Consider the following 123,539-nt stretch of genomic DNA (forward strand, 5'->3'; position numbering starts at 1 on the left):
AGTCTGGGCTGGTTCTGCCCAGGTTCAAAGAAGCAGCAGCATTATGACTTGTGACCACCTCCGATTGGCAATTCCTTCCCCCTCCTCCCATCGCTCGGGGCTCTAGAGGAGAACACCTGGTGAGGTCCAGGAAAAGGCGTCAGGAGCCCTCTGGTGGTGGGTTCAAAATTCAGCCTGTTAGAATGTGTGGGGAAATTTCTGAGTTTCACTTTTTAAAAGGAAGAGTTTGAGAATCAGGAGACCTAGGTTCTAATTTAAAAATACCTTCTAGAGCCAAGGAAATACACGGACTTCAACAATGTAAATGGAAAGCACGATAATATTTTTTAAACATCTGGGCCTGCTAAGTGGCTCAAACAGAGAGCCAGGCTTAGAGATGGGAGGTCCTGGGTTCAATGGTGACCTCAGATACTTACTAGCTGTGTTGATCCTGGGCAAAATCCCAATGTGCCTCATCTTGACCACTTTTATGCCTTGGAATTAATATTCACTATGGATTCTAACACAGAAGGTAAAGGTTTAAAAAAAATTAAAAATGTTGAGAAATAAAAAACAGGCATGGCTCAAAAGAAGAGATGTGAGAAGACATTCCCATCACACACACCTTTTTGAAGAGGTGGGAGGTCCCTAGCCACATTGCACATATTTTCTTTAATGCTGATTTTTTTCCTTTTATTTAGGATAGCTCTTAGGAAAAGGAAAGAAGATATCAGGAAAAATTATGGTGATGTAAGAAATCAAAATGCATCAATAAAAATTTAAAAAAGATTCATGTGCTAGTTTACTATATGGATTTTGGTAAGTCACTTCATTTTTCTGGACCTCATTTTTCCATTTTGTTAAAAAGAAGGTGTTGGACCAAGTGACTCCTGAGATTCCCTCCATGTCTTGATCTATGATCATATGAACCTCTATATATAAGAGAATAAAAATGTCCCCGATTTACACTAGTTAAAAATAAAGCCTGTCTAGGGTAGTGAAATTATAAAATATTCTTTTAAAAAAGGTGTTCATTGCTTTTAATTATATTTTTACAATAATAGGCTAGGCTGATGAAATGTAAAGAGGCAGAGTAGAGCAGTGAAATCAGATTTGGAAAAATTCTGTTTAAATATCAGCCCTATCACTTACTATGTAATCCTGGACAAGTCATCTAACCTCTCTGGGTAAAAAGATTGGACTAGGAGGTGATCACTAATGTCCCCTCTAATTAGTAATTCTATGACCCTATGTTTTAGAAGAAACCATCATGGACAGCTGTGGGAAAAGACATTATGAGTAGTTATAGAAGAATAACCTGACCAAGGGGTCATGACAGTGTGAGCAGAACAAAAGCCAAGACAATAAGATGGTGGAAGCATTATGATCTATGGGCTGAACTGGACCCTGCATTGTGGATCTAGGCACAAACTTGAGAAGCATAGATGACCTGTGGCCCATGGAGTTTTGAGGGACCTCAGTTCAACAAAAAATTCCTTGCTTCTCTTTCCTCAGTCCACGTAGGGTGACATAGTTTCTTCTGCTAACAGTAAAAAGCATTCTCAAGTTCTTTTTCTTGTTGGCTGGGAAGACAAGGTAGGAGGTGTAGGTGGAAAATGAGATGGTTTCTTTAATTTTCACCTTTATGCATGTATCATATGAAAACACATATAAATTTTAATGGCCATTAATACTAATTTCTGCTGATTATGTTAATAGTAGGGCATTCAGGTGGTACAGTAGACAGAGCACTAGGTATGGAGACAAGAAGTCCTGAACTCAAATCCAGCCTCAGACACTTACTGGCTATGTGACCAGGAACAAATCACTTAATCCTGTTTGTTTTAGTTTCCTCATCTGTCAAATGAACTACAGAAGGAAATGGTAAACTGCTCCTCTAACTTTGCCAAGAAAATCCTAAATGGGGTCATGAAGAGCCGGACAAGACCAAAATGACTGAACAACAACTACAAATCATAAGAAGTGTGAAATATATATATATTCCCTCAAAGATACAGGGACCCCTTTTTTCTCTAACAAAGTGTGTGTGCTTGTGATCTATTCCATAACTCTTACTGAGTACAAAGGAACCTTGATCAATTTTTCTTGTTACTTTTAAGTCATTTTAGTCATGTCTGAATCTTTGTAGCCCCACAGGGGTTTTCATGGCAAAGATACTAGAATGGTTTGACCAATAGAGATCTCTTTACACTGTCAGCCTAGAGAACCCCTGTGCTCCCTGATCCCTTGCTGCTTTTCCTTGGACTGCTTAAAAGGACAGAGAACTGACTGAGAAGAGGGAAATGAGCAAGGAGCAATTTTACTGGCCTCATCAGTCAGGGCTGGAGGGCTCAAATGGTCCAGCACCAACCCCAGCAAAGCTGACAGAACTTGAGACTCTCTGCCCTTGGTGCTGCTTTCATGAAAATAGGTATGATTCATCTAAGCATAGAGAAGAAGAAATTTAAAAGTAGCAACAACAAAATGCGGTTAATTTTAGCCTTGGTTAGGTTAATTTTAACCTAGAAAATCTATTTATCCAAACACTAGCTGTTAACATGGGTCATAATACTTTTCCAGGGTTTATGGGGTGTTTTAGGGAGGATTTGTCTAGGACTTTTCAGAGCTGCTCAGTCACCTTTGATGTCCACCTGTTGTTCAACTCTCACCTGTGTCTGCAGCAATCATACCCTGCTAAAAGTGCCTCAGAAGTGGCCCAGTGGATTGAGAGCCAGAACTAGAGACAGGAGGTCCTAGGTTCAAATCTGGCCTCAGACATTTCCTAGATATGTGACCCTGGGCAAGTCACTTAACCCCCATTGCCTGGCTTTTACCACTCTTCTGCCTTAGAACCAATGCCTAGTATTGATTCTAAGAAAGAAGGTAAGGGTTTAAAAAAACATTTAAAAATTAAAAAAAAAAAAGTGTCGCAGCAGATATCCCAAACCTAGGGTAAGGGTAATCTACAGACCTCAAAGCCCTTGGAGAGTCAAGGGAATGTCCTCCCCCAAAATGTACAGACTTCCCCTTTTCCCCCACTTCCGCCAGAATAGACAGATGAGAGAATAATTTTTCCCCATAGCCATGAAGGCAGCCAAAGCAGGCAGTTGTGGAGGCTTAGAGCTTGATCATTTACTGCATCCCTGGCCATCACTGGTCATCCTGACTTTGGTCTTGTCTTTGGACTTGGATAACTCTGGAGGAGAGAGTGAGGCTGATGACTGTGCAGCTCTGCCTCATTTAAATCCAACTCAAGTGTAATTCAAGCCATCACCCCATAAAATCATTAGTCCTGTTTGGAAAATGAAGGATGATTAACAAAAACAATACTTTCCCTAGAGTTGAAAGGGGAGAGATGACCCAGAGTATAGAAAGACTGACTTGACTGAACTGAATTTGACTTGGATGCTTATTCCTGGTGGGATTATGTCAAGTTTCTTAACTGTTCTGAGCCTCGATTTCTTCAAATCTGTTTTATAAAATGGGGATAATACCTTTAGATAACCCTCAGGGCTGTTGGAGGCTTAAAGGAGATAATATATGCGAAGTACTTGTTGACTTTCAAGAACTATATGACTCTGAATATCAGCTGTTATATCATGCATGTTCAGATACAATGGTAATGGTATAATTTTCTGGGGCACTCAATGTTCTCGAAGCTAAGGGATAGAGTAAAAAGGCAACAAATGGGACATAAGTGAATGAGCATCGACAGGGCAAGAAGGAATGAATCATGAAAAAAAGACAACAACCATTCTTCCTATCTTCTTACATCAACTTATTTTTAGTGGAAAAGTTCTCAAAAATTCAAGATGAGAATAGAAATAAAGATGCTTGTTTAATAACTCATTCTCCTAACTTCACCGTTCCAATTGTGTCTGTGACTAGACTCGGAGTCAGCAATATGGAGAATGAGAATAATTTAATTTCAATTTCAGCACAGACCAGGAAAGAAGTGAAGTAACGAAGGACTAATTATGAAACAGTTAATAATGCAGCTCTTTTGGTTAAAGATATATGTGAGTTTCCTCCTAGGCTTGTCTCAGTGGCTTCCTTTGAACCTTCTAAGGCTGTGATGATAAATAAATTTAATTGAATATTTTCTTTGGCTTGAGAGAGATGGTTCAATTGAGATTTATTAGAGATGAAGTCCTGGCAGAGTCATGATAACTCAAATGTTCAGATCTCCCAGAATTATTATTTTAGCTGTTGGATATTTAGGGAATATTATGCTCAGCAGAGTGTCATATTGAACTTAGCCATTTGAGGGATTACTGTTCAGATTAGTAGGGAGAAAAAAATATATGTTTATATGTAAGAATATATTGATAATATTTTGTATATAATAAATATTTTTACATATATATACACACATATCCATAACTAGGTGACCCAATAGAGTGTGGACCTAGAGTCAGGAGGACCCAAGTTCAAATGTAGCCTCAGTTGTGTTTCTGAGCAAATGACTTAACTTCTTTTTACTGAGGGTTTCCTGTTCTGTAAAATGGAAGTATTTTTATTTGTCTTATGTATTTGATAAAAGTGGATACACCCTTCTTACTTCTATCAAGATTACTTTGTTGGATGACTAGATAAAAAGAGAAGCTGAAATCTTACACACAGCTAGTCCTGTAGGTTCCAATATTCCAACTGTACAGTGACCGTATCATATGGGTTATCCTGCCTACAATGCAGATAACAATCCACTGGTACCTTCCCAACCTGAGTGACTCTCATATGTCCATAAGACTGTCACAGGGGATCCAACCAATATGCTTTGGGGCTTTTTAAACAACGGATCACAAAGACTATCCATCAATTAACCCTTCTATAATGAATTTTGGTCTTACCAGATATGAAAACCTGAATCTTTTGTATTTGCTTTTTGATTTTGCTGAATTCCAGGAAAGGAAATGTGATTGAGAACATTCTCATCTTCAAAGAAAATAAATTTGTCTAGGATTTGAGATTAAGCATTCTACCTTTAGTATTTAGCATAGTACCAGGCACATAGTAGGTACTTAATAAATATTTACTGTCTGACTAACTACCTCATAGGGTTGTTGTGAGGAAAGTATTTTGCAAAGTTTTAAGCCCTCTATAGATATGAATTATTGTTATTCATTGTTGGCACCATGTTTGGCCACATCTCACATTCACCCATTCAATAAGCCTTGTTAAAGTACTTTCTATGTATATCATATGAACTAGAGTAAAATGTTGTTGTCTAGTTCCTTATGTTGGAACAATTTATGTGCTTTCTGATTACAGGTATCCCTTCCACATCCACTTTCCCCATCATAGTTTCCATATATCATGTCGGTGCAAGAAATTAAATTGGAATTTGGGAGGAATTTAGCTGAAGTTGCAGACAACATGTAAAGGCCTACACACAACATGAAAAAAGCTTAGAAACTCATTTTTACTTATGACCTACATATAGTCTATGACCAAATACTTAACCCAAATTTTATAATAAGCTACTATAAATACCCAGGAAGGAAAAAGAAAAAAATTCAGAATTTTTCTCTGCTTGAAGGGTATAAAAGGGAATTCTTGGTTATCTTTGAGTTCACACTTGTGAAAAGGGAATTCTTTGTTTTCTTTGCTAATTGGAGTTAACACTTGGCAATAACTTTGAATTAACACAAGCTTGAACTAGGTGGGAGAAGCTTGAAAACCACTTAGTGAATTCACAATTTACCTAGTGATAGGTGAGAAGCCAACAAGATACTTGGAGAGTTCTGCTTTTTTTTTTTTTTTCCTAACTCAAACAGTCAGAAACTTGTTCACACCCTCAGAAAGTATGAATCTTTTTGATGAGCATTCACACCTCCAGAAGGTGTGAACTAGTTTCCACAAAGACCATCCCCTGGACAGTGCTAGACAATTTGGAAGCTGTGATTGGCCCCTGTGAAAAGGGGCAGGGACAGGAAACCACCAAAAAAGCCATGAAAGCAGTCTGGTGAGAAGAAGGCTGGTGAAAGGCTGGTGAAGGCTTCTGGAGAAGGAGACCTTCTGGAGAAGGAAGTCTTCTGGCTGAGTCTTCGAGCTTTCCTGGTTCATGGAGGAGTGCTGGCTGGGATGCTGAGACCTTGGTGAGACTGCTCTCAATATCTTCTTTGGAATTCCACGTGGTGAGTTTAAAGACTGAATCTTCCAGAACTTCTCTTAAGGAACTTCCCTTTAATAGAGACTCTGTGAATGAAGCAAAGCCTCTGGCCCTCTGACCCTCTGACTCTCAGCTGAGGGTTAATTAGATCTACCTAGGGGATGGTAGCAATTTACCTAGATTCTTATTTCTTCTACCTCTTCTCAATTGTAAATAAATTTCCATAAAAATCAATTTTGATTTGAGGTTATTCCTTAATTGGGGATTTTCCCCCTGGCAATCACCTTTTAATATATTTGATCAAAACCTCTTTTTCCCCCTTACAGGGAGAGCCAAAAAATTTTATGTGTACTTCCAGATCACAGGGGTGCTGCAACTCTAACCCCTGAAATGTGAAAAGGATACCTATATTTCATCTGAGGAGGAAAGGATGAGTTTAAAAGAGGCACAGATTGATTATGGGCTATAGCTAACAAGAGCAAGGATAGATGAAGAATCATAGAGGAACAACCACTTAAGGAGTAGAGTTATTAACTGGAAAATGCACAGGTGGATGTTATCATCTATCTTGGGTTCTGAAAGGTGCCAGAATATTTCATCTATAAATGTCAATTTTCACAAAGTGGCCTCCATCTCTTAATATTGTAATTTGTTTCTCTTGTGACTTATACTCTCTGTCATTGAACTATAAACAGAGAGCACCCAAAGAGACAATTCCCTAGTAGTGCACATCTGTTATTCCAGAAAAATAGTTGGAGCTAAATGGTCCATTTTTCTCACTAGAAAGTCTGATTTTTTTCCCCCAGGGAGATACACTTAGAGGAATAGAAAATACTTGTCAATTGTTCCTTGTAGTCACGTGAAAGCAGTGTGCAAAGGAACCTGGACCCTTGCAGCCTCACAGTTCAAAGTCAGTCCTTGCTCAGGTCTGGAGTCTACAGTTTTCCCTTGGGGCATAGAAAAAAAAACCCCATAACTATTTTTAAGTAAATGACAAGAGAGAAAAGAAGAGAAGAGAAGAAAGAAACAACTGAGAATCAAAGGGATAATTATCTCTGAACAATATTCCTAAGAGGCAAAAGGAGATAATGGTGCCTCTTCAGTAAACATCTTTGTAGCTATAGTTATTCTGAGTGTGGTTGTTAGGACCCATTTTCACTAGCCCTCCAGATTTTCATTAGTCCTTTTCATAAGGAACCATTGTTTTAGTGATAATATAAAAATAATATAATTACATTTGTCTAATAGTAATAAATGACATCTATGTAATATACCATAGCTCACAAAGCACTCTTACATCCTTTATTCTATTTGATGCCCACAGTAAGTATCAAGAAAAGAGGGTAAACATTATTTCCCTCATTTTATAGATGATAAAACTGAGGATTAAAGGGATGATGCAATTTGCTCTTATTAGTAAGTAGTGGAGCAAATCTGAGTTGAGGCCCTGAGAGAACAAAATTAGAAAGGCTCCCGCCAATCTTAGGTTAAGGCTATCAGCATTTATGTATGGATATTTTTGTAATTGCTGTTCTTGCCACATCATTTGAGTAAATGCCTTTACTAAGAGCTCATTAAATCTACTGGCTGATTGTAAATGGAAAGTCTACTTTTGGGGCTCGTGAGTTACAGAAGTAAGAAGAGTCATCCATGGGGCTATCTCTAGAACCCCAGACCACAAATTAGTATCACAGACAAACCAATTATGCCTTCTTATGCTACTACCCCACTTTCAGAATGTGAGCGATACTCACCTCTTAGCAGACCTAGTTAGAATGGAGAAGTGACTTTACTGTAGTTAATTCTTCCATTTCATCTACCCAACAGGGACAGACTAGCTTCCAAAGAGGAGAGGAGGGGAAGTGAACTTATCCCATGCCTTCTCTTCCTTTCTCCAAAAATACTTACATTATCTATGCCCAGCTGACTTCTTTTTCAATATCTTCTGTAATGTATGTTTTCCTTATTTATGTATCACTAACCTCTATAATACCTAGACATTGTGGAAAGCAGGATTAAACTCTGAATATGTACACACAGTCAATGATTTATTTATTCAGAGTGCTATGCAAATAAAAGTAAAATTAAGGGAGTTTCACACATAATTCTCCATTATGTGGGCCCATGCTCAGTAATTTATGGGGAGTGGGTTTTTTTACTCTTAAATTTAAATTTTATTTTTTCTCAATTACATGAACAAACATTTTTAATAATCCTTTTTCAAAATTTGGATCTACATTCTCTCCCTCCTACCCTCCCATCACCCCTCCATGGGAAAGTAAGCAATCTGATAAACTATACATGTATGGAGAAATTTTCCAAAGAAACAAAAGAGATTAACAGTAAAAAAAACAAGCAAACAAAAAAAAACCCACCAGAAAACAAACAAAACCTCTTGAAAATGTAGTGGGAAAAATCTGGCAGATGAAAAGCAAAAGTCAATAATATTAAAAGAAAAGAAAACTCAAGAATCATATCTATACCAGAAGAACATGATCATTTTTTTTAAAAAAGTCTGAACATAATGCCAGAAATAATATGAGAAAACTGCCCAGAACTTCTGAATACAGAAAACAAAATACCAATTGCTCTAGAAGAGAGAGAGGTAGGGAGTATAAGTTTTTAAATCTAACTCAAATAGTGGTTAAATCTAACAATTTCATAGTTTTAGAGCTGGAAGGATCCTTAGTTAGCATCCAGTTCAAGTTAAAAGTAAAAAATGTTGGAAAGAGGAAGAGATCATATCCAAATATTTAAGATCTTTTGAGGTGGTTTTTTAATTATTGCTACCTATGCATGGTTGGGTCTATGATCAATATCGCCTCTCAGGAGGGTAGCTAATTTTATCTTGATGTTCTGGCTCCTAACAGTCTGTATCCCAAGAGAATAGCTGATTTTATCTTGAGGCTCTGGCTCCTAACATGAGGGTCTGAACTAGGGCTCAGCTATGAGGGCAATAGAGAAAATGAGCTCAATCTATCATTTTCTGCTACTCTTTATTTCTTCACAGCTTTCCTGGGAAATAAAGTCAGAAGAGCTACCGTGAGACTAAGACAAGAGATTTAGTAAAAGGAGCAAAAGAGAAGATCTAATAGGTCTTGGAAAGGGGATATCCACTTTCAGAAAAGAATCAGAAAAGATGAGTAGAGCTTTTTTGGGGATAAATTGGCCACTAGTTTATACCAAATATACAGTCTTATATCCATGTTCATAGGAGCAGCTCAGATGTCATGGAGCCCACTTTTTAGCCCTACTCTTCCCCACTCTTGTTGACATCAAATAAAAGACTTTCCTTCATTAAAGATACTCCCATTTCCTATCTGTTGTATAGTATTTCTTTGCAATGACACCTCTAGCCTTCTATAGCTCCTCAGGGTTCATAACATTTCACTTTCCTTTAGGTAAGATAAAAATAGGAGAAGCAAAGGAGAAGGAATTGAAATGAAAATTAGAATGAGGATAGGAATGAGGGAGATTGTGGCAATTGGTAGGAAATCCTGGAAAAATGTTTAGGGACTCAATGTATTAACCACTTAGACTAGGAAGTCATATTATTTTTTTTTTAAAGGAGAGGTTATAAACAATGGAGAAATGTAAGGGGAACGCTGCCAAGCTACTGTTCATTATATATTTTTCTGTTGGATACTGTGCAAAAGGATTTTCTGTTTCCATAAAAGGAAGTATTTCAAAGTTTTGAACAGATCCTTGTTGTTCAAATAAATAGGGTTTTTAATTGAAAAAGAGCTATTAAAGAGACTTAAATTTAGGATTTTCGAGGTGCTTGATCCTCACAACTGTGTAAGAAGGTATTACCTTCTCCCATTTTATGGATAAGAAACCGAGGTTCAGAGAGTTTAAGACTTACCATAAGGCACATAGCTCATAAGAATGTGAGCTAAAATTTAAAACCCAAGTCAAGTTTTCTAATCATTATTCTATATCATCTCTCAAAAGGTTTGTTGTCATTTATTCATTTTCAGTTCTACCAACTCTTCATAGAACCCATTTGGGGGCTTTCTGACCCAAGAACTGACATGCTTATCTATCACCTAGACTCTAGGCATACTTGTGGATCAAATAAGATAATCTGTTTAAGTTACCTGTAAACTTGTAAGCATTATATCAATACTAGGTATAATAATTAATATGCCTAATACCCACAGCAAGATTCTTAAAGGAGGAAAAATAATTTAGAGGTGTTTTTTAAATGATTGGAAGGAGAAATCTTAATATAGCTAAAGGGACTGATTATGCCTTCTGTTTTAGGGACTTCTTCATTGGATTGCCAATGGGTTGCCATTTGTCAATGAGCTAAAACTTGAGCCGCGTCTCTACTTGATGGAGAATTGTGGGGCGGATGATATGTTTGGAAACACATTTCATGTTTTCATTCAAGTCATAAATTGCAGACCATAATTGTCGCTAGAGACTAACTGCATTTCCCATACTCCATCCAAGTCAAACAAAACACCTGTAGCCAGAAGCAAGGATCTGTTCAGATCTTTGAAGGATCTATTTTTATTTCCTTTCATGGAAACAAAAAATCCTTTTACACAGTATCCAACAGAAAAATACATAATGGACAGTGGCTTAACAGTGTTGGCAAAAACAATAAAGGAAGCTTTAGACAAGTTGGTAACCAAGTAGAGGAGGGCTGTGTTTTGCTCCAAGCTAACATTTGAACCTCTATTCATTTCCCCAAACTGGGATTTCACTGGGAAGCTGCCAAGGGTTTGGAGACCAGTCTTACCAACTATTGCCTTATTCTAGTCCTTCCATCAGCTATCACAACTCATCAACTTATCATCTGCAGCTGCCTTTTGCTTTGTCTTCTGGGCCCATCATACTCTCTCTGGGAATTCTGTTAAAGCTGCTGCGAGCCTAGCTGGCTGGAATACAAATAGATTCTTACTTTCCTAGCCCACCCCTCTCTCTTTAGGCTAATAATGGCTGACATATATGTGTAATGCTTTAAGAGTTACAAGGCACTTTCCTCACAATAGTCCTGTGAGGTGGTTGGTACCGGCTTTATTAGCACCACTTTTACAGATGAGGAAACTGAGCCTCTGAGAAATTAAATGTCTTTTCCATGGTCACAAAATGAGTAAGAGTCTTAGAATTTAAGCCCAAGTCTCCTAACTTAACAAATCCTTGAGACAAGATCAAATAATACCATCCCTATTTTATGCAATGAATAAACTGAGGCTCCGAAAGGTTAAGTGGTTTGGCTTAGCATCACTCAACTAGTAAATATAAAGACCCAAACTTTCTTCTAATACCAATGTCCTCTGCTCCTTGATGTAAGATAATTCTAGTAATTTCACCAAGACTGTTAAGAGGTCAGTGAATAGTTTATTTTCTTTTTATGTACAATTTGGTCTTTATAACCAGGCTAATGCCATGCAAAGGGGAGCTAGGTGATGCAGCAGATAGAGCATCAGGACTAGAGTCGGACTCATCCTTCTGAGTTCAAATCCAGTCTCAGACACTTATGAGCTATGTGACTTTGGGCAAATCACTTCACCCTGTTTGCCTCAGTATCCTCATCTATAAAATGAGCTGGAGAAGGAAATTGCCAAGAAAGCTCCAAATGGGATCACAAAAAGTTGGATATAACTAAAATGACTGAACTATAACAAAAACTCAGTGTAAAGAGGTTCTTTAAAAATTTGGTGGAACTAAGTCAAATTTATAAAAAAAAAAATCAAGCCACTCCTCAAATGACAAATGGTCAAGGGACATGAATAGGCAGTTTTCACACGATGAAATCAAAACTATCAATAAGCACATGAAAAAGTGTTCTAAATCCCTCCTGATTAGAGAAATGCACATTAAAACAACTCTGTGGTACCACCTTATACCCAGCAGACTGGCCAATATGGCAGCAAAGGGAAAGTGATAAATATTGGAGGGGGTGTGCCAAAATTGGGACACTAATACACTGCTGGTGGAGTTGTGAATTGGTCCGACCATTCTGGATGGCAATTTGGAACTATGCTCAAAGGGCTTTAAAAGACTGCCTATCCTTTGACCCAGCCATACTACTGCTGGGTTTTGTACCCCAAAGAGATAATAAGGAAAAAGACTTGTACAAAAATATTTATAGCCACACTTTTTGTAGTAGCAAAAAATTATAAAATGAAGGGGTATCCATCGATTGGGGAATGGCTGAATAAATTGTGGTATATGTTAGTGATGGAATATTATTGTGCTGAAAGGAATAAAGAATTGGAGGAATTCCATGTGAACTGGAATGACCTCCAGGAAGTGATGCAGAGTGAAAGGAGCAGAGCCAGAAGAACATTGTACACAGAGACTGATACATCATGGCACAATCAAATGTAATGGACTTCTCTACTACAAGCAATGCAATGACCCAGGACAATCCTGAGGGACTTATGAGAAAGAACACTATCCGTATCCAGAGAAAGAAGTGTGGAACAAGAAATGCTTTAGAAAAATATGTGATTGATCACATAGTGCAATAGGGATGTAATTAGGGTTTTGATGCTAAAAGATCACTCTACTGTGGATATGAGTAACATGGAAATAGGTTTTGAAACAATGATTCACGTATAACCCAATGGAACTGCTTGTTGGCTTGTTGGGTGGTGGGAAGAAAAAGTGGGTGATGGGGATCATGAATCATGTAACCATGGAAAAATATGTTCAATAAAAAAAGGAAAAATATTTTTTAAATTAATTAATTAATTTTAAAAAATGTTGGTGGGGCAGCTGGGTAGCTCAGTGGAGTGAGAGCCAGGCCTAGAGACAGGAGGTCCTAGGTTCAAATCCGGCCTCAGCCACTTCCCAGCTGTGTGACCCTGGGCAAGTCACTTGACCCCCATTGCCCACCCTTACCAATCTTCCACCTATGAGACAATACACCGAAGTACAAGGGTTTAAAAAAAAATTAAAAAAAAAAATTTTGGTGGCCAGGTGATGACTTTTTTTTTTTGCCAACATCGTCTCATAAAACATTTTTTAAAATGTTATCAAGATATGTGGGATAGGCAAGGGTCATGGTTAGGCAAAGTTTAAGAACCACTTAACTTACTAAATAAAATATTTTATATGGTCAAATATAAAATAAGTGCTTGCAAACCTTAGAGCATTTTATATGTGTTAGCTATTAATATTATTAGTATTTACATGTTTATTCATTACCTACTATATATAAATCCATTTGTGAATTATTTTGGTGTTATATATTTATTTGTACATATACATATATTCATATATGTATTATATATGTAGATATACATTTTAAAAGTTATTTCCACAATAGAATGCAAGCTTAATGAGGGCAGAAGCTGCTTTGCTTTTGTTTGATTCCCCAGAACCTGTCACAGGGCTGGCACAAAGTAGAGGCTTAATAAGTACTGGTTGACTGATTGATGGAATATTTTTTCACTATAATACTTCAAAATGACACAGATCTGAAATTTCATAGGGAGTCAAGCAGCAATTTCCCTGCAGTTAAGTAGACAGGTTTGTTTTTGTTTTTGTTTTTGTTTTTTTGAGGAGTTACTGTGACTGAAAAATTCATTATCCTACAGCTAACTTGATAATGAGTCTCTGAACTTAGCTAGACTGGTCCTCAAATGAAAGATATCATGCAGGCAGGCCTAAACTTGAAATCTTTCCAACATGGCAGAACCTGCCAAAGTCTGTGCTTTGCTGACATAGCTCTTTAGTTCTCAAGGTCAGCTTCCCCACAATGAGTCACTGGAGGAGGACTTTGGGGAATATTTCATTGTGAGTGAATAGGTTCAAGGAGCTGTACTCCCAGCTCTGCTTCTGACATTCTGCCTCGGTGGCAGTCTTGTGCTTTCAGCATAATAATATCCCATTACATTTATACATATGCCACAATTTGTTCAACCATTCCCCAATTGGGGGGCATCTACTTTGTTTCCAATTTTTAACAATCACAAAAAGGGCTGCTATAAATATATTGTTTTGGGAACTTCTTAATGATAGCTTCCTTGGGGCATAAACCCACTAATGGAGTCTCTAGTTCAAAGGGTATTGACATTTTAATGACTTTATATAATTCCAAAATGCTTCCAAAATATTTGTACCATTTCACAGCTCCACTCATCAGTATATACCTTAAAAAAAAAAAACAACTCTCAATCATCTTATGAAATCTTCCCAGATCCCCCAGGTCAGACACTGGATTTCCCACATGAATACAAAAAGTGACTCTCTGAAATGCTCCAAGTATAGGCCAAAGTAGGAAATTGCCAAAGGCTCACCCATTCCACAAGGACAAAGTGATAGTTGGGCATCCAGTGATGTGGTCAGTTGCAGTAGAATATACTAGAATCTATGTCAGTGAAACTTTAGCAAATAAACTATTTGAGTAAGTACGAAGCAGTAAAGGGGTGAAAGGGAACAGGAACTTAAGGCACATGGGTGCCAATCAAAGGGGAAGAGGGTTCATAAGCCAGACAAAAAAGCAAACCTTAAATTACTCAAGCACTCCAAGCAGGTAATGTACTTTTTTTTGATGGTTAATACATTGAGTCCCTAAACATTTTTCCAGGATTTCCTACCAATTGCCACAATCTCCCTCATTCCTATCCTCATTCTAATTTTCATTTCAATTCCTTCTCCTTTGCTTCTCCTATTTTTATCTTACCTAAAGGAAAGTGAAATGTTATGAACCCTGAGGAGCTATAGAAGGCTAGAGGTGTCATTGCAAAGAAATACTATACAACAGATAGGAAATGGGAGTATCTTTAATGAAGGAAAGTCTTTTATTTGATGTCAACAAGAGTGGGGAAGAGTAGGGCTAAAAAGTGGGCTCCATGACATCTGAGCTGCTCCTATGAACATGGATGTAAGACTGTATATTTGGTATAAACTAGTGGCCAATTTATCCCCAAAAAAGCTCTACTCATCTTTTCTGATTCTTTTCTGAAAGTGGATATCCCCTTTCCAAGACCTATTAGATCTTCTCTTTTGCTCTTTTACTAAATCTCTTGTCTTAGTCTCACGGTAGCTCTTCTGACTTTATTTCCCAGGAAAGCTGTGAAGAAATAAAGAGTAGCAGAAAATGATAGATTGAGCTCATTTTCTCTATTGCCCTCATAGCTGAGCCCTAGTTCAGACCCTCATGTTAGGAGCCAGAGCCTCAAGATAAAATCAGCTATTCTCTTGGGATACAGACTGTTAGGAGCCAGAACATCAAGATAAAATTAGCTACCCTCCTGAGAGGCGATATTGATCATAGACCCAACCATGCATAGGTAGCAATAATTAAAAAACCACCTCAAGGACTTTCTTTCCGCATTCCTTTCCCTTTAGTAATTGCCAACCCCCTTCTGCCCTCAACCTATATATTCTTGTCATAGACCTGCAATAAACGAGCCTTGCTTCCACCTAAACGACTCTGTCTGTCTTGCGTGCAAGGTCTCCCCTTTACTCTCCCTATGGGTTCTTAGGTTGCCGTTTCCCGGACCCCTCGGTTGTGTCTGGCTGTGGTGCCCAATGTGGGGCACGGCGAAAACGGCTTACTGGACAACTGAGGAGCAGCTGTCGCGGCCGCGAATATACTTAACGGGTAGAGGTTGAGCAAGACGCCTCGAGGTAGGGTAAGTTGTCCCATCCCCCATAGGCATTTAAAAATCAAGAGTGTTTTTCCCGAAAGAGTGTGTGTGTGTGTGTGCAAGGGAAGTGAAAGTAATACGTGTGCAAGATGGGAAAGACACTCTTGAAAGAAACAGTGTTCGTTACTGAACTGAAAAATATTCTCAGGAAGAGAGGCATTAGAGTAAAAAAGAAGGACCTGTTCAGGTTTTTCTGCTTCATAGAGGAACACTGCCCTTGGCTTATTCTGCATAGCCCGGGCATTCATCTGCTCACTTGGAACAAAGTAGGTAAGGAACTTAATGGCCTTTTAAGAGGCGGCAAAGAAATTCCAGATGATTACTTTTCTTTCTATGGCTTGATTCGTGACATTGTTAAAGAAGCCGACAGGAGTCAACAAGTCTCGCACCTCCTCAGCTTGGCTGAGGACGCTATTTTGGAATCTAAAATTAAAACTGAAGAAGGGAGCTTAATTAAGGAACAGAGTTCGCCCCTCAAAGAGGAGCGTCCCTCCTCTCTTTTAGACGAACCTATCAAAAACCCCTCTCTTGAGGAACCCCTTGTCCCTGATAAAACAAAGCCACACCTTTATCCAGTTCTATATACAGACCCTCCTCAAGAAAGCGCATTTAATTCAGTTTATCAGAAAGAATTAGAGGAGGAGGCAGCCCGTTACCATAACAATGACGTTCTCGGGCACAGACCTCCCCCATATAATCTCCCAACTCCCATCCCCCAACTTATTTTTCCAGCTCTCCCAGATTGGGCTGACCTTAAAGAAGCCACAAGCCAACTTAGTAAACAAATCACCGACCTTAGGCAGTTCTTAGACTTACAGAGGGAGGTTCATGCATTAACCACTCAGTTGCAGGACTTGCAGTCAAACATTCTCCGACCACTGAATTGTAATATCAAGCCGGTGCAGCCAAAAACTATGACAAAGTCTAAGAGCCCTGCCCTTGCTTTCCCTGTCGTTACTAGACAACAGGCCACAGAGATTGCCCCCGAAAACCTCCCTTTAGAAACCCCCCTCCCACATGACTCCTCTGACTCCGAACGGGAGGAAGAGGGGGAGGAGGAAAGTGGATCCCATGGACATTCCAGGGCTGCAGATACTTCAGGCCTCCCCCACCATCACTGGCCAATTTATAAAAAATTAAAAATCAAGCACATTAAAGACCTGCATTCGGCAGTTAAAAATTATGGCCTGAATGCCCCTTTTACACTCTCCATCCTAGAAGGGCTTGGAGGAGAGGGACACATGCTCCCCTCTGAATGGTCTAAAGTTGTGCAATCTGTCCTATCCCGAGGGCAATTTCTAATCTGGAAGGCAGAGTTTCTCGAAAGGGCAGAAAATCAGGCTAAACTCAATTTAAAAAATGCCCAGACAGCTAATTGGACGACTGACAAGATTATTGGCCGTGACCACTTTGCACTAGAAAACCAACAGATGAAACTGCCTCCAGGTTTACTTATGCAAACAGCACACGCTGCTATGGCAGCGTGGCGGGCTGTCCCAGCAGCCGGAGCAATTTCAGCCCCACTTTCTAAGATTCTTCAAGGGCCTAATGAGCCTTATGCACAGTTTGTTGCGAAACTCCTTGAGACAGCTGAAAGAGTTTTAGGACAAGACAGGTCAGATAACCCGGTAGTAAGACACCTGGCAATTGAGAATGCTAATTCGGCTTGCAGGGCTGCTCTTAGAGGAAAAGCCAGAGAACTGGATTTGAATGGAATGATCCACTTGTGCAATGATATTGATGCATATGAACACAAACTGAATAAATCCATCTCCCTAGCCATTGGGGCTGCTATTCAAACCTCTCGCCCCAAACCTCCAAGAAATTGTTTCAAATGCGGACGACCTGGCCATTTTGCCCGTGAATGTCCCTCTAACCAGACTCCCACCCTCCTTCAGGTTCAACCCCAAAGACCACCTTCCAGAGTTTGCCCTAAATGTCGAAAGGGTCGGCACTGGGCTCGAGATTGCCGAACCAAACCTCAGAACCTTTCCCCAATGTCGGGAAACGGGATGCGGGGCTCCTACGGGAGCCCCTGCCCAGCCCCCTTACTCGAGCCACTACAGGCAGCGCAGGCCTGGACCTCTGTGCCGCCTCCACCCGAATATTAACTCCTGAGGACGGCCCTGTAGTGATCCCTACCGGCAAATTTGGCCCACCGCCCCCTGGAATGTTTTTTCTGGTTATTGGCAGGGCACTTACTACCCTGCAAGGAGTAATGATACATCCCACTCTTGTCGACAACGACTATACAGGGGAAATAAAGCTTGTCGTAGAATCCCCTCATGGCCCTATCACCATTCCTGCCGGTAAACGTTTAGCTCAGGCCCTCCCCCTCCCCATGATAGGCGGTTTCCCTGCCACAGCCCAAAAACGAGGTCCTTCCTCACCCGGCTCTTCCAACATTTATTGGGTGCAACAGCTCACCGAATCCCGACCCACTCTGCAATTAAAGATTGAAGGAAAAACTTTCATGGGATTGTTAGACACAGGGGCAGATTCCACTGTTATTTCCCAAGCCCATTGGCCCCGTGCCTGGCCCCTTCAACCCTCATCTACTCACTTGTCAGGAATAGGTCAGATCCAAGACACACTCCAAAGTACTAAGCTTCTTAACTGGCAAGACACTGAGGGTAATAGTGGTACTACACGCCCCTACGTAGTTGCGGGACTCCCCGTTAATCTTTGGGGTAGAGACATTTTAGCCCAGATGCAGCTCCTTATGGTTAGCCCTACTGATGCTGTTACTTCCATGATGCTAAAATCTGGATACCTCCCAGGAAAAGGCCTTGGAAAGAATGAACAAGGCATTTTAAATCCAATATCTCTCCCAGCCCAAACCCATAAAAGAGGACTTGGATCAAAAAATTTTTCATAAGGGCCACTGATCCCCCTGCAATCCAGGCTGATAAAATTACCTGGAAGTCTGATTCTCCTGTCTGGATTGACCAGTGGCCTCTAACATCTGAGAAGGTTCAAGCTGCCCTAACGCTAGTGCAGGAGCAACTTTCTCTTGGACACCTTGAACCTTCCACCTCCCCGTGGAATACACCTATCTTTGTTATTAAAAAGAAATCAGGAAAATGGAGACTTTTACAGGACCTACGCGAAGTTAATAAAACCATGCTTCCCATGGGGGCCTTGCAGCCAGGCCTTCCGTCCCTGACCGCCATCCCAAAAGGGTTCAGCAAAATTGTCATCAATATTAAAGATTGCTTTTTCTCAATCCCTCTTGATCCCTCTGATAGCCCTCGCTTTGCATTTTCCATTCCCGTAGTCAATCATATAGGGCCTAACCCCCGATTTCAGTGGTTTGTATTGCCCCAAGGAATGGCTAATTCTCCTACACTATGTCAGAAATTCGTTGCTCAATCTATTGACCCTGTCAGGACTCAGTATCCCTCGGCCTATATCATCCATTATATGGACGATCTCCTCATTGCTGCCCCTTCCCCCTCATTGACACAGACTATAGCTCAGGCTATCGTCAGAGCGCTCCAAGCTCGCGGTTTTAGCATTGCCCCAGACAAAATTCAAACTCAATACCCCTTCACCTTCCTAGGATTTCGGCTTGAACCCGACCGGCTGTTTTCCAATAAGGTTGAGCTTAAACGCTCTTCCCTCAAGACTCTTAATGATTTCCAGAAACTTTTAGGGGACATTAATTGGCTACGCCCCTATCTGCAACTTTCCAAGGCAGACCTCCGTCCTCTGGAGGACATTCTTAGAGGGGATGCTGACCCTTCCTCCCCTCGTTTCTTGACCCCGGCAGGTGAAGCTTCCCTCAAAAAGGCAGAACAGGCTATAGCTACACAGAATATTGGATACTTCTCCCCAAAATTATCCCTGTATCTCCTCATCTTCTCAACTGAATTCTCTCCCACTGGACTCCTATGGCAAGATCCTTCTCCCCTCATTTGGATACATCTCCCCATGTACAATCGAAAGATTCGGTTGCCCGTATAGTTATGATAGGCATTCGCCTTTCTACACGCCATTTTGGCCGTCCCCCTGACCACGTGGTATCCCCTTATAGCAGAGAACATCTTGACTGGCTCAAATCTCAGAATGATAACTGGGCTGTACTCATGTCCACGTTTCAGGGCACCTTAGATAATCACATGCCCAGTAATAAATTGCTACAGTTTCTTAATCTTACCCCCTTCATACTCACACGTCAAACCCGATCCTCCCCCATCTCAGGAGCACCCACTATCTTTGTGGACGGTTCCAAAACTGGCCTTGCTGCCATAGTCATGAACAATCACCCTCGTTCCATTCGAACTCCTTATGAGTCCGCGCAGCTGGTGGAACTTTATGCTGCTTTAACAGTTTTTCACTCCTTGCCCAATACACCATTCAATCTCTATTCGGATAGCAGGTATGTTGTCCAATCCCTGCTCCGACTAGAAATTGTTCCTGCAATTCAACCAACAACTGCTACTTTTCTTCTTTTTTCTCAACTCCAGCAAGCCATTCGATCACGGTCTTGCCCTTTTTTCGTGGGTCATATACGTGCCCACTCCGGCCTCCCAGGCCCCTTATCCTTTGGAAACGATCTCGCAGACCAGCACACTCGCGTTACTGCCCTAGTAACCGCGTCCACCTCTTCTACTGCCCTCTTGCCTGACCCTGTTTCCCTCGCTACAGAGGCACATCGGCTTCACCACCTTAACTCTCAATCCCTCCGCCTGGCCTACAAAATTCCCAGAGAACAGGCCAGGTCAATTGTGAAAAATTGTAGAAATTGTGTTACTCTCCTGCCTGAACCCCATTTGGGGATTAACCCCCGTGGTCTTCTCCCCGGCCACTTATGGCAGATGGACGTCACCCACGTCCCTTCTTTTGCTAAACTTAAGTATGTCCATGTTTCCATTGATACGTTCAGTGGCTTTCTTTTCGCCTCTGCACAATCTGGGGAAACCACTAAACACGTTATTAAGCATATGTTTTCTGCCATGTCTATGATGGGGAAACCTCTCTCCATTAAAACAGACAATGGCCCCGGCTATACCAGCCAAGCCTTTAAACAATTTTGTTCTCAGCTAGGTATAAAACACGTCACAGGCATACCTTATAACCCACAAGGGCAAGGTATTGTCGAACGAGCAAACCAAACTCTTAAAAATACTCTTTTTAAACTTAAAGCCCAAGAAACTCTTTATCCGTTAAGTGGCAATCAGACTTTGCTTCTTGCTCACGCTCTCTTTGTTCTTAATTTCCTCACGCTGAATGCCGAAGGGCGTTCCGCTGCTGACCGCCACTGGCATCCGCATACTTCATCTAATTTGGCCACGGTCCTTTGGCGTGACCCCGTCACGGGCCTCTGGTGTGGCCCCGACCCTGTCATTATATGGGGAAAGGGCTCTGCCTGTATTTTTGATAAAGCGGCTAATAATGCCCGTTGGATTCCATCTAGACTGATTAAACCTTTCGCCCCTGATACTAACCCTTCTAAGCCAGGGTCTTGTCCCTGAGAAGTCTTTTTCTTTTTCTTTTTCTTTTTCAGAATCATAACCCTGACGACACCACAGATGGAACCTCAGATCCTGAACTCGCTTTCCCTGGCAATTTATATCCTCTACTCCACCTTCCTTCCGGTCACCACTTCCAGTCCTCATTTCCCGGTCCAACAACGGTGGGAGATCATCAATCCAGTTAATCAAGCCATCATTACCTCCGTTTCTTCTTCCCAATGGCCCCAATGGACGTGGTTTCCTTCCATTCCGGTCGATCTTTGTGCCCTAGGCGCCCCCCAAATGTCCTCAATCCACTACTGCGCCCCCACTTTCCCTGGCGTGCCCAGCCTCCCGGATTACTGGACTCAATACACTCAATTTCCTTTATATGGCTGCCCGGGGTTTGATCAGCCTCCACACTGTGGGGATCAGACAGATGGATTTTGTGCAGCCTGGGGATGTGAAACCATTGGCACTGGATATTGGATCCAGGCGAACTGGGATTTGATATCAATAACTCGCAATCTATCCTGTCCAGCTGTGTGCGCCCCCAGTCCTCCTAATTGTAATCCCCTCATTATCACATTTACCAACGCAGGGAAACGAAGTGTTAAATGGACAGATGGCTTGACTTGGGGTTTACGACTCTATAAGAAGGGCGGTTTTGATGATGTTCTTCTTTTCACCCTCCGCCTCCGTGTGCAGCCCCTCATTGTTTCTGTTGGTCCTAACATCATCCTCTCGGATCAACGACGCCCCTTTTCCCCTAACCCCCAGCCGCTACTGTCTCCCACGGTTCTCCCTTTCTCCCCTTTATCCCCAAATGCCTCCTCCCAGTTACAGTCCCAGTCACAGCAAGGGTCCCCAAATATTCCCGGTACAGCAGACAGATTTTTATCTCTAGTATCAGGTGCCTACACTGCCCTGAACGCTTCCAGGCCAGATTTGACGATTAAGTGTTGGCTCTGTCTGAGTCCACAACCCCCTTACTATGAAGGCATTGCCTATATGGCAGAACCCAATGAAACAGCCCTAGCTTCCCCACGCTGCGCCGCCTTTTCTCGCAGTTTAACTCTAGTTGAAGTCTCTGGTCAAGGCCTCTGTATAGGTGCCATCCCCCCTTCTCATGCCCACCTGTGCAATTCTACCCTTCCCTTTTCCCCTTCTCCTAGCTTCTTGGAGGCCCCGAACAATGGATTCTGGGCCTGTAATACTGGCCTGACACCATGTTTATTCCTTTTGATTTTTAATACCTCTTCTGAATTCTGTGTGCTCATTCAATTATGGCCGCGTATTTCCTTTCATTCAGACGATAGTGTGACTTCCCTCCTATCCCCCTCTCCCAGAACACGTAGAGAACCCTTTACTACTTTAGCTATTCTGATAGGGCTTGGAGGCCTCGCTGCAGGCATTGGCACTGGCACCACCGCCCTCCTCCAGACCCAACATCTTGACGCCCTCCAGACAGCTATGATAACCGACTTAGAAGCTCTTGAAAAGTCGGTCACAGCACTGGAACAATCCCTTACATCCTTATCAGAGGTAGTCTTACAGAATAGACGAGGACTGGACCTTCTCTTTTTAAAAGAAGAGGGATTATGCGCAGCCCTCAAAGAGGAATGTTGTTTTTATGCTGATCATATTGGCGTAGTAAGGGAATCTATGGCAAAGTTACGTGAACGACTAGCACAAAGAAAAAGGGAAGCTGAGGCACAGGAAGGATGGTTTAATACCCTTCTCAGAGGTTCTCCTTGGCTCTCTACTCTAATCCCCACTATTATTACACCTCTCTTTATATTTTTATTGGTCTTAACCTTTGGCCCTTGGGTCTTCCAACGTCTGGTAAGATTTATCAAGGCAAATATCGATTCGACCCTCATGAAATCCCCTATGATCCAATATCATCGTATCGAATTAACAGACGCTGAGTTAGGCCAAACTCGCCTACAATTTTCCAGCAGGGCGGTTACCCAATGACGGGAGTAGCACAGGTCCTCAGCCCTCGATGGCTGAGTAACTCCCCCTGTGTAGCCTAAGACAGGGGCCGTCACTGCTCGTTATCCTGACCAGGGGATACGAGGGGATACGAGGAACTCTCAACCGACTTGGAAAGATTAAGGGCCATAGGCTGATCATTTTAAAATAAAAGAAAGGGGGAATTGTTAGGAGCCAGAGCATCAAGATAAAATTAGCTACCCTCCTGAGAGGCGATATTGATCATAGACCCAACCATGCATAGGTAGCAATAATTAAAAAACCACCTCAAGGACTTTCTTTCCGCATTCCTTTCCCTTTAGTAATTGCCAACCCCCTTCTGCCCTCAACCTATATATTCTTGTCATAGACCTGCAATAAACGAGCCTTGCTTCCACCTAAACGACTCTGTCTGTCTTGCGCGCAAGGTCTCCTCTTTTCTCCCCCTATGGGTTCTTAGGTTGCCGTTTCCCGGACCCCTCGGTTGTGTCCGGCTGGACCCGGACACCCTCATTAACTCTTTTTTTTTTTTTTAAACCCTTGTACTTCGATGTATTGTCTCATAGGTGGAAGAATGGTAAGGGTGGGCAATGGGGGTCAAGTGACTTGCCCAGGGTCACACAGCTGGGAAGTGTCTGAGGCCAGATTTGAACCTAGGACCTCCTGTCTCTAGGCCTGGCTCTCACTCCACTGAGCTACCCAGCTGCCCCTACCTCATTAACTCTTATTAGCATTACTAAAATAGTTATCTGAAAGGGAGGGGACCAAACCATACCACTCCACTGTTGCTGTGATATTTTAACCAGGTGAGAACATATCTCAATCAATAAAACATGTATATACCTTAAACTAGTGCTAAAAGACTTTTTTTTTTTTTAGACCCTTAACTTTTGGTGTATTGTCTCATAGGTGGAACAGTGGTAAGAGTGGGCAATGGGGGTCAAGTGACTTGCCCAGGGTCACACAGCTGGGAAGTGTCTGAGGCCAGATTTGAACCTAGGACCTCCTGTCTCTAGGCCTGACTCTCACTCCACTGAGCTACCCAGCTGCCCTAAAAGATTTTTGACTTTGCATGAGAATCATGTTTGGATTGTTGTTTATTCTTATCGATCCAAGTCTTTGTGATGCCTTTTGGGGTTTTCTTGGCAAAGATACTGGAGTGATTTGCCATTTCCTTCTTCAGCTTATTTTATTGATGAGGAAATAGGAGGCAAACAAGGGACTTGTCCAGGGTCATACAGCTAGCAAGTGTCTAGGGCCAGATTTGAACTTTGGAAGATGAGTTTTTCTGACTCCAGCCTCGGCATTCTATCCATTTGTGCCACCTAGCTGTCTCAATATTTTTGGATAGGTTGAGGAAACTTGGTCATGCCCCAGGGATCACTTATAAGTTATCAAACAAGTTGAAGTGATTGAATTCCAGAAATTGGAGCACACCCATCATTCTGACTGAACCTTGTCTCTCCCATTCCTACCACAGAATTGGGTAGAGGGGAAGGAGGAGGGTCATAGGAGGCCTTGGCTTTAGTTTTGGCTAGGTTTCCTTCCTTCCCTTTCCCTTGCCTTCCTCTCTAACCAGAAGAGATGCTTGAAAACTTTTGGTCTTCTTATCTTTCCATCAGTGTCCTAGCAGTGTTCCTGGATCAGCTGGTATGTGTAATCAAGATCCATGGACAGATTCTGGCTATAGATTCCCTATGCTTAGGGTAAACTTCTTGAGCATTGCAGGAATGGGAGAAAAAGACTTCTAGAAACTAGGAGCTATGAGAAACCCCTTTGTCATTTTTGCTCTCCAAGCATAAACCCTTGAGCCCTTGAGTTCTCTATTTATTTGTGAGCAAATGTGTCACAGACTTTAGCCAAGATATTTTGTACCAACTGCTTGTACAACTTTGGTCAATATTGCTAAAAGGCACTTTCGGGTTGGCTAACAAAATGATTCTCAATTGATAATTTGGTGATGAATCATCTCTGATCTCTCAGGAGTACTCCTAAATCCCTGAGGGGGAGATAGAGCTAGCCAAGCTCTGAGGACCTGACTTGTCAATGGGAGTGTGAGTTGGTCTAAGGATCTTCAGAGGTCTTACATGGGCTATATGCTTAATTGGTTTCCCAACCTTTATTTAGTCTTTCACCTCCATAATTTTTTCTCTGAACAGCTAACAAATGGATATTTTTTATTTTATTATCATGCAAAACACACCTCCATATTGGTCACTCTAATAGCACACTCATACAAAATCAAAATCCCAAAATAAAACAATATATACACTGATGTGAAAGATAGTATGCTTTTATCTGCATCCATCTGACTTCAACAATTATTGCTTTTTCTTTTTTCTGGAGGTGAGTAGTATTTCCTGTCATAAGTCTTTCAGTATTGTCCCAGATCATTGCATTACTGAGAGAAGCCAAATTTTCACAGGTGATCATCATACAATATGCTGTTATTATGTACAATATTCTCCTGGTTCTGCTTATTTTGTTCTGCCTCAGTTCATGCAGATCTTTCTAGCTTTGTTTGAAATCATCTTGCTTATCATTTCTATTAGCACAGTAGTATTCCATCACCAACATGTACCACAATTCATTCAGCCATTCCCCAATTGAAGAACACTGCCTCAATTTCCAATTCTTTGCCACTACAAAAAGAGCTGCTATAAATATTTTTTGTATGAGTAGGTCCTTTGTCCCTTTTTATTATCTTTTTGAGAGTCAGACCCAGCAGTGGTTACCAGATCAAGGGATATGCACAGTTTTATAGACCTTTGGGCATAGTTCCAAAGTGCCCTCCAGAATGATCACAACTCCACCAACAATGCATAAGTGTCCCAATTTTGCCACATCCCTTGCAATATTTATCACTTTCCTTTAATATCATATTGGCCAATCTGATAAGGGAAAGGTACCTCAGCATTGTTTTAATGTGCATTTTTCTAATAAAGAGTGAGTTAGGACTTTTTAAATATGATTATTGATGGCTTTGATTTCTTTATCTAAAAATTGCTTGTTCATACCTTTGACCATTTGTCAATTGGGAAATGGCTTATATTCTTACAAATTTGCCTTAGTTCTCTATAAATTTGAGAAGTTAAACCTTTAGCAGAGATGTTTGTTATAAAAATTTTTCCCCAATTTGTTGTTTCCCTTCTGATCTTGGTTACGTTAGTTTTCTTTGTATGAAAGCTTTTTAATTTAATATGCTTAAAATTGTTCATTTTTCATTCTTATAATACTCACTGTCTCTTATTTGGTCATAAATTCTTCCTTTCTCCAAAGATCTTCCAGGTAAACTCTTCTGTGTTCCCCTAATTTGGTTATGGTATTGCTCTTTATATCTAAGTCGTATATCCACTTTGACCTTATCTTGGTATAGGGTGTGAGGGCATTTACTGTCCTTCTTGGAATCCAGCCCATCATTCCAGGCTGACTGCACACTGACTCCCCCTTATGTATTCTTTGTTCAGTCATTTTTCAATCGTGTCTGATTCTTCATGAACCTATTTGGGGTTTTCTTGGCAAAGACACTAGCATGGTTTGCCATTTCCTTTTCCAGTTCATTTTGTAGATGAGGAACTGAAGGTTAAATGACTTGCTCAGGATCACACAACTAGTAAGTGTCTTAGGCCAGATTTGAACTCAGGAAGATGAATTGTCTAACTTTGGGTTTGGTACTCTATCTGCTATATCATCTAGCTGCCTCTTATGTACTTTATATTCCAACAAACCAGTCTAATGGTCAGGACATGGAATTCCATTCCAAACCACCATACCTTTGTATAGACTGACCCCAATCTTTGAATACTTTCCCTCTTTATCCTGTTTTTTGGAACCCCCAGTTTAATTCAAGGCTCAGCTCAACTGCTAACTTCTTCAAGGGATCTTTCCTGATTTCCTCTCGTCATTAGACTCTCTCTCCTGCCCCCTTATTACTTTGTATTTATTTTGCATATAAATTATATATTTTTATGATTATGAAGCATGCTCCCCAGTAGAGTAAGTTCCTTGAAAGGAAGAATTTTCAAGTTTGCATCCCCAGGGGGCACAGTACTTGACACATAGTAGGTGCTTAATAAATGTTATTAATTGACTGACTGCAATCTAGGTGACCTTGGGCAAGTCTCAAAAGCCTACTTATGTGTAAAATGAGGAGCGATATGGATGATCTTTGGGGTTCCCTCCATATGTAAATCCTGTAAACCTCTACAGAGGTAGGAGGAGAAATGTAGAGACAACCGGAGCTCTGACAAATGGACAGACTACCTCACCGTTGGTCACATTTCACCCCTATGTGTCCTAGAAAGTATAATGGAAAAGTTGTCCCATATGTAGGTGGCAAGAAACTAGACTGAAAGTCCTATTGGATGGTAAAGGTTGGTTTTTACTTAGGCCATAATAGCATTTATCACTATGTAGATTTTTTTTTAAAAAGTCTTTATTTGTAAGAAAAACAACATAGGAAAGCCATGATGAAGCCTCACATACAAAATAAGTCAAAAAGTACAGTGCCAAGACCCAGAACAGGAGAATACCACAGAGTGCCCATGGTTAAGAGCTTAAATCCTCCTTGTCCACTGAAGAAATATCCTCCATGAAGTCTCAGAGAGTGCTTGTCAAGTGAAAAGGTGTAAATTGTGGTCCATGGGTTGCAATATGTTGGGTTTTGGTTTATTTTTTTACAGGATGATCATAAAAAAGAAAACCTGGCTCAGCTCAGGAAGTTGAGATAAAATAGCCACCTTTTGAATCACTCATTTAGTTGATCAAAACTCTGGTCTTTAATTGTAGGTTGTACATTTCTAAATCTAGATTCTGTTCTTTTGTCCAAGTCTGGCCACAAACAACAAGGGAATAGGTCTATTAAGATCCGCCATATGCACAGGTAGAAAATAGGGACCTGTCCTGCTGGGGCTGATTTCATAACCAGAGCCATTCAGTTCCAGCCAAGAAGGCTCAGAGCAGCCTAAGAACATCCAAAACAAATTCTGGCAACAACCCTGTCAACATAGAAATACAGCAGGAACGAGATCCATTTTGCCACCAGTGGTACGTTGTTTACAAGATGGAGCCACAGACAGAATGTACTTGAAGGGTGGTTTTTAGAATTTTGATGCATGCACATGTGTATGTGTGCGTGTGAATGTGTTTTCTGGTTACAAAAATGGGGTGAAATTATGTTTCTATTAAACTGTATGCCAAAGAATCCCATTTATTAAAAACAACCCTTTGTTAAATGAAAAGTAGTTCAATACATCCCCTTTGCATTCATAAGCTAAGCAAACAGACAAAAAAAAACTACCAAGGGAGGAGGCTGTAGTGCATATATAAAAGATATTGATGCTTGAAATCAGAAAAATTTCAAGTTTATGTCATCAAGATCAGTGAGAACTAAATAGAGGAACAAGATGGTAGCCAGACAGATGGGAAAGACTCTTTTCACAGAGATGGTAGCTTTTAGTATAAAGTAGAAAAGAACTTGTCTTAACTCCTCTTGGAGGAAAAGTGAGCAGAAGAGTTGGCTATGTGTAAACTACTAAGAACATCTATAAATGCAAAAAAAAAAAATCACATTTTCTATTACATCCTAGATATGAGTCTGAGACATTAGTGCTACTGGTGATCTGTTCTTATTACCTTTTGATATGAAAAGTTCACCCTTTGCTTCTATACCATTTAATTGTGTGGGTTGTGTCACAGTAAGTTTCGTTTACCTGAGAAAAGAAATGCCCCAAATGGCAGACCTAGGATCTACATGGGAGAAACTTTAATAAGACCCAGAATGAAGGTTTTATAATCAGTGGCCATTGGGTTCTTTTACTTTTGTCACAACCACTATTAGAGCAGATGAGCCACAACTAAGAAAGGTTAGCATGACCTAGTGATTGCTACTATTCCTCAGATTTGTGGGACCAGAACTTGTCCACTGACTCTGTGAGATGTTCAACCATGTGCTTAGGTTCTTTGATTCTCCATTTATCCATGTGTAAAATGTGGAATATACTTGCCCTCTTTCTATTTTAGGGGTTATTACAAAAAGTATCCTTGGAGCTCATTGGGAGATACCTGTAAGAATTACAGTAGGTAGGGGGCAGCTGGGTAGCTCAGTGGATTGAGAGCTAGAGATGGGAGGTCCTAGGTTCAAATCTAGCCTCAGACACTTCCCAGTCGTGTGACCCTGGGCAAGTCACTTGACCCCCATTGCCTACCCTCACCACTCTTCTGCCTTGGAGCCAATACATTGGCTCCAAGACAGAAGGTAAGGGTTTAAAAAAAAAAAAAAAAGAATTACAGAAAGTAGTCAAAAAAAAAGGTGGCTGGTGGTGGAATAGACTTATGGGTTGAGTTACTGACCTTTTCCCTACTGAGTAAGTTACCGAACCTGTAAGAGTAAGTTTATTCTATAAAATAAGGGAGTTGGTCCACAAAATCTCTAAAATCCCTTTCAGCTCTAAATCTATGATCACTATAAAGTTAAATTAGCAGCCATGTCAGAATTCTAATTCTGTAGCTTCTAAATCCCAGTAGAGGGCAGTATCATATCAAAATTCATTATTTAACAAAAAGCTTAGCCATCAGCTTTTTTTTGTTTTTGTTGGCTTTGACTCACCATTTTTATGATTCTTTCTCATCAGATATACCAATCTGATTCTCTTTTGTTAAACTAGTGAGGATAAGGAAAATTGTATACCAATGGAGTCTTAAATAAAGCGATCTTCAACAAGGTCACCCTCTTTTTGAGGGGAGAAAAGGGAAACAAGAGTCAGATGTCTTTTCTTTCCTTTTTCCTAGGTATAAGATGAGTCTAAATGACAACTGACTTTTGAAGTCCCTAAATAAACCCAAAAATCATACATTCCAGCCAAACAGAAGGCACACTATTTACTTATCTATTTACAAAATGTGAGGCCCATGACTAACATTGTAATCTCATTATAAAACCTTACAAGTGAAAATTTGGTCTAAGAGGCATCTGCTAAGGGCCATATGCTAGGAGTTTAACTTATTAAAGAAGCAAAAGAACCTAATAAAAGACCCATAAAGTGGTCACCCTGGATGGATCCTGAGGACAACATTAGAATGAAATGAAATGACTGGACTTGTATTAGACTTTTTAAGAATGAGGAATGATTTGATTAATTTTCTATGAAGTTATTTCTTTCTTTCCCTATCTTATTCTTCATTACATTGTCTTTGGGCTTGAGATTCCCCTCATCCATAGAACCCTCTCCAAGGATATTCATAATATTGTAGTGATTACCTAATGTAAAGAATTATTAAGTAGTTTTGTGATTAGCACACATATATGACTTGCCTACATTTACTTGCAAGCTCAAACTACTTTTTGATCTCATGGACCTAGGTATGCAGAACTCCCCTTACATTTAATTTCCCTGTGGCAGTAAACTTTTGATAAGCGCACGTGTTTAATTTCTGACTCTAGCTAATTTTGTCAACATTGCCTCAAGGGGATCAGAGTGTGCCAGATTTTAGAACAAATGGGCAGAGAAAAGTCAACATAATGGTAAAAAGATGTCAACTTCAATATTTGTTATGAGGAAGAAAACATCAGGAACTTTTCGTAACCAAGCTGGCAAAATTAGCAAATGGAAGCTGTTAAAAGTGGAAGTTGTTAGTAGCAGGGATCCACCTACTTTGGAGAAAGTGATGCAAGTGAGTGGGTTGTGTACTATGGTCCATATCACATTTAGGTTTCAGTGGGATTCCCCTTAATTCCTAAATGAAAAGATAAGGACAACTTTTAGTCTATATCCTGTTAAACTCAGTGCCATCCCTTATGGTGTCTAGCCTAACTTAAGAAAGGCAAGGTAACCTAGATATGTAACAATAAAAACTGGCCCATTTTATGGTGTATCTACAAAATGACAATATGGATCATATCCAACTTATAACTGGGCTGTGTATATTACAAAAGTTAATTTGTTGATAGATTTTTTTTTTTAGAACTGAGAATACACTTTCCTAGGGAAATGGTGTCTCATATGGTGGATTCCCATGCTAGCTCACAATTACCTATATTATGCATAAGGAGATTATTATACTAATTATTATATTATACTAATAATACTGTGCTATTTGGGTCATATCTAATAAAGTACTAGTAATATTTCTATGGAAAAATGTATCACGTCTCCCCTTATTCCCAAGTGCAGCCCTAACAAGGCAGCAGAAATTCAACCTCTTTATGGGTTTAGAGCTCCCACAGCTCCCAGTCTCTAATGGTGGCTCTAGCAAGGTTGGATTTAGGGATGGCTGAGGGATAGCAATATGGATTCTAGGATATAGGGACCATGATGAATCCATTCATCTGCTACAGATCTGGCCACTAAGACAAAGTGAGAACCTGGGAATGGGGTTGGCTAAATGGGAGTCCATGGCAGCATGGAGTCAGCAGTAATGAGAAAGGAGGAGAAGGAAATCTCCTGGAATAGTGGGGAAGGAAGGGAATTCCTGTGCTCATGCAGCAAGGGTGGCCATTTTACAAAGGAGATGGAAGTATGTTGAAAATTGTGTATACACTGAAAACCCAAGACCTTAAGAAAGCTTTAGCTTACATTCCTTTAGGAATGTAAAAGGTCATGAGAATCTATCTTGTGAGTATCTTGATCTCTGTTTATCCTTATGCACCATTATGTAATCACAGCCATATTAATTTCTTTATACTTACAAGGTCTACAATGACTATCAATTATAATTACATTTTCCTTCAATAAACTAGGAAAAAGAATGAAAAAGAGATATTTAGGCTAACCAGGCACCCAGAGGGTAACCTTCATTTAAATGTTCAGTATGGTGCTTATTGCACTGTCCACATTCAATAAAAATTCAACTGATAATTTATTGGTTCTCTTTAACAACCTGCTAAAGTATCTATTTTTTTAAAATGACATTTCACTGTAAATTGTATCAATCACACTTGTAGTAACTTTAATCAGGGAAGAAAGTTAGTTGGGAATAATTAAGAATGGATCAGAAATTTTAGCAAACATTTATTATATCTTTTATTTTAAAGATAAAGTTCATTTTGTGGTGGAGTTGATTAAATGAGTAGTATCAGGTTCTAAATGAAACTATTGTAAAGCATTGCCAGGAAGAGTGTTGGTGGCTTAGCAAACATTTTTTTTTCTAAGTTACCTCTAAACATTACTGATGTGGAAAGGTGCTGTACTTCAAAAAAAGAAAAGGAAAAAAAACCCTGTTAGCTCTAAGGCTCTGGGTATCTAATTCTCACCCAAAACATTTAATTTTACTTATGTAAATTAGAGATTTAGATTGAGATGAATCCCAGATATCAGATTTAATTGCCCTAAAATTTACTGTCATACCTAATTTTAAAAAATTATTTTCACTGCCTTCTTGTTTATTTTTCTGGTTGGATTTATCTAGTTCTGAGAGGGGAAGGCTGAATGCCCCCTTTCTCCAGTATAATTTTACTGTCTATTATATTTATACTTACAAAATGAACTAGTATCCACCCCCCCAAAAAAAACCCTACTATTGCCTAATTAATTAATTAGTTTTGAGCAGAAGATAATGCAGTATATTGGGGAAAAGCACTGGACTGGGAACCAGAGTACTTGGAGTTTAATTTCTGCCTCTATCATTAATATACTCTGTGATACTGGGCAAATGATCTAACATTTTTGGGCCTCAGTTATCTCATTTTTAAAAAGAAGAGGTAGGAGGTAGCATAGTACAATGGAAAGAGTCAAAGGAAATGGATTTGACCTTCCTACTGTGCCTATGTTTTCCATGAGCTTCACATGGGCACCTAACTAAACCTGAAGTTCTTTGTCTAAAATGAGAGGGTGAGACTAAGCTACCTTTCAAGTCCCTTTTGGTTCTGAGACTCTGACTCCATGACAAAATGACATTTTTAGTTATTTCTAGGATCTGTCATTCTGTGAAAAGTAATGCCATCTATTCTGGTAAGGAATAAAGAACACACAATAGCTAGGGGACCTGGGCAGTTTTCCTTTACTATCCATATAGATCCAATGGAATTTCTATATATTTTTTTCTAAACCAACAAGCCAGGACATCAGTCTTTGAGGAATTGATTCACTTGATTGGATTGCTGGATTCTCCCTCTCACTTGTGGCGGTTTTAACTTCTTACCTAAATGCTCTTGTAGTGTTGCTGGGACCTATCTTAATAGCTGCTGGAACAGATGCTAGGTTTGAATGATGGGTCAGTGGACTATATTGACCTCTGAATGAAGCCTTGACACCCTTCTCTGGCAAAACTCTCAATCTCACATGGAAGAGGCAGAAATGAGTGTTATGTGCATTTAAAATAATTGATAGCTAATATGAAAACATTTTGAAGGCTACTCATGTTAAACTCTCCTTCTAGAGCTCAATTACCTAGAACGAGGTTCTTGCTTCTAGCTTTCCTCCAACTTTTATATCATTCACTTGTATTTTTTTAAAAAAATTCTTTGAAAAGGTGGGCAAATAACATCTATCTTTAGATCACTGAAAGAATATGATGGTATTTAATGATATAAGATTGGTATATAAACTGAAGGCAAACTCACCATATTACCAATATCCTAGTAACGGGGCCTTGGAGCATCTTATAATGGATGAAATGATAATGACATGACATTGATAAAATGGAGCAATCGCTTAATGGTATCTGGCCTCCAAGCAATGGAAATCAATGCCATTGATCTGGCAGACATTGTATGTGATTCCTTTAGGGTCACCAAGAGCTTTGGGCCCCGGGAGTTGTTCTTATAATCCATATCATTAAACTCAATGTAAAAAACAAAAGCATTTTACTTATAGGGGTTGGCTACTGTATAAGCCTGCCCATCTTTCCTAAAATTCTGGATTCAGATATTATATCAAAATACAGATGTTTAAGCACACACACACACATGCACACGCACACATACACACACACAACAAGAACACCAACAACAACAAAAACCAAATAAAAATCTCCTTAGGGGACACAAACATCTTTTTTTAAGTAAACACTTAAACAAACAAACAAAGAAACCAATGTCCTGTCCTCCCCTCCATCCCAAACTATAGTGATTTTTAATGTCCAAAGAACCAATGAAATAAAGGAAGAAAACTTTTAAAAGTGATTATGGTAGTCTCCATGCCCCCTCTTTGGCCATTCCTCTTCCACCCACCTCCGCAAGACTTTTTCCACATCAACTCTATGATAGAGCCTACAGAGCTCAATCAGTTGATCCACAGTTTTGTGACTATTCCGGAGCAGGAACTCCAATGTAGGACTCTGTTGTTTTTGTTCCAGAAAACATAATTCATCATAGTGCATTCCCCATTTGCTTGCAAAATTCCTCCAGTTCTTTACAGTTGGGTGACACGGATCCAACTTTATTCTGATCACGTCTAGCAAGTCCTCATCGTTGAGCAAGTCACTGATGTTGGGGGCCCGGAGTGAGCATAGGGAACATGTGCAATTTTCTTGGCAAGAGTTGTTCTTTATATCTGTAGAGGAGAAACAGTAAGTTCAAGTGAGTCAACAAGAAAACCACAAAGAGGTGGGTTTTTTGCTTACCTTTCTGAGCCTGGTTTTCCCCATCTCACTCAGGTTGGAATGGCAGCAGGAGCTACTCATGGGCCTAATCCCATGTGGATCAAGAGAGGAATTTTGATCAGACCTATTTTTAACACTTAATAGTTTTCCCCTTCTTAGGTAGCTCTCCACTCCTGGGAATTCACTACATTGGCACCAAATTTAGGATGGACACTCTATTGGCTCACCATAGCTAAGAATTCCTGAGCTCAAGAGATTCACCAACTTTAGTCTCTCTTCAATAGCAAGGATTACAGTCTGGACACCTCTTCTATTCTAATCCCACTATCCTCTGAGTTATTAGTAGCATTCAAATAAATAGGACATAGATTAGTCAGAGAAAATGATTATTTCCAGCATTTTTTTTTTACTAGATATATGATTTCCTTTATGTGAGGGAATTCCAGAGAGGAGTTTCCTCTATCAGTACAGGCTGGCATCTACTCTAAAACTCAAGCATCACAGGATCTTAGATGTAGAACTAGAAAGGACCATCATCTAATCCAGCACTCTCGTTTTACAAATGTGGAGACTGAGACCTGGGAAAATTAAAGGAGGTGCCCAAGGTCGTATGGTCGGTATGCAGGAGAAGTGGGTCTTGAACCTGGGGCTCTTTATTTTGGGAAGCTGGGTGGTACAGAGGATATGGTTCCAGGCCTAGAGTCAGGAAGACTTGAGTTCAAATCCAGCCTCAGAGACTTAGTAGCTGTGTGACTCGGGGCAAATCACTTAACCCTGTTTGCCTCAGTTTCCTCCTCTGTAAAATGAGCTGGAGAAGGAAATGGTAAATCACTCTAACATATTTGCCAAGAAAACCCCAACTGGGGTCACAAAGAGTCAGACACAACTGAAATGACTGACCAACAACTTCTTTATTCACTGTACCATGCTGCTGATTATTTCTGTGCATGTGTGAAATGGAGATATATATTATAGAAAATAGATATATAATGAAGATAAGTATATATGCCTTATTGGGTACTATAGATATATATGCACATATAAATAACCTATATGTGTATATGTATCTCCTTTTCCACACATTGGAATTTGCATTCCTCAACCATTAGGTTGCCAAATTAGAGCCCACTTGTTTTTGAACTTCCTGAGACCTTAGAATAGTTTTTACTTTAAATAATGCTTCATATTTTAAAAAAATCATCATCTTTTAAAAAGAATATTTAAAGTATTCTTAGATCTTGGGTGGTACACAAATGGGTAAACGGTCCCTGGCCAGAGCTACCCCAACTCTGCATGAGAATCAGCTGCTCTTTAAGGAACAAGGAAGGATTCGCTCTCAACTAGCCGCAGCCCGCTTCCTTCTTAAGAAATTCAGGAATGTTACTCCCTTCACTGACCAGGATGGCCAGTCCTCTATGACTCGGTGGATAAATGGTCTTTGGGAGCTGCTTTGGTCAAAGCCTTTATGGCTTTGTGGCCACCCTGGCAATGAGTTTCTTTGAATTTAGCTAGATTGTTCCTCAGATGACAGAAGTATGTTTGGTTTGCTGCTGGATCTATATGTAAAGCCTTTTCTCCTTGGTAGGACCTGCCTGTCAGATCTTGTACTTTGCTGGCATAGGCTTCCAGGATTGGGAGAAACTTCCATGGCACAATTAGGCATCAGAGGAGGACTCTGGCAGCAGAATCTCTTTCCTAGTCTTTTTATAACTTAAAAAAAACCCACACACACACACACACACACACACACACACACACACACACACAACACCTAATAACGTGCATTTGTGAGATAGTTGGACTAAGTTAGGAATTCCCAAAAGGGTTTTCTCTGAACAAAGATAAATTGCCCATCTGTGTATCAAAGTTACCCTCATTAGCACCATGCTCTACCCCATCTGAACTAACTAGCCCAGGCATGTACACAGCCCCACTCTTGCCTGCCCCATCCCCCTTCCAATTTTAAAGTCAAGCCTGACAGCTTTTAAATGCCAAACACAGTACTTTAGGGTGTAAATGATTGAAAAACCCTTAAACAGTTCTTTAAAAACACACACACAAACTTGAAAATCCACCCTGTACACATATTTGAAAATGAGTGATAATTGACAATGTCAAAATACTGATTTAAAAAAAAATTATGGCCAACTTATCATCCTTCTGTGTTTTCTTCACCCATGGGGCTCTCTTTGAAGCTGAGCCAAAACCTTAGCTATGTACATGGGATGAGAATCAGGCTGAAAAAAAAAAAAGAAGAAGAAACCCAACAGCTGTAGATTCTTCCCCCAAGTTCTCATGATAAAAAAAAAAAAAACACACAACTCTTTGGCAGCTAGAGCTTTCTGACCTAGTACAAAACAGCGTTTTCATATCTGAAGTTGTATTTTCCATTTAAGGTATATTTTGCATTTAAGTATCTCACTGAGAAGATAAACAAAAATGGAACTGGTTGGTAACAGTGATTGGCAGGCAATTCATACTAGCTAACTTTAGGTGTCCCCATGTAACCAGAGCAAAGAAGTGAATTCTGCCATAATGCACCAAAATGCCTGTAAGATTGACTATAAAGGCTCTTGTCAATTTGTGTAGGGGCCAGGAGGATCCTTACAGGAATGATCGCATCTTGTCCTGGACTCTCTACCTGGAAGAAGTAGGCAACATACTTCGTGATTCCTCCCTGAAGCCTTGCTAGACCCCTCCAAGTTGCAGACACCCCTTTTCCCTTCACAAAAGCATTTTACCTTGTACCTCTTTAGTTCACTTATGTAGTTGCAGGGATAGGAACTGGACCTGTGATTTCATTGGAATGGGAAACTCCTGGAGGAGGAAATTCCTCCCACCAATATAGGTCAGTGCCCTCTTTGTAACTTGGAACTTCAAGGGATGCCTGGGAGGTAATGAGAAGTTAGGCAACTTGGCCAGATTTAAATCCTGCGTGTGTCAGAAGTGGGACTTGAACCCAGGTCTTCCTGGTTCTGAGACTACTCTCCTTTTTCCACCCATAACACCACACTATCCCTCTTGTTATCTATCTATCTATCTATCTATCTATCTATCTATCTATCTATCTATCTATCTATCTATCTATCTATCTAACATGTTACATAATTATGTTACTTTATATTACTGTTGCCTGATAATATGTACTTTGTATATAATATTTCTCATACCTCCAACTAGACTTTAAGCTTCCTAGGGACAGGAACCATGTACTTCACTATTTATAATGATCAAAGTTCTGGAAAAATTTGATACCTGTATATGGTTTATGTAGTTTAATAGTTTTATTGAATTTATTAATATATTTTATATTCATATACATTCAATATAATTTTAATATATTTAATATAATTTATATTCATTTAATTATAATTTATTTATGTAATAGTTTAAATAGTGCTTAGGTACGAGGGAAGGGTTTGTTGAGAGAGAATTGGTAAATGGTGCTGTGGCCCTTGATACATATTTATTCATTAGAATGGACTAAGAATTTGGAAAATAACACAGAGGAAAACCACCATCCCAGGATTTTGTAGCTTAAGGAGAAAAGGCTTAGTAATGGTCTTCAAGTAAACGAAATACACAGAAAATCACCCTTATCTTCCCCAGGGGCAAAGAAAGGAGACACAGACTTCAACTGCAATGTAAGAGATTTAGATTGGATAAAAGACAGAAGAACTTCCCAACAATGAGTTATTTAAGATCAGAATGAACTACTGAGGGGCTTTCTCACATTTTTTTCTGGAAGTCTTTAAAAGTAGGGTTGAGAACCATCAGTGCAAAACTATGTAAAATGTTGTATAAAGCCTGAGTCATGTGCTTGTATGATTCTATGCCACCTTTGCTTTTATATTCAAGGAAAAGAAATAATCAAGGAAAAGTCAAAGAAATGAATAATCTTGTTATTATTGTGTTAGTAAAACTTCTTTATTAAAAAATTTTAAAAAAGTAAAACTACTTACTATGTTAGTAAAACTACTTTAAATAGAAGTTTTTAAAGAGTAGGCAGATAGCACAGTGGATAGATAGAGGGCCAGGCCTGAAGTCAGGAAGACCTATTCTGGAGTCTAAATCTGGCCTCAGACACTAGCTGTATGACCCTGAGCTAGTCACTCAACCCTGTTTGCCTCAATTTTCTCATATCTACAATGAGCTAGAGAAGGAAATGGTGAACTATTCCAGTATCTTTGCCAAGAAGAACCCAAATGGAGGCACAAGGAGTTGGATACAACTGAAAAAAAAAAACAACCAACCACTTAAAGTCTTTAGTTTGTAAGAAATTTTCATTTCTTCAAGTCATTGGTGAGTGCATACATTAGTTTCGGTTTAAAAAGGCATGATATGCCAAAAGAGTGATTACCTTTGTGGGTTTTATTTTGTACTTTGTACTTCAATCACTAAATTGACAAGCCAGTTAGTATATTGGAATTCACTTGAGCTGGCAACACCAGTGAATTTAAAGCAGCTCGTGAGAGTCACAGACTATAATTAGCCCTTCTTAGGGGTGTGGGAGGTAGAACATGTTTTTTTCTACCAGATACATTTTGTCCTTCCATATTTTAAAAGCCTATCATGTAAAGTCACACATGAAAGGGTAGAGTGGGTAATGCCAAAAGGGAAAAGAAATAATGGGGGTAGGAGGGAGGGGAGATCTGGAACTCTCAAAATCCAAATTAATCAACAATTTTAATAAATATCAATATGGTCAGATAGTTGTCTAATGCCATGTGAAATTTTATAACATGTAGAAAAGATGCTTTGTTTGTTGACTATGACTTCTACCTGCCTCAGGTGCCAGAACAGATTCATTGTTATTATTTATAGAGATGCTAGAACCTAAAGGAAAAACAATAAGAGAAAAAGGTGCTGGTGTTTAATAATAGGTAAGCAGAGGTATTTTTGGAAAACAGCAGAGAATTCATTGAAAAGGTAGATTTAGATTTAAAGTTTAAATTTTTTTAAAGTTGGTATTAAAGGATAAGGCTACTGATGTTCAAAACTCCCTTGGATTCTATAATAACAACAACCCAAAGAGGGTCGCCTCCCCATTATCTAACTTTGCTATTGCCTCGTGCCTCCTCTATTCTGAACTTTGAAACTGAAAGCAAGAATGAATTCCACCATTCATATATTAGGCAGGAAATTCATTCATCCCTTCAACTTATTAAATATCTAGTAAGGGAAGTGAAGATAGGATGGGCATTTCTCATAATGGGTCAAAATTCTGAAAAGATTTGATACCTGTAAGTGACTCTAGTTTGAATGCTATTTGGGGAATATAAGGAAGGACTGGAAAGAGAATATTGGGAATAGTATCGTGGTAATCTATCATAGGACAGCTTTGGGGTTCAGTAAATAGAGTGCCAGGTCTGGAGTCAAGAAGACTCATCTAGTCAAGTTCAAATCTGGCCTCAGACACTTACTGGTTGTATGACCCTAGACAAGTCGTTTAACCCTATTTGCCTCAGTTTCCTGTAAAATGAGTTGGAGAAGGAAATGGCAAACCACTCCAGTATCTCTGCCAAGAAAACTTCCAAATCAGGGCAGCTAGGGAGCTCAGTAGATGGAGAGCCAAGCTTAGAGATGGGAGATCCTGGGTACAAATCTGGCCTCAGACACTTACTAGCTGTGTGCCTTAGTAAGTTACTTAACCCTATTTGCCTCAGTTTTCTCATCTATAAAAAAAGTTGGAGAAGGAAATGGCAAACCACTCCAGTATCTTTGCCCAAGAAACCTCAAATGGAATCGCAAAGTTTGATATGACTGAACAACAAATCTTTCAATTATAAGGAGAGAGACTTAGAGAGAGTCTCTAAGCTAAGGGTGAGTGGCTAGCAAGAGGACAGTTAGGTAGCTAAATCATGAGTGCCATTATATGCTTATTACTTAGATGAGAGAGAAATTTCTTGGATTTTCTACATTTAGTCTGCCTGTGCCTTCTGTCTGTCTAAATCAAACTCAAGTGGAATCATCTGAATGTCACAAGATTTTACACCAAGATCAAATTGCCCCCTGGAGGTAAACACACACAAGCATAGTAGAAAATTTCATAAAATTAAAAACTGGAAATATCATGCAAGTACCTTGAGGAACAGGGTGGAGTAAGTGTATTTAGCAACTGATTTAAGAGATGGTAAGGTCCGACTTGGAAACCTGTCTTAGATACTCACTAGTGGTATGACCCTGGGAAAGTTATTCAGCTTTTTGGGGACCTCACTTTGCTCATATCTGAAATGACTGACCTTAAAGGTCCCTGGTAGCTCCAAATTTATGATCCTGGCTTTTTTGGAAGCCAGATAAACAGCAGTGGGCTTCAATTTGCTTAACACTGAATGATCTGCATTACAGAGGCATAAAGAAAAGACTAATAAGATTTAAATTTCTTCGTACTGGAGATGGGAAGTCTTGGGTTCAACTCTGGATTTAGACATTTCCTAGCTGTATGAACCTAGGCAAGTCACTTTTCTTAACCCATATCACTCTTCTGCCTGAGAACCAATACATAGTGTTGATTCTAAGATGAAAGGCAAGGGTTTAAAGAAATTTTTCCTTGTAGCTGTCAGAGTTGACAGATGCCATTCTATTTTTATTTTCCTCTCTATCAATTATATTGTAATTTCATTCAGGGCAGGAACTATCTTACTTGCTTTTACTTATAAAATTAATTCTTAGCACACACATAGTAAACACAATAAATTCTATATTAGTCATAGAGAATTACCTAGATTGGGGCAGTTAGGAAGCTCAGTGGAGAGTGGGTTGGACACGATTGACCTCAAAGGTCCCTGATAGCTCCAAATTTATGATCCTGGATTTCAGTTTCTGGCTTTTGGGGGGGCTTAAATTAATAGCCAGGCCAGGGGATGGGAGGTCTTGGGTTCAAATTTGACTTCAGATACTTCCTAGTTGTCTAACCTTGGGCAAGTCACTTAACCCCAATTTCCTAGCCCTTATCACTCTTTTGTCTTGGAACCAATGTTTAGTATTGAGTCTAAGACAAGGTAAAGGTAAAGACAAAACAAAACAAAAAAAGACTAGAAAGGTGGAGAGAGGTAGAGATTATAAAGGGATTTGAATGCCAAATAGGTAAATATCCAAAAAAAAAAAAAAGAATTCCCTAGATCACCAAAAGGATAAATAACTTGCTGAGAGTCACACTGCCAGTATGTATCAGAGGTGATCCTTGACGCCAGGCCAGTCTGACTCTGAGGCCAGTTCATTCTCCATACACCACACTCTCTACTGATGTATTATAGTGGCATATAGTATACAGTAGATAAATGTCATTTATTTAATTAATTTAGAATCTTTTTCAGTTGTTACATGATTTATATTCTTTCCCTCCCCTCTTCGCTCCCCTCTCTTGTAGCCTACCAGCAATTCCACTGGGTTTTATATGTATCATTGATCTAAATGGCATTTTTTTAAGAAGCCAGAAGAACAAAAAAGATGAAATAATAAAGTTAAAAGTCTCTAGCCAAGATCACAAAAAGATATCTTCAGAAAAACCTTGACTAGAAGAAGCTCTTGAGCCTATTTCCATCACTTCTGTCCTTGCTTATTTCAATTATTAGTGAAAACTTCTGGGGTAACAAGCACTTCCCTAGGTGAAAGGGGGCCTCTAAAGAGCATGCATCTGTCACAATGGCAGGGTTATTTGGTTCAAAAAGGATGAGTCATGCTTTATTATTTAGAATATTACTTTAAAATGACATTTTGCAATTACAATGACCCAAGCTAGTATGCCTATACTTTTCAAAATGAAAAAAAAAGAAAACTGAACTAACTCTGTAAAAGCAGAAGATATTTCCTAGGCTTCATGTCCCTTGAAAAATGCTGAATGTATAATTTTTTAGTTTCTACCTTGGCAGAAATTTCCACCTTTACTAGGAATTCCAGCACCAAATACGCATGCAATTAGTAAGATCTAACATAAAACTATAGGCTGTGTCTAGCTTTTTTTTTTTTTTGGCTTGCAGACTGTAAAATACTGGTCAATTAACAGTTAATTGTGCATTTGAACAAGACTCAGAAATCACAAAGGTCATTATTAATCGTGCCTAGAAAATGGTTGCAATCAGGATGTTGGCAGTGGATCACAGATTAAGTTAATAGATTTACTTGCAGGTGAGATGTTCTTTTATCTTGCATGTTCTGGCTGCTAGAGAGCTATTACCATGTGGGTGTTTCCAGAAATTTATGGAGCACAATTGTTAGATCTCAACTCACTCCTAGTGATGCTTCCCAGGTTAGCTGAGGCTTGCGTTAAGACATCTGATAACTTTTAAGAAAAGACATAGTTGTATAACCCAGATCAAATTGTTTGCCAGCTTCGGGAGGGGGAAGGGAAGAAGGGAGGGAGACAATTTGAATCATATAACTTCGGAAAATTCATGTGGAAATTTGTTATTAAAAATTTTTTTTAAAGAAATAAAAGAAAAGAAAAAGGTGTAGTCAGCATTTTTACACTGGGGCCTTTGGAGATAGTAAAAATCTATAGATGAGAAAATGATCCTTTTTCATTTAAGGTCTTTAAATTATAAAAGATTTGTAAGATGAAATGTATCCGTGTTTCAAAGTTGGGTTAACAGTTTTCTTTCCCTCATTATTCATTACAGATGTGCAAGCATATGGCTTTTCTCTGTGTGGTTTTCCACGTAGTTAGTAACGAAACTATTTAAATGCCATTTTATTGTTTTGACAGATTAGCTGTCCAGCCACATTTGCACAAAGAGACAGATGCAGTTGCTATGCTGAAAGCTGGAAAGTGGTAAAGGATTATTCTTATCATAATCTCAAACTAGCAACAGGAGGCCAATTTGGTTCATTTATGGGAAGATGGAGGATGAGGGATACAGAATGGGCAAACATACACAGGCTGCCATTTACATCACTGGAGGGAGTCCTTATTTTGGTGAGATAAGAGATGTTGCCCTTTTAATTGGGAAGAAACTGACTTAGGGGCTCTGGTGGGTTTTCTTCTCTTTCCTGAAATATTCTTGAGAGACAACATCAACTTGGAGACTGAATATTACAACTGCTGCAAATGAATTGTCTGAGTTTTGACCAATTGATTGAATTGTTTTGTGTTTAGTTTTGTTTGTTGAAGGAGGGCTGTCTACTTTTACCCATTGCAGGAATGAGAAATATTTGGAGAGATGGAACAATGTAAATCAAGTAAATTGAACACTACTAGAAAAAAGTTACCAAATACAAATATAAGGCATTGATAGCTTAATAATGTCCATGACTTTTGCATTTCATAAGTTTCTTTTTAAACTGCAAAGTAATTTTTCTTTACTATGGCAATAATTCTCATTTTCCTGGCCATTTTCAAAAAAGCCCCAAGTATTACAATTAGCTAAAATATCTAAGTAACTGAATTTTATTCCTTTAAATGACAAAATTAAAAACAATTCATTATCTTTGATGGAAACATTTTAAGATACATTGTATGTTTAATACCTTTCAAAACAGAGTATACTAAGTGTGTGTGAGAATTTAGATAAATCATTTCTTTTACTAGTCTGCAAAAAGTTGGGGAAGGACTAGATAACTGCAAGGTTCAAAACCCTGGGATACTATGACAATTTGACTTTTTCTTGATAGCTATGGGAAACCATTATGAATATCAATTTTTGTGATGGTACTATTTGCCCCTATACTACATAACCCCAGGTCACTGACTTTTTTAGGTTTAATGTCAGCATTTTAATTCTCATCTTTTTCCCCATCTCATAGTAAATCAAGCATTCATTTCCAACTTTATCATTGTTACTGACTAGCAATCTTCACCTTTCCCTATCTCCCAACTCTAGTGTGTTGCTTCTGATCTATAAAAGATGGCACACATTTATAGGTCATCCAAAAAAAAAAGTACACAAGAAAAATTCATAAGTTCTGGAAGTGAAAAGGTCCTGGGAGACCATCTAGTCCAATTAATCTGTTTTTACTGATGAGGGAACTGAGACCCATAGAAGTCAGTGTTTACATTCTTTCCCTTATCAAATTACCTTTACTCATTTGGGTACTAGGTGCAGATAAGTGGTGTAGTAGATAGTAGAGGGGAAGACTCATCTTTCTGAGTTCAAATCCAACCTTAGTCATTTATTAGCTGTGTGACTTTGGGGAGATCATGTAACCCTGTTTGCCTCAGTTTTCTCATCTTTAAAATAAGTTGGAGGGGGCAGCTGGAGAGCTCAGTGGATTGAGAGCCAGGCCTAGAGACGGGAGGTCCTAGGTTCAAATCTGGCCTCAGACATTTTCCAGCTGTGTGACCCTGGGCAAGTCACTTCACCTCCATTGCCTAGTCCTTACCACTCTTCTGCCTTGGAACCAAAACACAGTATTGATTCCAAGATGGAAGGCAAGGGCTTCAAATAAACAAACAAATAAACAAATAAAATAAGTTGGAGAAGGAAATGGCAAACCTCTTTAGTATCTGTGCCAAGAAAACCCTAAATGAGGTCAAAAGAGTTGGACACAACTGAAATGACTGGACAACAAAGTACATGTAATATCCCCCAGCAACAGTGTCAGATGCTCTAGGGCAATGTTTGCTAGTTGGTCCAATGGAAAGAACTTTGGACCTGGAATCAGAAAGGCCTGTGTTTGAATCTTGCCTCAGGAATTTACTAACTGTGTGAGTCTGAGCAAGTGACTTAATCTGTATTTGGCTCAGTTTCCTTATCTGTAAAATAGGGATAATAATAGCACTTACTTTTTCAGGATTGTTATGAGGATGAAATGAACTAACATGTGTAAAAGACTATGATTGAATTATTATTCTTAGCACTTTGCAGTTACCTTGTACATAAACAAGTGTTCAATAAATGTTTATTGAGTTAAACTGAATTGCCCAGGGTCATATAGGTAGGAATTGGGGGCAGAGGTACAACCGGGATTTGAATCCAAATTTTTGGATTCCAAGATTTAATGCTCTTTCCACTAATATCATGTTACCTTTTTAGAAGTGAATTTAAGATTAAGATTGTTGGGGCAGTTAGGTAGCACAATGGATTGAGCTCCAGACCTGAAATCTGGAGGATCTGGGTTCAAATTTTTCTTTAGATACTTCTTAATTGTGTGACCCTGGACAAATCACTTAAACCCAATTGCTTAGCCCTTACCACTCTTCTGCCATAGAATCGACAACTTATTCCAAGACAGAAGCTAAGGTTTAAAAAAAAAAAAAGATTCTCTCTTGGAATGATATGATACACCCACAAGGCTATGTGGACAAAAATTGTCTAGCTTCCACATGTAGACAAATACCAACCAAACTGTTTCAGAGCTCTAGGAGGTTACTGACTTATACAGAAAATCCAAAGGGAGTTAAAAACTTAAATGAACATATACATACACACAGTAAGTTGCCAAATGATTTTAAGGTTGTTCAATTTTAAAAGCTTGCTGTCTCCTTACTTTCTTAATGTAATTTAGCCACAGATACATTCTGCATCTAGGCTCTGACCACAATATCTAGGGAAAGTATTTTCAATAATCTGTCCAAAGTTCTTAGTTTCAGAAGATTCAGAGCAAGAAGTTACCCAGATCTGTTTTCTCATTTTTCAGAGGAAGAAAGATTAACTGACTTGCCCAAAGTCACCAAGATAGTAAATGGCAGAACTGGGATCAGAACTCAGGTTCTGTGACCCAAGATGCAGAGGTCTTCTTCTACACTGTGATGATGCCTCCTTGAGGGCAAGTCATTTGAAACTTTAGAATCAATCAAGTCTTAATAAATTACTGTTCTGCAAATTTTTCAGTTTGAAAATGTTATTTTGGCAAATCCTTTTTGTCTTAAAATCTGAAACTTGGCCCTCATTGCTGCTTAGACATTATGAAGGCCAATAGTTTACCTGAAAGTGGATCTCCAGTGCTGTCGGGGTAGCCATTTTCTTCTCGCTACAAACAAAAAAGAGCAAAAGTATTATTGAACAAAGGTAATGATAATTATTCAAGCTAAGTGATCATAAGCATGCAGAAAAAATGAATTTTGTGATAAATTAATATGTCATATAAAAGAGAAAATCTAGATCATTTATGTATATATATATTTTTAAACCCTTACCTTTAGAATCAATACTGTGTATTATTTCCAAGGCAGAAGGGCAGTAGGGGCTAGGCGATGGAGGTTAAATGACTTGCCCAGAGTCACACAGAAAATGTGTGAGGTCACATTTGAACCCAGGACCTCCCACCTCTCTGCCTGGCTCTCAATCCACTGAATTACCTAGCAGCACCCCCTAGATAATTAATCTTTTTTTAAATTTAAATTTAAATTTTGAATATTTTCCCATAGTTACATATTTCATGTTCTTTCCCTCTTTCCCAACCCTCCAGCCCCCTGTAGCTGATGCACATGTAGGTTTTATATGTATCATTAGATAATTAATCTTAAATGATGTAAACTTTATTTTAAATATAAAGGCATTTTTTTTAGAAAAAAAGCATTAAAGCATGAATGAATTACTTAAATTTCTTTTTATATTGTAGACAAAGGTACCCTGGTAAATATTTAGCAACTGGTTTCCCCAAAATTGTAGAGCATACTTTCAAGTTCAACCTACATTATTAACATTTTCTTAAGTCTAGACAATCATCCAAACAATAAATCATGCCCTGATTTGTAGAGGTCACCGATTTCCAAGGTGTAAATGCTCACACTGAAAATTTAGTCATCTGCTAGGTGGTCAGAACTGTTTCCACTCTGCTTATTTAATTATTTATGCAAGTTCTACTATATTGCTGAAAGACTGACTCTCATCATAAATACCAATCCAAAACTTTTTTTTTTGGTCTGGGTCTAGAATTTTATCAAGGAGGGGATCAACTCCTGGGAGGAAGTTCCCTCTATCGGTTCAGAACAGCAACATTTGGGTAATTTATAGTCTTAGAGAATAACAGCCTAAGGGCAGTGGGAGATGAGCTAAATCACAGGGTTAGAACTATTGGAAGGAGGAGTTAAACCTGTGTCTTCTCAACTACTACACCTTTAGTGAATCAGAATGCCAAGCAGAAAACTAACTAATGGTAGTGATTGATGAAATGTTTGATTCAGTGATTCCCAAAGTGGGTGCTACCGCCCCCTGGTGGGTGCTGCAGCAATCCAGGGAAGCAGTGATGGCCACAGGTGCATTTATCTTTCCTATTAATTGCTATTAAAATTTAAAAAAATTAATTTCCAGGGGGCTAAGTAATATTTTTTCTGGAAAGGGGGCAGTAGGACAAAAAAGTTTGGGAACCACTGGATTAGTAGTGTTGCTTCCATGAGAATGATGAAGAATCTACTGACTACTTGGAAAGTGTGGAGGAGTGGAAAGTTGCTGGCCCTTCATTTTCAGAAGAAGACCAATGGTGTCAGTGGGGTCATGTCTTGACTTGCATGTGAACTGGATTCAAGTGAGGCAAAGCTTCCCAGTCAGCTTCGCTTTCTCTTTCAGAATCATTGAAGTCCAGTGACATCCAAGACTTTTGTCAAGACGACTGGTGTGCAATGGATGACCAGGGCATCTTTAACATCTGACCAAGCTCCAAGCACTCCATATAGAGCTTACTTCAGACATTTTCGTGGCCATTGGAACAAACTGTTCTCATTCACCCATTCTGCCAGAGAAGTCTTCCCATGCTTGGGGTAGATATCCCCTTGACTCACCAATGGTCTTTGGCTTGTTGGTTACCCTCCACCAGGTTTAGCCCATCTGCCAAGATGGAGTGTGGCTGCCGGACATGCTATAGCTTCTTGGAGCCACAGATGAGAGTCAGGGTATAAGAGATGTTCAGAGAGGACTACCTCCTATGGTGCTCATCCACCTTTGGTGTCATCAATCACCCAACTTTTGCCTTCAATCTTTCCTAGCATCGGGGTCTTTTCCAATGAGTCCTGTCTTTATTATGTGGCCAAAGTATTTAAGTTTCAGCTTCAGTATTTGATCTTCTAGTGAATAGTCTGAATTATTTCTTTAAGTATTAACTGATCTGATCTCCTTGCTGTCAGAGGGAATAAAAAAACCACAAAATAATAACTTTAACCCAAAGTCAGAAGGAAAGGGGACTGAACCAGACTTGGAGCTTGGCTCCCCTTATTCCAAATGCAGGGGTCTATATAGTGGAAAGTATGCTGAAAATGGAGACAGAGAACTTGCCCTTGAATCCTTTCCTGACTGACCTTGGGCAAATCACTTCGACTCTGTGAATCTTAGTTTCTCTATCTATAAATGGGGTACTACTTACCTCATGGGGTTGAGCTAAAAATACTTTGTAAAATGTCATATATATATGTATATATACACATATATGATAAAGAAGATGGACTATACTATAGGTTTTAACTTAATGGAGCTTATTTTTTTAAAGGATTTTAAAAAATGTTTTTAATTAGAGTGTATCCTAGTCTTAGCATTATTAAAAAGCAATACAGTTATAGTAAATTCACTTCAGTACAAAAAGCTTCCTTCTCTGCCATGGTACCTGTTCCCTCTCTGCCTGTGGTGAATAGAAGTTCCAAGAAACCCAAACTCAAACAAAAATCCCTCTCCAACTCTTAAACATGAGAATGCATAACAAAGAATTTGGAGAAAGAAAAGAAGACTGTCCAGAACCAAAAAGACCATAAATTTAGAACTAGAAGGATGTTGGAGGTCACGTCCAGCTCACCCGTTTTATAGAAAAGGAAAGTCAAGTGCAGAGAGATTTCAGTAATTATAACCCAAGGTCAGAAGGAAAAGGAACTAAACCAGTCCTGGAGCCCAGCTCCTCTTCTTCCATATGCAAGGATCTTTCCATGAACAAAATGGGTGGTAATGGCGGCGGCGGTGGTGGTGGTGGTGGTGGTGGTGGCAGTCTTCAATATAGTTCTTTCTAGAGATAAGGCATTGGGCTTAATACCTTCTAGGAATGTACACAACTGGTAGTCTATCCTAGTTCTTTCCCTAACTAGCTATGTGATCTTGGGCAGGTTGCTTAGCCTCTCTGCTTCCTAATTCATAAAATGAAGGGATTGATCTATATGATCTTAGTTCATTCCTTCCCACACTAAAATTCCATGATTTGATGCCCTTGGCTATTAGCTCTGACTTGAGAGACTATCTTTAAGACAAGAGAAAGGGAACAAGAATTTATTAAATTTCTATTATGTGTTAGCACTTAGATGCTTTACATATACTATCTCATTTACTTCTTAAATTTGCAGTTTTACTTACATCTACATTTCAGTTTCAATATTAACATCGAGGCTATTATCTAGGACAGTGATTCCTACTGGTGGGTGCTGCAGCGATCCAGGAGAGCGGTGATGGCCACAGGTGCATTTATCTTTCCTATTACTTGCTATTAAAATTTTTTTTAAATTAATTTCCAGGGACGCCAAGTAATATTTTTTTCTGGAAAGGGGGCGGTAGGCCAAAAAAGTTTGGGAACCACTGATCTAGGATTATAGCGTCATGGGAAGAGCTGGGAAGAGAGCTCAAGAAGTTATCTCTAGAAATAACTGTATTGAAGACATTCCAAAAGAGAGTTTTATTGATGGAAAGATTCCTGCATTTGGAATACAAGGAGACAGCCTCATCTGGTTCAGTCCCTTTTCCTTCTGACCTCGGGTTAAGGTTATTGTTTTTTAATTCCCTTGGACAGCAAGGAGATCAAAACTGTCAATATTTAAAGAAATTAATTAAGACAATTTACTGTAAGGTCAAATACTACAGCTGAAGCTTAAATACTTTGGTCACATAATGAAAAGACAGGGCTCAATGGAAAAGATCCAGATGCTGAGAAAGATTGAAGACAAAAGGCGAAGGGGATAGCAGAAGATGAGATGGATAAATAATATTATGGAAAAAAATGAACATAAGCTTGGACAGACTTCGGGAGATAGTGGAGGATATAAGGGCTCGGAGTGCTATGGTCCATGGGGTTATGAAGAGTTGGAAATGACTGAATGACTGAACAACAACAAAAAGTTACCATAAACACTGAGTCTCGCTCCCCTTCTCTATAAAATGGGTGAGTTGGACTTGACCTTTAAGATCCTTCTAGATCTAAGTCTATGATATTTTTCCCTTGCCAATCTTCAAAGAAGACCAGTTCCCTTTTTTTTCTTCTAAATTCTTTGATAAATACATTATTGTCTAACCGTGTCTAACAATTGGAGAGGTGTTCTGTGTGTGTGCTTTATTTCAAATGACTCACCTGCTTCAAGTAAATCTCTTCCCCTCAAAACTGTCTTTAGTGGACTAAAGAAAAACTACTCACTGTCACTCATGCAATACCTTTTCACAAACTTGAAGGCTATAATTTTCCCTCAGTCTCTCTAGGCTAGTAGCATTTTTTGGTAATGTCTATAGAGACAGTTGCTGAAGGAACAGAATAGATCTTTTTTCCGTCTGACCTTTTAGCCCCACAAAGCTAAACACATAAGTTATAAAATTTTAGGGAGCTCATTCAATAGGTCATGCAGAGGCCTGCCTTTGCACATCTGCATAGTTTCAGAAATCCAGGATCACAGTACATTAGTTTTTTCCCTTTTAGTTAGTTATGGTATCTCATCATCACTGAATTGGAAATTTGGGCTGAAGGGATTGAAGCATGAACTTTCTGAGGTAATGCTAAAAGGTTTGAATGTTTGTACGTGGCACATTTTGCAGCAGCATTTTTTGTAGGTTTGTTTTTAATATTTACAAAACTCTTTACAAATATCCTCTCATTTGATTTTTACAACAACCCTGGGAGGTAGGTGCTATGATTATGCCTCTTTTTACAGATTAGGAAATTGAGGTAAAAAGTGGCTAAGGGACTTGTCCAGGATCACATAGTAGTGTTGGACCAGATTTGAACTCAGACCTTCCTGATGCCAGGTCCAATGTTCTATACATTTTCCCACTTAGTTGCCTTTTGTCAGGAAGAGGTAACTAAAAACACAAATCATGATACTAATAACTAATATGTTCTATGTAGCATTTGATTAGAGAAATGTAAAATATTTTAGTAATCTTCACTGAGATGAAAACCATGGTGCATTTAAAAAAAACAACCTTTGAATGTTGTTTAGAAACTGAAGGAAAAGATACTAGTCTTCTGGATGGATAGTCTCTGGAGTACGCTTGAATTTGACCATCCTTTTGGAAGGTTTAGAGGAGGCAATAGAAAAGAGCTAAGCAGAATGAGAAGGTGTGGATGATTTGAGAGCTCTGATATTAGAGAAGACATCCTTATTGATGAGCATCAATGAAATCACAAATCCACTTTATCATTACTCCAACCCTCCTTCCCCAAAAGGAGGTTTTAGAAGAAGACAATCCCTATCAGAAAGCAGGTTGTAAAAGAGGACTAAAATGGATATAATTGGAAGGGATGAACAGGATAACATTATGTGTGGGTGCTTTGGATAATGAAGCATTACAAATATTGGATCTATATGCACCAACTGGATTTTTAAAGGAAAAACTAAATGAGAGACAGTCCCAAAGGGCATTATTGAGAGGGGGAAAACTGTGTATGTATGAAAATATTTGTGGAAGCTTTGTTTGTAATGACAAAATAACTGGAAATAACACAAATACAATAAATGGGATAAATGGCTGAATAGGATTTGATATTTTAGTGTAATGGATTGAATTATGGTATTAGAATGTCAAATATTAGAAATATAAAGAAAATAGGGAACTATATGAAGAGAAGAGAAGAAAATAAGGGAACTATATGAAAAGGAGAGAAGAGAAGAGGAAAAAAACCACACAATTAAGAGAAAAAGTATCCAAGTTAAAAAAAATCCAAAGGAAACTCAAAAGCAGAGAATGTTTATATTAGCACACATATGTAATTTACATATTGTTAAACAAATTGCAAACAATGTGGAGTTTTACACATAATTTTTTATGCATTTGTTTAGTTAAAATTTTTATTGGTAGTGGTGGTTATTGAATATATAATAAAAAAATAAATATTTTAAAAACTGTAGAAATACTAGTCTTTTGGATGGGTATCCTATATATATATATATATGTATATATACTTATTTATATATGTGTATATATAAATATCCATATCTGGAGTATGCTTGGATTAGACCCCTTCTATGGAAGGTTTAGAGGACGATATGGATAGAGCTGAACAGAATGAGAAAGTATGGATGATTTGAGAACTATGATATTAGAGGGGACACCCACACTGATGAGCATCAAGAGATCACAAAGCCACTTTTGTATTACCCAAATCCTGCCCTACTTCCCCATAGGGAAGCTTTAGGAAAAAATAATCCCTATCAGAAAGCAGGTTGTAAAAGTGCTACTTGTTAAAGGAAAAACTGAATCAAATCAAATGAAATTTTGGTTCATGGTTAGTCTGTTTAAGGTCAAAGAGTGTGACTGAGAGGAGAACTTGGAAGAATTTAGCAATGTAGCTTTAGAGACCTTCTTTTTGAGAAAAAGGAATCACAGGTATCTTTCTCTGTATTCTGCCCTATCAAGATAGCAGGAGCTGAGAGGCTTTGTATTGAATGAGCAGCAGAGTAGGCAGAACATTAGCAAAAACAAACTAATGCTTCCCTATTACTAATTTAGAAGCATGGAGTTGGGGTCCACTCATACTAGGGAAGTTAAGACCACTGGTTAAAAAAAAGAAATGGAGCTTTGAACCTGGTGATTTGTTATCTAGAGAAGCTATAGCTATAGACCAGGGGTCGGCAACGTATAGCTCTCAAGCCATATCTGGCTCTTGTGAAGGTCAGATATGGCTCTTTCTGCAGGAGCCATAAAGTCAATTTTTTTTTCATGCACTGTTACAGGAGTGTGCACTGTGAGCACTGTATGGCTCTCACGAAATTACATTTTAAAAAATGTGGCGTTTATGGCTCTCACAGCCAAAAAGGTTGCCGACCCCTGCTATAGACAGACAACACAGGAAAAGCTTTTGATGCTGAGATAAACATGTTGGGTGAGCTAAGGCCTAGTGAAGAGGCTTCTTGTAGAAGGTGAGACTTAAGCTGAAATAACTAAAATAAATTTCATATGCTGAAATTATTTTTCCTTTGAAAAATTCAAGGCATCTTTTCTTTAAGTTAGTCCTTATTCAGATGACTTGAGGAACCACATTCATTTTATACTTACTTTCGCCTTTCTTAAATGTATTTTCCCTAGCTAGAACTTTATATATGTAGACATATGTTCCAAATTTAAGTGAGAGTATTTGAGAAAGTCTGAGTTAAACATTAAATCTGACTTAAAAGTCAGATTCGCATTCAGATAATCAGCTGGAATTCCTTTTAAAGTATATAAGCCTCCTTAATTGTGACTCCACTAATTAGGAATCTGTGATCATTTAGACAGGACTGGGCTAAGCTGTTTGTTTAACAAACTTTTCATGGTGCAAATTACATGGAAATAAGATTACAGGGGAATACTTAAAAAGCTAAGATAACTAAATGATTCAAGTGTTCTTGAACATTCTAAAGAGAGTTTTTCTGTATAAAAAACTTAATAGTCATTTACATTCACCTATTAAATTCTTTATGTAAATATTATTGTTAACAAAGACCTTCTGTGTGCAAATCACTGCTAGGTGTTGGAGATAGACCAAATAAGACATAATCTTTTTTCCTAATAAAGCTTACAATTTAGCAGGGTAAACTGTACATATTCATGTGTATAGAATATGACCCAAAAAATAGAAAATGACAGAAAAGGTACAGGATGGATCAGATCCTAATTATCTGAGTACCCTTCTAGCTTTGAGAGTCTGCTTCACACTGAGAAAGTGTTAAATGGATCCATTATGACTTTATTGATGTGAATGATCCTTCCAATGATGCTGATTCAGAGAATTCATGCCTGCCCATGGTGACTCTTGACCATGCCCTTCTATAAGTTCACCATGGGGAGGCCAACTAACTATTCCAGGCCTTTTTTGTTGAGATAATACTAAGGAAAAAAGGCAAATTAGTGCAGATGGTCTTAGACCAAGCTCTATCTTAATGAGACACCGTATTGGGCATCTTAACTTATCACATTCCCAAGTTTATGCTATGCAGTTAGGCAGGAAGTGTGTATGTGTGTCTTAAATAAGCACTGCAGATGTTTTGGGACCTTGAATTTGGGAAACTGTATGATAATATTTTCAATGAATGACTCCAAATTGCTTGTTGCCATGAAAGCCCATCTTTTTACCAGCTGTATTCTCTCAGTGATATTACATGGCTATGGCTATGAATAATTGAATTCTATGAATTCAGGGAAGTCAAAATTGCAGATAACCCAAAGGGCAATAAAAAGATCCACAGTGGCCACAGGCCAAATGCAGCCTTTTATCAGTGATGACTTGCATATAAAAAAACCATCTAGGATATGTATGACCAGTAAAAAGGAGAGAGATGGCCATTTAGTAAAAGGAAGGCAAAATGTAGAGACAGCTCAAGGGCTGTATTAGTAACTGCACAATATTAAAGGCTTCCATCATGTTTGGTAGATGGCTGTATCCAGAATTTATGTAAAGACAAAAAAAAAATCACATGGCATTAAAAAGTATGAAGGGAGAGTAAAGAGATTACCCACACCCAGAGATCATCGATCAGTGGAAGTAGTGAGATATATATCATTGAAACGAAATAAATAGAATGGCATATATATATATATATATGCATATATATATATATGCATGTGCGCACGTGTGTGTGCATTGCTGTTTGTCCTTCATTTCTGAAGAGGATCAGTGATATCTTGACTCAAGCATAGATTGGATTTAAGTGAAGCAGAGTTGCAAAAAGTTGTCAGCCTTGCTTTCTCTTTCTCTTGCTTTCTCTCAACTCATCTTAGTCCAATGGCAAGAAAAAAGTCAGGATGCCTGGGGATGGACCAGGATGCAGTGGATGGATGACCTTAGCATCTTCAATGTCTGACCAAGCTCCTGCTTCAACCGCCTTTGTGGCCTTTGGAACAAATTGTTCTCATCCATCCATTCTGCCAGGAGAAGTCTTCACATGCTTGGGGTAGACATCCCTTGACTCACTGACTGGTTTGAGTTCTATTGGTTACCCTCCACATGATGTAGCCTGTCTGCTGGGATGGTTTTACTAGTGTATTGCTGCTTCACATGCTATAGCTTCTTGGAGCTATTGGTGAAAGGTGGATACCAAAGTAGAATGAGCAGCCCTGGAAAGAGCTTGAAAAGTCCTCACACCAAAGGTGGTAACCCTCCCTAAATACCCTATAGACACACATACACACATGTGTATATACATATAAGTAGGTTTATTTAATGGTTAAATAATTTAATAAAGCTTTCCTGGCATTATTTGTTCAATAACTATGGATACAGCTAGTGTAGAATCCTCTAGAGCTGTGAGGAACATTGGAGATCATCTGCTCTAATGATACCCTTTGAGAGATAGCCCAAGAGGTAAAGTGACTTCCCCAAAGGTTGTAAAGTGGCAGAGCCAAGAATCAAACTCAACCAAACTGACTCCAAAGGTAGCATTCACTCTATAGTCAATCAGTCAGCAAGTATTTATTAATCACCTACTATTTGCCAGATACTGTGCTAGATACTAGGGATACAAGTACAAAGAATGAAAAAATCTCACCTTGCAATTAGCTTACATTCTAATGGGGGAAACAAATGCCTACCTGTCTGTCTGTCTGTCTGTCTATTTATCTATCTATCTATCTATCTATCTATCTATTCATCTATCCATCCGTCCATCCATCTATCATCTATCTATCCATCAATTTGTCCATCCATCTATCTATCCATTCATCCATCCATCCATCCATCTATCCATCCATCTATCATCTATCTATCTCTGCCCATCCATCTATCTATATACACATATATGTATGTACATACACAAATACATATATACACATATATAAAGTCAATAAATATGTATACATGTACACCTAATGTATATATGACAGCTAGAGAGGGCACCAGAGGATGGTAGGGCTCAGGAAAGGCTTCATGTAAAAGAAAGTACTTAAGCTGCATTGGAAAGGTGGACTCTATCTGGCTTCAGATACTTCCTAGCTGAGTGACCTTGAGCAAGTAAAGGCAAAGGCCTTTAAAAAAGCCTAAAGGACAAAAAATTGGAAAATGAGAGAATGTCCTTTGATTGGGGAATGGCTGAACAAATTGTGATATCTGTTGGTGATGGAATACCTTTGTGCTTAAAGGAATAAAGAACTGGTGGAATTCCATGTGAACTGGAATGGCCTCCAGGAATTGATGCAGAACGAAAGGAGCAGAACTAGGAGAACATTGTACACAGAGACTGATACACTGTGGTACAATCGAACATAATGGTCTTCTCTACTAGTAGCAATGCAAGGATCCAGAGCAAGTTTGAGGGACTTATAAGAAAGAAAACTAGCCACATTCAGAGGAAGAACTGTGGGAGGAGAAACAAAGAAGAAAAACAACTGCTTGAACACATGGGCTGATGGGGATATTATTGGGGATGTAGACACTAAATGATAACTCTAGTCCAACTATCAATAATATAGAATTAGGTCTTGATCAATGATACATGTAAACCCAGTGGAATTATGCATCAGCTAAGGGAGTTTAGGGAGTTTGGGGAAAGGGAAAGAACATGAAACACGTAACTAGGGGAAAATATTCAAAATAAAAATTAAATTAAATTAAATTTAAATTTAAAAAACCTAAAGGAGACCCATTAAGAGGTTGTTGCAATAATCTGGGTAAAAAGTAATGTGGGTCTCTACTAAGGTGGCTAACTATATAAGTAGAGAGAAGGGGTCAAACATAAGAGATGTTGTGAAGCAAGAATGAGCAATATTTGGCCACTGATTGGATAATGGACGGTGAGGAAGAGTAGTGAGTTGAGGATGATGCTGAGATTAGAAACCTCAAATATTAGAAGGATGGGGATACTGCTGGCAGAAAAAGTGATTTATGGAAGAAGAGAGGCTTTAAGAGGAAAGATAATGAGTTTAGTTTTAGACATGTTGAATTTAAGATTATTCCAGATCATATAATTTGAGATCTCCAATATGCAATTAGTGATATGAGATTGAGGTTTAGGGAAGAAACTGTGGCTGGATTTGTACATTTCGGAGTCACCTATAGAAAGATTATAGTTAAACCTTTCTGAGCTGATGAGTTTGTTGAAAGCAAGGAGAATGGAAGAGATCCCAGGACAGAATCTTGGGGAAGGCTCAGAGTTGGTGGCGGGGTATAATATAGAGGAGGGATCAGGAGAGGAACAAGGAGAGAAACCCAGAGAGGAAAGAGTATCTAGGAAGACAGGTCAATAGTGTCAAATTCAGTAAAAACACTGAGAGGTTTAAGAAGGAGAAAAGACAATCAGATTTGTCAATTAAGAGATCTCTGATAACTTTGAAGATGTTGTCCAATTCCTGCCCTGTATAATTGAGCATGAAAAAAATTTCCATAACCTGTTCTGAGAAGGCAGTTTGATCCTACTTACAGATAGTGGTTGGGAAGCTGAGTTGATATTTCTTTTCCCCAGACTTCAGAATTAATTACAAATGATATTCCCCAGAAAGAAGAGATAAAAGGATGAATTCTTCATCTCCCCCCCCTCAAAATTAAGGACCATTCTGGAGAACCATCCTCTATCTACCTAAAATGACAAATGTGATAGCTTTGTCTTTGTCTTTAGGGTAAGAACTAGCAAAACTTACTATTCTATCAAGTAGATCTTGCCGAAGCTTGAAAAGATTTCCGTATATGAAAAAGAGCAGGCCAGAACATGCTACATTGACTCAAATGAGGGGATCACCTGTAGCAAGTGCCAGCTTCGTTGCATTCCCTGTTATTATAATTCTCTTTATTACTTCAGGTTTGCAGATAGTCTGGGCAAATGATTCTACTGCCAAGACAAAGAGGTTGTTTTGGGTATAATTTTTCAAATGCTTCCCTCTATCATTTAGATCACCTCCATCTATTGATGAACTGCAGGGGAGAGTTTGGAGAACTCTGGGCTTGGAATCACAAGATTGGGTTATGAATCTTGACTCAGGTACTTACTGGCTGCATAAACTTGGGCAACCTCTCAGTGACTCAGACTTTAATAATAATAAATACCTGTACTACTTATTTATTGTAAGGAAAGCACTTTGTAAACCTTCAAGTGTTATGTAAAAGGTGAGTTATTATTTATCAGTATTGTTGCAGTATAGATAGTTGTGGACTGATGACCTGCCAGAACAACAACAACAAAAAAAACCCCTCTAATTGTAGAGAAGCCTCAAATGTAAATAAGCGGGATTTGGAAGGGAAGTCATCTAGTCCAAAAGCATCATACACTCTGCTTTGAGTGCCAACAGAACCAGATTAAAATGAGAATATTTGAGAAATATTTAACAAAATAAAAAAATACAAGGAACATAAATAATATTACTTTATTATCTAAGTCAATATGCAGCTAGTAGATATAGCTAGGGATGGCCCTCTGTTTCTACTTGAATTTAACATCACTAATCTAGCCCCACCTCCTCATTATACAAATGAGGAAACTGAGGGCCAACGATGTTTAAGTGGCTTGTCCAATGTGACCCAGGTAGTGGCAAGGGTAGAACTTGAACCTAGATCTTCTGGCCCCACAGACACTGCTCTTCTTAAGGTATTACATCATCTCCTAAGAGCATTTGATTTGGGCTGTGTAATGAATGAAATTCTCTGGAAACTGTATTTTTAAATTTTCAAATATAAATTTATTTAAAAACTACTCAGGATGTCTAACTAGCTAGCAGACTCCCTCCATATTCTGAACAGATGCCATAGACATCGAAAGGCATAAGCTTGAGCAACTGAGCAGCTAGACTGGGCCAGCAAAGAGAGCAACTTCATTTCATGTAAGTCAATATATCCTTTCTGATGGCCCCATCCAGTCTCTCCCCTGGATATGTCTGATTGGAAAACAGGCATTCAAGTGGAATCAGAGACCTGAATTCCTTCATCACAGGAAGGGGAGTATCCTATGGATGCCAAGACATTCTGCCACGTGGCAGTGCAAAATGTCCAGAGCCTGCTAACTTCCTTACCTCATCTCTCAAGAGAGTCATGTCTAGTGGCTACTCAGCATGCCCTTAATCCTAATATTCCTAACTAAGATCTTTAAAAAAGAAGGGAGGAACCAATCCAGTGTCATGGTCTTGGGAAGGACGAGTGGAGTGGAGAAAGTGTTTACCTCTGCTTTAAAATCAAACCACTTCATCCTGATCCCAAGGGGAAGGGGTGGCAAAAAGGAAAAATTTTTTTCCAAAAATATCCCAATTCAGAAGAAAAGAGTGCTGAATCTGGAGTCAGGAAGTCCTGATTTCAAATCCAGCCTCAGAAACTAGCTGTGTGCAAGTTACAACCTCAGTTTCATTATCTTTAAAATAGGGATAATAATTGGCATACCTTCCTCCCAGGGTTGTTGTGAAGATCAAATAAGTTAATGTTTATAAAGTGCTTTGCAAACCTTAGTGCTATGCAATGCTAACTTTACCATTAAGGAGAGAAAACAGCGATTCACATACAGATTCACTTTCTAGTTTAAAAATTTTTTTTATAAAAGAAGTTGATTACAAAAGAATTAAATGACTTGCCTTGGATCATATAATTAGCCAGACATAGAAACATTTAACTATGTAAATATTCAGTGGCCTCTGGGCAAGTCAGTTTAACACCCCCCCTCCCCCCAATCTGTGTCTTAATTTCCCAGTGTAGAATGGGCTGGAGCTTAGTGAGCACTTGTGGCCAAGGGGTAACGTACAGCTCCTGGTTGCTTTGAAGTGTTTTTCTCTCTGCTCTATGAGGGGCTCATGAAGATTCCCCCCTAGACATGGCATAGATTTCTGCCAGGCTCTTTGTAAGTCCATAAATCTGAGCTTGATATGTATTCGACTTAATTCAGACATTGCTGCCATCCACTGTTATCCCGAAGAATGAAGCTAGGATCCTGGAGAAGATGGAAATCCAAAATACTCTGGACATTCAAAGTTCACAAAGATCTCTTCAGGCCAAAGGAGATGGAGAAAAGATAAAGACTGAAGCCAAAATGTTCTCTTCTCTTCCAAGGTATTCCTTTTTTAGAGGATGTAACTGGAATGCTCTTTCCCTCTTACTGGAATCTCTCTTTCTGCCAGATGTCCAAATGACTTTAGTTCAAAACTGATTATCCAAGGTTAAAAGAGCTGGCAACTTGGCTATCGGAATCAGGGAACTGAGAAATATGATTTCAAGGTCGTGAATTTTGGTAACTTGAAGGCTCTTGGTACCATCAGAAAAAATTGAGATATTTGAAGAAGGGATATTTTTGTTCAGGTGTGGGTTGAATGATGACTTTTTGGGGATCCCTTCTACCTCAGTTTCTGATTCAAATTCTGATGAGTTGGTAACTGATTGGACCTCAGTTTTTCCATTTATAAAAGAAGCTGTTTGGAATATGTGGTCTTTAAAGTCCCTTCCAATTCTAAAACTCTATAAATAAGCTTGTGTAAATACCAAAAATTACTTTTTGTATTGTGAAAAACAAACAGAATATCCTGAATTTTGGGGCAAGAAATACAGGAAACATAGGGAAACTCAAAAGGCCATGAAGGATGCGAAAGGCTTATAATCTTTTAACCTTAATTCTTTCTACCCCTAGTGCCAAACTATAAACAAGGTAGACTACTGGATATTCCCTAAACATGTTTTATATCTTACTAACTGTATCTTTTTTTTCATGCTGGAATTGCTTTCCCAGCTATGCTTTCAACCTATTGACAACCATACTTATTTGTATACCTGGTGATATGTTAGCAAATGTTTATAACAACCAACTCTCAAGGAGGTGAGGGAGAATGCACACAGGGCATATTTCAAAGTTTAATCTGAATTATTAACATTTTCTCCATCCCTTTTATAAGTCTAGACAATCAATATCACAATAAATAAATCAATAATTTGTGGCAGATTTTGAAGATAAAAATTCTCCCAAAGAAAATAAAATAATTAAGAGTCATTTCAAGCCAAGTAGAGCTAGTTCCAGCACACCCCTGAGGGTACCTTCATGCTCTACTCTGGGTCCTTTTTTCTCTCTCCATTCTCTTACTTGATGACCTACTCATCAATTCCAGTGGGTTCAATGATTACCTCTGAGCACAGATCAGATCTATATCTCTAACCTCAGATTTTCTCCTGACTTCTACTCCTACATTACCAACTGCCTATGTCAAATTAGCTATGCCAAAGGCATCTTCAATTTGACTTTTTCAAAACAGAACTGATTTTCTTGCCTTCCCCCCGACCCCACAAAACCCCTCCTCTTTAGTCGCCCAAGTCTTGTAGTCCTTGACTCTTCATTCTCCCTTAGCCCAAATATCTAATCTTTTGTCAACCGTGGTTGAATCTATCTGCAAAATATTTCTCACATCCTTTCCATTTTCTCTACTTACAAGGTCATCATCTAGTTAAGGACGTCATCACCCTTCTCCTAGATTACTACAATAAGCACTAAATTATTCTTTTTTACTCAACTCTCTGCTCTTTCTAATCTGTCCTCCATATTCCCCTGTTCTATGTACTTCAATGAGCCTGTAGGATCAAACACAGACACCTCTTTCTGTCTGGCACTAAAAGCCCTGCCTTTTCTGCCTTATACATTATTCCCTGTCAGACACTTTTTAAATCCTTTTTGCTGTTTCTCATAGACATCATTCCACCTCCTATTTGTGTGCCTTTAAAAAAAAAAAACATTCTTATTATCATGCAAAACTCACTTCCATGTTGGTCATTGTCGTAAGAGCGCACTCATCCATAACTAAAACCCCAAAATAAAACCATAAATTCACTGATGTGAAGGTTAGTATACTTTGATCTGCATCCATCCAATTGTACCAGTTCTTTCTCTGGAGATGGATAGCATTTCCCCTCATAAGGCTTTCAGGATTGTTTCAGATCATTGCATTGCTGAGAGCAGCCATGTTTTCACAGTTGATCATCATACAATATTGCTGTTCTTGTGTATAATGTTCTCCTGATTCTGCTTGTTTCACTCTGCATTAGCTCTTGCAGATCTTTGCAACTTTTTTTGAAATCATCTTGCTGATCATTTCTTATAGTACAATAGTTTTCCATTACCGACATGTACCACAATTTATTCAATTTTCACACAAACTTTATACATGCTTAGAATTCATACTCTCCTCAACACTACCCACTAGAATTCTTAGTTACCTTCAAAGCTAACTCAGTCAATATATCTTTCTTAAGCTCTTATTGTGTCACAATATTATTTTATTTTATTTTAAAACCCTTACCTTCCATCTTAGAATCAGTATTATGTATTGGTTCTAAGGCAAAAGAATGATAAGGGCTTGTTTATATATTAAGTATTGGAGATTCAAAGAAAGTAAAAAAAAAGTTCCTGCCCTCAAAAAGCTTAACTGCTAATTGGGGACACCACATGTAAATAAGTAGTTATATACATTAGAGGTACAGAGTAGAAGGCAAGTCACTCTCTGGGGGACTGAAGGGACTGGAGGAAACAGAGAGGGCTTCCTGCAGAATGTTAACATTTGAAATGAATCTTGAAAGAAGATAAGGCCATCAACAGGTGGAAGTGAGGAGGAAGACTATTCCTGCACAGAGAACAGCCAACACAAAGGTATAGAGAAAAATACGGAGCAATAGGCAAAAAGAACAGGAATATCACTAGTCTGTAAAGTATGTAGAAAGAAGGAAAATGTGAAAAGAGTGGAAAGGTAAGAAGGGCTCAAGTTTGAAGAGTTTTAAATGTAAGAAGAATTTCTATTTCATCTTGGAAATAAGAGGGAATCATGGGATTTTATTGGTGAGGCCCCAGCTTTAAGAAAAACACTTTGGCAGTTGTGTGAAGGAATTGGAGCAGGGGAAGAATTATGGCAAAGAGACCAATTAGAAAGCTATGGCAGTCATCTAGGTGATGGGAGTCTAAATTAGTGGCGCCTATGTGAGTAGAGAAGAGGTCTATATAAGAGATGCTCTGAATTTAGACACGACAAGATGTATGGCAACTAATTGGGTATGCATTTTGTATGAGTTTGGATGACCAGATGACAAGATTACAAACCTGAGTGAAAGGAAGAATGGTGCATCCCTTGATAATAATAGGGAAATTGGAAGAAGGGTGTGTTTTAGGGGAAAGACAATGAGTATCTAGTACATGGCATATATAAATATCCAATGTATTGTGCAACTAGGGGTGCAACTACGTGGCTTAGTGGTTAGAGAGCCAGGCTTAGACATGGGAAGTCCTGGGTACCATTCTGCCTTCAGACAATTCCTAGCTGCATGACCCTGTACAAGTCATTGCCTAGCCCTTATCACTCTCCTGGAGCCTTAGAACCAAGACACAGTATTGATTCTAAGATGGCAGGTAAGGATTTTAAAATAAAACAAAATAACAAAATAAAATAAAACAATATGTCCAATATGTAGTTGGAGATGTGGGGCTGGAGATCAGAAGAGAAACCAGGGCTAAATAAAATAGATACAGTTATCATCTACATAGTATCTATGTGAGGGAGCTGATAAGATTACTAATGGAGGTAGTAAAGAGAGAATAGAGAAAAGGGTCCCGATTTGAGACTTTAGGGAGATCCACAGTTAGTGAAGTGACAAGGATAATAAAGATACTGTAAAGGCGACTTACGAGGAGTGTCCAGGCAGGTGGAGGAGAAACAAGATAGTATTGTCTTGACAACTCAGAAAGGAGAGAGTCAATACCACTTTCCTACATGTAGCCTTTTCTGATCCCCCAGTTGCTAGTGATTCCCCTAAAAATTACCTTGTATTTATTTCGTATGTGTAAGAGAGGGAATTTCCTTCCCCACCTCAACTGATGTGGTCAGAAGGGCCCAGAATGTAATCACAAAGTATTAAGTAGGTGTAAAGGAACTTTCCCACAACCCTAACACAATGTGTGAATAAGCATTTAATCAATTTGAGAGGATTATAGGACCTTGGCTATTGAACTAGGGCAACTAGCACCACACCGGAAATATTCTGGGATTGGTTGAGAAAGCCAGTTATGTATGCTCCCTGAGCCTACATAGAAAAGCAACAAGTTTTTTTAGTGGTGGAAGAGTTCACTTTGGCACTGAATATTCTTCACCACTGGAATATTTCCTATCCTCATCTCCATCTCTTGACAGTCCTGACTGCTTTCAAAATTAAATTTGAATGCTATCCTTTTGCAGAGGGCATCCTCAGCCTCCCCTGCTCCTCCCAGTCACTTCAGCCTCCTACCAAATTTACCTTCTTTTAACTCTCTATTTATGGTAGATGTCCTGCTTATTTACATACTGTCTCTCTAACACATAGATCTGAAGAATACTCCTTCAAAGGTACCACTCATAGATTCTACATATACCATAGGGTATCGAGGAGGGGCAGAGGGGTTTCTCTCTCCTCTCCTCTCTTACCCCCTGTCCCCAAATGTCCATATCATTAGGGCTACTGGTTCAGTAGGAAACAATGCATCCTTTTGGGAGCAGAGATAATAATAATAATAACAACAACAATAATACTAATAATAATTAACATTTATATAGTGCTTTCTAGGTGCCAGGCTTATGTGGACTAAGAGCTTTACAATTATCAATTATTTGTTCCTTAGAACATCAATGGAACATAGGTGCTGTTATTACTCCCATTTTACAGATGAGAAAACTGAGGCAAACAGAAGTTCAAGGATTTGCCCAAGGTCGCTCCCACAGATAGTGGCTAAGGCCATATTTGAACTCAGGTCTTCCTGATCCATGCATACTGACTTCAAGGAATATGATTTGTCTCAATACAGAAGAATACTATCTATGAATTCAAACAAGGAGCAGAGTCTGAGGTCTACCTGAATGGCCCACTAGCAGAGATGCCTCATGTCAGGAGAGCTATGTAAGGACTCTATGACATGGGGGATAGGTCCTAAAGTATTAGGAGTTGTAAAAGCTTTGTAACCATTGTACTTTTAAATATGAGCCTACTTTTCCCAGGAATATGTCTATATTTGTGTTAGAGGGCACTCCAGATTTTTTTAGGTATGTTTTATTCCAATTGTTCCTATTATATCATCTTAACAAATTTCTTTGCTGAAAGCTAATTAAGTTTACTGGAATGATTATTAATTGGAAGCACTCTTGTGGGAACTTTTGGGCTACAAGAGTAAGAACACTCCCCTACAAGGATCCTCCTAAAACTCAAATTTGCCACCCACAGGATGGACTCTTCCAGAGAGGTCATGTCATAGGCATACGATGTACATGTTACATCCTCTCAGGAAAATGTATCCCCCATGTTTAGACTAGTGTCTGCACATAACATGTGCTTAATAAATGCTTCATTGATTGATCAATTGAACTCACTCATCCTTTAGAACCCAGATCAAATGTCATCTCTTCCTTGGAATACTCCCAATTCTCTTAGAAAGTGATTTCTCCTTCTCAGATGCTCTATAGCATTTTATTTTCCTTCTTATATATTTCATATTTAAGTTTATATTATGTTTATGTTAATACCTTCAAAGAAGCCCAGTATCATAAATTTAGAAATGAAAAGAACTTTAGTAGTCATTTAGTCCCACACACTCGAACCTGTCTTTTTGAGACAATATCTCCACTCTAATCCAATGTATTACCTACCAGCTAAATGACCTCTAAGGTTTATTCTAACTCTAAATCTGTGATCCTAAGAGATTATTTCAGCTGAATTATCCTGAGCATATGCATGATATTAGCAAAGTGAATAGAGAGTTATCTTTGGAGGCTGGAAAAGTTGGACTCACATTCTGCCTCTTGACACAGTAGTCCCGGGCAAAGCATGTATCAGTTTAATGTTCCATACCGCTCTCTAAAACAACTTCTAAACATTTAATAATTCCAATCAATTTAATCCAAACATGATGCTAGAGGGCCAGTGATGAAACATAATACCAACTTCCTGATTGAGAGGGGATAGACTCAAGTGCAGAAGGAGACATATTTTTTTTTTGACGTGGCCAGCATAGAAATTTGTTTTGCTTAATTATGAATATTTGTAAGAAAATATTCTAAATGTATGTTATAAGGATTGTTTTTATTTTTAATAGAGGGAAGTGGTAGAGAAAGAAAAAATATTTTTGTTAATTAAAAAAACTACAAGTCATAAATGAGTCATTGATCTTCATCAGTGGAAATTCCATCCAACATTTTTACCACCCATGTATGAAATCATAGATCTAGACAAAAAAACAAAAAAAACAAAGCTTAAACACATAAAGATTTCCCCTATATCTAAGAATAATGTTGAACCAATGCAATAAAAGGCAGTCAAAAGAATAATTATATGTTAAATTAGAAAAATCATAGAATATTTAAACTACAAGGTGCCTTAGGAGTCATCTAGTCCACAGTTATCAAACTCATTGCTGTAATTGAGATATGTTTAACAAAAGAAATAAAAATAAATGGAATATAGATAATATTAATTTGTGATTTTCAATTCAATATGCAGCAGCTGAGGTCCATTTTTCTTTGAGTTTGATACCACTGATTCTAGTCCAACTTTTACCTCCATAACATTCCTTATGCTGGAAGGCTTTGTGCAAGTTGAGTCTCATGTTTGGAATGTTCTCTTTCCTCACCCTTGGCTCTCAGAATCTCTAGCTTTCTTCAAGGCTTAATTCAAGTCTTATCTACATTATCCAGACTTCCTCAGTTCTTAGAACTCATCCTCAATCCTCAGTTACATCTTTTAGTTTGTATTTAATTATCAGTCAATCAAAAAACATTTATTAAGCACTTACTAGATTTGATAAACTGTTCTAGGGACTGGGGAGATATAAAGACAAAAATGAAACATAATTCCTTGCCCTCAAAGAATTTATATCCTTCGGAAAAAAATTAGTACTATCTTCTGTTTTATTGGTATTTTAGAAGGAGAGAAGGAGACAAATTCATGCAGTCAGTGAATATGCCCAGATTTGAGAAATGGAATACCTTCTTCAAGGAATAGCAAGGAGGCCAGTGTCACTGGATCACAGAGTACATGAAAATGAGAGGAAAGTGTAAGAAGGAGAGAAAGATGGAAGGAGAACAGGTTATGAAGGGCTTTGAATGATAACCACAGGATTTTATACTTGATCTTAGAAGTGATAGCCACTGGGATTTATTCATTCAGGAGTTGGGGGTCAGATCTAAGCTTTAGGAAGATCACTTTGACAGCTGAATGGAGAGGGGACTGTAGTGGAGAGAAACATGAAGCAGGGAGACTGACCAGCAGGCTGGGCAATAATCCAGATGTGAAATTGATACAGTCCTGCACCAGGGTGGTGGCAGTGTTTGAGGAGAGAAGGGGTTATGTGGGTGAGACATTACACACATAAAATCAACAGTGCTTGGCAAATAGAATGGATAGAGGGCATGAGAGAGAATGAGTAAAGGATGATACCTGGATTGTAAGCCTGACTGACTGGGAGGACAGTGATATCTGCAACAGCAATAGGAAAGTTTGGAGGAAAGGAAGAATTTAGGGGAAAGATAATGAATTCCATTTTGGACATATTGAGTTTAGGATATTTATAGGATACTTAATTAGAGATGTCCAACAGGCAACCAAAAATGCTCAGTGTCAGTAGAAAGATTAGGGCTGTATACTTAGATTTAAGAATAATCAGCATAGAAATAATAATAATAATAATCAGCATAGAAATCAGGGAACTGATGAGATCCCCAAGTGAAACATATGTAGAGAGAAGAAAAGAGGGTTCAGATAGAGACAGCATAATGTAGAAGAAGATGGGATAAAGGAAATTGATAAGAACTGGTCAGATATGTAGGAGGAAAACTAGGAAGGAATAGAATTCCTAAAGCCTAGAGAAAAGAGATCATCAAGGAGAAAAGGGTGATTAACCATGTGAAAGGCTATAGAAAAGTCAAGAAGGATGAAGACAGAAAAGGCAGATAGATTTGGCAATTAAGAAATCATCAGTAACTGGAGAGATGTTTTGGTTGAATGGTGGGGTTGGAAGTCAGATTGTAGAGTGAGAAGAAAGAAAAATTTAAAAATCTTGTATATATTTATTTATTTTATATATACTTCTATAGAATAGAAGCTCCTTGAAGCCAGGAACTGTTTCTTTTTTATCTTTCTATCTCTAGCACCTAGCCTAATATCTGGCACAGAGTAGATGCTTAATAAATACTTTATTGGTTGATTGATTTTTAAACTGAAATGTTGTTGAGTTTTGGTAATGAAGAATTTTTTATGTAGAAAAGCAACGAACTAATAATAATAAGCAAGAGACACCCTTTTCCCCCAGTTTCTGTGCCTATTTAAATGACATTTATTAATCATCTATCCTATGCAGAATGGGATAATCTTAAATGCAAGAGGTAGCTTTTGAGTGGAATTTTTAAGGAAGCTGGGGATTCTATGAGAAAATTGGGAGGGGGTGCATTCTAGGCATGGAAGGTGGCCAGAACAAAGGCATCAGGCAGAGATAAAAGATGGCATGTTATAGAGGAGGATGACAAGTTTGGCTATAAGTTAAAGTGAGGGAAGAGAAATAATGTATGATAAAGCTGGAAAGGTAGACTCAAAACAGATTCTGAAGGATTTTAAATGTTAAACAGACATCTTCTAGTGGCAGAGAGAGCCACTAGCGCTTTTAAAGGGGGGTGAAGGGAGTGGAGTGCAGAACTATCTGAATGGGAATTCCTTTGACCAATTCAAATTATAACCCATTTATGATTTAGTAGATGTCTTAACAAAGTTGCTTGTGGTTGTTGCTTCCCATGTTCATACAGCTAGTAAATGTCACAGGCAAGATCTGTATCCAAGACTTCCTTACTGGAAACCCAATATTACATTTACTATTTTGTGTTGCTCATATGGTGTCAGTGGAAGAATAAATAGTAGGATAGCCTTTTAGAGGAACAAGAAACTTGAAAGCAGTGTACAATTCCCCAAATGCAATCTGGCTTGCAATCCAATTCAATTCTGAGTCCAGTTCAGTATTCTGTCTGCCACGTCTGCATCACACACACACACACACACACACAAAATTCAATAGGCTGCTTATCAAAATGCACGTAGCAATCCTGGCAATATGCATTTTTCATTTGCTTTTTTTTTTTTCCCCAAGGGTTGATATGGCTGAAGAATTCATTGTGTGGGGTCCAACTAGGGATGAATCTCTTGTGCTGTAGACTGGTCCTTTGATAGCTGGCTCAGTCTATTGCTGAGACTCATGCTCAAATTCTTTCCAGCTTAGCAGAGGCTTCAAGAACCCAGGGTTATCTCCAAACAATGATGAGTCATCAGAACAGGACTTTGTGAAGACACCTCATCCCTCATATTCTGTGTTTTAAAAAGCCCAGGAAACTAGTAGCTTTTGATAAATCTGTGGGCTCAGAAATAAAGGAAGAATCTGTAAAGAGTTGATGTGATCTTAGGCTGAAATATAGTGTTGAGAATGAAGTGACAGTTTTGTGTTTTGACCTAGTAAAACCATATCTAGAAGACATGAATATGGTCAGATGAAAAACATCCAAAGTTGGAAATGGGGATGGAGACAAGACTTAAAATTATATCATATGAGTATAGATTGATGGAACTGGAGATTTCTAACCTGTAGAAGAAAAGTTTTGTTGGGTTAGGGTAGAGGTGTATATATAAAAATAAATAATACATGTGTATACACACATTATATATGTCTATAATAGCTATGTATGTGTATGTATATATTATATATCCCATATATAATAGCTAATTTCAAATGGTTGGAGGCCTTTCATGTCAAAGAGAGATGAATCTCTCTTTTTTTTTTTTTGACCCTGAAGGTCATGGCTACAACTAATGGGTAAAAAGAGCCAGAGAGGCAGATTTTTATTTAACCTAAAGAAAGACAGAGTTACTCTCAAAATAGAATAATTTGTTTTGGGGGAGTGACCTGTATGTAATGAGTTCCTTATCAATGAATATGTCCAAATGGACCCTAGATGACCACTTGTCAATTAGGCTGGGTTAAGGCCAGATCAAATGACCTCTGACCTCTGAGATGCTTTCCAGATATTAAGTTTCTTTGTCAAGATTTCCCATTGTACCCTGAGGTTTCATACTGTACTCTGCAAATTGACAAAGATGACAAAGATGGACAATAGAGGACTTATAAAATGACAAGAACACTACTACATTGTTGGTAGAGTTGTAAAATGGTATAGCCATTTTGGAAAGTAATTTTTAGCCTTTTTTTAATTTTTAAAAATTTTTTAAATTATTTTTAGTCTCTTTTTGCCAGAGACTCTCTTAATGGGCTAATAACCCAAGGAATCTAACAATAAGAAGATAATATTCATGTATCAAAATATTTATAACAGTTTTATGTGAGAACAAAGAATTGAAAATGAAGTAGATACCTGTTGACTGGGAAATGGCCAAACAAATTTTAGTGTATAATTGTAGTATATAACTGTAACTGTGCCATAAGAAATTATGTGATAAATACAGAGAGGCATGAAAAGATCTATACGAACTGATGCAGAGTGAAGTAAGTACAGCTAAGAAAATAATAAACCAAATAACTACAACAATGCTAATAGAAAGAACTACCACATGCACAAAAATAAAAAAAAAATGAAAGTAGCAAGCATGATTTTCCATTTGCTAGGTTTGAACTCCAAGGAACATGATTTCCCACCTATGAAAAGTTGATTTCCTGAAATCTCATCAACATGATATTTTACCTTAGCTTTGGATATGCAACATTTCCCTTGCTTGCTCTCCTCTCTGATTGGAGGGCTAGAGTTTAAAGTACTAATCTCCTTCCAAAGCTTGCCTTTATATAGATTGATATCTGGACTCTCCAGCTAATTCCTCACTTTCTGCAGCACTTCTTTGAACTCTAAGGAATATGATGCCCTCCATTCTGGGTACCACTTGGGGTCTATCTTCCTAATCCCTTGCTTTCTGGCTTCTTTTTGTGTATTGTCTTCCTCCATTAGATTAAAAGATCCTTTGGAGCAGTTTCTTTCTTTTTTTCTTAATTGAATCCCCAGTGCTAAGCACACTACCTAGCACATAGTAGGTACTTAATAAATGCCTATTGGATTGAATTATTCATTTGAATGAAGAGATATGCGAGTTCAGTCCCAACCCATCCTTTTGTGGAGGTGAGAGGGTCCACAGAGGTTGTACATGTTTGGGGACTTTTTCAATGTATTGATTGGTTGTGCTGATGTTTCATCTTTTTTTTTTTTTTTTTTGCTTTATAAAATACTATTTGCTTTATGGGATGGCTCTCTGACAGGGGAAGGAGAAGTAATATGAGGAAACACTAGGATGATAAAGAAAAAAAGAATACATCAATAAAAACTATTTTAAAGTAAATTTTAAAAGAAAGTAAAAAAAATCTGTTAGGTCTTTCGTTATGTTTGACAATCCTTTCTTAAGCTCTTTGTGATGACTCATGATCTCATTCCCTTCAGCAGCTATTTCGAACCTTTTTCACCCTCATAGCATTCTTTTTTTTTTTAAACCCTTAACTTCTGTGTATTGACTTATAGGTGGAAGAGTGGTAAGGGTAGGTAATGGGGGTCAAGTGACTTGCCCAGGGTCACACAGCTGGGAAGTGGCTGAGGCCAGATTTGAACCTAGGACCTCCCATCTCTAGGCCTGGCTCTCAATCCACTGAGCTACCCAGCTGCCCCACACCCTCATAGCATTCTGAACTCCACACAAGGAGCTCCCTTTATCATTCTTTTCCTTCCCTTCAAATTGACCTATTTACTTGAGAAATAAGGCTATTTTAGTTAGCTTTCCTAACTTACTTTTCTCTCCTGTTACTTAATTTGATTTTTCGCCATAAACTAATGAAGTAGTTACTTACATTCCATTTTGATTTTTATTTTCAAAGTAGAATATTTTTTTTCCTAAAAAAGTTTCCCTCTTACTGTTTGGTAGATGTATTATTATCTGTCAGGATAGTGTTTTTCAATCTAATTCACATCGGTAAAATGATGAATATCATATACCTAATTGTAACTTAGTTGCACTTAACCCTAAAGAGAGAGAACATAGTGTTATGGGTTTAAGTCCTGCCTCTGACATATACTAGTTGTGTGAGAAGCTCAAGAAGTCATTTAACCTCCAGGTTGCCAGGCAATACTGAATGCAGAGAGGTATAATTCTTTACTGGCAAGGTAGTGACATCAGAAAACACCAGAAGCTGCCTATAGCTACTAGAATTACAGGTCTATTAAAAAAAAAACCTTGAATAACATTGGAAAATTGATCACAGCTAACCAAACAAACAATACAGCCTTTACTTTTTTTTTTAAACCCTTACCTTCTGTCTTAGAATCAATAGTGTGTATTGGTTCCAAGACAAAAGAGTGGTAAGGGTAGGCAATGGGGGTCAAGTGACTTGTCCAAAGTCACACAGCTAGGAGGTGTCTGAGGTCAGATTTGAACCTAGGACCTCCCATCTCTGGGCCTGACTCTCAATCCACTGAGCCCCCCAGCTGCTCCCCAGCCTTTATTTTTAAAGGAATGTGGTTTGCTGCAAGAAATTTGAAGAATTTTTATAAGACAAGAGAAATTCATATTCGATGTTCAGTATGCTAGTTCAAACTCAACCAAGACAGTAGTCAATCAGTAATACATTTTTGTTCAAGGATGAACAAATGAATGAATAAAGGTTAATGCTGGAAACTGTTATAATAGAAGAAAGTAGAGGTTTATCTGTCTTCCTAGACTCACATGAATCTATGTAACAGAACCTTTTGATGAAGGGTCTATTCCCACCCCATCCTCATTTTGGGGGTATGATTTGACCCAGGAAAATGAAGTAGATAAGGACAGGGAGAACATGGCCTTTAGTATCTATCAGATTTCTTCCTATCCTATCTCCTGCTTGAGAGGAATCCTTATAGGATAGCCTCCTTTATCGATAGTCACTTAATCTTGCTAGGTCTAAATTTCCTTAAATGTAAAATTGGATGACATAATCTCTATGGTTCCTTACTGCTTGAAATCCTCTGAACCTAAGAGCCTCCAAGGCACATTAATCCATGACTTGTTATTAGATAGCTTGAATATTAAGGAGGGTACAGTAAGATAGGAAAAAATATTTAAAAATATAGGCTAGGATTAAGAAATGAAAGAACTCAAAGGCTTATAGGACTCAAAAGACTCATTTACATGTCATTAATATTTTCTTCAAGAAGTACACAAAAGGTTCTGACCCTAATTGTGCACGGAATAGCATTTTTAAAAGAATAGTAGCTGTATCTTAAAAAACAGGAAACTGTTAATGATGCGGAAGTAATTTTTGAATCAGCAATCAATGTAGTCACATTAATTTTTTTTTAAGGTAGCAATCAACTCTCAAGTGGCAGAAAGGACAATATGGGAATACATAATGTGCAGTTATAGCAGCTCTAATATGATTTATTCCAATAAGCAATGACTGAAAAATGAGCAACAAATAAAGGTAAAGACATTGACCTTGCTTATCACCATGTCATGCAAAAGATTAATCCATTGAAGAAAACAAGTACTACATTGGCATGTCAAATGAATCCAGAAACTGCTCTTGTGAGCAAATAGCTGCTGTCCTTGACAGGTGACAAGATTTGTAGCAAAAGTAACCATTTTAAAGTATTGACTTATTTCAAAACATTATAGGAAAATATGCCAAAAGATTATTAATGATATTACTTCAGAAGATGGCAAAAAGCAGTAGAAAGGAAAAGGCATTTGCAGAAAGTTTGGAAAGAGAACCAACTAAGTCCAATCAGATGAAAATGAAAGAGGACAACAAATAGAGAGCAAATGGAACAGCTTTGCCATCACGTTTATAACAATCTATTCTCATCATCAATGATAATATGTTATATAGGTCAAGTATGAGTGAGTGAATATAGTATTTTAAGAAGATGTAGTTAGGAGAACAGACTGGACCAGGACAAAAATAGAAGAAATCCATTTTGGACCCAAAGGATTTTGGAAGAAGTAAGGAATCAAATTTTGAAATCTCAAAGAGAGAAAATAATATACATTATCAAATCAAAGGGGAAAAATTCAGGAGTGGTATTATCTTAAAAAAAGGTGACTAAGAGAACATTAATAACTAATAATCCATATGCCTGCTTTATTATTTTTAGAGGACTATGAGAATTTGTTCAGATAAACCCCAGACGTATATGCATCCAACCTCCTTTTTTTTCTCCTGAGGTCCAGTAACATATGTATTGAACATCTCCAAATAGACATTCTGGAGGCATCTTAAACTTCATTTTCCTTCTTTCCTTTCTTTTTAACTTCCCTATTTCTGGGATAAAAATCACCATCCTTATATTTACCCAGGTTTATATGCCTACTTTAAAAAAGAACTTTCTAGTAATTTTCAAATAAAGGGAAAGTTTGCATTTTCATGTCACATTGAATTTTAGCACATTTCGATCCAAGGAAAAAGAAAACTGAAACATAGCCATGAATGTGAGGTTACATATACAAGGTGTCCCAAAAGTCCCAAAAGTAATAGTATTAAGCTACTAAAAACTTTAAAGTTTCAAAATGAAAGTTTTAAGTTTTAGTAGCTAAAAACCACATTCGGACTTTTGGAATACCTTGTATTATACTTTGCCTTGTTATATATATTTGTGGTTGTATAATAAAAGGTAACTTGAGGGTAAACCAAATCCATCAAATGATTAATTGTCACAGGAAAGAAGATATTAAAGTTCTGAAATATGTTTGTTTAATTTCAAAATCTCAAAATTAGATCTTAACTTTGTTTTAAAAAACTGTTAAACTAAATAAAGAGTTTTAAAAAACTGTTAAGCTAAGTAAAGATTTAAACATAATTAATATAGAAAATACTCCCTCCTTTACAAAATTACATACCTATTAGAAGAAAGGGGGAAAAATAGATAACATTTTGAGCAGCACATATGATTAAATCCATCGACCACTATAAACCACATAGTTACTAAGTATCTGAGGTCAGATTTGACCTCAGGAAGATAAGCTTCCTAACAAGAGGTCCAGCATCTACAGCAATGCCCACCTATTACTAATAACTGCTCTTAAAAAGAGAATTTTTCACTAGAGTAAAATAGTCCAAATGCTATACAAATGCATGAGCTATTCCTTTCCCAGGATTAGCATTATTAAACTGTAATCAAATGTTATTAAACACTTCATTAAATTCTGAGTTAGGGCATGAATGATGACTATTGCTGTTATGTGTGCTTTCCTCTTATCTGACATCTTCTCCAGATCCTACATCTTCCTTCTAGTGAGTGATGGTGGTATGATCAGGAATTTAACTTCTCTCTTCCCTCTTCCCATATAGTCCCGTGAACTTATGCCTACTTTTAAATGAAAGTTTAAAGAATAATTTATAAACGGATGCAAAATGAACAAGCAGGCTTTTCTAAATAATATTGTACATCAGAGCATGTCTTCAGAGTTACATACTGACTAAACTAGAGATAATTTGATTAATCATACAGCATTTTTAATGATTCAAAACTAATATTTCTTTTTTTTTTTTAACCCTTAACTTCTGTGTATTGGCTCCTTGGTGGTAGAAGAGTGGTAAGGGTGGGCAATGGGGGTCAAGTGACTTGCCCAGGGTCACACAGCTGGGAAGTGGCTGAGGCCGGATTTGAACCTAGGACCTCCCATCTCTAGGACTGGCTCTCAATCCACTGAGCTACCCAGCTGCCTCCAAAACTAATATTTCTTAGTGACACTATATACCTACAAATCATGAAATACCATAATCTCCAAAGAATGTAAACTATGGATGAATCAAAAGCCAATGGAATGACAAATGGTGGTAAGTGTAGCACAATACCAATGAAGACTTGTACACAAGAAGTGGTATACGAGATGTATCCCAGGACATATATAGTCAGAAAAGGAAGTAGGCTTGTCTGACAGGACCCCCAAAGCTAGAATGAGCAATGAAAATTAAGTAGGACAAAAAGGGTTTTCTCAGCCAGGTTGGGTATGAGAGGTAGATCAAAGGAGGTATCAGAATATTATTTAGGGGAGACAGGATAAATTTAATAAATGATGGAGAAAAGCCATCACAACTGATTTTCCTTTTACTTCTTTCTATCAAGAATAATAATCCTGGGGGCAGCTGGGTAACTCAGTGGATTGAGAGTCAGACCTAGAGATTCGGGAGGTCCTAAGTTCAAATCCGACCTCAGACACTTCCCAGCTGTGTGACCCTGGGCAAGTCACTTGACTCCCATTGCCCACTCTTCCACCAAGGAGCCACTATACAGAAGTTAAGGGTTTAAAAAAAAATAAAAAAACTTCTTAAAAAAAAAGAATAATAATCTTGAGACTCTCAGAATTAGTGAGAAGATAGTTATACGGCACTTAGTTATCCTTAATGAGTTCAAGATACTGAGCATGGATGAGATGTATTCAAAGATAGTGTTCTTTTAGAGATCTTTTTTTTTTAAACCATGGGGAATAACAGCTGACATTTCTAAGGTGTTTTAAAGTTTGCAAAATGTTTTTACATATATTATCTCATTTGATTCTCATAATGATTCTTCAAGGCAGACTCTATTATTATCCACATTTTACAGATGGGGAAACTGGGAATCAGAGAAGCTAATTCCTTTCTCAAGAAGTTCAGTATTTGGCTCAGTCTTCTTCCCTACCCCAACTCCTGATCTCATTTGAGAGAACTTGAATATATATATTGAGGTCCTCTTAAATACTCTCCTCCAAATTAAGTTTCTGTAGCTTCCTCAACTTCTGTTGTCTAGTCTCATAGCCTACCTTAGCCATACACAAGGATGGTCATATCCTTGATTGCACTACCACTTGTTTCCCTTCAATGACCCAAAACTCTAAAGTCCTTTATCAGATCATAACTTCTTTTCAGGCTGCAATTCCTTATATCTTGCCCCCATTAAACCTATTCTTTTACTGGGACCCCTAAACCTTACACCCAACAGTTCCTATCCCAGGCTACCATCCCTGATATAACCGTCTTTTCCTCCATTTCCAAATTCATTCCTATAGTCCAGCTCTCAGAAGTTCTCTACTGTTTGAATCCCTCCCTTCTCATTGATATTCAACCATGCCAAACCCCAACCCCAACTTATTCCCATTCTCCACCTCTTCTATTTTTATTCACATGCAGTTGAAAAGAGCTAGAGGAAATCATGAGCCTGAGCCAACTGAATCTCTAAAGCTTTGCACTGACTGACTCTCATGTCTCCTATACCCTACCTCCTGACTTCCACCCCCTAGAATCTCTTATTGATTTCCTTTGTAATCTCACATATTTTATTTTATGCATTCCACAACATTATTCTGAGGAATCCAGACTTCACCAGGCAGCCCTAAGGGTTCATGGCCCAAAGAGAGCTAAAAAATATCTGTTGTAGAGGAATCCCTATGAAGGTACAGGCTGAATTAAATGATTCTAAAGTCTCTCCCAACTCTGAGTCAGTGGATTTATTTTTCAACTTAGTTATATCAACCCATGTACTAAAGTCATATAAGTAAAATAAGTATACTCTAAAGGTCTCTCTGAAGAATGACAGTATCGATTGTAAGACATGAGAGACGCTGGCAAAGGACCATCCAGCATGGCATTCCTGAAAGGTCCTGTGCTCTATGAGCAAAGCAGAATCATAGTAATTCACAATAAATGTGAGATGTGAAAATTTAGAGCAATTTCTACTCCAAATGTTTATATGAACAATTTGGGCTCAATCTGTAATAGAGACTTCTGAGCTAATATTGTTCTGATTAGCTATATGGTTGGACTACCTTACTGATCTCAACATCATGACTTCATTTTGATCCTCTTCATGTATGAAGGACAACCACCTATTGCTATTATGCATTTTTGTAGCATGGAAATGACCTGGACTCTCAAAGGTTATGGCAGAAGAGCATAAAACTATGATTTCTGGCAGGTTTCACCAAGTTGGAAAAGTTTCAAATTGACCCTGAGGAAATTGAGGGGATTAAAACAGAAAGTGGTAGTGGGAATTGAGTGAACTACACTGATTCCATCTTGTGATTCAATTCTGGAACTAGCTCAGTTCCCTTTCATTTAATTATGGCTCTAGTCCAATTTCTGTCTTGTGAGAAAACTTTATTCATTGTCATGAAGCTAAACTCAAGCCAAGTAAGATGTCTACTTTTTTCAGCTGCCATCTAAAATTTAAAATTTGCCTATTATCAAAATTACTCTTTGACTTCAGGCCAAAATTCTTCTAATAAGGTGAGTTTCCTTTTGAGTATAGTTCTACATTTTTAGAACAACAACAATAACTCACATTTTTATAGAATGTTAAGGTTTACAAAACACTTTACTTTGCAAATAGAATATAGGCTCCTAACATCAGGGACTGTCTCATTTTCATTTTGGTATCCCCCAGTAGCTATCACAATGCCCAGAACATTGAACATTGTAGGTATTGAGTAAAAGCTTGATGATTGAGAAATTGACTAAAGTAAAAAGCAATAACCTTGAGATGTCATTGGTTGAAGTTTTCAAAAATGTTTTACTTTTCTTTTTATTCCATCTCATGTTATTTTTAAGGGTCAGGGCAAGTAAAAGAAAGAAAAGACCACAAAGATAGGGAGATGTGGTCTGAAGATTCCACTTCACTGCAATAGAGTTTAACTGTAAGTGGGATACAGTGTCCCATTCCACAACTAATGTATAGTCTCTTTTTATTACTGAGGTGCTTTATCTGACTGAGAATATCACAATTTAATAATAAAGATTTATTACAGACTAATTTTTTAAGAGCAAGACTAAACAAACCTACAAATTTGTCTTGTTAAAAATTTACTTTGTGTTTATGGAAGGTGCAGGACAGAACCAGCATACCTTGAGGCAAGACATGCTGTTGGAAATATTTAATACTCTAAATATAGTTTTAGCACATGCTAGTTATTGCACAATTTTGCTAATGAGTTTTAAGTTACTGAAAAGGGATGGACAACCCAACTGTGATGAGGTGCTGAGACACCAATGTGAAATCCCTTTTCTCTTCATTTCTTTCCATTTCACAAGGTTATAGCAAAGGACTATTTCTTTTCTTGAATCATCTCCTTTACCAAATGGAAATTCTAGGACCTTTTAAGAACTTTTGAAAAGAAAAAGTATTTACCATTCAATAGAGTGGTTTCTGGTAAAAAAAAAAAAGTTATGTAAGTTAAGTCATGTGCCAGCCAAGGCAAAAAAAGAACCAAAACCAGAAACAAAAAAAAAAACCTCACCCCTGAGATTTTGCTTCCTTATTTGATAAAAATTTTAGAGGTTTCTTTGAAAACAAACGACACTAAAAAAAAAGACAGAATCTGTTTTGAGAATTGATCTTGCAAAGTATGATATAAACAAGCAAAAAATTAAAATCTCTCTTTGGTTACCAAATGTTCTGAATATCAAGTTTTCCCCCAAAATAAGCATTTTAAAATGCTTACCCCAATGTTATTTTGATTCACAAAAGGAATGAATTCTTGCAATTGAATATGTCCCACCTGAACTTCTTTTAAGTCTACAATAATTCCCCCCCCCCCCACTAGATCAAGATTTCAACTGTAGGGGGAACTCCTGGTTAAGAAACTCTTTCTACCAATTCAGATAAGCATCAGATAAGCAACTAATCATCTTAGAGATCCCTTACAGGCACAGAGGAATGAAATTACTTGCTGGGGATCACCTGCATCTAATGTGAAATTGGAACTCTGGTCCTCCTGATTTTGAGGTAGTATGCTGCCCAGTACTCCAGGCAGCTTCACCAAGGTTTAAAAAAACCAACAACAAACCTTGAAAATTTTATTTATATTTTCCCTATTGGTTGTCTTTGGCTTTCCATTCTTCATGTACCATCTGCATTTTTTTATTAATCAAAGTGAAACTCTAGTTCCTAGAATTGATCACTGTAAATAATCACAATGATTTGAGATAGACCAAAACCATAAGCAAAACACCACCACACTTTCCCTTCCCCTCACACTAAGTATACAATGAAGGAAAGCAATTATCATTTTTAATTTGCAGAGCACAAATCACTTATTCTCATCAGACAAATAGGCATTTCAAAATCCAAATTATGAATTTTAAAATATCACAATGATTAAAAGAAAAGCAAACTGTAGACATGGATGATTTTATTGGGATGCATACAAAAACTCATTCCAAAATCACCATTCTATTAACACTTATCTGGAATGTCTGTTCTCCCATTGCTTTTAATGAAAATTATCATAAACGTCTGGTTAGTTTAAATGTACCTTTTTCTAATATAATTGAACTTATTTTGCTGTAAGGATTTTCATCCTTTAATAACTTTGTTGTTTTCCAAAGTATTTGTTTCTATTTTCTCTTATATTTGAATTGAACCATCATTTCTGCATTTAGTTCACTTATTTATTTAAAGGATGCCCAAGGAAAAAACAAAACCTCCTTAGTTGAAACAAAATCTTGATGCATTACAAAAGTGGATGATTTTCTAAATATATTTTTAAAGTATTTTCCTTACCTGATGCATTATGTCAGAACTTGGTGGAACTTTCAGTGTAATTGAATTATATTCCTCATCTAAGAAAGACAAAACACAAAACTTGACATAAAGGAATACCCAAATAACTGACATATGACAAATGATGTTCTCAATGTGCTAGGTCATTTGTTTGCCAAATAAATGGCACTGTGAAATGAGCAGAACCAAAAGAACATTGTACACAGGAAGTGAAGCACTGTGGAACAATCCAAAGTAATGGACTTTACTACTAGTAGCAATGTGATGATCCAGGACAATCCCAAGGGACTTATGAGAATGCTATCCACATCTAGAGAAAGAACTGTGGTAGTAGAAATCCAGGAGAAAACATGATTTTTCACTTGTTTATGTGGGTATATGATTTGCGGTTTTGGTTTTAAAAGATGGCTCTATTGCAAAAATGAATAATATGGAAATAGGCATCAAGTGATAACGTTTGTATAACCCAGTGGAATTGCTTGTCGGCTCTGGGAGGGAAGAGGAAAGAGGGGAGGGAAAGAAAATGAATCATGTAAACATGGGAAAATATTTTAAAAAATTAAAATAAAAAAACTTCATGCTCTAAAGAAGAGTACATTCAGACTTGGCTTCTTTTGGTCTTACTCCCCCAAATCAAAGCAATATAGTTTCTGTTTTGTTGTGGTTTCCTTCTGAATGCTTAAAAGAGATAGAAAAGAATTGGGGGGCAGGGCAGGTTAGTTTATAATAGCTTCCCAAAACTGCTTCAAGTTTACATGTTCATTATTGGTTTTCTGCCACCCATGACTTCATTTTACAGCTTCCAACCTGTCATAAAAGTCCCACGGTGTATGTATTAAAATGGATAACATCAATCAAAAATTAGAATGAGGTTCAACCAGCTTTTTAGCTTGAATCATATAAGTCAAAGACAATGTTTTCCTGCTACATCATGTGACCGAAGCTGAGTGTAAATCCTATTTTTGCTTTTTTAAAAAAGCTGGAAAATCCAAAGCAGATTTATACTTATTCTTTACACATAAAATTTTCAAAAAAAGTAAAGCCATTTAACAATTAGAACTTTCACCTTAAAGGTTGACTTATTTGTTTTAAAAAATAAGCTAGGGATAGGAATTGTGATTTTTATATTCTCTTCCATTCCCTTCAATCTTTGAACCAAGCTAACAGGAAACATATATCCTAGCATCTTCCCTGTATCAATTTCAAAAGGTCCTGGATATGGGACCTTGCTGGCATTCTCACAATAGTTGACATTGTAATTGCAACAAATCCACATATTTTTTGTTCATTTTCCTGAATGCCATAGATTAATCTTTACAACAGTTTCGGTATGGTAGCGTTTATTTAAATAGGGAATTTGAAGTTCTGTAGTTCACATCGGTTTCTGTTGTTCATCTCTCCCTGCCTCCCTTCCATCTCTACCACCCCACACTTCCACTGCCCAAAAAATCCTAAAAAAGAAATAGAGAGGAGTGACTCAAATTGATTCCTACTGTGTCATTCTGCCTTTTGCCACTGTTTCTGATCAACCTGATTTGACTTAAAAGTTGGTACTAAGGTTAAAGAAGTCGATGTCTGTGTGAGAAAGAGGATTTATGGAAAGAGCATGGGTTAGGGGGTCTATGTGGATTCAGAGTGCTCATCCTAAGACTCTAGTAGTAACTATAAAAGTTGGTGGGCAAGTATTATTGTCAGATACAGATGTCGAATATAGAGTATACCATATTTGTAATAATTCATTTTAGGACAGGTAGGTATGATAGTGGATAGAGGAGTGTTTTTTTAACAGTATTTTTTAGAAACCAAAGAAAAATCAAAAGATCAAGGTCTATACAGGTGTGATTTTTGCAACAAAATTGTGTTTTGTTTGCAACAAAAAATGTGATTATTGCAACAAAATACTGTTGCAATAAACATAGTATTGTGAGAGTAGAAGAATAGATTTGGAACCATGAAATCACGAGTTCAAATCTTGCCTTAGATACTTTCTCGCTGAACAGCCTTGAGTAAGTCATTTAAACGCCTTCAGTTTTGGTTTCCTCATCTGTAAAATGGGAGTAATAATAGTGCCTACCTCCCAGGATTATTGTGAGGTAATTTTAAATGCACTATAAATTCATCTAGAGACCTGGCATCAAGACAAATTTTTAGTGAGTGTTATAAAAATGTGGCAAGGGTACAGGTTAGGTAATTTGTTAGGGAAAGTAGAGGTCATAAAATGTATAATAATGTGGTTGCGCATAACTGAAAGTAGCACTTATCTATGTACCTCCATCACTTCTAGTGTTGTGGGGCTCAGAAAAGAGGCTTCACCAACATCATGAGATCTATTGTTTTGAAAAAGGTTTCCATTTCTTAAACCAGTGATTGAAGATTGTTTATCAGTTGCCATGAAAATTGGAAATAGAGAAATCAGTCATTCCCATGAAATGCTGGTAAAAGTGTCATATAAATTGAGCCTCTGACTTTTTGCTCCAAACTACAGTATGGTTCCCATACAAAACTTTCATATACTTTATAGAAAACGTTAACAGATAAGTCTGAGTGTTACCATAGGAAAAATTTTGGCAATTGTTCAATGGCAGTGACAAAACTGTAAAGATGGAATAATAAGCCTTTTCATCTCATTAGAGATGTTGATCTCTGAAAGTGTATCAGTTCTATTTCTGACATATATAATAAAATCATATTAACTTGAAGCCCTCTAATTTGGGCTGGGCTATAGGCTATCTTTGTATTATCTATGGGAACAAGGTTTGTTAGGTAAATTAGCCAACATTACACAGGGTATATTTAATCTACCTCTATAAGGAAACTTTTAAAGAAGTTTGTTGTTTTAGCTATATTCAAAAATATATATGGTTACAAATTACTCATCTATTAAATCAGGCAGGCCCAAAGAAATCTCTATTTTGTTAGAACATAGTGTGTTAGGATTTGCCAGAGCTTATGACTCACTGACATACTCTTTGAGAATACTGAGTCATCTCCATGTCTCAGTGAGGCATAGGAATATGTGAGGGTGAATTTAGTAAAGGTGAAAATAATTAATCCTTATTTTAAAAACAACAACAACTACAGGGAGCTCAGTGGATTGAGAGCCAGGCTTAGAGAAGGAGGTCCTGGGTTCAAGTGTGTCCTCAGATACTCACTAACTGTGTGAACTTGGGCAAGTCACTTAATCCCCATTGCCTAACCCAGCGATGGCAAACCTATGACTCATGTGTCAGCACTGACACATGTAGCCATTTTCGATGATGTGTGGCCACATACAGAGAAGTATGGAGCCGCATGCTGAGGATGAAACATTTGCTGTAGTGTGGTGTAGACACTCTGTGCACTATAGATGACAATTCTACCTACATTAGTTAACTATTTTGGTTCATTAAGTAGTTATATATTACAATAATACATTTTTGTAATTTAAACTATAAATATTGTGAAATTATAGGTTTTTTTCTCGAAGTGACACACCACTTGAGTTGTGCTCGGTTTTTTGTTGAATTTTGACACACCAAGCTCAAAAGGTTGCCTGTCACTGGCCTAACCCTTAGTACTTTTCTGCCTTGGAACTAATACACAGTATTAATTCTAAGATGGAAGATAAGGGATTTAAAAAAAAATTTAAACTCTACAGATATACATACATATTACTAATTCAGTTATATAGACCCTTCTTTATATAATCCAATCATTATGAATTGGTGTTTTGATTTTTAATGTGAAATAAAAAGACTCTTGTTGGTTTGGTTTGTATAATAAATATAAGGGACAATTTAAAACTGTTTTCATCAAATGCAAAATTGAGATGAGTTGTGGTAACTTGCAAAATTCATTGCTTTTATAAAGTGATCTTTAAAGGATACAAATCATATAAAAGCAAAACTCCAACATCATCTTTCCATAGTAATGCATACCACTCTAGCTGTGAATCATTTATAAATCTCAAATTCTAAGAGAATCTAGAATTTGCATTTAAACATGCTAAACAGCAAGCTTTATTCTTCAAAACAGGAAATCTTTACATTTGATACAATATCTTTCAAAGAGTCAAACCATGACTTTGCACGATAAGATCTGTACTTAGAGCTTTGGCTTTTTCTTGGTCAATTCTGTTTTCAACTTGTATCTCTCTGATGCTTGACTTTTGCCACATTACAATGAAATTTCTGATTATTTTCTCTTTTTTTTTGTCTTGATCTCTCCCTTGATTTTTATTTTTACAGCACTCCTGATTTCCTTAAATCCATTAAGTCTCTTGGTTTGTGAGGCTAACTCTGATAAACCCAACTTTGTACCATTTTGCTTTACTGAAATAAGCATTTGGCTATCTAGTCATCAGGGTAAAACTACTTTCTTGAAGCTTGGCTGGGAAATAGCTATTGTGCCAGGGTATGGAGAAGAGTATCAAGGGGGTGACTGGGGGATGGGAAAACAATAGGGCAGACATGAAAAATGAGAGAGAGAAGAAAAGAGAGAGAGAGGGAAAGAGAGAGAAGGAGGGAGAGAAAGACAGACAGACACAGAGAGAGAGACAGACAGACAGACAGAGACAGAGAGGTGAGGGATGGCACTCAGGCCATTTAACAGCGTGTAGGTAAATGGTTGTGTTTAAATAGCAGCTTTTCTTATCATGGAAAAAAGAAGCTGGAAGGCATTTTAATGATCATTTGGTTTAACATTCTTATTTTGAGGGTGTTTTTACTTTTTTCTTGAGTGGTTCTACAAAATGTAATTATTCACCAAAGTGGGTGGGGCAGAGATCTCTAAGTAGTTCAGAAAATCTGACCCCTCCTGAAAAAGCCTCTTAAATATAATGGGCAGGGCTTACCTTGGTCACTCCTAGACTTCCCTTTCATTCATTCTGTTTTCTCCTGGGTGCCCCATCTTTTAATTTCTCTCCCATTCAAGTGCTCAATGCTCACATCTTCTTTGCCCTCTCACTAGTACAAAAACCTAACAATGTGTTCCTTTACCTTAAGTAAATAGTCATAAATTACTTTTCCCAGGGTTTTTAGTAAGTTAAGGGGTGAGGAAGGCAGTGGAGGTGAAGAACAGGAATGAATCTATAATTAAGGAAAGGCTGACATCAGTGAGTAGAGTATGTAGATGTGGTGTTTCCAAAAATCTTTTTTCCTTTTTTTTTTTTTTTTTTTTTTGGCACAGTCAGAAAAATATTCTATTAAGACACAGTTCTTAAACTATACTAAGACTTTTGGGGACACCCTGTATACTCTTTGTTTTTATCAGATTAGAGGGGAAAGTTTCTCAGAGGTCTTTGCTGTTAGTTTATACAGCCAGTTTCTACTTTGCCTGTACTTAAAAGTTAACCCAGAAAGTACCTCCCAGTCCTCCAAAGAGGCAGCTTTGAGATCATTTGCCCATGTAAGAAAACTGTTGGGGAAACCCAAGTTTGGTGGGAATTCCCACTGTTTCCATGGTGGTGATGGAACCTAAAATTACCCACTTGGGTAGTACTGAGAGAGGAGAGAAAGGTTTTCTAGCTCTGCCATTTTTGTAGAAATTGCAGGTATCTGCAGCTCTACCTGACTGCAGGGAGTTTACTCATCTCCTCCTCTTTCCCTTCCCACCTTATTCCTCCCCCCAAGGGGGAGACCTCAGATGGAAAGCAAAATTTTTGACTTGGCAATGGCGTCAGGTTCAAATGCTCTATATACATGTTCAGGCCTGTGATCTCACAATTGCCTGGCTTGCTTCAATGACTCTGAAAGCTGCCCCGCAGTATAAGTAATAGAAGACAGACCATGTGATTTCAGTGGTCTATGCTATGCCTTGGCACTGGATGTTGAGAGGGTTCAGGTATCTAAATCCCTTCATTAGCTTTAAATGTGCATGTGGAACACTTTAGAGTGGGGCACAAACAGGCCACAAACGGAGTGTTTTTGGTTAAATTTTGATGAAGACAAAATGGGAAATATTTAGAGATTCTGATAAAATCCATTTTAGGGATATTCATGTAACAAGTCATATGTCAAATTATTTACATATAAACATATGCATATACACAATAAGGTTATATATATGTATTTATATTTATTTATATTTGTATATTATATTTATAAACATGCATTTATAAATTGATGCCACTATATATACAGGCTTTTTTGGGTCTAGACAAGTGGTTCCCAAACTTTTTTGGCCTACCGCCCCCTTTCCAGAAAAAATATTACTTAGCGCCCCCTGTCACATACTATCACTGCCTCCTTACAGCTATTCAGCGCCCCCAAATGCACCTGTGGCTATCACTGCCCTCCCCTGGATCGCTGCAGCACCCACCAGGGGGCGGTGGTGCCCACTTTGGGAATCACTGGTCTAGACCATCAATTTTATTAGTATGGGCAACTACTGATGAGAAAATTCCTTTACCAGAGCAGATCAGTACCTTCTGTTCAAGAGTTGTGTAAGCCATGAGGGTGGAGAGGCAGCAAAGTAGGCAGAGCACTTGGTTTAGAGTCCCAAAAATCTGGGTTCAAGCCCAGCCTCAAACACATACTAGTGGTGTGACCCTGGGCAAGTCATTAAAGCCTGCTTGTCTTAGTTTCCTCATCTGTCAAAAGAGCGGGAAGGGAAATGGCAAACCACTCCAGTATCTTTGCCAAGAAAATCCCAAACGGGGTCATAAAAAGTCAGACAAGACTGAAACAAAACAACAACAGTAACACGCCCCTGGAAAGATCAAATGGCATGCTTGGAGTCATTCAGTCAGTGTGAATCACAGGTAAGTTTTGAATCCAACTCTTCCTGGCTCTGAGACTAGCATTCTATCCACTACACCGTGCAACTGCTTGTCAAATGTTATTCATGACAGAGTTCTAAATTCTGAAAAAAGAACTGTATCTTGGCTGACCTATGATTTAAAATTGCTTTATCATTTAACCAAACTTAGTTAAATAAAAATTGCTACATTAAAATGAAAAGAACTATTCTTGTACATACCTTTAGGGAGCCCCGTATCTTGAACAGGATATTTTTCTGACTGTATAAACAAACAAAAAAGAAGAAGAAAAGTTACATCAATATGAAGATATTCATTAATGAGATCAGATTAAGGTAAACTGGAATGATGTACTATGGGAAACAAATTTTCGATTACAATATTTCAAGTATTTTGCTTAAAGGATTTGCCTATAATATTGGTTTATTTGCTACTATCAATCCCATTTTATAGATGATGGAACTAAGGCTCAGACAAATCATCTAATCTGTCTAATGTGACAAGGAATCAAATTAGTAGAACAAGTGCTCCTAAGTTCCTAGCTTTGACTCTGACCACTAACTCACACTTCCTCTCTTCTACATAGTATGGTTCTCCATATTTTACTTCCTGTACTTTAAGCATCCATATCTCATTTGAAAGGTACTTGCTTTCATATTAGATTGCAATTACAAATTTCTCCATTATTTAAATAGATACAACAGGTAATATTGTGATTCTATTACACAGAATGTGCAGTCAAGAGGATCTAGATTCAAATTCTGCTTCTGATGCTTACTCTCTTTGTGACCCCAGACAAGTTACTTAAACTCCCTGGACCTCAGTTTCCTCAGCTGCAAAATGGGAGGTCTGGACTTCTGAGGTCTCTCCTAACTCTATATCTCTATTATGATCCTAGTTTGAAGTGGACTGAATTTTGAAGTAAAAGAATTCTAATCTTGGCTCTGTCACTTACCTATTCATGTAATGTGGACATACAAATGATTCTAGAGTCATAGGGAGCCACTGGAATTTATTGTGTTAAGGGGCTGACATAATTGAATTTGTTCTTTAGGAAAATTATTTTGAAAATTCTAGAAATCTTGGATTCAAGGTGGGAGTAAATTGAGGCAAGGAGACCAATTCCTTACAATAGTTCGGTAGACAGAGTGCCAGGTCAGGAGTAACTCAACTTCCTGAGTTCAAATCCAGTCTCAGACACTGACTAGATGTGTGACCCTCGGCAAGTCACTTACCCTTGTTATATTCAGTTCCTCTTCTATAAAATGAGCTGAAGAAGGAAATGGCAAACCACCCTAGTATCTTTGCCAAGAAAAACCCCAAATGAGTTGAACACAACTGAAATGACTCAATAATAACAACAATAGCAAATTGCAATAGTTCAGGGAAGCCATGTTGAGGACCTGATGGTAGAGACTGTGAATTGGCAGGAAGGAATATGTGGGAGAGATTTGTGGAAACAAATTTAACAAGATTTGGCAAATGACTAAATATGTGGGATGAATGAAAGTGAGAAATTAGTGATGAAATGAAAGATATAAAACTAGGTGACTAGAAGAAACATGGAGCCCATAAGAGGGAAATTTGGAAGGAGAAAATGTTGGGGGGAGGGTATATGGAAATGAATTCTATTTTGGATGTGTTGAATTTAAGATATTTATAGGAGGTCTAGTACAAAATGTCCATCAGGCAGTTGTTGATGTAGAGCTAAAGCTCAGGAGAGAGATACTAGGACTGGATATAATATATTAGTCCTCTACATAAAGATGATCATTAAACCAGTTGGAGCTGATGACAGCATTAAGTGAAAAAATGTAGAGAGGAAAGATAAGGGCCTTAGGGAACACCCATAGTCAGGGAGTATGGTAAAGATGATGATAAACCAACAAAGGAAACTGAGGAGTGGTCAGAGAGGTAGGCAGAAAAACAAGAGAAAACACTGAAATGAAAACTCATTGGAGAGTATGTAGGAGAAAAGGGTCATCAACAGTGTCAAATGCTGCAGAGCGTTCAGGAAGAATGAAGACCAAAAAAGCAAAACAAAAACAGACCATTAGTCTCGGTAAGTAAGAGACCACTTGTAACTTGAGAAAAGCCACTTCAGCGGAGTGATAAAGTCAGAAACCAAATTGAAAAAGATGTAGGAGAGAAGAGGGAGTAGACATTAAGTATGTTAACCTCTCTGGGATGTAGCTTTCTCATTAGCAAAATGAAAGGTTTGGACTAGATGGCCTCTAAGGCTTGATCATCTAAGGATGGCCTCTCCACTATTAACCCATGATGCTATGACTTCCAGCTCATGATTTCTATATGTTATTCATTCCATATTGAATAAACTTTTGAATGCTTATTCTATATATTCATAGCATCCCAAAGGAGAGGTAAAGAAGTTTCTATCTAATTGGATAAAGATTTATAATTAGCTTTTAATTATCAGTGCCAGTGGAAGGGAGTTATAAAAACAATTATTAAAATAACATTTCCATGGCAACTCATTTTAATAGCACTTGAAGAGTTATAAAGTATTTTCTGCACCACTATCTTGTGAGGTAGATGGTGAGAATATTGTAATTCCAACTGAGAAAATGAGACTCTGATAGGTTAGGTGATTTGTCCAAGGTCACATATTAAATAAATATGGCAGATGGAATTCAAACTCTGGTCTTTTGACTCTTGGACTTCTGCTCCTATAATCACTCCTCATTGCCAAGAGCAAATAATTTAAAAATCACTTATATTTATCTCTAGGACAAATTTTTATATTTATATTTGAAATTTACTTTTCTTTCCCACACCGGCTTCCATAGTCTAAATATTCATTCCTCAATGGTTAATTTCCTGGTGATTTTGTCTTGTCTATTCTTAGCTAGGATGATCTTTAAGTACTATAATGGAAGCTTTTCCAGTATGAGAAGTTGCCAAAATTTAGGCTTTTTTTGGGTGACCCACAAGAACCCACGGTCATATCCTAGAAGAGTTAGACACAATTGAAACAACTCAGCAACAAATGGAGATAACAGAAGCCAGAATGGATCATCTAGAAAGAAAGATTAAGGAAGGGCAGAGGGTTGTAAAGTTGAAACAAAATCAGACAGTAGGTATAGAATGAGTAAGAGTAGTAGAGAGGAAAGGTTAGGAGAGGTTTTGTTTGGAAATATAATTTCAAAGCCACAAGTAACCAATGGTGCAATATGAGATGATGAGGTCTACTATAAGACAATGGGATACAAGGATTTTGTGGATCTCAAAATATAAAAGGTCATTGAGAGACAATGGTATGGAAGCAGGAGAGGAGGATAAAATAATGTTCACCCTTCTTCTTGGACCTGGGAGTCAGAGGGACTAGGAGATCAATGGCCTTCAATGAAGAAAGTAGAGCATATCTAGCATCCTCAAAGAAGAACTCATTTCACTTAAAAGAGGGAGGAATAACGGATGTTGGTTAAAATATCGGAGAATGTAAGAGTGATTGCAATAGGTAAGTGTGAGAAAGGGCATAGCGAAGATAAACTTGTTGGTAGCAGTCTTTGAGACTAGGGATGGGCAGTCAGGAAGATGCTATTCATGGCATGCCATTTACCCCTACACTGGAATGACTGGGGAATGTGGACTGGAGTGTGAGAACAATAGGAGGAAGATTTGTATAACATATTATATAGGTAAGGCTTAATCTTCTGAATACAACAAACACCAAGTAATGCCAAAGATTCTTTTGTTGTGCTTGGACTTTTATTTCAAATGGCGCCAGCTGGACTTAGGATGCTTTTGTTGTAATAAGGATTGGGACTAAAGCTATTTCATTGATGTATGGAACTCTGGATAAATAATTACCCTTTACTAATTTAGATGGAAATAACAAAAACTATAATAATAATTAGAAGTAATATAGCTAGCATTTATAAATGCTTTAAGGCTTACAAAGTGCTTTTATATCTATTATGTCATCTGTTCCTCACAGCAATCCTGTAAAGTAGGTGCTATTATTATGCCCATTTCATAGATGAGAAAACTCAAGTTGAGAGAGAGGTTAAGTGACCTGCCCAAGATCACATAATTAAGTATCTGAAGTAATAACTGAATTCAGGGCTTCTTGCCTCCAAGTCCTGCAGTCTCTCCATTGTGAATCTACCTGCTTCTTATAGTCTTGGAAAGTTTCCCAGAGAATTGGAAGGTTAAATGATTTGCCCAGGATCATAGAGCTAGTATGTTTCAGAGACAGGACTTAAACTTAGGTCTTCCTTAGGCACAAGGACAAATCTTTATCCATGTTTGTCTTCAGAGAATTTAAAAAAAAATTAACAGCTTGTACTTTTATAGATTTTAATCTTTGAGTTTTTAAAAAAAACATGAAATCTAAATGGATTTTCCTTGACCTTTAAAAAAGTATGACACATGTTTATTTAGAAAATAAGCTAATAGAATTTCTAAAGAACTAGATAGGATGAGGTATACTTTCAATCAACATATGAATAAGCATATATTTATCACTTATTTTGTACCCAGCATTTAAGCATCATGAGGAATACAGAAGATAAATAAGATCTAATAGAGTTAACAATCTATTTGGGTAACCTAACAAACACATGTGAATAATTAACTATGAATTTAACTGGAATTTAACTTCATGCTCTGCTGAAGGCTTCTATAGAATAAAATCAGATTAGCCTGGTAAAAGGGCACAGGATAGAATTGCATAGGGTAGAGACTGATGTCAGGAAGACCAACCAGGAAACTATCATGGTAGAAGCAGAGAAGGAGTTAGTAGAACTTGCTAGCAAGTGTATCTTGGACCAGATTAAAATTTAACTGGGAAATAAAATCAATAAAAATGTAGTAAAATGTAGTTTTCTAATTCAAAATGCAGCTTGCAAGCCTTCTCTCTCTCTCTCTCTCTCTCTCTCTCTCTCTCTCTCTCTCCACATATATGTGTCTGTGTGTGTGTGTGTGTGTGTGTGTGTGTGTGTTTTAGAGACTCCAATTTCTATTTAAGTTTGATATCACTGGGTAGGATAATAATAATAATTTATTAGATATAAATACAAGTTTTCTAGCCTGATAGACCATAAGAATGGGGATACCAATGACAATCTGCTGTCTCTCTCGCTTTAAAAAAAAAAGCATTTATTCAGGAAGTTGTTTTTTGTTTGTTTTGTTTTTTACAAAAGACAAGCAATCAACAAGCAAAATGCTATCGGGGGATTTTTCTTCATTTTTTAAAATCTTTTTTTTTTAAACGCTTACCTTCTATCTTGGAGTCAACTGACTCCAAGGCAGAAGAGTGGTAAGGGCTAGGCAATAGGGGTCAAGTGACTTGCCCAGGGTCACAGAGCTGGGAAGTGTTTGAGATCAGATTTGAACCTAGGACCTCCCATCTCTAGGCCTAGCTCTCAATCCACTGAGCTACCCAGCTGCCTCTGGGGATTTATCTTTAAATACCTCCTAACCCCCCAAATAAAATAATATTTTCTTGGATACATCATATGATCAGTATATATTCAACCTCTTCCACCCTTCTTCATCTTCGTCCCTAAATAATGATATTTTTAAGAATAAAAATTATTGCCAGATATTTCAGCTCCTCCCTTCTCTCCCTGCATAAATAATCATGACTGATAAGCATTAGAATTGGAAAGATCTTTAAAACACATTCTGAATCATTAAGGAAAAATTAAATGATATTTGATTTAGTTTAGTGGTAAGGATATTTTATAGCATAATAATTTTTAAAAATTGGCAATCCATGTGTGGCATATGGTAAACTTGAAATGACCATGTATTTAATTAAACAGAATACCTTATTCTTTAACTATTGCTGCATATTATTTTCACATTAGAAATAAGTTGCCTTTTTCAAAGGCATTTGTTATATAATATTTTTCATGTGCATGTATTGGAGAAAGTGTAGTATAGTCAAAAAGCATTCGATTTGGAGTCAAAAGGCATGTAATCCAAGTTTCCCATCTGCCATATATTAGCTGTGTGACTTGGGCAAGTTGCTTAACTTTTTGGAGTCTTAATTTCCTTCCTCATTTGTAAAATGGAGATAATTACACCAAGGCTACTTACCTCACCATGTTGTTAGGATCAAATTAAATAATTTTTGTTAAAAACAAAACAAAACAAAACAAAGCCCTTCTTACAATAAGTCAACCAATCAACAAATATCAAGTGCTTTCTATGTGCCAGATACTATTCTAAGTACCAGGGGATACAAAGGCAAAACTGAAATTGTTTCTGTTCTCAAAGAGTTTACATTCTAATGAGAGAGCAAATAAATGCATTTAAATGTTTCTGCTAACCCTTCATTTTCAATGCCCAAGTAGAGATAGTAACCGTATTATTATCCAAATATTAAAATGTGGATTGAACAATAAAAAGTTATTTGGGGGCAGTGAAGAGCCAGGACTAGAGATAGGATGTCCTGGGTTCAAATTTGGCCTCAGTTACTTCTGAAGTTTATGACCCTGGACAAATCATTTAAAATGGAGTGCTTAGCCCTTATTGCTCTTCTGCCTTGAAAACAATATTTAGTATAGATTCCAAAACAGAAAGTAATTGTTTTCTTCCAAAGTCTCTAGAAAAAAACAAACAACCAGTTCAGTATTTATAAGATAGGAATTGGTTGAATAAATCAATCAGTTCATACCACTCCATTTAGTGAATACTTCCAAGCATATGCTATAGAAATTATAAGCAAAGTTTAATAAAAAAAAACACAACTGGGGACTCTGACAGGCACCAACTTGGGAAAGGTGAATTTCTTCCTTGATTTGAAGTGGACTGAAGATTTCTATCCCCATACCTAATGTTCCTCTACTGCTTTTTGCCTCTGTATAGACTGGAGAAGAAGGTAGGCATCAGGAGGGAGTAAGGGAAAGAGGTCTTGGACCAGAAAAGTTGGGGAGAAGAGAGAGCAGGGGAAGGCGGTCTCTACTTGTCTCACAGATATATTTATAGTTCAACTCTCCTCAGGCACATTTCCCTTCTCCTCCAAAATCCTTGAGGTCACAAATCTTATTCTCTAGGATAGATGTTCTTAATCTGAGGTCTCTAAAGCTGTTTAAATTTAAAAAAAAGCTTTCAATATAATTGGTTTCCTTTGTAATCCTATAGTTTTTTTTAATCTAATGTATTTAAGAACATTATTTGAAGAAGAGGTCATAGGCTTTGCAAGACTTCTAAAGGGACCATGACAAAAAATGGTTACTAACCACTTGTCTAAGGGCTTATTATAACTATTCTTCCTCCTCTATTCAAATGAACTTGCCTTAGGCAACAGAATTCCTAGATATTGCTTTGTTTTATACAACTCTGTTTATAAGTTTGTATGTATATATAATTACATACACTATAGTTGATCACTTCCTGCATTTAGGTCCTGGGGCAGTTGGATGTCTACTATATGACAAATCATATTCTGTTTGAAAAGATATTGATGTCAGGAAAATATCATTTTAAGGTTTCTGATAATGATGAGCCAGTTAAAATCAAATGACATTTCTATTTAAACAAAAGTCACAACATACCATTTTAAAAGATAAAGTGCTAGGATCTGTATCTTCTACTGGTTCCCTTGTAGCATGATCTGTAAAAATAAATAAGTATAATGAAATTTACTTTCTGATAATGATTTTCAAGTTAATATAGGACTTGAGAGTCACATTAAAAAAAACAAACCACGATTTTATTTTCCATCTGAGAAGCAGCATGGTATATAGTATGTAAATAAAGCCTTAAAGACCTGAGTTCGATTCTTACTTCTCACAAGTACAAGTTCTGTGAGCTGAGACAAGTCATTCAACTTCTAAGGGATCTAGGCAACTTTCACAGGCTATACATTGAAGAGAAGTTGTTAACCTAAATTGGTAGAGGGAACTTTCTCACCCAGAAATTTCCTATACTGGTGAAATCACAGATCTAGTCCCTCTTCCATCTCTCCCAAGACAAGAAGAAATGGGCTTAAAATTAATTGAAACACTATTTTTTATGGAAATTTATTCTTTCCTTGTATTCAATTTTATAATGCCAATTATAATTTACAATGCCATTCCTCCTGGAATATTTGGCTAACTGAAGCCTGTATTTGGCTCATGGAATTATAGTATTAAGGGAAGATTTTTTACATTCCTAAGATATGAGGCCAAAAGAGAGGAAAAAAGAAATAAAGTATCTACAAAATTTTTAAGCCCTCCCAAGGGAATTGAGCTAATTTTATTTATGGAAGAAGATCTCTTACACTAAACTTATGCTTAACTTTGTAGCATGTAAATCTCTTCCTCTCATTTAGCCCATTGTGACTTCTTTAAAACATAGCCTCGGATTTTGCAAACTTGATATTTAAAATTGTAACTTAGTCTGTATACTAATTTGGCTAAGGAAGCAAAAGACAATGAATCTTTTTGACTAGCAAGTGTGATCTTTATGGATATAAAAATTGTTATATGTTAAAAAATGTTCTCTGTCTCATAATTTTCTCTATAAAGGCTTTGTCAGAAACCCAATCTTGGTTCAGAGTTATTGTTTTACCTCCTGAACCAGTTCTTGTGAATAATAAAACTTAGGTTTTTAATCTCTATAATTTTTGCATTGTGATAGATTTATTTGACAGTAACAATTTAACCCAAAAGGAAGAGAAATTTCCCATAATGCTGTTAGGGTAGATAAAATCAATTTTAGGACAGATTACTGATAAAAAAAACCTATAAGACTATAGATAATCAAATATAAATATTTTTCTATCTATCTATCTACCTGTCTATCTATCTATCTATCTAACTAGTGCTCTTTGAAGACAGATTACCTACTTGATGTGGATTTAAATTCTGATAAATGTGACTTGGGGCAGCTAAGTGGTATAGTGGATAGAGAACTGGGCTTGGAGTCAGAAAGACTTGAGTTCAAATTTGACCTCAGACACATAATAATTGTGTAACCTTGGGCAAGTTATTAATCCTGCTTGCCTCAGTTTCCTCATTTGTAAAATGAGCTATAGGAGGAAATGTCCAACCATTCCAGTATCTTTGCCAAGAAAAATCCAAATGGGTTCACAAAGAGCTGGACACCACTGAATTAATTGAACAACAATAACAAAATGTGAGTTTGCTCTCAAACCTGTGCCTCCTTTTTCTAAATTCATCTTCTCTGTAACAACTTTTCAACATTCAAAAATATTTATTAAGATGCAATGTGAACAGGATTTGTATTTCAAACTCTTCAAAATTCAAAAGAATACATTATCTTTCCTTAAGAAGTTTTCAACTCAATTAATTTCACATATATTTATTAAGAGCCTACTAAGTGCGAGAGGTACAATGCTAGGAGCTAGTGGTAGAAAGATGAAAAATTCTATGATTTTTTCTTCTCAAGGAATTTACAATCCAATGGGGTGTGAAGAAGATGACTAAAAGTACTTGAAAGATAAAAGATAAAATGTAATAAAGACAAAGGAAGGATCTAGAGACAGTTAGAAATTTGAGGCTGTAGGGGATCACTTTGTGAAGGGAGGAGATTAGGAAAGGTTTCATAGAGAAGATGGCACCCAAGATGAACTCAAAGGAAAAGAAGAGAAGGATTTCAACAAAGAAAGATGTCTAAGCAGTGCATTCTGAGGCAAGCAAAGGCAAGATAATATTAAGGGCCTGTTAATAGTCAAGTTTCTCTGGAATGTAGAGAGTATGAGAAGCATAAGCTAAAACAAGCTAGAAAGGTCTTTCTTATGGGAGTCAACCTTTTATGGAGTCAGGTTGTGAAAAGCTTTAAATACTAGGAAAGGAGGTTTGTATTTTATCCTACATATAATGTTGTTTCTACTTTCTCAGTCTCTTGCAACCTGACTTCTGAACACACTACCCAACTGAAATCATGCCCTCTTATATTACCAATGATTTTGAAACTACTAAGCTCACCTGCCTTTTTTCAGTTCTCATCCTCCTTAACCTTACTGCAGCTTTTGCTACAATTGGCCACAATCCCCTCCTAACATTCTCCTCTTCCCTGGATCTTTTCATGTTCTTCTCAGCCCTTTTTGTCCACACCTTCTCAATCTCCTTTGAAGGACCATTATCTCAGTCTTATGTTCTTAGCATGAATCTTCCCCAGGAATCTACCAGGAGACCGATTTTCTTCTCTTGTTCTCTTACCCAGACCAAAAACACTCACCCAGAATGCCCTCAACTGATGGTATTGATGAGTCGTCATTCAGTTCTGGAAGCTCAAGAACAATGTCTAGTAAGGTCTTTTAGACCTGCATAGAACTTTATATATGTTGGCTTATTTGAAGTACTCTTCCTTATTGCTTCTGGTAATCCATATTTACATTCAAAATACAAAAGCTCTGGTTCTTTGCCTTTAGATCCATCCTCCCAGAGTATTCAGGCTCTCTTCCTCTCAATTTTCTTTGAGTCTACTTATTTGTGTATATAGTATCCCTTCAAGAGAATGTAAGCTCCTTGAGGGCAATATTTGTAATTGTATTTCCAGTCTTGAAAACAGTAGGCACTTCAGTGTTTGCTGAATTAGTTAAATTTAGCCACTAAAGATTTCACAAGGGGTAGAAGGGAGGATTGTGTATTGATATAGTCAGATAGACCATATGTTCAGACATATACTGAGAGATGCAAAAAAAACTTTTAGTGGATGATTTAAAATTATTATTATTTTTTGTTTTCCCTCCCATTATTTTGCTTTTCTCTAATGTATTTGTTATGGCAGTAGAGAGAAAGTAATAAGATGGACAGAACTTCAAGACAGACAAGCCCAAAGCAAAATTATGACATAGTCCAAGTTTGTGTTTGAGCTTGATTCTTTTATTTCCATTATCATCCTATATCTCTTTTGTTCTTTGTGGCTAAACTCTTTGAAAAGTCAGTATAAAATAGGTGCCTCCACTTTCATCTCACTCTCTTCTTGATCTCTTGCAATTGATTTCTGAGTTTATCCCACTGAAACTGTTCTCTCCAAAATTATATATTATTTTCTTAGTTGCCAAATCCAACGGCTTTTTCCTAATCCTCATTCTCCCTGACCTTTCTGCAGCCTTTGCCACTGTTGATCAAACTCCCTCTTCTATCCTTGATACTCTCTTCTCTTTCCTATCTATCTGACCTCTCCTCATTCTCCTTTGTTGGATCTTTATTTAGAACATACCCTCCAACTATAAGTGTCCCACAAAATGACATCCTGGATCCTCTTCCCTTCTCCTTTTATACTACTTCACTTGATGATCTCATCACCTCCCATGAATTTAATTACCATCTTTATGCTCCTCTGCTGATCTCAAATCTTCCTATCTTGCCCCCAACTTTTCTGCTGACCTCCAAACTCTTACCTCCAACTTACTTTCAGACATCTTACAGTCTATGTTAAGTAGATAGCTTAAACTCAATATGTTCAAAATTAAAACCATGAATCCCCTCTCTAAAACCTCTACTCCTCTTATTTTCTCTACTATTATAGATGGCAACATCACCCTCTCAATCCCTCAAGCTTGAAACCTAGGAGCCATCCTTGACTCCTCCCTGTTTTTTACACCAATCTGTTGCCAAGGTCTGTTGATCTAATTCTTGCAACATCTCTCAAATAAGCCCCTTCCTCTCCTCTGACACTGCCAACTCTCTGGTGCAAGCTCTCATCACCTCATGCTTGGAACCCACACTGATGGGTCTACCTGCCTCATCTCTATCCACTCCAAATCCATCTTCCATCACCCACCAAAGTGATTTTCCTAAAGCTCAGGTCTAAGTGTCATTTCTCTACTAAATAAACTCCTGTGGTTCCCTATCACCTCCAAGATCAAATCCAAAATCCTGTTTGTCATTCAAATCTCTTAGTTACCTACCCCCCTCCTACTTTTCCAGTCTTGTTATACCTTCTTCTTGGTCATGCATTCTTTCATCCAATAATATTGTCCTCTTTTCTGTTCCATTAAAAAGATAGTTCATCTCTCAGCTCTGGGTATTTTCTCTGGCTGTCCCCCCTTGCCTAGAGTGCTCTTCTTCATCATCTCTGTCTACTGGCTTCCTTTAAATCCCAACTTAAATCCCAAATTCCTGTTCTAATCCCTCTTTCTACCTTCCCTATTATTTTCTTTTTAAAGTGCTGCCTCTCCCAATTACACTGTGAACTCTTTGAGGTCAAGAACTGTCTTTTGACTCTTTTTGTGTAGCCAAGCTTAGCACAGGGCCTGGCACATAGTAAGCACTTAAAATATTGATTAATTGATTGTGTTTGGGTTCCAAACCTCCTTGGACTTAGTTCTTTTCCATTAACACTTATTAGTAGGGGACAGCTGGGTAGCTCAGTGGATTGAGAGTCAGGCCTAGAGATGGGAGGTCCTAGGTTCAAATCCGGCCTCAGACACTTCCCAGCTGTGTGACCCTGGGCAAGTCACTTGACCCCCATTGCCCACCCTTACCACTCTTCCACCTAAGGAGCCAATACACAGAAGTTAAGGGTTTAAAAAAATAAAAACAAAAACAAAAACACTTATTAGTAAGAATATACCACCTTCCCTCAAATCAGGGACAAAATACTCTTATAATCAATTTCTTACCCTCCTATCAAAATTTATTAGTAGATGCTACATCTGTTTACATTAAAAGAGTATTTCAATGTAATTTATTTCTCTTATAATATTATATATGCACATATGCATATATATTTTGTGTATTTAAAAACATTTTGAGAAGAGAGTCCATAGGCTTCATCAGACTGCCAAAGTGGATCATTGACACACAAAAAGATTAAGAACCATGTTCTAAAATGTAAATGACTGGTGATAACTTAAACTACTACCTCTTTCAGGGTTATGTTATTTTAATAGGAAATCAATACATAAAGCTATAAGAATATAGTTTTAAGAGTAGGAAGTTAGGAATTTCATAATTTTTAGGAAGAGAGTTCAGTGCAGGGAGGGCATGAGTATCTTCTTGGTGCATAAAATAATATGGATTGGGCAATTTTCTCTTTTCCCTAAGCATGAAACCAATCCTGCATGTCAGGAGGAAAAAAAGAGTACTGCCTATGTGGGAGGTGAGAAGGAGCTATGATAGAAGAAGAGAAACGGTAAAGAGAGAAGAATGAGTTTTGGAAGGGAAAAAAGTAAACACAAAAAGCAGCAATTGGCATTTCACCTCAGTAGGCAGGCCTAAGAGAATAATAATAAAACTGAATTCTAGCATCAGGACATGAAGATTTTGGGGCCTCATGAAGTTCTTTGGGGCTGGATATGTTACTGATGGGACAGAAGCTTTGAGAGATGGACATAGAGGTTATAACTTTAGTCTTTTGAGGCCCCTGGCTATTGAAGAAGGGGAATTTGAATGCAAGGGCATTCCCAGAAAAATTTACTCCTGCTTTCTTGTGTTTAGCTCTATGACTAAGAAAACTGTCTCTCAGGTCTGAAATGAGCTTTCAACTCCTTAGGACTATGTGCCTGCTGTTAGTCATTTCTCTGGGTTTCAGTTTCCTCTCTATAATATGAATGATTTGGACTATGCCTTCCTATTCAGGGTCATATTCAGTTAAAGATAAGAAAAAACTCTCAATTTGATGGTTGCTCTGACACAAACATTTTTGATCCATAAATTACTATTTGACCTTTAAAGAATATATCAGCATATTATGAGACACTGACATTTGGATGAATCTGACACTAATTTCCACTGCTAGGAATTGAGAGAGATACAAAACTTATATAATATACAGTCCCAACCCTCATTGAGCTAATGGTTTAATAAGGAACATGTGTAATAATAATAAATAACATTACATCATAACTACATTTGAGAGAGATAAAACAAAGAGCTTACAAGGAGGATGGTTGCTATCAAAAGGGGTATCAGCAAACACTTCATGAAGATGGAATTTGAGCTGGAGTTTAAAGGATAGAAAGTCATCAGGTAATGATGGGAAGGACAAGTTTCCCAGTAACAAAAAAAGAGCTTGAGAGAAAGCATAGGGACAGCAAAGTGTGGGGCACAATCCAAGATGGCTAGGCATAAGACTGTGCCTGAAAATAATATGAACTATGAAATAAGACTGGAACAATAGAGTGGCTCCAGATGGATTGTATAAGGCCTTGAATGCTAGAAAAAGGAAATGGAACTATATTCTCCCTGCAGTAGAGTGCTACTAAAAATGTTCAAGTTGGGATTACATAGCCAGACGTTCGTATAAGGAAGATATCTGGAATAAGTATGAAGAATGAGTAAAAGGCAAAAGTGGAAGCAGAAACTCTTTTATGATGCTATTGTAATAGCTTGGATTAGGAGTAGAGGAGTTAGGAAGGCCTGGATCAGAGTAGTGACAGTGATAATGGACAAATGGGGAGAGATACGAGGGATGAACAAATGCAGAACTCTTAGTCAACTCGAATTTTTAAGCACTTAAGTCACTGTGTGACAGACATTATGAGACACTGACATTTAGGTGATAGTGTTAAGAGATAGGAAGACAAGGAAAGAGAAAAACCCAATCCCTACTCTCAGGGAGTTCAAAGTCAAATGGGAAAGACAAACTGAAACCATCTTTGTATAAACACAATATATCTACATATACCTATATCTATAAGTAGATATAGGCACACAGATACATGTGTATGCATAAAAAAAATTGGAGAATAGTTTCAAAGGAAGGGCACAAAGACTAAAAAGAACTGGAAAGTCTTCTTGTGGAATGGGAGGCTTTAGGTGAGACTTGAAGGAAGTTAGAGAAGCCAGGTGGCAGAGATGAGGAGGAAGAGAGTTCTAGGAATGGAGGATAGCCAGGCAAAACACCAGGAGTTAGAGATGGTGTTTTGTGCAAGAAGTCAATGTCACTGCATCAGAACACATGGCGGGGAGTTAGTAAGGTGTATAATAAGACTGGAAAAAGTAGTAGGGGGTAGGTTATATTCCCAAAGTGGGTGCTGCAGCGATCCAGGAGGTGGTGATGGCCACAGGTGCATTTATCTTTCCTATTAATTGCTATTAAAATTTTTAAAAATTAATTTCCAGGGGTGCTAAGTAATATTTTTTCTGGAAAGGGGGCAGTAGGCCAAAAAAGTTTGGGAACCACTGTTATAGACAGAGTTCATGTATTTATAGGACTTTGTAATTTATTGGCTATGAGAAGTGAAAGAAGGACAAAAGATAACCCCAATGTTTCAGACATGGGGGACTGTCACAGATCATTAAGGTGCCAAAAAAAGTGATATTTGAAAAATTGAAGAGAATTGAAGAGGTGCTATAATATGCAGTTTGGCAAATGCCAGCCTGACCTGAGTAGATGGGCAAACACAGTCCTCATTTTCAAAAAGGAAAAAGAGTATAGAGTTTGGTTAGTGAGTGTTTAGAAAGGAAAACACTGATCACAAAGACTTCATAACATCACAACATGACTCTATAAAAGCAAGTGATGACAGATTACCTTTTTTTTTAATGACACAGTTATTAGATAAGATCAGGAATGTGCAGTTCACATAAGTACACCTGAATGTCTGCAAATTATTTGATGAAATTTCTTATGCTAGCCTTGTGGACAAATGAAGACATGAGCAAGTTAAGAATCAACTTAGGACAGAAAGCCAAGATGGTAGAGTGGAAAGAAGCAAATGCTCCTACTCACAACTTCTCCAGATAGATCTATAAAATGCATCAACCCTGACAGAGAAATCCAGAAGACACAATGCATTTTTTGTCTGGCCAGGTCAGCATAGAGAGATAAACAGAGGTCTCTCAACATTGGGGACAGGTTCAAAGCAGGAGCTCACAGCATAGGGCGCACTCCATTGCTCATGCACAATTAGCCCCAAAGGAGGTCCCTGATCCATACCAGGGCACTGAGATGAGGACAGGGGCAACTTAGAGCTTTGTTGTCCATTATTAACCTGCATGATCCAAGATGGAGTGAAAAGGAGACCTGTGACCAGCTTAGAGAGGGTCTGAGTGGTGTACTGAGAAAGAAGGAAGTTCAGAAGCCAACAGCAGCAGCAACAGTAGTGTGGCTCAGACCTCAGGTGCAAAGCTGGGTCTTACTTCCAGCATCTAGCCCAGCTGAGGAGGAATAACCAAGACAGGAAACCCAAACCAAAGGGGAACCTATAATTCTGCCTCTTTGAACAAAATACAACTCTCTAGCTGGCTAGTAGGGAGGAGTCTAACAGTAGTCAACTTAATCCCAGTTCAGGAATTTGAAGACTTCAGAACAGGGGAGCAGAAATCAGACTTTACCCTGGATTGATCTCTTTTGAGAACACTGAAAGCTTGTAAGAGCCTAGCCTGTCCCTGAGATTTTGGAATAACAAAATACTTAGTACCCCAAGAAGCAATGGAACCAGTTCACCCCCTTCATCCAAAAGTGCTGTAGAGCTTAGCCTTAGCATGATGTTGGAAATCAGGAAGTAGAATGGAAGAATGGGTAGACAAAAAAAAAAAAAAAGAACCATACAATAATGAGTTATGATAATAGGAGATTGGCTCAGATGCAGAAAAAGAGAATGATTCTAGCTAAGTCTCAGAGAAAAACACAACTGGGGCACAAAATCAATGAGAATTCCTGGAAGAAAAAGAGAAAGAATAAAAAAACAGTTTTTAAATGGTTTTAAAAAAATAAATGAGGGGGCAGCTGGGTAGCTCAGTGGATTGAGAGCCAGGCCTAGAGACGGGAGGTCCTAGGTTCAAACCTGGCCTCAGACACTTCCTAGCTGTGTGACCCTGGGCAAGTCACTTGACCCCCATTGCCTACCCTTACCACTCTTCTGCCTTGGAGCCAATACACAGTATTGACTCCAAGACGGAAGGTAAGGGTTTCAAAAAATAAAATAAAAAAAAAATAAATGAATGAGAAAGCTTGACAAAAAATTAGAAAAGTAATGACAGCTATGTAAAAAAGAATTAGAAAGAGAATTAACAGATTGGCCCAAAAAATGAAAAAATCTTTCCCAAGCAACCAACTCCTTGAGAATCTGAATTGACCAAATAGAAGCCAATAACTCCATAAAGCAATAAGAAATGATAAAACAAAGTTAGAAGGCTGAAAAAATGGAAGACTTACAAAGTAACATTATACCAAAAACAACTAGCTTAGAAAACAGAATGAGAATGTTGAGAGGATATGGGAAAATGGGGACACATACACTGTTAGTGGAATTGTGAACTGATTCAACCATTTTGGGAGAAGTCTGAAATTGTGCCCAAAGAATTATAAAATTAAATACCCTTTAACTCAGTATACCATTAGTAGGTCTGTTTCCTAAGGAGAAAAGGAGAAAAGGGGAAAAGGAAAAGAGCCTATATGTCCTAAAATATAGTAGCTCTCTTTGTTGTGGCAAAGAACTAAAAACTGAAAGGATGCCTGTCAATTGGGAAATGGCTAACAAGTTGTGGCATATAATTGTGATGGAATACTACTACATCATAAGAAATAATGAACAGGTTAATTTAAAAAAAACATAGAAAGATGTATATGAAATTATGAAGAGTGAAAAAGCAGAACCAAAAGAACATTATATACAGCAACGGAAATATAGTTTGAAGAATAACTTGCATATGTCCACCTGCAGAAAAAGAACTAAGAGAAACATGCAAGTCGTAGTTTTATATGCATTTTTTTGGCCAAATGATGCATTCTTTAGTTCAAGAAAGGTTGGGGGGGGGTGAGAAAGATGCCTTGGAACTTTAAAGTAATAAACAAACAATTTTAAAAAGAAAGAAAACAGATTGAGGATAAAAAATTTAAGAATCATTAGACTATTTGAATACCATAGCCAAAACAAAGTCTAGAATCCTATTTCAAGAAATCTTAAAAGACAAATGCTCAGATTTCTTAGAAACAGAGAGCAAAGTGGAAAGAGAAAGAATCCCCTAGTTTTACCTCCTGAAAGAAACACAAGAATGAAAACTTTCAAGAACATCATGGCCAAAATCCAAAGCTTTCCAGGCAAAGAAAAAATACTGCAAGCAGCCAGAAAAAAAAGTTTAAGTACTGAGGAGCCACAATCATGATCACAATTTAGCAGTCATTAATATAAAGCAGCAGAGAACTTGGAATACACAATTCCAAGGCAAAGAATATGGGTTTAAAGCCAAGAACAATTTACTCAGCAAAACTAAGTTTACTACAACAGAGGAAGAAGTGGACTTTGGTAAAATAGAGGACTTTCAAGCATTCCAGATGAAAAGACCAAAGCTGCAGAGAAACTCTGAAGGTCAAACACAAGAGTTAAATGGTAAATCTGAATGAACAATAAACAATAAAAAAATTAACAAGAACAAAATGATTACATTCAAATATGGGGAGATTATGTATGTGTACCCTCTGAACTCTTATCATCATTATGGTTCATTGAGAAAATTCAATTAGACAAGGCCTTGGAATGATTCTATAATGTCTTAATAATCTTTAGGAAAGAATGGAAAGAGAGAGAAAGAGGGATACACTATGGGGAAGGCAGGTGGAGATGAGGAAAAAGGAAAGGAAGGCTGGGGAAAAATATCTCATATAATCAAGTGTACAAGTTGATATCTATCCAAATGAGGAGATGGTGGGAGTAGAGTGGCTGACATTTGAATCTTACTCTCATTTAAATTGATCAAAAGAAGTAAGAACACACACACACACACACACACACACACACACACACACACACACAACAGTTGCACACATGGGATACAAAAACCCATTTCACTCAGCAGAAAAATAGAAGGGAAAGGGAAGAGGGAATTAGAGGGAGGATAGATTAAGAGAGAGATTAGTCCTAAGCAAAACAATCTCTAAGAATGTACAAAAATGTTTATAACTTTTTGAAATGACAAAGAATGAAAATCTGAGGGAGCTTCTGGAAATTGGGGAATGGAAGAAACTATGGGATATAAATGTGATGGAATGTCAATGTGTTGAACTCTTATCAGAGTAATGATCCATTAGCATTCCAGAGGACTAATGCTAAAATGTACTACCTACCTCCTGATAAGGAGGTGAAAGGACTCAAAATACAGAATGAGATAATTTTTTTTTTTGGACATGGTCAATGTGGAAATTTGTTTTGATTAATTATTCGTGTTTTTAATGAGTCTGTTTTTCTTGTGTTCTCAATGGGAGGAGGGAAATGAGGTATAAGGGTAAGGAGGCAGGTCTTAGTTGAAAAAAATCAATACAATACTTTAAAAATAAATAAGTAATAGGGGGCAGTATTAGACTAGGTCAACTATAAGGTCTCTTCTAAAAAAAAAAAAAGAGTTAATTCAGAGCCTAACCAGTTTAAATGTCTGCACCAAACAGTTAAGAATGAATACACAGGGGGCAGCTGGGTAGCACAGTGGATCGAGAGGTCCTAGGTTCAAATCTGACCTCAGACAGTTTCTAACTGTGTGACCCTGGGCCAGTTACTTAACCCCCATTGCCTAGCCCTTACAACTCTTCCGCCTTGGAGTCATTGACTCCAAGTTGTAAGGTAAGGGTTTTAAAAAAAATGAATGAATATGCTCATGCCAGCTTGGAAGGAATGGAGTGCCCCCAAGGCTCTACCTTTGGCCCTGTGCTCTTTAACAAATGACTTGGATGAAAATAAGAAAAGCATACTTAGTAGTAACTGGCATTTTTCTGGTGTTTTAAAATGTGTAAAGCACTTTACATACATAATTTGAACTTTCTGTGATTGAATTCTGCGATTTAAGATCTCCAGGTATTATGCTTATTTTACAGATGAGAAAACTGAGGCTCAGAGGGATTAAGTAACTTCCCTATAGTTATATAGCTAGTTAGTGCTTAAAGATTGGGTTCAAATTCAGGTCTTCTCATTTAAATTAATCATTTTGTCTCTTCATGGCACTGCCTTCCCCATTACTCTTATCACATTTGAAGGTGAGATTTGAACACAGTGTGGCAACAGCCAGGCAGAACAGGTCTTAAAGTCAAGAAGGCTTGGATTCAAGTCCTGCCCTTGCTATGTACCAGCTATGTGACATTAGGCAAGTCGCTTAAGCTCTTCTTGCTCTGGGCAATTCTTTTAAGACTAAAAGTGACAGAAAAATTGTCAGCCTGCCTTTTAAGAGAGTTTCTTCACTCAGAAGTTCCCTGTGCCAAAGAAATCACAGTTCTAGTCCCTTTCTCTGTGAAGCTGAGAGGGATAGCAAATCTACTGGAAGACTGGGTCAAGTTCCAAAAAGATCTCAACCAATAAAATAAACCAATAAAACCTAATAAAATGCAATTTAATAAGGACAAATGCAAAGGCCTATTGTACTTTCACAAGCACAATTATGGGGAAAATGGAGGCAGGCAAAAAATAGTATTAGGAGTTTTAAGAGACTACAAATTCAATATGTCGATAGTTTACATGCCACCAAAAAAAAAAAAAAAAAACCTAAGTTGCTGTAGGCTTTAAAGTACAAAATCCAAATAATTGTCTTATTTTCTTTCCTGGTCAAAATGTATCCTAAGCCCCATATTTCAAGTAGGACATTGACAAACTGTAGTAGTTCCAGAGGAGGATGACCAGAATAGTGAGGGCACTAGAAACCATGCCATACAATGATTTGTTGAAGGAACTGAAGTTTTCCTTGATCAGAAAAGACTGATCTAGGAGAATCATAATGGTTCTTTGACAGCATTTGAACAATATATGATAGAGAAATTAGGCTTCAGTGGATAGTTAGGATAAAAAGGTGGAAGTGGCAGAGAAAATGATTTAGGCTTGATGTATGGAAGAAACAATTCCTAAGAAACAGAAAGACCCAAAAGAAGAATGAGTTGTTTTGAAAGAGAGTAAGTTCCCTCTTAATGATGGCCTTTAAGCAGAGACTAGATATCTACTGGTTGGATAATATAGTATAAGAGATTCTCAGTTAGCTATTGTTTAGACCGCATGGCTTCTGGAGTCTCAGCCAATCCTGAAATTGAGATCTTAATGGTGGGACTACTAAAAGAACCAGTGAAATCAGAATGAGATTTAGGGGAAAGATAAAAGATTTTAGATATGTTGAATTTGAATTGGATACCTGAGTGGGCAACTTCAAGCTGCCTATGATACTCCCACCTCCCACCCACCCCTCATTACACGAGATCAGAGGGAGGGAGTGCTTGCTTTGGGAGGCTGGACACTGGGGCAGGGCATGCAAAAAATGTCCTCCAGTGCCAATACTTCACCAATACTGCTCTATACAGCCAGAGATGTAAGCCTGCAATTCAGGGCTGAAGATACAAATTTGGGAATAATTTATAGAGATGGTAGTTGAAGATGGAGTACATTAGAATCTCAAAGGGAATGAGAAAAAGAGAGAGAGACAGAGAGACAGAGAGACAGAGAGAGAGACAGAGACAGAGACAGAGACAGAGAGAGAGAGATATGGATAGGGAGACTAAGGACAGATTTGGGGAGAATATCCAGCTTGTAGGATAAAAAAAGAAGAAAGGAAAGTTTCAAAGAAAGAGAGAACCAGGACATTAGGTGATTTCCAAAGCCAAGGGAAGAGAAAATATCCAGTAGAAAAGGCATTTTATTACTACTGTTGAGGAGGATGACAATGGGAAAAGGCTAGTGGATATGGTGATTCAGAGTAAGTAGTGGCATTTGAGAGAACAGCTTCAGTTGAAGGATGGAGGCATTTGAGAGAACAGCTTCTGTTGAAGGAAGGAGGCAGAAATCAATTATAGGGAGCTAACATTTTCCAAATTGAGTCATTAGCAAGTTCTGTGTCAAATATTCTGATGCCTTCTCGCATGTGGGCCTAGAAAAATCTGAGAGGACACAGTAGACAGAGAAAGTTCATAAATAAATATGTGCCTCTAAAAGCAAATGATAGACTGCAAATTACTCTAAGAAGGTTCAAAGAACCTTAGCTCACTTCTTTCTGAACAATTGTAGCTAACTAAGCAGGAAAATGTACCAGATGCTTTCAAGCTTCACTGAGTGCCATGGGCCAAAAGCATGGCTCTTTGTGCTTTCTAGTGAAGAATTAAAGGTGATTCTTTAAACCAGTGATTCCCAAAGTGGGCTCTACCGTCCCCTGGTGGGTGCTGCAGCAATCCAGGGAGGCGGTGATGGCCACAGGTGCATTTATCTTTCCTATTAATTGCTATTAAAATTTTTAAATTAATTTCTAGGGGTGTTAAGTAGTATTTTTTCTGGAAAGGGGGTGGTAGGCCAAAACAGTTTGGGAACCACTGCTTTAAACATATGATTGCAGAATCTAGGTTCTATGCACCATGGATTTTCTTTTGATGTACAGCTGTTTTCATTACTGGTTATAAAGAACCCCTGAAGTCTTGAACTATATCGATCACAAAAGTCTCTCTCGAGCAAGGAGAGATGCATATGCCAACTCTTTAATTCCTCTTACTCTTAAATGTAAATGTATTGCAACCTCTTGAAACAGCTCTACACTGTCATTCTCAGAACTAGGTGAGGGTATGAGAGCAAGAAAGGCACAAAGATAAAGAAATAGACCTCTAACTGATTTCTCTGGCACCCGCCCAGCCAGTATTTCACAGATTTAAATAGGAGTAGGCAACCTTTTTGGCCATTGAGAGCCATAAACGCCACATTTTTTAAAATGTAATTTCGTGAGAGCCATGCAGTGCTCACAGTGTGCGCTCCTGTAACAGCGCCTGAAAAAAAATTGGCTTTATGGCTCCTGCAGAAAGAGCCATATCTGGCCCTCAAAAGAGCCAGATATGGCTCGAGAGCCATACGTTGCCGACCCCTGGATTTAAAGGTGTTAGTCAGTAGCATGCTGAATACCCAAGAGGATCAAAGTGGAGGAAGAGTAGAAGGGGGAGGAGACACATAACAAAGAGACATGAAAAAAAGATCTAGACATGGGGAAAGTGAGGAAAAGAAAAAATAGAAAGAAGAATTAGATGAAAAAAGGTGAGGTAAAGATTATAAGTAAGAATAAAATGAACAGGACTCTCTCTATATGGCATGTCCAGAATAAGGAAAGTGGGAAGGGAGAGGGACCTTCTGGTAGGATACTCTTTCTGCTCTAATTGCTTGTGGAAAAGGTGAGGAGTGAATGAATGCAGAAGATAAAGTCTTCTGGCCTTGCTTTTATATGTGTGTGTGTGTGTGTGTGTGTGTGTGTGTGTGTGTATTTTATATAGCCTAGAATGATAACCAAACATAACCAATTGTATGGTGGATACAACATCACTGAAAGCTTTTCCTTGTGTTGATGCCAGTTTTATGGTAGTAGGTACAGTAGTAGATAGAGTAGGTATAGCCAACACCAAAGGTGTCAACTTTCTGGAAAAGAAGTAGGAAAACTAAAATTTTATTCTTAAATTTAACACTGCAATGAAGCAAAGAGCAGCATTTCTCATAGGAATAAAAATGGATCAGTGAGGGGGCAGCTGGGTAGCTCAGTGAATTGAGAGCCAGGCCTAGAAAAGGGAGGTCTGAGGTTCAAATCTGGCCTCAGACACTTCCCAGCTGTGTGACCTTGGACAAGTCACTTAACCCCCATTGCCTACCCTTACCACTCTTCTACCTTGGGGCCAATACACAGTATTGACTCCAAGATGGAAGGTAAGGGTTTAAAAAAAAAACAATGGATCAGTGAATGTTATTACCATTATATAAATCAAGGACCTTCATCTTTAGTTTTCAACAGCTGGATAAAGTCAAAATTATTTGAAAATTGCTTGAAAAAACAAAAGTTCTTTCCCTCTAGGAGAAAATTCTGATTTGATCAAGGTAATGCTATGTATTACTAATGGAGTTCGGGAGATAGATTTAAAAATGAATTAGTTTTCTAACAGGTATATGTGATTTGAAGTTTGTTTTTATTTTGGAAAACAAAATTATTATGGGTTTTCTTAATGTGAAGAAGGTATATGTTTTTTATTCTGTTATTCACAAATATACATATGTGTATATATGTGTGTAGCATAGAAAATACGGAGACACATATATTTAAGGAATAAATCCAGAAAAATTACTGTTGAAGGGGAAAAAAAACAAAATAGCAAAACAAAAGTGTGTTTCTTCTGTCAGTTTGGTAGAACTAGTGTTTAACTTTTCTATCTTTATTCTTTTGCTGCAAATTATAGCACACTATCTGATAGGAAAACTTTAAATGGCAGTAGTATATTGTGGTTTCATTACCAAAACAGGAGATACCATCCAGAAAATCACAGAAGCCTTAATGAAATATCAGAAAAAAAGGAAGACCTTCTTTTAATCATCATCACCATTAACATTTAATACTTTTTGGGGGGTACCAGGCATAGAGATCCATTATCAAGAGTAGCCTTAGAATTCACCAGAAGCTAATTGGACAGCTGGCTCAGAAGAGTTGAGCACTTAAATTTCTCTGATAGCATTCCTAACACAAGAAGACATGAAGAAGAAACGATGAAAGTGGGTGTAAGAGAGAGAAGTCCCAGAAGCAAATGAAGAATCGATAGTATCACTATGAGCAGCAGTAGCATAACCACTGTCCAGGGAATAATTTGCTAGGCAAAAATTACCTAGCAGGACATGGCACTTGTACCAGAGGAATACTAAATTCTACATTAGGATATTAAGAAAAACAGTAGGGGTTTCACAATACTTTATCTCCATTTCCCACCTCTTTATGCCAAGGAAAAGAGGTGAATTAGAGGTGAGGATTTCCTTCTATCTAGGCAAATTTATCAATTTTCTTCCATTTATCATTTCCCACTTGCAAATATTCAAAGATAAATTTTTGACAGTGCCTGGCAAACAGCAGGCACTTAATAAATATTTAACTTATTAGTTACTCTAGGAAACTTTTCAAGGCTCAGTCCAGCCTCTTACTATTTATCTCCATTTCTTACTGTCTTGCTTCTTTTTGTATTCCTTCTGCTTAACACAATCCATGGTACACATAGCAAGTGATTAATAAATGTTTATTAAATGATTTATTGATTGCCTCAAGGTAACAAAATATCTAGAGCATAAAGTCTCTTTTGTCAAAGTTCAAGTAATTAAATACAATGCATACTTATTTCAAGTAATTACTTTGGACCTTCCTTGAGAGAGGCCAAGAAACAGCATTGGTATAGTCAGGATTCTAGATAGGGCTAGATTCTAGGATAAGACCAAGAGGATTTCTGGGCTATAGAGACTGATGAGGCGGTAAATCCACAGAGCAATCGTTTTCAGTGTCAGAGGCAGTATAAATACAATAGAAAACATTCCAGTCAAGCCCACCAAAAATGTAACTCATGGTTCACAGAATGTTTTTGGTTCTGTGCCTTTCTTTATATGCCCAGCCCTTAGCACAGTAACTGGCACGTTGTAAATACTCAATAAATGATTGTTGACTGATGGGGTCCTGACCTGTAAAATTTCCTAGTAACTACAGTTTGGAATGACACAGGGAACCCTCTCTCCACCCCCACCCCCACCTCACTGTGGGACTAAGGTAAGGAAACGGTTTTTTGGGGGGCGTGGGGGGTAGGGGGGAACCTACACAGCATGCAAGTGGAGAAGGTGGAAACAGGAGAAGGAATCAAACACTTAAGCTGTTTTATGCCAGGGAAATTGGTTGGACGTGTTTCAACCTGGCATCTCCCGATCCAGAACAAAAGCGCCTGGGGCCAAAAAAAAGTAAAAAGAGGGCAAGAAGGGGCGCAAGAGGACAGAAGGTTGGGATGGGGAAAGGAGACGAGATAGGCAGGAGGAATTAGCCACTGCCCACACAGGACCTTGTTTAACAAGAATTCCCAAACTACCACGGGGCCCCTTGCATAGCGAGCACTGCTCAAAACGCAGCTGCGAGTGCGGTATGGAGGGTAGCACTTTGGGTGCCAATCCTAAATCTTCCCTACGTCTGGGTTTCTGCTGAGACTCTGTCCTTCTCCCTCTCCCCGCCCCTTATCTAGACCTAAAGGCCAGCCCTCGGGGCACCGCTCTCCGCCCCGCAGGTGAGGGTGCGCCCCGCCTCGACGTCAACTTACCTGTAAGCAGAGGGTCCTCGGCAGAAGCCATGGAGGCGGGGTAGGGGCGCACCAGTTCCAGCTCGGAGCTGGAGAGCCGGGTGGGAAATGGGGAAGCGCGGGGAAAGGGGGACCAAAAGAGGGAAGAAGGAATCCCGGGAAGAGGGAGTATGGAAACTTCGGCTTTCCCGGGTCGGGCTGATAAAAACACCCCAACTCCTCCTCCTCGTCCTAGTCCTCCTCCTCCTTGTGTCTTCGCTGGCTTCTTCCTTGTACTCACTTCCTGCTAGGGCATGGAGAGGAGCCCCCTCTGTGCGCGTCTCTAGCTCCCTCCCCTCCGTAGGTACGGAGCAAGAGTAGGTGCTCCCCCCGATTCTCCCTGCCTGCCTTCGCTACGGCTCCGACCCCGCTGGCCACTAGCCCGGTCTGCCCCTTTGCCCTTTGCCGCCAAGCGGGTTGGTTGCCAGTTCCAGACTCCCTTTTTGCCTCAGCTGCTGCCCGAGGACTGACTGATTCTGCAGTTGCCTCTATCGCTGCAGTTCGGGACCGGGCTTTTCGATTTGTAAGGTAAACCAGATGATTAATCTTAGCCAACGGTAGCCGTAGTCCCACTATATTCAGGCAATGAACTTTACTGGATGCTACCCTAGCTAAGACCCCAGAGCTACCTGGGCGCAGGAGGCATGGTTTGTGATATATACGGTAGTCTGATATTTAAGCAATTTCCTGATCTTTATGTAGACGAAGTTCTGATGCATGATAGTACATGCTAATAATTTCTATTTTGATTTTTTGTTCTTTTTTGCATTAGTCATTACCTGACCTCCCCCAGGGAAGTATTACAACAAAGAGAATGAAAAGATAATTCTCATTGCAAAACTCATTAGCAGCACCTAGGCTTTTTACTGAAGTAGCTTCTGTTAAGTATTGGGAAGATGTTTAATTCTTACATGAAAGCTTATAATTTAATTTATATTGACGAACATAGGAACATAGAAATGGAAGCTACCTCAGAGGGATCTAGTTCAATCCCATCATTTTGCAGATGAAGAAACTGAGACTTGGTAGATAAAGAGACTTGCCCAAAGTCACACAGGTAGAAAGAAAGGGAAAGAAAGGGTAACTGAGTTTTTAAAGGGGTTCCTTAGTAGCTGGTTTGCCCTCCCTCCTCACCTTACCTCATGGAATTTTTAGTTACCTTCAAAGGTCAACTCATATGTTACCTCCTACCTGAAATCTATCTTAATCTCCCAACACAGGTGTCCAGCTAATGACAGCTAATGTCCCCGGTTGAAAATCACTTCTATATATTTTGAATTTAATTTTCTATGTACATGTTCAATAAAATGTCAGCTCTTGAAAGGCACAGGCTGCTTGGTTATTGATTTTTTTATCCCCAGTACCTGGCACTTTGCATTTAATGTTTGCTGAATTGAATCAAATTGGCATATTTTGATCTGCACCTATGATTTTGTTGTTGTAAGGAACTCAGTGTGGAAATTTCCCATAACCTGTATTTTCAGAGTTGCCTGAGGTAGTGAGAAGTTAGATAATTTATCTAGGGTCACAAAACTTTATATACATCAAAGGTCAGAGATAGGACTTGAACCCAGGTGTTTGTCCAAGGCTTGCTCTATATCTCTTAAATCAAACTATTGAAAGATATAAATAGATAGATAGATAGATAGATAGAAAGATAGAAAGATAGACACATACATATACGCATATATATGTAAAGGATATACTTAAATTAGTTATATTTCCAAGTATTAATAAAACCCATTATTAATCACAAAGCTTCCACACATGTGGTGACATTGAAGTAAGCAGAAGTTTGGAGGACTATAATAGTCCTTGCATGCCATTCATATTTAGGAAGAGAAGGATGAAATTATATTTACAAGCAAGTAATTTCTTGCCCACTACTATAAGAAATTATCTACAAAGGATAAGCACTGCCTAAAAATGGGATGTGTACCATTTTTCTAGCAGTGTGTGATATTGTTAATGTCACAGACTAAGTACATATTTAGTATTATTCACTCAACAAGCATTTATTAATGTGCCAGGCATTGACCTAAGGGCCTGGTCTGAACTACTCAAAAATATTCAGCAAATGACTGACATACCGTCTTGGTGCCCAGGAAGTAGCTGTCTACCTATCCCAAGTTGCTTTGTAGTCCTAAGGCCCATAGTACTCTTGAAGATGTCTTCTTAAGTCTCAGAAATGTTCCATGGATGAAATAATATGTTAAACGAAGAGATGAGGCTTTGAAAATGGAACAGATCCTCTGTGTAGGGAAAATAAAACAGCCCAGATGAAACATCTCTGGGGAAACTGTGGGTGGATGGACAAACTTCCTCTCTCTCTGCCCTAAGATGGAAAGGGAAATTTTTTAAATGGGTGTTTTCTATGGTTGACCATTTGGGGAGTTTGTTTTGTGGTTCTGCTTTTCTCATAAAGGGGCTAATTTCTGAGATCAATCAACCAGAAATACTTTTAATCAACTCAGGAGATCTTGCCATCAATACAACCTCAGTGGACGCCCAGAAACTTTTTTTTTTTGGTTGCCTTGACACAACTATAAACCTCTAAAAACAAAGATTTTGTAACAGGGACTCCAAACCTTGGACTAGAATTCATATATTGATAATTCTGATGCCTTATTATATCACACAGAAACTAATAAAGAGGGGGATATGACTTTTTAAAATGATTAGATCAAGGGCAAACTTTTTTATGTCCAATCCCTTCTGTCTTCTGTCAACTTCCTCAGGTCTCTGTGATATGGTTTATAAAATGGTATGCTTATAAAAGTAATAATAATTAAACTAATCACAAGTGTCACTACGAATAAAGGATAAATGAAGTATTTGCTTGGGTAGCACATATACTAAAATTGGAATAATTTTAAAATGCACAGGAGAAAGCTCAGGGGAAGGCAGATAAGCAGGACAGCTATGAAACTGATATTTTGAAATTATTACATACTTTGCAAATAAGTATATATGTTACAGTGAAGAGGTCCTCAACTTGACATCCATAGACATTTTTGTTTCTTTTGAAGATATTCTGATAACAATTTCAATATAATTTGTTTCCTTTGTAATGCCATATATTTATTTTATACATTTAAAAACATTATTGTGATCAGTAATCCTATAGTGCATATCTGGCCTATAAGTACTCAATAAATTTTTGACTGGCTCTTGAAACAATTTCATACTAGCTTTGTTCTTTAACTAAAATTGAACCAATATTCAATGTAGTACTTCTCCATTTACTGGGAGGGGATAACAATCACCAAGCAATTTTTTAGGACTAAAATGTCATAAAAGGAAATGGGGAGGAGTCAGTAGAAATATTTATTTTTAAAAATTAATGATATCTTTTTTTTTTAAACCCTTACCTTCCATCTTGGAGTCAATACTGTGTATTGGCTCCAAGGCAGAAGACTAGTAAGGGTAGGCAATGGGGGTCAAGTGACTTGCCCAGGGTCACACAGCTGGGAAGTGTCTGAGGTTGGATTTGAACCTAGGGCCTCCCTTCTTTAGGCCTGGCTCTCAATCCACTGAGCTACCCAGCTGCCCCCTATCTTTTGTTTTTAATATCACCTCTACTTTCTAATATCTCTTTTCCTCCCTCCAGTCAGAGAGTCATTTCTTATAAAAAAAGAACAATGTAACATTGAGGGGAAAAATAAAAAGAATAAAGAGAAAAGAGCTGGGGGAGGGTGGGACAGCAGGGGCAGGAAGCAGTTCAGCAGAACTACCAACACATCAGCCAAATCCAATAACCAAGTTCATATTCCTAGCACGCAATCCCTCTGTCTCTCCTTTAGTGGCTTAGTTTCTGTCTCAGAGAGACAAGTCCTTTGTATGTGAAACAGATAAGTGACAATTCAAGGTAGCATATGGTTGAAGGCCCCAGGGACTCCCAATGAAGAAATTCTAAAAATAAAGAGTTATGAGAAGGTAAATAATTAGTGTTGGCTGGAGCCAAGAAGGTCTTGAAGATGAGACTGAACTTGAGCTGGTCATTGAAGGATGGGTAAGAAGGAAATATTCAGAGTGTTGTACTATATACAATATTCCAACATCTAGGTAGGAGAGTTGGAGGGAAGGGAAGGAGCAGCAAAATATTAGTTAGAAATTAACGTAACTTTGTTTTGAGCATGACGAAGAAACCAGCTTAAATACAGAGACTAGCGGGAGATAGTAGATTGTGTCATAGTTAGATTATAGTCTCAATGCTGGATAGAATTGGGAAAGTCCAAATTTTTCATTTCACAAATAAAGAAACTGAAGGAAGCTTTCAGTCTAAATAGCTTGACAAAAGAAACAAAGATAGGAAAACTGGGACTGATTATGGGGTACCTTAAATACTAGCTTGAAGAGTTTGGGCTTTATCATATGTGATATGTGATAGGGGCAAAAAAGAGATACTTGAAATTTTTGAGAAGGGAAATGAACTGAGGAAACCCATCTTTTAGGAAGGTTAGTAAGGTAGTAGGGCTTAGAACTAAATAGGCATGTTTATAAAACTTTATATGCTACTTAATTGTGAGTTCTTAATATTATTATTAGTCTTTAAAATGTGAGATTGATATTCTTGAAAATTTTAAATATACTTAATAGGATTACTGTTTTTTTTTCTTTAAGCATAAAGTTGACAAGCCTAGAATTTTTAGCACTTACTTGATTCTCTTTGATAAGCTTGTAACCTTCCTCTAAAGATACTGAAGCACTTAAAGAGCCTTACTACCTTTCTAAGTAATAGATTATATCTCCAATGCCTACTCACAGCATTTTACATTGAATTACTCAGTGCAGGGGGACAGTTAGGTTAGAAACCACAGTGCCGGCTCTTTCTTTCCCACAGAGGGGGAAGGTGATTTGTGGTTGATTCTCAGTATAGCAGACTATTCAAAACACTCAGAACTTCTAGGAGAACCAGTTGGAAAAAAGAAGAGGAAGAAGATCAGAGACATGGAGAGACTGTAAGTCAACAAGCATTTATTCAGCACTAATGCTTGTTGACTTGACTATAAAGTATTTCCAAAGAAACTTCAGAGTTGTCATTCTCCATATGCTCCTTTGTTTAATTGGATGTGGAGCATCTCTATTGGTGGGTAACAGTCTCACTTTGGCCATAGCAGTATTATTCAGTAACTTTTTATGAAAGACCTTCATTCCTATCCAGCCCAACTTTACTCCTTTCTAGTTCTTATTCTCCTCTGTTTTTCCCTCAGACTATACTTTCTGTATAATTCTCATCTCCATTGGGAATGTATCCAGACATGTAACAGGACAAGAAGGGAACAAAATAGGCATCTCTAACCTGTTCTTTTCCATCTCTTCACTGAGGGAGACTTGAGTTCTTTCTGAGAGGGAAAGCAAAAGTTTGGGACCAAACACCAGGCCACTTGGCTCTCCTTAGAGAGGGGGAGTACCAGGCTAGAATTTTACACACACACACACACACACACACACACACACACACACACACACCCTCCCTTAAGTATCTTTAGTCTAAGGCAATGATGGTGAACCTTTTGGAGGAGTGCCAGGCCCTGCCCCTCCCATCTTGCCCCTTGGTCCCTCCTTAACCCAGACAGGGGAGGGAGGAATCAGTCCCATTGGGCTGCTTGGGGGCGGGGAATAAAGTGAAGAAATGTCCTCACCTCAGGCAAAGAGGGGGAGAGGAATGGTCCAAGAGCTCTGCTGCCCTTCAACTCTACTGCCTGTGAGCTGCCCACCTTATCCCCTGTGCACTCCCATTGGGTTGCTGGTCAGAGGGGCAGGTGATATGAAAAAATGTCTGTACGCACAGTGGAGAGGGGGAGGGGAGCAGTGCTGCCCAAGTACCTCTGCCTTTCTAGTAAGTAACTGGGAGTGGAGGGCAGCTTGCATGCCCACAGAGCAACTCTGTGTGCTATCTTTGGCACCTGTGCCATAAGTTCGCCATTACTGATCTAAGGCATGTGGTGTTTTGGTTGTTCAGTTGTTTCAATCCTGTCCAACTCTTTGTGACCCCATTTGGGGGTTTTCTTGGCAAAGATATTGGAGTGGTTTGCCATTTCCTTCTCCAGCTCATTTTACAGATGAAGAAACAGAGGCAAACAAGATTAAGAGACTTGCCCAGGGTTACACAACTATTATGAAGCTGGATTTGAATTTAGATCTGCCTTGCACTCTATCCACTGTGCCATCTAGCTGCCCTTAGTCCCAGATCTCATTCAAAGGGAAATTCCCTGAAATCTTGCAGGCTGGGGAAAGGGATGTGATAGAAACCACTAGCTTCTCTCATGTAGGCTTTCTCCCATAGTCTTATTCTCTCTTCTGCAACATGAAGTGGGGCTGGCATCATTTTTTCTTTCAAAGTTGGAAGCCAGAGGTGCCCAAAGCAACTGGAAAATCTGACAAACCTGAAGAGATTCAGGAACCAAAGAAAGTCTGATGAATGCAGAGCTCCCCTCTCTCCTGCTCTTAACATCCCTACTCTCCTCCCAGGTGAGAGACATTGATTTCCATGAGAAAAGAGGAGGATTCTCCCTGCCAATGGGCTTTGGGACATATTAACAAATTATCCTTCCTTCTCAGTCTCCTTTTCTCCCAATTCAACTTTCTGCCCTTTACTGACATCCTGGCTTTCTCCTCATTTCTTAACACCTACACCTATTTTTTTTTTAGGTTCCTTCTCTCCTCACCAAGCTTTCATTGCCAGACTTTCCCTTTTTCACTATTGTTCCTCCTCCAAAATTTACACCATCCAATTATATCATGCGGTCCAGACTCTTACTATAAGGACTTCAAAGTTCTCTTCCCTCTACTCCATCATTTATTCTTAGTGATTTTCTCATTTACATTAATGATACTAATCTTTCATTTTCTTACCTTCCTCACTTTCTCCCCACCCAACTCCCATGATTTCTTTGTAATCTACTTCCACTACCCATAGAGAGTGCCATATTTCACCATCACTTTATACTGCTTCCCCATCCTAGTTCTTGAACTCTGAGATTTTAATTCCTGATTATAATGTGCTATATATCCACTTCTCTCCTTCTTCCATGACTTTTTATATCTAATTTCAGATCCCTCAGTTTTTCCTCCTTCTCCCAGTTCTGCCCTCATTTTTCTCTGTCTTGACTTGATAATTAATGGCTTAACAGGGCTCTCTCCTTCACCTATAAATCACTCATGCCACTGTAACCAGTGTTCAGGCCCTCTGACCTTCTACCTTAGCTATTTGCCATCATTCTGTTTCTTAGCTCCTATTTTTGAGCATTTGTAAAGATAAAGTCACAAAATGAAAAACTGGATCCACCCCAAAATTGATATTTGTAAACCTAACTTGACCCTGAATTACATGCAAAGCTTTTTATTCACATTAATTAATCAATAGTTATTAAGCTCTTGCTCTGTGCCAAACATTATTCTAAGGGCCAGGGATACAAAGACAAAAGCAAAACAGCCCCTAATCTCAAGGAGTTTACATTCTTACAGGGAGACAGAACGTACATATATAGGTATATAAAGAATAAAAAACAAAGTAGATAAAAGGTAACTTCAGAGGAGGAAACAATAGCAATTAGGGCACCAGGAAAGATGTCCTACAGAAAGTGGTATTTAAGCTTAAACTTGAAGAAAATAAGGGATTCTGAGAGGGAGAACATCTGTTGTGGAGAGTGAAAGAAAGTTAATAGATTCAGGATTAAATATAAACTTTGTTTGGCATTTAAGACTCTTCATAACCCAATTAATTCCTACTACAATTAGGCTTCTGCTCAAACCTGAGGTAATTTTGAAAAGGGACAGCTCTGGGCTGTTCAAGTGTAAGTGCAAAGGAAGATATGATTTCTGATTGGCTGAGAGAATGCTAGATATGACTGCATACCTAAAAGGACTTTGAGACACACTTAGGAATGTCCTAGGGAGAAATCCTCTCTAGGGAGGTGTTAGAAAGAGAAAGACTTTTGTTACCTACTAAGTATCAGTTCTAAGGCAGGAGAGCTGTAGGAGATAGGTAATTGGGGTTAAGTGACTTGCCCAGGGTCACTAGACTAGAAAGTATCTGAGGTCTGATTTGAACCTTTCATCTCCAGGCCTGCTTTCTATCCACTGAGCCACTCAGTTGCCCTGAGAAAGACTTCCAAATAGAGAACTGGAGCCTTCTAAATTGCAATTCATTCATAAATCTATCTGCCAGGGTTGTTTCCTTTGGTAATTCATTTATATCACAAGCAATCTCCTCCTGCCCCCACACTCATCCCCACTCAACATTGGGTTGGTTGATATATTTGTTTCTTGTTTATTTGGGTATTTCATATATTTATATGATACCATGCATTTCCTTTGAGTACTCTTCTCCTAGGATATAATTAATTTCTGACAATTTTCTTTATTTCTTCTCTGTTGTGGATTCATCATCTCTATCTTTTACTTTGATAATTTAGCTTTTCTCTTTTATTTCCTTGATGAAGTTGGTTAATGACTAACCTATTTTGTTAGTCTTGAATATAGGCACTTTGTTTTAGTAGTTCCACAGGCTTCTTATTAAATTTTTTCTATTTCTCCTCTAATTTTCAAAAATTCTATATAATTATTTAAAGTTACAAATTTGGGGATTCTGGGAAGATGGCGGCTTAGATGTGTAATTAACAAATAGGTCCACAGGGACCTTAAGCCGAAATAAGGCTAGCGGGAGGAATGGTGCTGGTTGTAAGGATGGAGTGAGCAAACCTTGGGATGGTCTTGTAACTTGCTTATGAATATAATTAGGATCCAACCCTGAGAATTCAGAGCCCAGAGAAACCTCACTGCTTGCCACCAGGCTCCTTTAAGATTCGGGTAGCCGGCCCCTCCCTGCTATGGCTCTTTCTGCAGGAGCCATAAAGTCAAATTTTTTTCCGGGTGCTCTTACAGGAGCACACACTGTGAGCACTGTACGGCTCTCACGAAATTACATTTTTAAAAATGTGGCGTTTATGGCTCTCACGGCCAAAAAGGTTGCCGACCCCTGATCTAGAAGATTGGGTCCTAAAATCCTACCTATTCGCTCCCACCACCCTGGCCCAGGGGGTAAGGGATAAATGAGTGGTCAGGGCAAAGTCAGGTCAGAACAGAACCCAGCCCTGAGTCTCCAGGGCTTTTTATACTCTTGGTCACATGATTATCTCCATAGATGCTTGAAAAGCCTTTGACAAAATACAACACCCATTCCTATTGAAAACACTAGAAAGGATAGGGATAGAAGGACTTTTCCTAAAAATAATAAACAGTATATATTTAAAACCAGCAACAAACATCATGTGCAATGGGGATAAATTAGAAGCCTTCCCAATAAGATCAGGAGTGAAACAAGGATGCCCATTATCTCCTCTATTATTTAATATTGTACTAGAAACACTAGCAGTAACAATTAGAGAAGAAAAAGAAACTGAAGGTATTAAAATAGGCAACGAGGAAACTAAACTATCATTCTTTTCAGATGATATGATGGTTTACTTAAAGAATCTTAGAGAATCAACTAAAAAGCTAGTAGAAATAATCAACAACTTTAGCAAAGTTGCAGAATACAAAATAAACCCACACAAATCATCAGCATTTCTATATATTTTGTTATATTGAAACTCTGGGAGCAGAGAGTCTCACTGTTGATTGACAGGTGAAGAATGTTGGACATCAGAATGTTCCCAGAGGCCATGAGGACAGGGAAAAAGCGGTTGGTGGGAGGGG

The 123,539-nt window shown here is 38.1% G+C and overlaps 1 protein-coding gene across 1 annotated transcript; it reads right to left on the minus strand.

Moving 5' to 3' along the window:
• Positions 1-34,250: 34,250 nt before the first annotated feature.
• EDARADD (EDAR associated death domain) lies at positions 34,251-114,093 on the minus strand. The gene is given in 6 exon segments (XM_044675982.1): positions 34,251-34,630; positions 46,541-46,586; positions 81,182-81,240; positions 88,139-88,178; positions 95,444-95,502; positions 113,820-114,093. Coding segments are annotated over 6 exon segments (858 nt in total).
• Positions 114,094-123,539: the final 9,446 nt, after the last annotated feature.

This window comes from Gracilinanus agilis, chromosome 4 (genome assembly GCF_016433145.1).
Source record: "Gracilinanus agilis isolate LMUSP501 chromosome 4, AgileGrace, whole genome shotgun sequence".
Taxonomy (NCBI): domain Eukaryota; kingdom Metazoa; phylum Chordata; class Mammalia; order Didelphimorphia; family Didelphidae; genus Gracilinanus; species Gracilinanus agilis.